At 42.6% G+C, this 144,179-nt stretch overlaps 1 protein-coding gene across 5 annotated transcripts; it reads right to left on the bottom strand.

The window, feature by feature from the left end:
* Window positions 1–66,459: 66,459 nt before the first annotated feature.
* On the bottom strand, window positions 66,460–134,782 carry HNF4G (hepatocyte nuclear factor 4 gamma). 5 transcript variants are annotated; one of them, XM_081204779.1, is made up of 12 exons: window positions 134,594–134,697; window positions 108,414–108,499; window positions 93,390–93,561; window positions 89,367–89,461; window positions 84,266–84,372; window positions 82,677–82,832; window positions 81,793–81,880; window positions 80,161–80,313; window positions 79,223–79,459; window positions 78,359–78,478; window positions 77,275–77,330; window positions 74,316–75,613 (listed from the first exon to the last, which is right to left on the bottom strand). In XM_081204779.1, exons 3-12 carry the CDS (start codon window positions 93,533–93,535, stop codon window positions 75,407–75,409), a joined length of 1,365 nt encoding a protein of 454 aa, XP_081060905.1. In that variant the 5' UTR covers window positions 93,536–93,561; window positions 108,414–108,499; window positions 134,594–134,697; the 3' UTR covers window positions 74,316–75,406. The 5 variants fall into 5 exon arrangements, with proteins under 5 accessions (XP_081060903.1, XP_081060905.1, XP_081060906.1 ...); XM_081204777.1 differs by lacking the exons at window positions 74,316–75,613; window positions 108,414–108,499; window positions 134,594–134,697 and adding exons at window positions 66,460–66,591; window positions 96,163–96,332; XM_081204780.1 differs by lacking the exon at window positions 108,414–108,499 and having other exon boundaries at window positions 134,594–134,782.
* Window positions 134,783–144,179: the final 9,397 nt, after the last annotated feature.

The raw sequence follows: 144,179 nt of genomic DNA, 5'->3' as shown, positions 1-144,179 counted from the left end.
ATAACTGAAGGAGCATCACCCCCATCATTCAGCCCAGACACTGAGGTCCAGCGCTGAGGGCCTTCTGGCAGTTCCCTCACTACGAGAAGTGAAGCTACAGGGAACCAGGCAGTGGGCCTTCTCAGTAGTGGAATGCCCCCCCATCAGATGGTAAGGAAATAAACAACTATCTGACTTTTAGAAGACATCTGAAGGCAGCCCTGTTTAGGGAAGTTTTTAATTTTTGATATTTTATTGTTTTATTGTTGTTGTTGTTGTTATTGTTGTTATTGTTGTTATTATTATTCTGTTGGGGACCGCCCAGAATGGCTGGGGAAACCCAACCAGATGGGTGGGGTATAAAATATTATTATTATTATTATTATTATTATTATTATTATTATTATTTGCAGTGCAGCCAGGCAAAAGCGCTTCAAAGAATCATAGAATTGTAGAGTTGGAAGGGACCCTAAGATGTGCAACATTTGAAGAGGGGGGAAAGCAAGGCTAGTGAGGTGTGTTGTCTTGAACCACTACACCGCACTGCAGACCAAAGCAATGAAAATCCTATTGTGTTTCCTTACAAATCGCCCCAAATCCCTACAGAATTTAGATAAAACCTACCATGACATTTCTGGTTTTGAAACTTCAAAATGTTGGTGGCAACTTGACTTCACACAGTCCTGATCAGCATATTACTGCAGCTAGCAAGTAAGACAGTTCCAGAGGCATTTCATTATTCCAGATGGGAGGATAAAGAGTCATGTTGTACCACTGGGATGACAACTGAAATAAGAGAAATGAATCTGCTCATGCACTTCAGATATTACTATGAGGTTCTCAAGTGGTGCTTTGGCAATGATTAGCGGGAATACAGTGAAAATAACTTCTAGATATTGGTTAGAAAAGGAAAAGTTAACGATATGCTCAAAGAAGCAAACGGAAAGAAAATTTGAACTATGTTACACATAGCTTGTGATTTCAAGAATTCTGCAATAAATAAATAAAACCATGGAGAGTATACAATTAATAGAACAGGAGTTATACTGAGATGTGTGAAAAGTTTGATAGAAACTTTCGCTTCTTCAGGCAAGTTAATTCCACTGAATTATCATGACTTTGAGTTGAGAAATCATTGTGTGGTGTTTGTGTGTGTAAATGCAACTCAGTGCTCCAAAAATGTCATTTTAATGACTTGATCTGGTATGTTAACTTAAAGACAATTCTTCTAACGAACAGTATGAAAAGATGGGTGGTACTTCAGTATATGAAACAGTAACAGTTTAATTCAAAGAAGGAAAGATGAAAAACACTTTCTATTGAAACAAGAAATCTTAAGCACTCTAATCGACAAAAATGCAGTATTATTATAAGTTAATTCCTCCCCCCCAATTGCTTTAATTGAAGTCACTCTTGTTCTATAGCAATAAAATAAAACTCGTTTCATATGTGGATACAGAAGAGAATAATTTGATGATTTCTGCTGTTAGCTTTTGTTATGTGGATTTTTACATAATCATTACTCATAAAGTTCTGACAGATAAGTTACCCTCTTTGCTGTTATTACAAAAAAATCTCCCAGCTTCGTGGAAATGTTAATTTATTAAAATGCAATAAAAGGAACCTCCAAGTCAAACTCTACACTGCGAATATTTTATAGGTGATGCTCAATGCTCTTGTCATCTTTGCTTCAAATGTTTCCACGTTTGAAAGGTGAAATCACACAAAGTCATACAAAAATCTCTTCCTGCATGCTAGCTGTCACTATCTTCCCCCCAAGATGTATATTTTTGCTTTAAAGAGACAGGTGTATGTAATTTTAATGTCAGCACCAGCATCGCCAAAAAGTGCCCTGGCAATCAGTGGAAAGGTTTAATAGGTTTCCTGTCTTGTTCTTAATTTGCTGAAATTACAAAATCAATACTTTCAGTTGTAGCTGCTGCTACCCGTTTTACTGCTTTAAGATAAAGTCTACAAAGAAAGTAACCTTCACTTTCAATTTGTAGCACCAAGCATCAGGGTGTTCTTGGCCACTAACTAACTAGTCTGTTTTCTCTTATCCAGTAGGAGACATTCAGGAAGTGCCATGTCTCCCTTTAAGGGACACATACATCCTGAAGAGAGCAGTGATTAATAGCAGGCAAATTATGATTGGTTTGTTTGCTGCTGAAAACATCTTCGTTCATCTCTTCTAATGTCACCTCTAACACGAATGGTCTCTTATTTGTTTCTATTCCCAGTTGGGCCTATCTTGTATTTGTGGAGGTGAAGAGCCTAATAATCGGTTCTATATCGTGTATTTCTTGCCATAAAAGCAACAAGCCTTGTTCAGGTAGGCATAATGGAGGTTAATATTCTCGATAGCAAGCTGATATCCAAGGCCAGAAACAGGAAGATATAAACCATCTTGAGCCCTGCAATCGGCAGGGGAGGAGAGGCCTTGTCGGTGGTGCCACTGCCGGCCAGTTGACACTGAACTGTGACCTCCTCTGCAGCAGTTCCCAGTTTATGGAATGCCCTCCATGGTGAGGTCCATCTGCCTCTCTCGTTATTAACATTCAGGGGGAATTTAAGAGCAGTCCTGTTCATCCAGGCCTTGAGTTTAGAGGGAAAAACAAGTAACAGGTAACATGACAGAGGTCTATAAAATTATGCATGACATAGACAAAATTCCTTCCAGTAGCACCTTGTTGTTGTTGTTGTTTAGTCGTTTAGTCGTGTCTGACTCTTTGTGACCCCATGGACCAGAGCACGCCAGGCACTCCTGTCTTCCACTGCCTCCCGCAGTTTGGCCAAACTCATGCTGGTAGCTTCGAGAAAAACTACCATATTTTTCGCTCTATAAGACACACCAGACCACAAGACGCACCTAGTTTTTGGAGGAGGAAAACAAGAAGAAGAAAAAGCTGAATCTCAGAAGCCAGAACAGCAAGAGGGATCGCTGCGCAGTGAAAGCAGCAATCCCTCTTGCTGTTCTGGCTTCTGGGATAGCTGCGCAGCCTGCATTTGCTCCATAAGACGCACAAACATTTCCCCATACTTTTTAGGAGGGAAAAAGTGAGTCTTATAGAGCAAAAAATACGGTAAGTTTGTTATTGGAATGAGCTTCCGTGTGCATCTGAAGAAGTATGCATGCACACGAAAGCTCATACCAATAACACTTAGTTTGTCTCTAAGGTGTTACTGGAAGGATTTTTTTTATTTTGTTTCGACTACAGCAGACCAACATGGCTACCTACCTGTAAATAGAGAAACCAGATACAGAAAAGCTTTTCTCCCTCTCCCATAATGCAAGAACTCATGGAGAACCAATGAGTCTGAATGTTGGGAGTTATAGCCCAAAACAGCTGGAGGGTACGAGGTTGGGGAATGTGGTAAACCACACCATTTATGAGAAACCCTTGAGATTCTACTAATATTTTCAACTGTAATAGATACTTCCACCAGCATACATTCTTGTAGGATATTTCAAAGCATGGAAACAGCATCAGTCTAAATGAACAGCCAAAAGCTATGGCAAATGAAGAGTTGACGGGGATCATCTGTGTCAGTCACTTTGCTTTGACTGGTCCTACAATCTTCCTGTGTTCAGCTCAGCAGGCACTGAACCCCAAATCTATATTTAATTTAGAACGTTGCACCTTTATTCAGAAAACTTTCAACAGCCTTGCTATGATCTGAAGAACAAGGTCATGGAGACCTGTTTACAAGGAGCACCTTTTATGTGCTTGAAGGAATCACAGAGCAAATTCAAGAATATTTCGTTAACAAAATAAAATCCCCGGAAGGATCTTATATCTTCAAAAGATGGAAGGAAAGCATAAGTCTGCTGCTTGTAAGACTTTGTTTATCTTACGAATTTATCCCTGAAGATAAAAAACCATTCCCTTCAGAAAGGGTCATAAAGGGTTGGGGTGGTTGTCTTACTGAAAAACAAAGAATCTCTTCAGCCAAAACTTTTAAAAAATAAAATCTTCAGAACTGAGATAACTGAATAAAGCTAAACTACATTCTCACACTCCTTATTCCATAGCTGTTCCATTGGAATCCAGGGAATCATTTCAGAGACAATGGTTTCAACAATTTCTTTTTAAAACAATCCCAATGGTTGTATCATTTACCACTTCTACCCTGTCCCCTTACATCAGATAGCCTCATCACTAGGCTCCATGGATTCGGCAAAAGAGAACAGGCTCTGTGTATGTGCAACTGTCTATGTATAGGTCCACTACTTGCTTTTGGCAATCTTGCTCTTAGAGTACCCTTAAAATGAATCCCATTGTGTTTAACAGAATTTACTGCCTAATATGCGTGCATAGGATTGCAGCACCAAACAAGTATTTGGTATCCTATGCTGAAAATCGCTAGCAACTAAAATCACATTTTGGATGTTGTGCAGCCATTGCTCCAAGTCTCTAAAAGTCTGAATTCCAGGGCCTCATGACCCTAATAACCTTGGCTTGAATTCAGACTTTGCCCCCTGTGAGCAGACAATATCCGTGGAAGGCTTCTTTGATCCAGAGGAATCTTGATGGAGGAACAAAGGAGATGCCAGGTATCTTTGTTATTCCTCTCTCTAATTGCAGTCTATACCTCCTGAAAATCTGCTTTGCAGCATTGGGGTTCAGAGTTCTGTAAGTCATGGTACTGGACCCCTGAGGGAAAGGTGCAGATCGCATCCTCACTTTCTGCCAATATGGACATCCAGAGAGGAACTCTGCTTAGAGGATGCTACCACTGGAGGTGGGAAGTGATTCCCACACATTTATTTGGATATTAAGCCTCCATATATTTGTATTATTTGGAGACAGCAGGGGGAAAGGAGAAATTGATGAACATTGCCTCCTTTTCTGCCAGTGGTAGCATCCTAAGAGGAACTGAATTTAAAGAATGCTGCTGGTGGTGATGGGACTCTGGATTCCACCCATTTAGTTGGAAGTCTCCATTTATTTGGACACTAAAGCATCCACATGATACAAAGCAATGAATAATAGGTTAGGAAGCCGAGGGCAGGCCTACACATAAGCCAGATGTAGGGAACCGTTGGTTCTCCAGACATTGCTGAACTGCAACTCCCATAATCTCTAGTCATTGACTATGCTTGCCGGGGCAGATGGGAGTTGTAGTTCAACAACATGTGGAGGGCCACAGGTTCCCCACACCTGGCATAAGCCACGATAAACCTCTTCAAGCCACCATCCCAGCCTATCTAGGTGTAGCCACATGTTACTGATATAATGTGACGAGACTGTTGTGTCTCATGCTTCTTCTCACTAAACGGGAAGAAATCCTCTGGAAAAGCAGGGAAAGCTTGGACATTTTCTGTAATTTGCTCTGTGTAAGCCAAACTGTACGGTGCACATAGTGTGCAACTGTGCCTAGGTCCTCCAGTGACAACAGTCCTCTTCAGTCATTTCCCACCCCCCACACGATATGGGGAGAGTGGGGAGGCATGTTTCCTAACCCAGCCTTTTCCATTCTGTCACTGTCACTGCTCCTGTCGATCTCCATGTGCCCAGGGTAGAATGTGTGCAGTAGGAAAAATCATCTATACATGGAGGCTAGATTATTGCAATGTTTTATACATGCGGCTGCCTCTGAAGACAGTTCAGAAACTTCAGCTGGTGCTGATCAGCCAAGTATCAGGGCAAGACAGTTTGAGCATATTACACCTATCTTGGGCCAACTGCACTGGCTGCCAATTAGTTTCTGGACCTGATTCAAAATGTTGGTTTTGACCTGTAAAGCCTTAAATATTGCAGGGCTGCAATACTTCAAGAGCCACCTCTTCCCATATGAACTGGCCCGGCCTAAGTCCCTTCTTTGTGTGTCCCTATCGCAAGAGGTCTGGAGGGTGGCAACACAATAACGGGCCTTTTCTGTGGTGGCTCCCTGCTTGTGGAATGCTCTCCCAAGTGGGGTTTGCCTGGCACTCTCCTTACATATATTTAGGCACCAGGCAAAAATATTCCTCTTTTCCCATGCCTTTGGCTAATTAAACAATCTATGGCATTCTAAACTGCGTGTGGTGAGGGGGTTATTATGCTATTATTCTCCTGCCCTGTGGGGTAGGCCATGAACCAATGGCTTCAAGTTACAAGAAAGGAGATTCTGACTTAATATCAGGAAGAGTAAAATTACTCTTAAAATTAAATATTCAATGACGTTTCAAATTTAGAACACTGTTGCAAGTTAGAATTGCAAATGAGGTTGAGGCATAGAGATCACAACTTCTATATTTTATGAATTTTTACTGCTTTTATTGTAGGGTATTCCTATCTCCTTTGGGGGAAAGGAGTGGGATATAAACAATTTTAAATAAATAAAAATAAAATGTGTAAGAGTGGCAACGTTCGACATAATGCAGAAACATTTGTGTCAACACAGTGCTGTATCAAATTTTCAGCTGGCTGTTGGAAATGGGGGAGAAATTTTTAATACATAAACATTTTGAAAACTGAACACAAAGTTCCACAGGTTGTTTGCATTAATGTATTAATGCCTTAATGTTCAGGTAACAGGAGCATTATTTGGGAGAAAGTTGGAAAAGCAAGATCTAGAAAGAGTTTTGAGAAAATTGAAACACTGTAGTATGGTAAGGAATTGCAAGAGAATTTCAACTGACAGGCAGCTAGCTATACATGTCAGACCTGAGCTGCTAATTTTTTTATAGGATATGAGACTGTGACTCTTCCCTCCCTTTCCCCCTTCAATATCATTGTAGCTATACACGTCTAAAGGACTGACATTCTAAGCTGCAAGCAGGACACACGCTGTTGTTAACTGCACTCTAGAAAATCTGCAAAATACCACTCTTGAACAACAAACGCATGATCCTCGGAAGAAAGGCTAATGTACCTGTAATGCACAAACACATTCACCTTGGCACTAATGTTTGATAATTTTTGAATAATTTTCATTGGTAAAGAATGCACTTTGTAAAATGGCTCGCTGCTTTTAGCGGGATCCTTCATTTCGCCCCCACAAAATACCGTAAAACCATTCTCAAGTTGAACCTCCAGATACTAATGTGTTTAAGTAACAGTGATTATAACTAAACTTGCATTTCTTTCCACAGTAGACTTAATTCAAAACTTTTGGGGCTTTGCCAGTCAGAAACAGTTTCACTGAAAAGCAGAATGGCAACATGAGTGGCGGTTTGGCAATACGAAAACAGGGAAGAGCAGGTTTCTGTTTTCCTGTGACACCTTGTGTTTTTATCATGCAGAATTCTGTTCCATTTTTAAAATATGCATTCAGGCATTCAGTTATTATGACCAGTATAAAACAGTAAAATAATTCATAGTAATAGAATATTTACATTAAGTTTAACACTACTTAAGACCATTGCTGAATACATTTAAAACCCATTGCTTTCAATGGGTCTGTTTTGCATAAATTGGGGGCTGTTAACATGTATCTCATATTGCAGTTTATTTTTAAAAATGAAATCTACATTTCTGATTCAACATAATGTAGAAGAGCACTGTGTTATTCATAAAGTGAAACTGTTTTTATAACTAGTATGCAAAATCAAGCTAAAATTTCTTTGTGCCTAAATTTCGAAATGTAATCTAGCCTATGTATATCCTCACCCTCAACAAGACTTGTTACCATCTGTAGTTTGATTTCCAAACGAAAGCTCTTAGAATACCCCTAAAGGGAGCTTATATTACAACACAATCCTTAGCATGTTTACTCAGAAGTAAATCCCATCATGTTTAATAGGACTTGCTGCTTATTACTATAGTTCAAGTCTGCTATCCTGCAGCCAGTGAGGTTGCTTAAGTCCCATTGTCTTGAATGATATTTTGTCAGTCTATGTGCAGGATTGTAACCCAAGGAGTCTATCTTTGAAAATCAGCTGAAGAATCTAGTAAGTAGCATTCTTCCTTTAGAAATTTACACTAAGCAACACATCTCATGCTACAATTTCCTTTAAAACATTAAAATGTCCCATTAAGAAGTACCAGCAAAAAACAGTTCATAGAGATGGTGCTTTAAATTACCGATTAATTCAAATCTGTTTGATAAGCTTTAAGAGCACTAATTGATATCAGACAACATCTCTGAGGCTACTCTGCTACAAGTACCACTGAATATATAATGTCACAATTATCATGAAATATTATTAATGGAACATAATCTTAAATGTTCAGCATAGATTTCATATTAAGGTAGACTAATGTGATATTTGAGAAAGTTCCCAACTTTCCACGTGCCCATTTTTGATGCTTAACAGCACAATCCTATGCACGCTTACTGAGTGTGTATAGGATTACAGCATTAAATTGTTAATGAATAATTAACATTTTAAATATATCTTACACTCCCAGTTGCACAGAGTTGTAACCATATCGTGCAAGTGCAAAATATTTAAATGATTTTGCATGAAGTATGTTGCTGTTTCACACAATAATAGGAAAAGTTGTGCATTGTGAAAATAGAGCTGGGCGATCTGATGTTTTATAGGGATGCTGTTACTGCTGCCAGTTTGTATGTTGATGAAATGAGAAATAAGAAAGGGAGGGGGTGTTTTCGCAGTATGCTTTGAAAGATCTTCGCTAGAGCAGCCCTGTGTAGACAAATGGGTCTAACATTGTTCAAATATATCCTTTTCTTTGTTTGGAACAACGAAGTAGAAACTCTGGAGCTCGGACCATTAACATCCAAGTTTCTAAGCTTGCAGACACGCCAGCAGTCCCAGTACAACATCCCTACAGTGCTGGTAAAATACCACATTATGAGACACACTAACCTGATGCGAGAGACTATACATACACTCTGTTCTAACTTAAGTGCCTATTTGGAGATACAGCAAGTCTTAAGGGTCAAGTGATTCATCCGATACAGCTCTGCAAAAAATTTCATGCTGTTGAGTGTTTAATAAATATTCTGAATGTGTTACAGGCAGGCGGAATATAAAGGGCATGTATACTTGCTATTAATATAGCATTAAATTGCTCTTTTTTTTTTTGCTCACTGTCCTAAAAAGTTGCATTGAAACAAACGTTGCACATTAGTGGGATTATAAATACAATAGTAAAATTAAATTTGGTTTTAATCTATAAAGGGCAGTGGCGTAGCGTGGGGGGTGCAGGGGGGGCCGGCCGCACCGGGCGCAACATCTGGGGAGGGCGCCCTCGCACTCGCAGCTCTCTGCCCCTACCTGGCTCACTCTCTCTCTCTCACTGCAGTGCTGGCTGTGCGAATCTGATCCGAGCCGCCGGGTCGCCGCCCACTGGGGGGGGGGTGCCAGGCGTGCGGTGCGGTTAGGGGGCGCAAATTACTTGCCTTGCCCTGGGTGCTGACAACCCATGCTACGCCACTGATAAAGGGGGTTGTCAAGCCATACTATTAGTTTCCTGCTTTTGTGTAACGCTCACCGACATCTTTTTACCATTGCAGTCAGAACAAGGAAAATGTTTCTTAGGTTTCCTTTGCTATAATACATAGCAATACAGGGTTTTGCAATGCTTCACACAGTCTTCCCTAGTATATTAATAGGGCAATCCTGTGCACATCTATGCAGAAGAACATTGATATCTACAAAGAAGAAAGCCCCAATGATATCAATGGGAATTGGTTCCAGTTTGCATTTAAAGGATCCACATTGTCTGAAACAATCTGCAAACTGTAACATAGCGAGCCTTCAAAATTCTCACATCTCCAAATCTTGCAATGCTGGCAATGCTGTTGTCCAACCAAGTCATGAGTACAAAAATGCATATACTAGTGTACAGTGTTTATAAAATGCATATATTAATGACAATAACACACAAAAATGCATTATGTTAGGGGGCATTTCTCTGAAAAATGTGTATATTAGGCAAACTTGCACACAAATGTGCAAATTAGAAGAAATTCACTGATGAATCTTCATGAGGACTTCTTTTTAAAGAAAAATCACAAACTAAAGTGGAAATGTGGAGAACTGAAATTAAGATTGGGAAAATGAGAAACTGAGAGAACCCAAAATTGTCAGATTTGCCCATCCTTCCTTGTAGGAAAGTCTATTTTATGATTGCAGTCAAAGGAAAGTTAATGAAAGCTGCATACTTGAAAGTCCCATTGAATTCTATGGCACTGACTTCTAAATAGACACACATAGGATTGCTCTGTGTTAAGTAGTGCTGAAATCTGCTCCTCAGTTTCTCCAAAGTTTTCTTCCCATCCAAAATCGTTTTCTGTTTTTCTGCCTCATTCTCTGGGTACTTAAGAATTTCTTCAGAATTTTGTAGGGCGCAGAGATTTGAGTTTAGGTTTTATCATTTTGAGGTGGCCAAAGACAGGTTCTTTCCCCCCTTTCCATTAAAACTTGATCTGGCAGTCTAAAGCCTTCCCATTTCCAGTTGCCCACACTTCCTGAAAGGAGAAGGAGTTATCTCAGGATATCTTCCCCTGGGCTTTAATTGAGGTACAAAGTGCAGAGCACAAGAGAGATGATTTGTAGAATGAAAAAAAGGACGTTCACAGGTAGTGATTGATGATTCTGTCAATTTTAGGTGCTCTCTGTTTCTCATTTTTCCAATCTTAAATTCAGTTCTCCATATTTATGCAGTAATTTGAGTTTTTTATAATTAAAAAATCCCTGTGAAAATGCTTTAGCAATTTAGTGCAGATTTGTCCTAATAAACACATTTTTGTATGCACTCCTGACAAATGCACACATTTTTGCAAGTAATATGCCCTTATCCAATGCATTGTTGAATGTCATTTTCACTAGTATGTGCATTTATGTGCACACTTTATCATAATGTATGCACTGATGTATACGCCGCTTGGCTAGAGAACTGCACTGAAAAATTCAGAAACGTTGAATTTTGAAAGACAGCTGTGTTATAGTTGCTTTGCCAAGTGCAAGTTGGCTAAGTTTGCCTTTAAATGCAAACTGGATCAGAAATCTGCCCCACCCCTATGACAGCCCTCACCACCACAAAAGTAAGGCAAGCAGAGCAAGAGAAACTTGCCCCCCATCCATGAGAATTTCACTGAAATTTTCTCTTCCATTTGCACATTTTTGAACGCAGTTTCTTTTCGCATTAATGGATGTGTGGTGGTTCAAACATGCAGCAGAAATTTCTGGTGTAGTACTGGTGTCAAGGCAAACCAGTTAGTTTAAAACAGAAACACACATACACACACATGGGCTCAAAGGCATATTGGTATGCTCAACAAGAAGTTTTATGTGTTTCTCTCACAAGCTCATTGCAAACACATTTGCTAAGTGCACAGCTATAACAGGGTAAAAGAATGCAAATGGAATAAATTGCTCATGTTCATGATGGAAGGGTATTGTTGCTTGAAATAAAGAAAGTTAATATAGTATAGTGGGGGGACAACAAAACAAGCATTGTTTTCCTATTTGATTGCATATGGCAAACTCAATGAAATCCCACTGAAGGCTTTTTATCGGGGCACATGAAAGGAGTCAGGCCATTGTTTTTGCATATTGCCATCACTCAGCTGTTACTCTAAAGGAAGTCAACCGAGTCATTTATGTAAAAGTGTTTCGGGTGAAGTGGAAGTTAAGGGGATGCTTGAAGCATAGTGGCACTTCTCTTCCCAGCTGGCATGCATTTCCGACAACACACTGCATGGGGGTAGCATAGGTGCTCATGTAAATGATATTTCAGGATCTGCGGTCTTTGTTTACAGAGATAAAACAAAACTGCCATCTTGATTACGCTGTTTTGTAATCCAGAAAGAGGTCTATAAGCAGCATTGAAACTTAACCAAAATTTCAGATGGCACACACAGCACACAGAACAAGAAGGGGTTTCAAGCGAGGAAGGCTGCCTACACTTCCTTGACAGCATGTCACATTGAACTATGGGGGAACCTACATTTAAGTAAGGACTGAGCTATTGGTTCCATTGACTTCTGTAAGGCTTAACAAATTTGGGGCTGATCCATTACAGCAGGTCTTATCATTAATTCTTGATTACCAGTTCCTTATGGTCTGTTTCATATGGAAGTATGACATATATCTATTTCAGCTCTTCTCTCCTCCCCCCTTTTAAAATAAAAGGCTGTCATCTGAGGCAGAATCTGTTCCTAAGCATACTTACTTGGAAGTAAACCCCCCCCCACCACCACCACCATTCATACAGTATGAGCCTGTTAAGATTTCTTTTTTTCTTTTACCCAAAAAGAACCAAACAAAATAAGATTCCTTCAGAATAAATTGTGTTTATCCACAAACACAATTTTTATTGGTTCATAAACAACACGGCACAAAATTAAACGTGTAAAATGTAATATGTATAAAACGAAATAATTTAAAATATTGCATTGCCTGCAGTTTTAGCTATCCGTGTATTTATAATTTGCAAAGAAAATTCTTTTGTACCACTTTTCTGACTGACTAGAATAGGTGTCATCCTTTGATTTATTGATGTCTTTGCTAATGCTCCCCCAGTGCAGCCCACACCTTCCCCTCTATCCCTATTCTGCTCCTTTATTTCTGCTTGTCACTCTTCTGTTTTTAATGTATGTGGCTAATAAAATCAGTTTTATTAGTCACATATTCTACATCCATTCCATTCCATTTCATGAAGTAGCAACTGGGAGGAAAAAGGGAGGGGGGAATCAGCATCACCACAAAGCCACAGTCTTTTTCTAAACTGTAATAAGGCGAATCTGCTCATACTATTATAAACATCTTACCTTCAAACTAGAAAGCAGATAAGGGTCTCATTTACAAAACATCACTGCAGTCATTCCTATGGGCCCATCAAATATTGAGGCTGAGACTGGGTGGCCACAGAAAGCAAGCACTGAAAACTTTATTTCCTTCCTGAATTATTCCACATATTAGAATTGTTTGGTAACAAGACTGGGCTTTTTGGGGGGGATGCCATAGTATTGCAGTCAAGGTTGTAATTTTCCATCATACAAGATTCGTCAGCATTAGTTCTTATTAGTAACTGAATCCATAATTTTCAGTTTTAGGGAAATGCTGCCTTCCAATTTGATGACGCCTTTCTGTATGTATACAGAATATTGCCAAGGTTGTTGCTAAATTTGACATGGCAAAATGGACGGCGGCAGAGATGTTGCAAATCCATATTCCACAGAAAGGTTATACCGTAAAATTTACATTTTCCATAAAGTATAAGAAGCCACCATTTTCTGTAATCCCACAGCAGCAAGGAAATGGTGGTACAGAAGAAAACGACCCTATCAGACACATTTCATCATGCCTGCTATCCATCGCTATCTCCTTTCCCCAGCATGATTATCCTATATCTTCCTTCTCTTCCCCCCCTCCGACCTAGAAATATGCTAATTTTTAGATAAAAAAAATAAACTGATTATCGAGCAAAATAAAAATAAAAATGGTTAGTACCGATTAGGCCACTAAGGTATCTCTCAGCAAATGTTTTCTGATTTAAAGAAAAGGCTACTAAAAGTATAGACTGGATACCTCTAGCACACAGTGATGCATGTATTTCTTGGCGAAGGCACAATAGAAAAGCTGTATCCTAGAAGTAGACGACATAAACATGGAGCAGGGATCCTGCAGTGGTCAGTATGGTGTTTTTATTTCATGCTGAAATTGCCATATCTTAGATGCACATTTGTGTCATCAAACCCATTTAAGCTAACTACAACCATTTTCCATTTTTGTACTGCTTCAGCCTTTATTACGTGGGTTGTTGTATGTGTGTGTGTGTGTGTGTTTTTACACTTCAGGCAAATATGTGTATTGGCATTTTGGATTTAGGCATGTATCTCCCTAGTAAATAATGCCACTTCGCATTTTGGTTTGGGATGCTACTTTCTTTGAAGATATTGCATAAGAAAAAGAAGCTCTTGCATAAAAATGTGGAGGGAAAAATAGATACAGATCATATAGATATGGGTGGAACGGTATAGGCAATAAGTATACCATATGGGTGTTCATTCAGGCTAATGATGTAGTAAGGACTGTAAGTTTTCAAGTTCTATTGCATACAACACCTGGGTGTTAAACTGGTCCTAATTTTATGGATTGTTAATTTCCCGAAAAGGATTCACCACAGCTATTCTTGAAAATTGCAGCTACTGTTTTCTATTGGTGTTGTGTGTTACTTTTCATTTAAGGATTTAAAAAAAAAAAATACAATTGAAGATTTCTGTGTACAAGCTGCTATTAAATTTGATGAAATCTATGATCAGCTACACAATAGGAACCTATTAAGGCTGTGTAATGTTCTAATTGGTAATATTTAATAGGGGGATATGAAAAGGCTATTGCGTATGTTGGTCGTTTGTTTTTTTGAAAAAAGCCATAACTTGGTAGGAAAAGTTTTGTAATATATCTTGAACCAGATTAAATTTGCTTATACCTGCAATTATGTACAGTAACAACAACGCACCGACCGCTTTAAGTGCTTCCATCCTTTTTAAAATCCAAAGGAAATTGTATCTAGGTAACACTGCCACCTATTGTTTAAATCTGATAGCAGCACCATTGCAGTTTCTAGAGCTCATGTTTGGAAATATGCTTAAGAGATGCTTAAAATGCCATGTTATCTTTGCTTAGTTTTTAAGGGTAGCAAAGTATTAGGAAATGAGATATAAATTAATGCTGACAACAATATTAGCTGTTAAAATCACTGTAATATGATCAACGTTTTATGCAGTGTTGATTGTGAGCATAATCACATGTGAAGTATTAAATAAAGATGTGCTCAAAGTCAGAATTTAAACTTTTTGCAGCATAAGCATAACAGGTGTCTAAACTCAAATTTCCATTGTTTCTAAGTGTAAGAAACCCAAATATACCCAAGTTGTCTGTCTTTCTTTTTTTCTTTCTTTCTTTCTTTCTTTCTTTCTTTCTTTCTTTCTTTCTCTCTGTCTTTCTTTCTTTCTTTCTCTCTCTTTCTCTCTCTCTCTCTCTCTCTGTCTCTCTCTCTCTCACACACACACACACACACTATCCAGTTTTGTAGTAAAAGGTTAATCAGATACAGGTTTAAATTATGCACTGCGGCCGTCAATCCTATCCAACTCCAAAGAGTTCCATTAAGTTCAAGGCCATTAATATCCAGCAAGATAATATTTGGGCCTGTGCATTAATAAGAAAACATTTAAATAAATGTACAATTACTTTAGCACAAGCTGTAAATGGCAAAGGATGGAAAACAAAATTTCCTGTTAGTTGCAAGGAAGTCAAACAAAAATTCAACATGTCTATGTAAATACAAAACACATGTGATAATACATCAGCCCGGGGGAAAAAATTTCAGAGCAAATAGGAACCTGCATACAACTATATAAAGTACTATCAAAACTAAGCATAAGAAAATGGAAAACTACTTACATTACTTGGAAGCCAAATTGCACTGAAATATTTGTTCAATGACATTTTGGTGTCTGCTTCATAACTAAGGGAAGCAGATATGTATTTCACATTGCCAGTTTTACATGCTAGACCCTCAAAAGAGTAAGAAGCCTGCTTTAGAGTTTAGAGGGGAGATGCTAATTTATATTTATTCTTAAACCGTTCAGACCTAAATGTAGCTACATTTCAAAGATCATCATATAGAATATTAGGAAAACAGTCTTGAGACAGCATTAGAGTTTAGTTTAAATAGGAAAAAACATTCCAATTTAAAGATTGTTCTAGTACTATAAAAACCTTTACCAATATATAAATATTTGAATTAGTAATACTGGGTTTTAAATTAGACTCATTCCTAGTTTTTAGAGGATAACTGCGAAAGTTTTGACTGGCATGCATCAAAATAACACACACACACATATTCCATGACACTTTAATTATTTTGCTGCTACAGAAAGTTACCTATCAAGCCATTCTCACAGAAGCAACCCGATAGTCAAGCGATTATAGTTCCAATACAACAAACAAGTCAGTAGCAAACTTCAAACCTGTTGGCATTACAAAAGCAACTGATATATAGTATTTCCTTCTCGGTGCAGTATCATTTTCTCTGTACTGTAATTCCTAGGTTTCCATTGCACTGATGTTGAAATTGAAGAGGAATGAGAAACTGAAATGTATAAAACCTAGAAAAAGAATTTTGCACACAACTTTATCCTTAAACCAGTTAAGTTGTATCCCTCGAACAATCTGAGAAGATGTCAGTTGTAATACTTCCAAATCAGTCCAAACAAAGTCTCTTTAATTTTGATGAAGCTTACTTGAAAGCCAGTACATTTTGGCTCACATCCTAAATTGTCTGCATATCTGATCAGTGTAAGGTTTTATTAAGTTAATGAGAAAAACCTAGATTGTATTCAGATATCATTGCACCTTTATGTAATTTAAATATGTATAGTTTTGCATTCACATATGCAATTGATTCAGTTATTTTACCACAGATTGGTGGATTTTAACTACCAATAACTAGGACACAACTAATGCAGATTAGGGCCTTGAAATCTAAAAAATTAAAGAACTGTGATGCATTGTGGTGGTGCATAACACTTGTTGGATTTTGAAAAGCACCTGTGAACCCCCATTTGCTAAAACCAACAAAACTTATTTCACCATAGAAAAGTTCTAATACTTGGCTTTCTGTTGTACTCCCCATTTCTTACAGGTGACATGCAGAATTTAACCAGACATTTAAACATTTAAAGCTTTTGAAACACGATTGTGAACCAAGGAGCCAAGGCAAGAGACAGTAAACTGAAAAAAATAATAGTTTGAAGCTTGCTAAAAGGACCCTTGAACATAACTCATGAGGTGGAAATTCACAATTTAGTATGTGAGAAATTAATAAATTTTCCTCTTTCTAAAAATACGTACATTCAAATTTGGAAGAAAGAGGACATTAAGATTTCAGAAGCTGGGTATCTAATTGGTGGATTTCATTCTGGCATACAGTTGAAGGCAATTCTAGAAAGATAAATTTGTGCATATTAATAGTAAAGAGCACACTTGTTAGCAGGGCTTGTATGCTAGCAAGGGCAGCAAAATCTAGCAAAAGTACAATTTTACAAAAGCAGAAGAGGGATGGAAAATAATGCCTCTGAGATGAGCTGCCCTTGAGAACAGATACTACGTTCAAATGCATTTTAAAATGCATAGGAAATATGGTTATACTCCAATAGCTAACATCATCATTACTTTTATATCTTAGCTTTACTAGATCATTGCTTTAAATGAGCATCACAAAAGCAATGGAGCTTTCGTCTCCACATTACATTTTCTTGATAATCATTTTCAATTTCCCCCCCTCCTTTCCATGTCATCATTTTAATGTAAATCTTTTTCTTTTCAATAAAATGAAATGATTAAGTAATCCTGCTTTTTGCATGATTAAAGATGACAGATAGGCTTGGCTGGATAAAAATCAAGGCTCCTTGCAGAATCTGTGCACCTCACATGTCAGAATCCTTCCAGTTTGCTTAGCACTAATGACAGGACAGGGCGGGGGGGAATTACCATGTCCACAAAGTGTCTAGAAAGAATAACAAGCTACCAAGGACCTACCTTATATTATCTACAGCTTCAGATAAATAGTTTCTTTAAATCATTTTCTGTAATTAACCATCAATGAATTGTTTTGACAGAACATTAACAGATCAGTGACTACTGCAGGGCTGTTTAATAGCATCCTATACAGCACCCTGAGAAAAGCAATATAGGAAGAATATTGAACATAAAACACCAGAGCTTAAACTGTGTTTTTCTTCATCAAAATTCCAATAGCTAAATATGATTTGATTTTAAAAAACAGGGAGGAAGGGAAGAGAAATTTGTGGTCTTTATCCATGTTTATTTCCTTTTAACAACCCTATGTTAAATATGCATTCCCTATGTGCAATATGCATTCATCCTTTTTGGACTCAGACATGTAAACTAGAAAGGGAAATTGCAGTTCAGTACATACATACATACCACTATTGTCTCTAGACCCAAAGCAATGCTAACAAGGCCATCTCTGATCTCCTGTTAACCAGGCTCTTGTAATTAATTCAGCATGACATTGAAACTATCTGTTAAAAATCTTCCTTCCTTCCTTCCTTCCTTCCTTCCTTCCTTCCTTCCTTCCTGTAAACATTCCTGAAGCTAGGGTATCTTGTTGTTGTTTTTGTTGCTGCTGCTGCTGCTGCTGCTGCAGAGAACAGCCATTAATCTGCTATCACATACTTGGGTTTGCAAAAAGCACCACCTCCCTATGCATTTTGCCAGATCAGACCATAAATACCACAACATTCCCTGGCCTAAGTTTTGTAGACATCTGTATCATGGTAGCACTGCATTTCTCTTCTTTGACAGATGAAATTACTATTCTTTGATTATTATTTTTTTACTGCCCCCCTTCCCTTCCCCCTTTTCTGATTATGTTCTGGATGGCAAAATTTGGGCCACAAAATGCTAATTTCTAACCTAACACCATGACAGCAATCACAGCCATCACAAGGATGGAATAAAGAGAGCAATCTAACATCCAGGGATATGAATTTCTGATCAGTGGCTGGCAGACTGCCGTGAAAGCTTACAGTAATCCCATTGGACAGCTCGGGTTGATGAAGCCTGGGAACAGGCAGCCACAATGTAGGGTAGTTCACAATTGCAAGCATTTGTCCATAATTTAAAGCTATATGAGAAGTGGAGAGTATTCATCTGAACAACAAGCTGTAATTTAACTAGAGTAACATTTACATAGTTTTTAACCCATTATGTCCTTTTGTCACACTGAAATTTCCTTCTTTAAATGTGTGTGTATGTGTGCACAAACACACACAACTGCACACACACATTCTCTATATTAAATGCACATATCTGAGAAACATCTAGAAAGCCCAGTTATCACTTAGGCATATTAAATTTCATTGTGTAATTTCACAAAAATCAATGTTGTGTTTTAAAGTATAAAGAGCCTTAATCATGAAATATCTTACTTGCATTAACAATGCAGTGAAGTCAATGGGGTTTTCCACTGCATAAGCAAATATTACTTAGGAGTTAATTCTGACACCTTTACTTACAATGGATAGTATTTTATTGTAGGCTATGCACAAGTCGAGTACTCACCAAAATTAAATCCAGAGCTTTGCAATTCTAGTGAATGCTATTATACTGGATATGTTGCTACAAACTCATTTTGACGGATACAAAGAGGTGGGTGGTATAAGCAGGAGCATTAGTCATTGACTTCTATGGCGAATTGTTCCCAATTCCATTTGATGTAAGTAAGCAGCTGGCCATTTGAGGCTTAAACATATCAACATATGAACCCACCTGATTCTGGGTGAGGCTTTATTGATCCAGCTAGCCCCTATTGGCAATGCTTCTCTGTTTCCCCAAATGTCTTCCTGAGAGCCCAGTTTAACTGAAGATGCAAGGAATTGAAGCTGAAGCCTCCTTCATGCAAAACTACAGTTCTTCTCAAGGATGCACTAGAGATCCTTGGCTGGTTCAGAGAGATTAGGCCTGACGAAATGGATGGCGAACACTGTGAAATATTTCTTCTTGCAATCCAAGTATTCACTTGGATTGCACAAAGAATTCCAGGGGTTTCTGGATAAGGTAGGGTTCTCCTACTATGAAGGCCTTCTGCATTAACCTCCCAGAAGGGGGACAGCGCTGCAAAGAGCTCCACCCACCCTTGACTTGAACCATGAAGGTGACAAATACAGAAGGCCCATGTATGCAAAGAGCTCCACCCACCCTTGACTTGAACCATGAAGGTGACAAATACAGAAGGCCCATGTTTAGACCCGGCCAGTATGGCCAACTATCGCCCAGTCTCAAATCTTCCATTCTTGGGCAAGGTGATTGAGCATGTGGTTGCTGAACAACTCCAGGCACGCCTCGAGGATGCGGACCATTTGGATCCCTTCCAATCAGGGTTCAGGCCTCATCATGGGACTGAAACTGCCTTGGTCGCACTGGTTGATGATCTCCGGCGGGCTAGGGACAAAGGTGAGAGCTGTTTCCTAGTTCTGCTGGATCTCTCAGCGGCCTTTGATACAATCGACCATAACATCCTTCTGGACCGTCTAGAGGGGTTGGGAGCTGGGGGCACTGTTATACAGTGGTTTCGCTCCTTCCTCCTGGGCCGTGTTCAGAAAGTGGTGGTGGGGGATGAGTGTTCAGACCCTTGGGCCCTCACTTGTGGGGTGCCTCAGGGTTCCGTCCTCTCCCCCATGCTTTTTAACATCTATATGAAGCCGCTGGGAGAGATCATCAGGGGGTTTGGACTGGGTGTCCATCAATATGCAGATGATACCCAGCTCTACCTTTCTTTCAAATCAGAACCAGTGAAGGCGGTGAAGGTCCTGTGTGAGTGCCTGGAGGCGGTTGGAGGATGGATGGTGGCTAATGGATTGAAGTTGAATCCTGACAAGACAGAAGTACTGTTTTTGGGGGACAGGGGGCGGGCTGGTGTGGAGGACTCCCTGGTCCTGAATAGGGTAACTGTGCCCCTGAAGGACCAGGTGCGTAGCCTGGGAGTCATTTTGGACTCACAGCTGTCCATGGAGGCGCAGGTCAATTCTGTATCCAGGGCAGCTGTCTACCAACTCCACCTGGTACGCAGGCTGAGACCCTACCTGCCCGCGGACTGTCTGGCCAGAGTGGTGCATGCTCTAGTTATCTCCCGCTTGGACTACTGCAATGCGCTCTACGTGGGGCTACCTTTGAAGGTGACTCGGAAACTACAGCTAATCCAGAATGCGGCAGCTAGACTGGTGACTGGGGGCGGCCGCCGAGACCACATAACACCGGTCTTGAAAGACCTACATTGGCTCCCAGTACGTTTCCGAGCACAATTCAAAGTGCTGGTGTTGACCTTTAAAGCCCTAAACGGCTTCGGCCCAGTATACCTGAAGGAGCGTCTCCACCCCCATCGTTCTGCCCGGACACTGAGGTCCAGCGCCGAGGGCCTTCTGGCGGTTCCCTCATTACGAGAAGCGAAGCTACAGGGAACCAGGCAGAGGGCCTTTTCGGTGGTGGCGCCCGCCCTGTGGAATGCCCTCCCATTGTATGTCAAGGTGATGGACAACTACCTGACATTCAGAAGACATCTTAAGGCGGCCCTATTCAGGGAAGCTTTTAATGTATGATATTTTAGTGTTTTTTAGTTTCTGTGGAAGCCGCCCAGAGTGGCTGGGGAAACCCAGCCAGATGGGCGGGGTACAAATAATAAATTATTATTATTATTATTATTATGCTCTGGGTCAGGGAAGCCTTGTTTAAACACTGTGGCTTGAATCCTAAGATAAATTAACTTAAGGAAGTTCACAAAATACATATTCCCCAAACCCACTTTTTTTCTTAGAATGCTCTTCTGAGGACCAGGAGACTGTGGTCCATGAACTTCCTTCTTTGAACTTATTTAAAGCTGAAATCCTAAATACTTAAATGGAAGGGAGAGGCATTGAGGTCAGTGGGGCTTAATTCTGAGCGCGCACACACGAGAGAGAGGGGGGGTAGCACTTTAAGTTAACTTCTTTTAGAACAGGCATGGGCAAACTTGGCCCTCCAGATGTTTTTTGAGACTACAATTCCCACCATCCCTGACCATTGGTCCTGTTAGCTAGGGATCATGGGATTTGTAGGCCAAAAACATCGGGAGGGGCGAGTTTGCCTATGCCTGTTTTAGAATGTTCAGTGCTATTTAGGGCGGTCCCTCTTTGAATGAATTTATTATTTTGGTCACAGACCAGTTCCAGCCCACATATAATATCAAGGAAGTCATAAAATATGATAGGGATACATTTGAATTTGCAATTAGGTATAACAGGGAGAATACAGATGTAGCAACACTTTAAAATATATAGATTAAAATTTAGCAGTCCCTCTTTCTTTTATGAAGATCTCCTGCCCACCAGTGATCATTTCTGGAGACCACAGGTGGCTGCAGAGGCGCAAGATGGATGGGAAACTTTCTAAGGATCCAAGCAAATCTTTTTTAAAAAAAAATTCTTCAAAGGGAGGGCAGGGATTATTTTCTATAGCACTATGTGAAGTAATTTGTATTAGAGAACTCACCAAAATGCAAGCAGTCATATTAAAGATATTGCTTGTAATCAATAGTTTCTCCCTACTGATTTCAAGCATGTTTTAGCATTTTAACTTTTGTATGTTTTAAAGTAGGGTAGTATTTTTTTTAATGATCTTATTGTTTAATCTTCTTGTAAACTGCTTTGAGACTTTTTTTCAAGCAATCAAGCAGTGTATGAATTTTATTACATAAATAAATAAATAATGAGAACAAATATTCAAGAAAAGTAGACAAAATATATATCGCTATTAGATACACACATACATATTCTGAGGACTGAAGGAAGCTCTCGCATTAAGTGATAAAAATTGGTTCTTATTATTTTCATTTTGAAAACCATGGCATTTATGGAAAGTACAGCCATTAGAATATATTCTTTTTAAAAACAAACAAACTCCATTACCAGTTAAGAAAGAAACTGCAGTTTGTTAAGTTCATACTAAATTATGTACTCCAAAACTCCCTACCAAAATTCTTTCTACAAGCTTTCAGCAGAACCAGGCTTTTGATACTGCAGGTGGACTTTCTGCCATTGCATCTTCACCACACTTTCAGTCCAGTCCATCTAATTTGAACTGTAGGCAGCTTCATTCTGTATTCTGTTAAGAATGATGTGGGTGCTGAAGGAATGTTAAATTATACAACCTGGTGGAAATGTACAGCCTGGCATACAAATGCATAATATATACAAATGTATGGACTTTGCCAAACCATCCAATCCTTCCAAATGCAAATTCATCATAAGGCAAAGGTGTGGAACTTGTACAGTGGTACCTTGGGTTACATATGCTTCAGGTTACAGACTCCACTAACCCAGAAATTACCTCGGGTTGAGAACTTTGCTTCAGGATGAGAACAGAAATTGTGCTCCGGCGGCGCGGCAGCAGCAGGAGGCCCCATTAGCTAAAGTGGTGTTTTAGGTTAAGAACAATTTCAGGTTAAGAACAGATCTCCAGAACGAATTAAGTACTTAACCTGAGGTACCCCTGTATTGTTGGACTGTAACTTCTACAATCCTGGCTTTTGGCCATCCTGGCTACAGCTGATGGGAGCAGGCTCCCCATCTTTGACATAAGGTCAAGAAGGACCACAAGATACACATAGTGCCCACGTAGCAGCAGATTTTTTAAGGTGTCAAATTTAATATGGCAATTATTATATGAGCCTTATGCACTTTTCTTTCACTGCTGTCACTTGCATTGTATGGAATCCAGTGCCTCAAGAAGTTGTGGTGTGCATTAGATAAAAATGCACACAGGATAACTTATCAATAACTATTAGATGTGATACTAAAATGTGCTCTACATTCAGAAGAAGCCCCTCTCCGAAAAATAAAAATAGAAGGCAGGCATAAGAGCTTGAAGCAGTTACAACAGCATCAGAATAAAACCAGCAACATATACTGGGCTAGATGGTCTGTTTCCACAAGTCAAATTATTTTGCTGTTATGCTCAAAGACATCTGTTGAGATCCTTGCTTGATTCAAGCGGACTATGGACAAGTTTATTTCTCATCTACTCTACGTACAGTGGTCCCTCTAGCTGTGGACACGATCCATTTCGGGGTGCTGTTCACAACTAGAGCGGGGCTTCTGCGCAAGTTCAGAGTGCGATAGAGCACTTCTGCACATGTGCAAAGCGTGTAGAATGCTTCTGCGCATGAGTGAAGCATGCAGAACACTTCTGCGTGTGCGCATGTGGCAAAACCCAGAAGAATACACTTCTGGTTAGCAACCCAAAAAGCCGCAACGTGAAGCAAACGCAACAAGCGGAATGACTGTACGTTGTCTTTCATTTGCTTACTAGCATTATCATTTAATAGAAGAATAAGGACTGAGAATATGTTGAATGAAGTTGCCTGTTATGCAGCCAAGTACTGGAACAGGAGTAAAAGAAAGAACTGTCATTTTGGAGGAATATGTGTTGGCGTAGTCCAAGTAGCATGAGAGTTCAAATGTAGGCATCAATCCAGTGTTTCCCAGTCTGCTTTTGCTCTTAGAACTGGCCATCCACCGGGAAGGGGAAGATGAATAACCAGTTCAATATGACTTTTGTAACTTCTTGTATTTCAGTTTTAGCCCCTGCGCCTGAATTATGCCATTTTTTCAGCATGGAGGATGCCTCCTATTCTGAATAGAAAGAGAAATGGGAGAGATATTTATTGTTCTGGTTACCGACAGCTTTCCTTTCTACCCTCTTTTGAGTCTACCTACCAACTATCATCAGTCAGATACCCACACCCCTGATCCAATCTTCGCTATATGGGAGATGTTCCTCTTACGATACAGTGTCGAAATTGCATTGGGCCTTGTGCTCTATATTAGGCAAGAAGGCAGAAAGCAATATATTAAGCACAGGCTGCCCTGCAAATCAACAGGATGTGCTGGTTATTTTTATTTTTAATTTAAAGAGTGTTTGTTGTTACCTTCTATTCACAGATTTTTCAGAAACACAGGCAAACCACTATGCTGGCATGCATACAACATTTCTGCAGGCCCCATTGGAAGCTTCTGAATAGACAAACCGTGTGTCAGAGCTGTTTCAAGATCCTAGCTCACAGAGGATCACGCTAGCCAGCGGTCATTAAGTAAAAGTCTTTATTGAATTACAGTTTCCATTCTCACGCTGCTGTCTGCAACTCTACGTCTACTAGCTAGATCGGCGAGGCTCCGTCTGAGTCTCCGCCCCGTGCGCACCAACTTAATATCCTAGCCTTGCTCCACCTTTTCCTCCTGACTGTCCTCCTCTGGGTCCCTCTACCCCCCGGGGCTTCTTCCTTCCGGGATTCTTCTGACGCTGACCCGGACCCTTCTGCCTCCTTGCGCCGGGCTTTAGGACCTGGTTCCCTTTCGGGGCTGCTCACTGCGCCGCCTTCCTCTGCATTTGAACTTGGCGCGCGCGCCCAACCTTCCACTTTCCTCTTAACCGTTTCTTCGCTCCCCGATGGAGGTGTGGCCACTCCTGACTCCTGCCCTCCCTCCTGTGGTGAGCTGCCAGCGCTTCCCCCCTGGCTCCTTTCCTCTTCCCTGCTTCCTGGCGGTGACGCTGGTCCCGATTTCCAGCTGCTCCCCCCTGAGTCTCCTCTGGCTCTATCTTCCTGGGGTGCCTCTCTAGATTCCCCCCTTGCCCTGGCCACTGGTGCTCCTTTCTGTGAATCCTCTGATTCACTGGAAAGACTGGGAGATCTCGGGTCGTCGTCATCACTCATCCTTTCCTCTGTCTCCTCCCCTTCGCTCTCTGTTTCCTCCCTTGCCCGTGCCTCTGCACCTAAACCCCTGACATCCATCCCCCCCTCGAAGCCCCCCAGTCCCCCCTCCCCTCCTTCCGGTGCTGGAGCTGGGGGCTGCTGTTGCAAAGGGACGAACGTCGGATATCGGTCGCTTCCCGTGGCAGGCCTCCATCGGAACTCTTCTGGGTCTTCCTCCCTGCTCTCGTTGACGACAGTCACCTCCTCTTCCATCTCTGTGCCGCCGTGCTCGAAACCAGGGTCGTCCCCGAAAATGTCCATGTCCGTCTCTCCCACACTTCCTCCAGGCGGCGTTGCTCGGCCGGAACAGTCCAGCCACTTCCTGCGGAACTGCTCCTCCGGCCTATCGTCCCACCAATACGAGGGTTCTGAGACAGATCCCGAGGGTGACCCCTCCGGGGAACGGACGTCTCGTGTTGGTTCCTCGTCCGATTCGAACCCCCTGAACGTGCTGTCCGAAAGCGTGGGCGTGAAAAGCCAGTCGTCGAAAAAGTCCGCTGGCATAGGTCTATGTGGGAAGAGGGCATGAAACTCGTCTTTGAGCAGAGGTTCGTCTAAAGCGTAGCCCGGCACCCAGCTGTTCGCACTGGCCGGGGTGCCCTCCCTGGCGAGAAAGTATTCTACTCCCTCTTCCCCCCATCTGGAGTCCAAAATCTCCGTGACTTCGTTGATGCGCTCCTCCTGTGCCACTCCCGCGTGCCCCGTTCCTTCTCTGAGCGGACTCGGCGCCGTTCCGGGTTCCTGGAACCTGTGCGGTGCCTTGTAGGGAGTGAGCACCTATCTGTGGAACACCGGATGCATTCTGGAACCCTCCGGAAGCGCCAGCCTGAAAGCCACCGGGTTGACCTGCTCTTCGACTTGGTAGGGCCCCAGTTGTTTATGCCCTAGTTTCTTCTTGGCCAACGACCTGGCCGGCACTGCGTGGGCTGCTAACCAGACCCAGTCTCCCACGTGGAGCTCTTCGCCAACCCTTCTGTGTTTGTCCGCTTGTACCTTGTATGCGTGTTTAGCCAGCTCCAGGTGGCGCCGCAGCTGATCGTGGACTTCCTGCAGCTCCGACGCGAACGCATCTGCTGACTGCGGCTCCCCTTCTCCCCTGCATTCCAGTCCCGGGAAGGTTCTAGGGTGCCGCCCGTTGTTGGCGAAGAACGGCGTGACGCCCGTGGATACGTGCTTCGTGTTGTTGTAGGCAAACTCTGCAAGCGGCAGGTAATCCACCCACGTCGCAGGCTGTTGGTTTGCATAACATCTCAGGTACTGCTGCATGATGGCATTGGCTCGCTCCGCTTGCCCGTTGGTCTGCGGGTGTCTCGCCGACGCCAGATTGATCTTGACGTTTAGGAAGCCCATCAGCTTCTGCCAGAAGTTCGAGATGAACTGCCGCCCGCGGTCGGACAGAATAGACCGTGGCAGACCGTGAACCTTGAACACGTGGTCTATGAACAGTTTGGCGGTTTGCTCTGCCGTGGCCACCTTAGCACACGGAATGAAATGCGCCATCTTGGAGAACAGGTCCACCACCACCAACACTGCCGTCTTGCCCCTTGAGCTGGGCAGATCCGTGACAAAGTCCAGAGCCACCCTTTCCCAAGGTTCGACCGGAGTTTGCAGCGGCTCCAACAGTCCAGCCGGCGGTTTGTGCACCGTCTTTGCCCTCTGGCAGGTGTCACACCTCGCCACGTAGTCTGCGACCTCCCCTCTCATTCCAGGCCACCAGAAATCCCTGGCTACTAATTCCACCGTCTTCTCCTTGCCAAAGTGCCCGGCCGTGGGTGCGTCGTGCAGCTGCTGTAGCACCTTGGCTCGAAGTTCGTCACCCGGCACGTAGATGGCCCCTTTACGGATGAGCAATCCATCTCGTAGCTGGAAACCGTCGGCCGCTGCCTTGCCCCCTCGCACCTCTGCCATCTTCGTTTGTGCGAAGGAGTCCCCCTGCAACGCTCGCCGCACCGCCTCTAGGTCCACGGTCGCCGCGGCGCACGCCCACACTGTCGGTGCAAAGATGTGCATGGCGGCCGCTGGTGTTGCGTCCTCCAGATACTGTGGCTTGCGGGAGAGAGTGTCTGCCATGATGTTGGTGTCCCCCGGGACATACTCTATTCGGAAGTCGAAGTCCGCAAAGAACTCAGCCCAACGTATCTGCCTCTGGTTCAGGAACTGTGCCGTGCGCCAGTGTTCCAGATTCTTGTGGTCCGTGCAAACCTGCACCGTGTGCTTGGCGCCGATCAGAAAGTGCCTCCACGCCTTGAACGCTGCATGAATGGCCAGCAACTCCCTGTCCCATATGGTGTAGTTCTGCTCGGACTTGCTGAGCTTCCTGGAGTAAAACGCTCCCGGCCGCCACACGCCCTGCTGGTCCTTCTGCAGCAGGACCGCCCCCACTGCTCTGTCCGAAGCGTCTGTCTCCACCCTCATCGGCATGCTGGGGTTGACATGAAGCAGCTGCTCTTCCGACGCGAAGAGACGCTTGAGGGCCTGAAAGGACTGCTCCGCCTGCTCTGTCCAGATGAACTTCTTCTTCTTGGAGCTAAGGGTGTCAGTGATGGCCGCCGTCTGCATCGCGAAGCCCTTGATAAACTTGCGATAGAAGTTCGCAAAGCCGACAAACCGTTGGACCTCCTTCCGGTTGCGTGGGCTCTTCCAATCCAACACTGCGCGAACCTTGGCGCTGTCCATGGCGAGCCCCTTGTCAGACAGCTTGTAGCCCAGAAAATCCACCTCCGGCACGTCAAATTGGCACTTCTCCAGCTTGGCGTAGAGCCTGTGTTGCTTTAGCCTGCCCAGCACTTCCTTGACGTGCTTGTCATGTTCTTGCTGCGACTCCGAAAAGATCAGGATGTCATCCAAGAAACAGACGCACGACTTGTAGAGAAGTCCCGCCAACACGTGATGCATAAATGCTTGAAAAACGTGAGCGCCATTTTGCAGTCCAAAAGGCATAACTCTGTATTCGTAGGTACCCAGTGGCGTGAACATGGCTGTCTTCCACTCATCACCCTCCCGCATGCGAATGAGGTTGTACGCCCCCCGCAGGTCCAACTTGGTGAACACCTTTCCCTTCCGTACCTTCGCCAGGAGGTCGTCGATGCGGGGCATGGGGAAGTCCGACGGCTTGGTCACACTGTTCAAAATCCTGTAATCCACTACGAGTCTTTTTTGGGGCGTGTCTCGCTTCTTAACAAAGAATACAGGACTGCCCCCCGCTGCCTTAGACTCTCGGATGAAACCGCGCTCCAAATTATGATCGATGAAGTCTTTGAGTTCCTGCAGTTCGTCCTCAGACATGGAATACATCTTCCCTTTAGGCAGCGCCGCCCCCGGCAGCAGGTCAATTTTGCAGTCATATGGTCTGTGAGGGGGTAGCCTGTCCGCCTCCTTCTCGCAGAAAACTTCCAGAAATTCTGCGTACTTGTGGGGAATCGCTTGCAGCGTGCCTAGCAGCAGCTGTGACTCCTCTTCCTCTCCTTCCTGCCTGGGTACGATGCAGTGTTCAGCACAAAAGGAAGAGCCGAAAACCAGCTGCCTCTGGAACCAAGCCATCGTTGGGCTGTGCTTGTCCAGCCAACTCATGCCCAATACAATGGGCGTGTCAGACAGTTGAGTGACGTTGAAGCTGATGACTTCCCTGTGATTTCCAAGTCGCATCACCATTGGTGGCGTCTGCTTCACCACTTGCCCCCCTAGCAGCTCCCTGCCATCCACAGTGACAACCTGCAGGGGCAGTGTGGCCGGCAGCAACTGCACAGCGTGCCTGTCGACAAATTCCTGCCCTATAAAGTCCGCGTTGCTGCCGGAGTCGATGGTGATTGGCACGTCCATGGTGATTCCATTGGGCAGCTGGAGAGATGCTGTGAGCCTCACTACTGGTTTGGGCGGGAGGGGGTTCACTGGCTGTAAAATTTCTGGGGACTGCGTCACTAACACGTCTGGCTGGGCCCCAGTGCCTCTTCCTCCAGCCAGACATCGTCGTTTCCCTGCTGTGGTCCTCCCTGCTGCGTTGCTGCAGTCACCATTGCTGAGGCTGCAGTAAGCTTGTGGGGCCTCTGGGGACACTCTTTCGCCATATGCCCTGGCTGCTCACAGACGTAACACTTCCTGTTCCCTCTAGGAGGCTTCGCCTTCACTGCTGCCGGTGCTAGGGCTCTGGTTGCTGACTGAGCCCTTGCACCTCCAACCTCCATAGGTTCGGCTCCTCCTCCTGGCGGAGGCGTGGATTGCGCCCGCGCTGCTTCTCTGGGAAAGAAGGAGGGGCCCCCGGCTGGTTCGCGCCCTCCACGTCCTTCGTCCTTGCTCCACGGACGTCCTTCCAGCCTCACCCCCACTGCCAGTGCCCTCTGAACGACCTCCTGGGTGGTTCGGGGTCTCTCCCCCCTCGCTATCTCATCTTTAATCGAGTTGTGCAGTCCCTCCCAAAAGAGGTCTCTTACCGGAGCCGAATCTCTGTCCCATTCCAGGGCGCTGACCAAGGCGAAAAAGCGGGCATGATACTGTCTGACGCTGGCCCTCCCTTGTCTCAGCCCATGCACCTCCTTCCGTGCCAGATCAATGTCAATACTTGATAAGAAACACCCATCCATCGCTTTAATAAAGGCATCCGCATTCTGGAGCGCCGGATCGTTATCTCTCCATAAATTGCGCAACCATGCTTTCGCCTCCCCATGCAGATGGGACATGATGAACCCCACTCTCTCCTGTTCATCTCTAAAGTCTTTATGCAACAGTTGCAGTGCGCACAGTACGTCGGCTCTAAAGTTGGGATACTGTTGCAGGTTCCCATCGAAGTGAGAGAGCAGTCCGCCTGTCCGTCTCGCCAACCCAATTCCCTCCTGCCGGGGTGTTTGCTTTGCCAGTACGTCTAACCTGACCTGGAGATCCCTGCAGGCGGCAGCTGCCTCGTCCTCTCTCTTCCTGGATGCGAGAACCTCGGCGTTCAGTTGTGCCACTGCTTTTCTGAGGTCCTCTATCTGCTGCTCAGCCGTCATGTCTCCTGCCGTTCGTGAGCTCGCTAGTGGGCGCCTGTTTCTCTCCCCTCCTCGAGGCTGCAGATGCCCACAATGTAGGGACGGAGCCTACTGTCAGAGCTGCTTCAAGATCCTAGCTCACAGAGGATCACGCTAGCCAGCGGTCATTAAGTAAAAGTCTTTATTGAATTACAGTTTCCATTCTCACGCTGCTGTCTGCAACTCTACGTCTACTAGCTAGATCGGCGAGGCTCCGTCTGAGTCTCCGCCCCGTGCGCACCAACTTAATATCCTAGCCTTGCTCCACCTTTTCCTCCTGACTGTCCTCCTCTGGGTCCCTCTACCCCCCGGGGCTTCTTCCTTCCGGGATTCTTCTGACGCTGACCCGGACCCTTCTGCCTCCTTGCGCCGGGCTTTAGGACCTGGTTCCCTTTCGGGGCTGCTCACTGCGCCGCCTTCCTCTGCATTTGAACTTGGCGCGCGCGCCCAACCTTCCACTTTCCTCTTAACCGTTTCTTCGCTCCCCGATGGAGGTGTGGCCACTCCTGACTCCTGCCCTCCCTCCTGTGGTGAGCTGCCAGCGCTTCCCCCCTGGCTCCTTTCCTCTTCCCTGCTTCCTGGCGGTGACGCTGGTCCCGATTTCCAGCTGCTCCCCCCTGAGTCTCCTCTGGCTCTATCTTCCTGGGGTGCCTCTCTAGATTCCCCCCTTGCCCTGGCCACTGGTGCTCCTTTCTGTGAATCCTCTGATTCACTGGAAAGACTGGGAGATCTCGGGTCGTCGTCATCACTCATCCTTTCCTCTGTCTCCTCCCCTTCGCTCTCTGTTTCCTCCCTTGCCCGTGCCTCTGCACCTAAACCCCTGACACCGTGATTTGGTAGTTTTATCGTGCATTCCTAAGGTCTCAAGCAGTTCCTATTAAGGGCAAAGTAAATTGCATATTACTTATGTAATGACTTGTCCTGTTCTATGTTTTTGTTAGCAGTATTTTATTGAAAGATTAAGTGTTATTTTCCATTACATTCTTAAAAATCCTTCTGCCTCTCTCCTTGTAATTCTCTAACATTCCTGACATGAAAACAAAAGAAAATATCCAAGAACAGGATGAGCTCAGACAAGAGAGAGAAAAGAAAAACAGCAGAAAACTTGCCGCATTTTAAAGAGGAAATGCAATTTACTATCTACGCAGTTGAGGATTCATAAAAAGCCGGGCTATCATGTCTGACTAGGGCGGACAGGGAATATATATATAAGGGAATATATAAGGACGGGGGAAGTGCAGCCTTTCAGGTGTTTATTGCACTCCAACTCCCATCATTCCTGACCACTGTCTATGATGGCTGGGGCTGATGGGAGTTGTAGTCCAACAACATCTGGAGGACCACAAGTTCCCATCCTTAGACTCAGGGCAGTTTAGACTTCCAGAAGAATTATATAGTGAAGCTTTGCCTGGATTTTAGCATTTCAATGTGCAAGACAGAATAGTATGTTTTAATCTCTCACCCAAGTTCCATGCCTATGAAGTGAATAGGGTTTTTTGTTGTGGGGGAGGGGAGTTATCCCTCAATTACAGATCTATGGAGACATTCTACTGTTCATATATTCTGACCCAAAGATAAGAAGAATGCTGGATGGGCATTCTTAGTCTCAGGACCAATTCACACATACATTGAAATATTGGGGGGGGGGGGAGCATACAACCAGTTGTTTTGGACTACAACTCCAATCATCCCTGACTATTGATTATGCCTGCTGGGGGCAATGGAAGTTGTAGTCTGGCATACGTGTGAACATAGTTTATTGCTGTTATAAAACCTTTAACCTGATTTTATATTATACAACTCCAAATAACTAAGGACTATCCTAAAAACATTCTAAAATAAAAATTAGAAACAAGTATCCGAGCCTGTTAAAAATGAAATGTACTTCACTGTGTGTACCCATGGTACAGAGATGCATGATGCCCAAAATAGTAATTTTATTTTGTAGCCCATAACCATATAAAACCATACAGCAAAATTTAAATATCATTAAAATGTGAAAGGAAAAAGTAAGGAAGAAATGGGAAGTACACTTATTCATTTGTTTAATTCATGAAATTTATACACTGATTGTTAAAAACTTCACAGCGGTTTAGAAAAGGAAAAAACGATAAGATCAAGATAAATATACAGCCGTACTCTAAAACATATAAAAGTTAAAATACAAAACATATTAAAGTTAAATTAAATGTTGCACGATAACCTGAAAATATAGTGAAGATTACAACCATCTTAACCATCAATGACTGCCTTGGCACTTATAATTTATGTCTTGTTTTCAAGTAGTCTAACAATATATTGCATTCAGACTTTGTATGATGAACTTTATTTAAAATTGAAACTTGCCCAGATGTGTCTAGGATAGATTTCAACCCAAGCCTCATAGACCAGTTTACAGTGAAAATCATTCTTTTATTCAGATAAATATAACATGGTGGTAATACAAGGAGCAAGAAAAGAGATAATGAGGAGGGTTTTTCAGCACCTTCTGTCTACAGATATAAAGAGGGTCTATCAGAGGTGCAGGTGGGGAGGGGGCCATTTGCCCTAGGCATCAAGCTCAAAGGGGAGCCCCAATCATTTAGACGCCTTTCCTTTTTTGCATTTGATAAATTTTGCAACATGTTTTAACACACATTGGACCAAAATGTGACATACACTCACCTTAGAGTAGTAAATTTAAGCAACTAGATGTGCTCTAAAGCACTTTTTTCTGATATAGATTTTGTCACATGACAGAGTTAAAATGTTCATTAAAATTATATTGGTTCTGGTGGCAGAATATTAGACCATGATAAATGTGCCCTTGCAGATCAGCTAATTATACCCATAAACCACTCACTCTTTCTTGGTGCCTTATGATGTTTTTGTTCACCATTTTCTTTTGTTGATTCTAGCTAGGGACCTTAAAAACTGCAAATGGCATAGGCCTGTCTGGACAAAGCCTGTCCTGTCACAAAATCCTCCCTGTAAAACATGTAGAATTCACGTGATAATTCACAGGACTTACTAAACAAAACAAAAAAATGAAATTGATCAAGTCTGTTGGTCTTCATTCTTTCTTTAGAGTCATGATGTCCACCAATCATGTTACCAGCTGTCCATGACAGTAAAATTCAGAAATGTATAGTGTTTCTTTAAAACATGTGTCCATGTTTTACAGATGTGACTTATATGCCACACAGTTTGCATGCATGTAAATGGGTTTCAGTGTCAGCAACTTGATGAATAGGATAGGTGTTATTACTACCCACCTGAAACTATTCTCTAATATAGAGTCTTCTGATTGGGAGCTCATTCTCTACACACATGTTTTCATCATCACTGAGGCAAAGGGAGGAATTCAGTACAGTCATACCTCCGTTTATGTAACCCTCTGGTTATGTAAACTTCGGGATGCGAGCGCGGCAAACCCGGAAGTATTTTACTGAGTTTCGCTGTGCGCACATGCGCAGAAGTGGTCCTCAGGTTGTGGAAACCTCTGGATCCGACTGGACCTCTGGAACAGATCCCGTCCGCAACCGGAGGAACCACTATATAATGCCAAGATTGCTTTGTCATTGTAAGCATTTCTTCCTGCTCCTCTCCACACACTGTTCTGAGGGTTCTGCTGACGCCCTAGAGCAGCCTTTCTCAACTTGTGGGTCCCCAGATGTTGTTGAACTACAACTACCATCACCCCTAGCTAGCAAGGCCAGAGCTCATGGATGATGGGAGTTGTAGTCCAACAAGATCTGGGGACCCGCAGGTTGAGAACCACTGCCCTAGAGTCAACTGAGGAGCATGCCGGGGAGGGGGGAGAAGATAGCCCCAGGAACCAGGCAGAGGGCCTTCTTGGTGGTGGCGCCCACCCTGTGGAATGCCCGCCCATCAGGTGTCAAGGAAACAAACAACTATCTGACTTTTAGAAGACATCTGAAGGCAGCTCTGTTTAGGGAAGTTTTTAATGTTTGATGTTTTATTCTGTTTTTAACCTGTTGGAATTATTATTATTATTATTATTATTATTATTATTATTATTATTATTATTGCTACTGGAGGCCCTTGGGTGGATTTCCACTAGTGGGACCTGTTAGTGGAATCTGATCCCAAATATTCTTTAAAAATGTGTGTATTTCTTCACAAAATACTGAACACTTCATTACTGGAAAATCTGAAAATTATTTATAAACAATTAAGCTGCAAAAGGCCTGTGTGAAATATTATCTCCCTACCACTGATGGGGAAACAATAGCATTTAGAAGTCATTTGCAAAATCCCACATCGCTTCCCTGAGGAAGCCATGCAAGTTTGCTGCTGAAAAACAATAAATCAAGAAAGACTCTGCTTGTTTAATGGTAACTAATTATGCCTTTTTATCAAGCCTTAGTTGCACTCAGAGGTCAGGATGGCGGTACAACTCCTAGGTAAAATAATTATACCTATGCTCAATTATCTGCAACAGTGTCACACTCATTTATGACTATATTTGTTTTAAATTATCCCGAATCTCAAACTAATGCCAACAATTAATGCTTTAAAAATATACAGAATATACAGCAGGTAAGCAATAAGATTAAATACTGACATCTAATGAAGTAGGTGGGGAAGTATCAAGCAATCATTCACAAAAATTGAAAAAGTGGATCTGAATGGATCTCAGGTGCAAGGAGAAAGCATTATAATGCACTGGAACTATGCAGGTGAAATTCCCACATTACTTTCTTTTTGCACACCTGTCCATGTGTGAAAATCCATTAATTTTGTAATAAGGGAATGATTACAGCAGAGTATTATTTTTTTTTAGCCTTGCAGCCAGGTAGCTTAAAAACCATTTACCTTCCAAGTATAAACATGGCTTTATTTTGGTATAATAGAGGAAGGCTGGCCTACGTATTATGTAATCCATATTATGTAGTCCATGGGCATGGACTGCCCATAGCTCGTTGATGTTCTATAAATTTACAGAGCAAACAGAGCACATGCAGGATCTCTTAGCAGTGAAGGCATAAACAAATCTGTACTAAGTAGCCTTGAGTATCACTCTTGCATGAAGACATCAGAAGAGCTTTGATAGATCAGACCAAGATTCCCTGTTAGAATCCCCAACAACTTCTAGTGCTACGTAAAAGTGGCCAATGCTCCATTTTCCTTCCCTCTCATGTCACAATATACCATAGTAGAACAGCAGTCTGGTAAATTGCTTAGTCATCATTACATCCAACACAGAATTTCACTCATGCAATAGACTTCCCCATTCCTCTCCTCTTCCTGAGGGCCTTCCAATCAGCCTCAGAGGGTCCTAAAACCCTGTGGAGCAGATTTTGAGGGGGACACAGGGGACTGTAGGGGAATAGAGAGGAAGGAAGGAGAAGTCCTGTTATCCTTATTTATACATACATACATACATACATACATACATACATACATACTTACATACATACTCCACCCATTTGGCTGGGTTTCCCCAGCAACTCTGGGTAGCTCCCAACAGAATAATAATAAAGCAATAAAACATCAAACATTAAAAACTTCCCTAAACAGGGCTGCCTGCTTTCAGATGTCTCCAAAAGTCAGATAGTTGTTTATTTCCTTGACATCTGATGGGAGGGCCTTCCACAAAGCGGGCACCACTACCGAGAAGGCCCACTGCCTGGTTCTCTGTAACCGCACTTCTCGCAGTGAGGGAACCACCAGAAGGCCCTCAGAGCTGGACCTCAGCATCCGGGCAGAATGATGGGGGTGGAGACGCTCCTTCAGGTATACTGGGCCGAGGCTGTTTAGGGCTTTAAAGGTCAGTACCAACACTTTGAATTGTGCTCAGAAACGTACTGGGAGCCACTTGTCATCCAAGTGGAAGTCAACACTGGATACAACATTTTATTCCTCCTTTGTCATTCGTCAGAATATCCCCAAGTGCATCGTAGCACATAAAAAGACAATTAAAACTGAAAAAGCCCTGCCCATATTCCCAAAATTTAACTTCCATACAGCACATTGGAGTGAAAACACTGAAATAAATTTAGCTTGGTTAATGAGGTAACTAACAAAAGTTCTGAAGGAAGGTGGGGAGGGAGTTCCACTTTCCAAGGAATTCTTCTCATGCAGCCTCATGGCATTCTTCCATAGTAGAGACGTTGCATTGGGGGGGGGGAGCTCTGTCTCTTCCACCTTTGAAGGGCTGCTGACTATTTGATGCTGGAGGCAACAACACTTATGTATACCAACCACAGGAACCACAGGGAGTCTGTTCTTGTCCTCAGATCTTGCTTGCAGGTTTCTCACAGGCCACTGTGAGAATAGGATGCAATACTAGATGGGCCATTGGCCTGATCCAGAAGGCTCTTCTTATGTTCTTGTGTTCCTAATGCTCTTCGGTGCTGGGTGTGCACAGAACCCTTTACCACAAGAACAAAAGAGCACCGGCTATGCAGCCTCAGCCTAGCATTATGCGTTTGTGACTGCAGCCTCCATAGAGTTGCAGTGCACTGGAGGCTGGCCCATTAGGACCAATGGGACAGTGACCCACCAACCATAGGCTGCTGTCCTCAGCCAGACCCCACCTGCCTGCTTTCATATCTGCAGCCAGTCCAGAGATTGGCACTGCCAGCCAGCTGCTTTCTCCTTAGTCCAGGGGTCAGCAAACTTTTTCAGCAGGGGGCCAGTTCACTGTCCCTCAGACCTTGTGGGGGGCTGGACTATATTCTGAAGAAGAAGAAAATGAACAAATTCTTATGCCCCACAAATAACCCAGAGATTCATTTTAAATAAGAGGGCACATTCTACTCATGGAAAAACACGCTGATTCCCGGACCATCCGCGGGTCAGATTTAGAAGGCAATAGAAGAAGAAGAGGAGGAGGAGGACGAGTTTGGATTTGGTATCCCGCTTTATCACTACCCGAAGGAGTCTCAAAGCGGCTAACATTCTTCTTTCCCTTGCTCCCCCACAACAAACACTCTGTGAGGTGAGTGGAGCTGAGAGACTTCAAAGAAGTGTGACTAGCCCAAGGTCATCCAGCAGCTGTATGTGGAGGAGCAGGGACGCAAACCCGGCTCACCAGATTACAAGTCTACTGCTCTTAACCACTACACCACACTGGCCTTAGTTTGCCTACCCTTGCCTGAGTCCGACTGTTGTCCTTTGTAGAACTCTTGGGGACAAAATTATAATTTTCCTGTCAATGGCTCTGGCTCCCTGCTTTCCACCCCACTGGGTACCAGCCACTACCCTTGTCCTGTGTTAAGTGATGGGGGCTGCATGTTTAGTGCAATCACCTCTTTTTGGCTAGGACAGGGTCCACCTAAATGTTACGTGGAACTTAAATGCAACAGTCACCACGTTTATTTATTTTTAAAAGCATCATAGTTCAAAGAAGCTGTAATATCTCAATTGGTGACAGGGGTGTGTTCCCCCCCCCCCGGCCATTTTCCTGTGGCTTTTCCACCCCAGGGGGAAAAGGTACCCGTGCTATTTCTTGCATTGGTTAGCTGAGAATGTATTTTGGGGAGGGAAACAGAAGAAAGGGAAGGCAACCTCTCATTCAGTCCTCCACTAAAGATTGAAGCCTTCCATGACTGCTTTTCATTAGGGATAGGGAAACTTTGACAATCCAGATTCTGTTGGACTCTGGCTCCCATCAGCCTAGTCAGACCAATAGTTAGGGATGATGGGAATTGTGTTTTATCAACACAGGTTTCCCAACCATGTATTAAAGAAAAAAATGTATTGAGATGAGGTCTACTTGGCACCATCATTAACTTCTCCCAGGCATTTGATGGATTATGCCTAGTTGGCTGAGGGCCCATTTGTTGAAATATTGTTGTGGCTGACTTTTTCTTTTTTCTGCTGGGTCCGTTTGTGGATTATCAAAATGTATTGTTTTGCTTTATGCTATGCCTTTTTGGCTCTTAGACGTCATGTAGCCGTTGACTCATAAATCACCTCAAATAAAAAAATAAAAAAATAAAAAAATAAAAAATAAAAAAAAATCAGACTTATGGTGGGCCTTTCCTCTAAGGCACCAAGATGGAATCCAAAGCAACTTAGAAAAAACACACAAGAAGGGAAAGACAAATCAAGCCACAATAATATCACCAATAAAATTCCTTAAGCTGCAGAGCAAACAATAGAGTAGCAAATCAGGAAAACAGAAATGCCTAGTCAAATAAAACATGTTTATTATCATTTTCTACAACAAAATAGTCCTTATTCCTGAGCAAATGTGTTTACCATAAGGACGGCAGAAGCAAACCCCATTTAATCCCTTTAGTCATGATGGCTCTACGATTCAAATGATTTTAAAATGCAAAATTGCACATGATCAAATTATATCATTTCTTTCTTTTTAAGAACAGTGTAGAAGGGAAAGTAAAATATGGGAAAGAATATTGTATGTCTCACAACTGTATTATTATTAATAGTAATCATAGTATTTACTAGACTTGGGATTTGCCCAAAGTCCCCAAGCAACTTACAACACATTTTATAACATTATACCATGAAAATAATACAACCCCCATAACAGCCACAGGAACTGTAGGTCCACCAAGGGGGGTCCACCATTAAGACCATTGAATCCAGGATCTAAAATTACCAGGATGCACGAATGGCTAATTGGAACCTCTATGGTGAGAAATATAATGCCTCTGAATGCCAGGGAATTGCTGTTTCCATTGTACCTTGCTTAGGGCTTCCTAGGAGTAGCTAGCTAGTCATGGTTGGGAACAGGATGGACAAAATCCAAGACTAGCCATAGGACATGGTATGAATTCACTTGCTGTACCTCACCAGTGCTACCAATTTAACATCCAATTACTGTAGTCCTTGTACAGGCATTATAGAGGAACAGGAAACAAGGCTGGCCCAAGACATTTTGGTGACTGAGGCAAACCACCAAATGGTGTCCTCCCTACCAGGGAAGGAGTGGTGAATGAAGATGTATATCAGGAACAAGAGAGGAGGAAAGCTGAGTTCAGTTATGGTGGAGGGCAAGACAGAAATGTTTTAAATAAGAAATTACAAATAAATAACACATAATTAGAAAAGGCAACATATACTCTTTTTTTAAAAAAAACAGATTTTTATTATTTTCATTTTTAACACAGAGAGTTGGAGAGCAGTAGGTTAGATCTTTCTAAATGTGCCCTATTGATGAAGATAGCTTTTTATTCGCTTGTAGGTTTCCCAGAGTATCATCCCAGCAAGTCTATCCAGAGATTCCCATTTGTGACTGGTATTTTTAATAGCCTGTTTGTTTGCATGGGTGATGAGTACAATATGCACTTGTTTCTAGCCGAAATTCTTTCTCAAAAGGTTTGCCGTAGCCCAGCAAGGATCCATGATGTAATGCAGAAAATCGATACTGCTTTTAATTGGCTATTATCTTACGGTTAATAGTGCTCAGTTTCCACCATTTTCCTATTTTTGGCAAATGGGAACATACTGTAAAATAATTACTGGCAATGCTGCAAGGCCATTTACTGAAAAGTGAAACCTAGGAAGCCGCCTTATGCCAAGTCAGATCATTGGTCTATTTAATAGCCTCACCAACCAGCAGGAGCTGTCCAAGGTTTCAGACGAGAGCCTTGGTCACACCTACCTATAGGTTCAAGGGATTCAACCTTCTGTATGCAAAGCATCAGTGTAGACTGGTCCATTAAGGGAATGGGTGAAGAAAATAGAATTAGTTGGCTCTGTCTGCCATTGGCTCTGGCTTCACATCCCATTAATCTCTCTGCCTTCTACCCTACCAATCCGAATGGCACCATCAGGGCTTTTTTTTCAGCTGGAGCTTGCCAGAACCTCTCAAGGGTGCATCATTGTCATTCTACGAGCACAAGGGAGGCATTCGTGTTGAGTTCCAGCACTTTTTCTAGAAAAACAGCACTGGGAACCACCCACCATCACAGCAAAGTATGTACAGTCATACCTCGGGTTGAAGTAGCTTCGGGTTAAGCATTTGCGGGTTGCGCTCCGTGGCGACCCAGAAGTAATGGAGTGTGTTACTTCCGGGTTTCGCTACTCGCGCATGCGCACTCAAAATGACGTCACGTGCATACGCGGAAGTGTCAAATCACAACCCGCACACGCACAGCTGCACAGACACAGGTTGCGTTCACTTCAGGATGCGAACAGGGCTCCAAAACGGATCCTATTCACATCCAGAGGTACCACTGTAATCTGCCACTGAAGTACAGCCTTCCCCCCTTTTTCTTTTGGAAAAAAGGGCTTTCCAGAACTATTTTCTGTGCCATTTTGGGGCAAACTACATGTTGGATACTGGGAATGGCCCAATCAGGGGCGGAGGTAGGGGGTGCAGTGGGTGTGGTTCACCCCGGGTGTCACCACTGAGGGGGTGACAAAATGCCAGGTGTCACTCACCGTGGGGCCTGCAGCATGCCCGAGCCACACATCTCTCCTGGGAGAGACGCAGTGGCTTGGGCGGGGGCAGGCTCCACGCTGCCCAAACGGTCCGCCCGCTGCCTCTCCCCCAGCTGAAGGGCAGCTGAGTGGGAGTAGGCAGGCAGACTCCGGAGCCCCCGTGGTGTGCCCTGCCCTCGCCCCACCCCTATGGGTGGCTTGCCCCCACCCCTGGGCACGCCGCCCCAGGCAACTGAGCGGCTTCCTCCGCTGCTGGACCCAGTTGCTTAATTGCCCTGATTACATCTCTGCTTATGAATCCAAGCTAGTCATTTCTGAGGGTGAATGTTGTCCATCTATGTCCAAATGTCTCATAGCTCAGCAAACCTTTGAAGATGCCAAAGAGGATGTTTCTTTGCCTTTGTTAAGGTGAATTGCTTCCTGAAAGTTTCCTTTTCTGACTAATGGACATGAGTGAAAGATGTTTTCTTCCTCTCGCCGAGCCTTCAAGTTAGTGCCTTTAGCCTGTTCTGTGTCAGGACTATATTTCAAACTCCTGGGTGCCTCTGGACACATCATCAAGTAGCAGAGTTGTGAGTGGCGAGTTTTTGGATTTCAGCACCAGCAAAGAGAGCTGCTGTCTCCTTGGTAGGTTCAAACGACTTTTCAGCACTTGGCTGGCACAAACTAATGGCCCCACATTGGCAGTTAGCCATAAAAAGGAGCATTACTGCACTGTCACTGTGGATTCCAATATTTTGAAGCCCAGGCAGCAATGGAGCAAAACCAGAAGAGAGAAACGTAAATAATCAGCCATGTAAAATGAAGCATCGTAGGACTAACCTGCTCACAGTGTCCTCCCACTTTAAACGAAACAGGAAAAATATCCATTGACATCCAACTCCACTTTAAATAGTACCATGAAGACGTGCATGTTTTTAAACCATTCTCTAGCATTGTCCGAATGTTATTGTACATTATTATAAACAAAATACATGAAGGTCACAGCTGACTAAATTCCTATCAATTATAAACTTTTTTAAAAATGCACATTTAATACAGATTTCTGACTTTTCTATACGGAGCATTTTTCCTTTAAAGAAAAATGGTTTATACAGTTCACTTCCTGCCATAATCAAGGCCTTTCTAACCTGATATCTGAAGGTTCTGCTTCAGTGAATAATTCAGTAGGGTTAGTGAAACTGTGGCAGCAAAGAAAGTGCTAATCTTAGATGGAAGCTGTGAGGGATATTAAGAAACAATTGCAAAAAGTGACATATTTAATAGAGAAAGATTACTCTGTGCTACATCTATTTAATTTGAAATGAATAAATTTTGCCAGTATTTTATGAGATGCAGTCTGCAAATTATGTGAAACTTCATAGTGTCACTGAAGTCTAAGGGAAAGAATAAAAGGTGTCCTCTCCGCCTCCCCTTTCCCCCATTTTATGAGCATTGTGATTTTTGAGGACTTTTCAGCCTTTTCAAAAAAGAATTTTCTATGGAAGAGAAGGACCATTCACTGCAGGACTTTATTAATTTGAATTAAGGAGGAGGAGGAGGGGGAAAAGGTGATAGCACAAAAAGATAAATAACAAGAGGCAATAAAAGGATCTTATGTAATGAGACTTTTTGAAATGACTGAATTCCTCCCTTAGACTGTGACTGAGTGGGGCCGGATAGGTTCTCAATCTTTCAGGGGAAATTTAGCTGATCTAGCCAAGACAAGCCTGGAAGTCTGAGGGAACACAAGGGTGAAAAATGATAAGGGGCAGTTTGGGGCTTTAATCACAGCAAGGAGATTCTTAAAACCAGCCCAGTTCTGATGGAAATCATTTATTTTACTGTTCATGAATAAGCCCAAGCAGAGTGTGTTGTGGCAGTGATAGTACTAAGGACAGAATGCATTAAAAGGTATCTTCTGAAATAATTATATAAATAAAAAACAAGATGTTGAATCTTATAAAATAGATGATAATGGTAATAATAATAATAATAATAATAATAATAATAATAATATACAAAATGGTTCATGTAATCAAAATCACTAATTTTCACAAGTCACAATTAGAAAGTTGCAAAGGTGGTTTAGGCTGCAATTCACATACCTAAGAGTAAGCCACATTGAACTCAGTGGAACTTCCTTAGGAGTACTGTACTCATGTATGCGATTCCACTGCTAAGACAACTTTCACCAAAGTCTTAGTTATATTACACAAAAAAGCTATGGGAATTAGCCGTGTCATTTGCATCTGCTGAGCAGTGATGCACTTACTATTTGTAGTTTATGGAGCCTTTTTTCATGTACAAAGTGCATTGCTGTTTATCTCCTTGAAACTGCCAATATCACATTGCCATTATAGATACAGTATATATGGAGCAACTGCATTTAGAATACTTTGTACACTTCTGCTAAATGCACCTTCAAAAGGATACTGCAGAACTGTGAAATGTTCAGAAAAGAGAATCCAAGATGATTAAGGGTTTGGAGCGACGTAAGGAGTTGCCTTATGCTAAGTAAGATCTTTGGTTCATCGAGGCTGGATTGGGATGACAAATGATGCTCTGGCAGATGATCTCAGTGGTCGAGCTGGGATATCAGGGTCCAGGCAGTCCCTAAAGCAATCTGGACCCAAGTTGTTCAAGGCTTTGCAAATCAGTACAGTGGTACCTCTGGTTGAGAATGGGATCCGTTCCAGAGCCCCATTTGCAACCTGAACGGAACACAACTCGTGTCTGCACGTCTGCGCATGCACGGGTCGCGATTAGCCACTTCTATGCATGCGTGTGACGTCATTTTGCATGTCTGCACATGCATGAGTGGCAAAACCCGGAAGTAACCCTTGTCGGTACCTCTGGGTCGATGCAGGATGCAACCTGAAAAGATGTAACCTGAACCGAACATAACAAGAGGTATGACTGTACAAGGATTTGACCTCATACTGTAGTAGATGGGAAGCCAATGCAGATCTTTTCATAATGGTGCCACATGTTGTTGACCATGTGCTCCTATCAGCAGTCTGACTGCCACATTCTGCACCTGTTAGAGCTTCCAAACCAGGCGCACATACAGTGTGTTGCTGTTATACAACACTGAGGTTACCAACGCATGGACTTCAGTGATCAGGCTATCTCTGTCCAGGAATGGCCAGAGCTGGTGAAAGGCACTCTTAGCCATGGAGGACACTTTGGCCTCTAGTGACAGATGTTTCTAGGAACACCACCATTCTGCTCCTTCAGAGGGAGTTAAGTCCATCCAGAACAGGTAACTTGGCTATCTCCCACACAAGGTTTCCACCCACCCAAAGAGTCTTCATCAAAATCACACATAGTTCATTGGCTCCCATCCAGTCAACCACTGCATTCAGACACTGATCCAGAGCTTTCACAGCCTCTCCTGAGCCAGATGCATGTGGGGAAATAACGTGTCCTCAGCGTTTTGTCCCATCCCCTCTTGTGGGAGCAAATCCCATCATTTAACTATGAACTGCATAAGTTCTTGTGCTATGAGAGAGAGACTACAACAACCAGCACCCCAGGCCATATTAGATTGGGGTGATGAGAGTCAAAGTCCAACAATATCTGGAGGATCACAGGCTGCCAGTCTCTGTTCTAGGTGGCCTCTGCAAAATCAAAGACTTCTAAAAGAGACTTCAGAACTGTAATGCAGAGGTGTGTGATCCATGATTTAGATTAGTTACCTGGCATCTGTGCCATCAATAAGTGCTGCAGTTATCTGTTTGGATTCTGGTGTTCATCCTGAGCAGAGCTCATCATTCTTGTTGTGCCACCCACTATTGCATCTTATTGTTCACTTTCCCCCTTCTATTATGTTTCACATTCAAATGCACATGCACTTGAATCTCTCTAAAGCTAATAGTAAAAAATGTATGTGCACCTTGGGATGAATATATTATGTATAGAGTACCCATGACAATCACATTTTAAGCTGCTTGTATGGCCTACACCAGGCTTATTGGTAAGGCACTTAGTTACAGCGTGCGATTCTTGGGTTCACAAACAGATTGCTGTTTTTCTGACTTGTCATTCTGTACGGGACTTAGGTGAGCCTTGTGAGATTTTACACCTATTTCAAATGCACTCTTCGCTTTGAGTATGTCAGCAGCAGCTTGGAAACTGCCACTGCTTTCTTTAAGTGTAAATGAAGCTGAACTTAAAGCAAAAGGAAAGAAAATTGAAGACTGCATGTTCTAAAATAGAGGAGAGTCGTTCCAAATTCAAAACCTGCTTCAGACATCATTACAATTGCCATACAAAGTTTGATGGACTAAAGTAGACATACACAGCTCAGGACCCACCAAGCAAAACACAATTCACCCCCCCTGCAATGTTGTATACCAACCCACTGGGGGTTCAGTCAGCTTTCTCTGTTTGCTACTTGCTTGAGACCACTTGGGAAGTGGAGGGAGAAATTTTTCAGTAATGGAAAGACCATAATGCACCAGTGGTGTGGCTTGTTTTAGCCTGGAAGTGAGCCACAAATTGTGCAAGTTTGTCCTGAAGTGAACTGATGGCTGAGTTCTTTTACAGGAATTTAATTATCAACTTCGGAGTAATAATTTTACTTGTTCTCTTTTCTTTGAAACTGGCTGTCCAATTTCAAAATACCATCCCTTTAACTGGTGACATTGACCAACAAAAACAAGACCACCCCTTATTCTCCCTGTCGATGAAGTTCTGAATACTTTCACCCAGTCCTTTGCGAGTCTCACCCCCATCTCTGTTATGCTTGGTAATTCTGCTCTGTCAGTCTCTTATCTGCTATGCATGCTTCCTTTCGCTTTGCATACAATCAGCATTTCCTATGTCTCCAACCCTTCCCCACCCCCACCTGCATACTCCAAAAATACGTCACTTACTTGATTCCCCTGAAGTTCATTCTTTTGTAAGGTTGTTGTTGTTGTTTCTAAACACGAGGTGTTCTGAATTGACTGCCAGTAGGAAGATAGGAAATTGCCTTCCTCCAAGTCAGTCTATTGGTGCATGTAGCTCACTGACTGGCAGCCACTCTCCACAGAGGCCTGTTCTCACTGAAAAATTGAAATTACTATTGTCGCTAATGTACGGCATGTTCAAAAGAACACTCCTGCATGTTTTTTGGGATGCACATGTCTAGGAGAAATAATGTGTGAACCAGCAGTGCACAGATTCAGTCAGCAGCCATTTCTGATTCTGATGTTGAGGACGAATGCAACCATGATTGTAAAAATAGTGACTAGAAGTTATCAATGTACTAGAGGCTCACAATTAATGTTTTTCAGTCAAAGGCTCAGGAAGGTCATGTGTGCCATTGCTCGTGTGAGTAGAACATACAGATGAGGGAGAAGTTTGATTCAGTTCAAATTTAAATGTGAACCTAACTAATTCACACTTTCTGAAACTACTGAAACACAGCCATCCTTTGAAAGTTGCACTTCACTGAATTTTGCAATGCAGTTCTCCAAATAATGCGTACAAAAAATGCATACACTGGGGTAAAGTGGATGTTAAAATGAATGTGTTGGTGAAAATAACATAGAAAAATGCATTACATATGGGGAAATATCATTGCAAAAATGTGTATATTAGGCAAATTTGCATCCAAAGATATCCAGTATACAGAAACTGGGTGGGGCGGGGAAAATACGTCTGCTTTGTAAGGTCCCCGGTTAAATCCCAGGCATTTCCAGGTAAGAGTGGGAAAAGCCACTGTCTAAACCCTGGAGAGTCAGTGTTAGATACAGAGCTGGATGGACCAATGGACTGCTTCATTATAAAGCAGCTCCCAGTGTTTCTACATGTATGAGAACTTGTTCTTTTCTTTTAGAGCCTTTTGAGGGAGTCATTTCACAGGCCCCCTTTCTTTTGCTTGTACAGTTCTTATGAATAATCTGAGCCGCATGCTCCAAGCCCCAATACGTCCATGTTAGCAGCTGGTCAATGCCGGGCTCATTCTTCACTTAGTATCTCCAGCCCCTCAATTGTCATTAAATAAATATCCACACAAGGAAGATGGGGCTCTATTCTGCTGAGGGATGTGCAGTGCTGATGACAAGTAGAGCCCCTGGCCAGATGTATAAATGTATGTTCTGTTTTGGCATAGTTATATAGGGGATTTGATCATGAAGCTTCCAGGCACATATCTATATCCCTTAGATTGCTGTCACATTTCAGACAGAAAGACAAAGGGCTTTTCATTGAGAGAGAAATCTCATAGTCAAAGGATCTAAGCTGTTAGAAAGATTTATAAATGGAATTGAAAGTCTTCATTTGAACCTGGAAACAAATTGGAAGCAAATGTTATTTCAAAGCATCGGTATCAAGGTCTTTTGCCAATATGCAAACTTGAACGGCAACCCCATGGAGTTCAAGCAATTCATTCAAAGAAGGCAAATATAGGTACATAAGAAGCTGCTTGGGTTAATTGTCTCTTGGGCACAGTATTGCCTGGTCCAGCCTTCTCCAGCTTGCTGTCTGCAGATGATGTGGACTTCCAACTCCCATCAGCCTCAGCCAACATGGACAGTGGATAGGAATGATGGGACCTGTAGTTTAACCCAGGGAGGCTGGTCAGCTCACACAGGCAGCAGCCTTATCTTACCATCTGAGATGCCAATAATTGCACCTGGCACCTTCTGCATAACATGCATGTGCTGTGCCTCTGAGATATGATCCCTCCCTTTAGAATATTGTCATAATCACCATCATGTTATTTGTATTATTATTATTATTATTATTATTATTATTATTATTATTATTATTATTAATACCCCGCCCTCCCCAGCCAGAGTCAGGCTCACACCAATAAAATTTCAGTAAAAACATAATAAGAAAAAAGAAAAAGAACAATTTAAAATACAGGTTAAAATGCAATTTAAAATGCAGCCTCATTTTAAAAGTCAAAATCATAAAGGGGATGGAAACCTAAGGGTCAGACTGAGTCCAAACCAAAGGCCAGGAGGAACAGCTCTGTCTTGCAGGCCCTGCTGAAAGATGTCGAATCCCGCAGGGCTCTAGTTTCTTGTGACAGAGTGTTCCACCAAGTTGGGGTCAGTACTAAAAAGGCCCTGGCCCTAGTTAAGACCAACCAAGCCACCTTGTGACTTGGGACCTCCAAAATGCTGTCATTTGTGGACCTTAAGATCCTCCGCTGGGCATACCAGGAGAGGCGGTCCTGTAGGTACATGGGTCCTAGGCCGCATAGAGCAGTATGTCACCTTTCCATAGTTAAAGCCATGCTCAAAGCGGATTACAACATGAAAAGGTTTACATAATTACAAACAGAACAAAAGTAATCATAAACAATAAATAAAACACATCAAAAAGCACACAACCAACCTGAACAATTTTGACATAAATCCATAATATGTAAAAATACAGATACAGAAAGTTAATATAAATAGCAGCAGCAATCTACCCTAAACAATGCCCCAACTCAAGAGTCTGTTCAGCAGGCTCAGCTTTTGTAGCTGGAGTCAGTCACCCAGACCAGGTGGAAAAATGGCCAGCAAAGCAAGGAGTAGGACTTCTAGGAAATAAAACTATTTGCATCTGGAATGGTAAATACCATGCATGTAGAGAAATGTATTAACTGTAGTCTTATGTGCTCTGAGGGGGAGAGGAAGAACACTCCAGAAATTTAAAAATGTCCAAGTCACTTCTGGCTATACAAGAAGCAAAATAATAATAATATTTTTAAAAATAATATTTTTATTATTTATACCCTGCCCATCTGGCTGGTTTCCCCAGCCACTCCGCATACAGTTTGAATTTAACAGAAACACACTGCTATGGCTTTTCCATAGCCTTCTGTAGGGAGAAAGAGTAACCAGTTTTTCAGTCCAAAAAATGTTTAGCTCAAATGTGTGCTAAACTTATCCCTTAGTGTGCAGATGATCTCAAAAACTACAAATTGCACTGTTCTGTAATGCAACAGGTGCCGCAGTGTGAGATAAATGTTAGAAAACAGGATAGAAACACATGCTTTATCGTCAGGAAAACTTAGGCAATATTCCCACATCTAAGTGCACCCTTAGACAGAGCCTGTGCTCTTCGACTAATGTTATTTAGTTGTGTTATTTAGTGTTAATTTCTTCCTAACAACCTGAGATCCATAGCAACTGCAACAACTAACCTTTACAATACTGAGAATGTGTTGCACTACTATTCAGGGTGAGTTCTTATGTTACTGCAGTAAGACAGTTGATTCTACAGTATCATTATTTCCGTTGCTGCCAAGTAATGTGAGAAGGACAGGCTCAACGGAGTAGGAAGCCACTCTGTGGTTTCTCCCAGCATCAAACCAATTTCCCAGTGGTCGATGCTGGCATAGAGAGGGGCCGTACATCTCTGGGTCATTTGTGGAGCCTGCCTGGTGTTTTTACATGAGCAGAATGTGTGCTTTTATTGAAAATGCATCTCTGGGTTGTTTGTGGGGCATAGGAATTCGTTCATTTCCCCCACCCCAAATATAGTCCGGCCCCCCACAAGGTCTGAGGGACAGTGGACCGGCCCCCTGCTGGAAAAGTTTGCTGACCCCTGATCTAGGATGATACTCAACTAAATTTTACTCGGAGTAGGCCCATTGAAATGAACAAATGTCATTAGATAGGTCCAATAACTTTATTATGTCTAGTGAGTAACACTTACACATACCCCAACATTTGTCCAATGAAAATAGGGACATCCTAATCCTAATAATAATATATCCCACCCATCTGACTCTGACTGAGTTGCCCCAGCTACTCTGGACAGCTTCCAACATATATAAGAACAAAAGAAAACATTGAACATAAAGAAAACTTCCCTATACAGGGCTACCTTCAGATGGCTTAGGGATTGCATAACTCCATGCACTCCAACATTTCTCAGATGAAAATAGGGACATCCTAAGGAAAACCAGGACATTCTGGGATCAAATCAGAAACAGAGATGGCTTCTGTAAATCTAGAAAATAGGGATACTTGGGGGGGGGGTCTTGCACTTAATTGAATATCACCCACGCTTTTCTATTTGTGGATGTTTCTATGGATGTAAGTGTGTGCATTTGTGCACCCCGGGCACACCAACACACAACCATTCAGTGGTGCAATTGTGCAATCGAAAAACTGAACAGTTTCTAGGAACAGCTTTACTATACGATGAGCTGTTTGTCTAAAAACAAACAAACTTCAAAGAGGTTACAGTACACAGTGATTTGCCACATTTCAAAGGGCTTAGGGTGCATCTTGTTTCCAGCAGGCATTCTCCAGACTTACCATGTATATGAAAGAACATATTTGCAGAGCAGTCTGGAAGCCTCATTTTGAAGCCACTAGGGCAGTGAATCCCCCAAACCTAATTTCGTATCTTAAAAAATATTTTAATTAAGGAAACATAATCATCAGAAGCAAATTACTCTACCATTGTCTAGTGCCAGACAGTTCTGGATTTGGGTAGGTGAAATCAGGTAACCCAGCTGTAATGAAAATCCTCCGAAGTCCCTTTAGATTTACCTCCAGCTGTGTGATTTCTGTGCAGTCCTGTTCTTCGCTTTCTCCAGCAATGTCTTCCTCCTGTGAAGGTGTGTTTTCAGATGCCCAAAAATATCTGTGACAAAAGAAATAAAGAGTCCCTTTGGAATTCAAAAAAATATATTGCTTCCTTCCCCACTCCCACCTTGGAAGATTATGCCCTGATTATGAGGCATGCTCATCGCCAGATTCTTGTTGATTAACATCATCACAAAATAGCTGCTTTTCCATCAGTTTGTCGAACGAAAGTAATCTGGTGTGGATTGACATTCTGTAATTTTGATGGGAAACACATCTATTGGAACACACACACCGCCACCAGCTGAAGTGACATTTTTCACAGTAGTGCAGGAGTTATTGTTTATAACTTAGAGTTTGTCAGGAACATAAGCACCCTAAATGCCTTGACCTAGCATCTGCCCTTTTCCTAAGATCAAAAGGACGGGTCTTACTCTGAGATCCATCTCAGACAGAGGCACAGGTAAGGGCAACAAAAGGCAGGGCCTTTTTGGTGGCTTCACCAATACTGTAGAATACTTTGCCCCATGAAGTCTGGATGACCTTCTCTCTAGATATCTTTCGCTGGCTGTATTTCAAGAGGCTTTTGCCTGCTAAGGTCACTTTTACCTGTGATCTGTGCCATTGTTACTTTCAGTGTATTTTTAATGTTGTATATTTTAATTGTAGGGTGTGTGTGTGTGTGTGTGTGTGTGTGTGTGTACCTTTGAAATTATTCCACACCACCCTGAGTGGCTCATGGGTACTAGTAGGGTAGGATATAAATGTTCATATAAATAAAATAAAAGCCCAAACTAGTTCAGCATTTGGCTCTGATAGCACTCAGCCAGGTGCCTCTGGGAAGTCTGCAAGCAGGACAGGAGCACACTATACATTCTCCCAGTCTTGTCCCCCAGCATCTGATATTCAGAGTCATGTCGCCTCCGATGCTGGAGGTAACCTCCATCTATCATGACTATCAGCCATAGATAGCCTTGTCCTTGAGGAATGCATCTAATCCCTTTTTATAAGTCATCTAAGTTGGTGGCGATCTAGCCGCATCTTTACAGGGCAACCCTTCTTCGCAGTGCCGAAAGCCACAGCTCTTCCATGTTTATGGAACAACCTAGGCTCCCCTCCCTTTCAGAGGCAAGCTTACTGGTGTCAGTGAAGAAAAAGCCAGCGGAAAAACTGGGTGTTGCATGTGAAACGATACCACCATATTATACTTTAGCAAATTAGCTAGAAAGAGCCATTTAGGGAAGGGAAGAGGTCTTTGTGGTAGCCCAACTCATGTTCAGCTTTGCAGAGTCCAGACAAATTGACATCTTCTATGGCTTTGTGTGTTTCTCCTTCCCCAAGTGTTGCAAATAAATATATCTATTCAGTGTTTTTTTCCGGGGGGGGGGGGACGACGACGCAGGGGTACTCATGCCCCTAAACATTTTGTGAATCTTTGTACTTTTGTCCTGTATTTATTTTTCCCGATATGAACTATAAAATGGTGATTTTATTGAGTCAAAATGAGAGTACCCCTAAACATTTTTTTAAAAAGAAAAAAGCACTGTATATATGTTAAAGCACCTTAACAAATGTTGCCATAAGGTTAATGGGGGGTGGTATCAACTCAAAATGATCATATGTGGAGCTGTACTGAATGTCTGCTAAGACTGATCAATTCAAATGTTAGAGTGGAATGAAGAGCAAAGAGGGACTGAACCTCCCCACCCCACCCCATGCCTTTATTTGTTAGTTGGGGGGGGCTGTGGCTTTCCTCCCCACTTCTTTTCTTTTGAAAGGTTGCTTTGTGGTTGTAGCCACCATTTCCGCACTCAGTGCTCCCTTGGAAAGAAACTTGTTGCAGCTGCTACTGGGTCAGACACCCCGTCACTAAAAAAAGGCCCCTAAAGTTACCCCATCCAGGCCACAACCCTAGCCTTGTTGATTGAGATTGAATTGATGGGGTTTGCTTACAAGTGAGCAAGTTTGGGATTGCAGCCTTCGTCTCTGTGTGTGTCTACTTGACAGCAAGTCCTGCTAAGTTGGGGGGGGGGTTTCCCTTTAGAAATCAAAGGACAACATCCCAGCGATGTAGGCACTAGACACAAGAGCAAAGGAAGCCTATTTATTTGGGGGACACCACCCCATACACTCTGTTTCTAGGTGGAGCCCTGTTTATAATCCCACACTGTCGCCTTTCATCAGATAGGTAAAGCATTCTCCTCCCACTTTTCTGGATTCCTCCCACCCTATTATGCTTTTTATTCACCCTTTATGGATGAATAAACACATGTGTTTTGACAGCAGTCAACACAACAGCCCTGCTCTTGGACGCTCAAAGGGAAAGAGTCCTCTGTTTACAATCCTGTTACAAAATTGTGCCATCATAGACATGACATGGCTGACCAAAAAATGGGTCACTAGGGAAGGGCAAGCATATTATTTTATGGTACATAATAATGAGCTGGTTCTAGAATTTCTGTTGCAAAGGAGAAACAAAGTGCTGTTGAGCATGTGCAGAGTGCTTTCCCCTCTTATCAACATATTTCTTGAGTTGTGGCTTCATAGAATGTGGGAGCCACTCCAGGGGGCAGACAGCCCCAGAATCAGACAAACTCCTCATAAAAGTTGTCTCTCCAGCCCCCAAAAATTCTAGTTAAACTGAACGCCCCCCAGGAATTGGACTCTCTTTACTGTTTCATCGTCCCAATGTGATTTGAGAAGCGCCAAGTGAAGAAAGACGTTCTCCTTTGTACTTCTGTCTTCCTCATGCCTGGTTTGAGGATGGCTATATGCTGCTTATCTGAGAGCTAGCACCACTGAATTCAGTAGGACTTACTTCCGAGTAGATATATGGCTGCTTCGCTAGACTTCCAGTGAGGGACCCCCTGTTTCACCCCACCCATCCTAGCATGCAGCAACAGCAGACTGTATGAACGCACAACTACGTGCAAGAATCTTTCCACACTGCAGAAGAGTTGGCGATGAGCAGGGCAGCCTCAGAAAGCATCGTAAATTTAGAAAGGGGAGATCCCCAAGCCTGGAGAAACTTCAAGTTATGGGGGCTGTTGCTTTAAGAACCGGAGGGGACCCTAGAGAGCGCAAAACAGCAGCTGCCTCAAGGGAACAGGGAGTCCAAACCCAACCTTGCGTATGCGATGCACAGGGTAAGCCCATGCATGTTTACTCAGAAGAATGTTTCACTGGGTTCAATGGAGCTTGCATCCAAGCAACGTGGCACGGATGCAAGTGGCGTTAAATCGCATTGGAGCTTCCCAGTTTTGCAATTCGGCACCGCCGCTTGTGTTTGCCTGAAGTTAATCCGGTCCTGACAATGAATTGATTTGAGAAACGTGGCCTTGGGATCGGGATTCTCCGAGATCCTTCAAATCCCACCCCTTTCATCGCTAATCACAGGTTTGTGGCTAGCTCATTGTCAACACACTGGCCCTTTAAGAGATTATAAATATCCTTAAAGAACAAAAGTGTTTCCTCAAAGAAAGCCATGTCTGCTATGTCTCTCTCTTTCTCCGTCTCTCTCTTGGATACTGAATAGCGTACCTGCTGGGTTTTACAAGGGAAGGCAATCACCCTCTCCATTTGGGCGTATTTCTAAACAATGCGTGGTGGCACTGCGTCTGTGTCCTGTGCTAGCACTGCATTTTGATCACGTCCTGATCCATGCAGAAGAATTGCATTAAAAATCATATTTCGTGTATGTGAAGGGAATATTTTTATATATCAATGCACATACACAAATGCATACACTTCATACAAATATGCCATACAATCACCCATAAAGGGGGGGAAATCACTCTAAAATGCACAATCAAATGGCAGATTTGGAAGCAAATTTAAAACTCTGGTTAACAAGACATTCAGTGAAGCCTGCTGAACCTTTATAAAATACAAATTAACAGGAGTGTATCTGAATTGTTAAAATGAACATTGCCTTTCAAATGGGTTCATGACTTTCCTTATTATCATAAATTGAAGAAACCTATTGTTACAGCTCCACCTAGTGGGCAGATAGCTCGATTGCAATAGGAAATGAAAGACACTTGAAACTCGGTCCCTTGGCAATATCAAAGAAACAGGACTTAAGCATCTTTGGGCAGGAAGAAATGTAAAAAGACAGACAAGAAAGCAACTCAACAACAACCCTACAATTGCTAGGGGATAGAAGGCACCATCCCTTCTCTCCATTTCATATTCAGTATTTGAATTTTGCATTCCTTTTTTTAAAAATGCATTTGTGTTTTTGAACTTATACAAAGGTGCCATATTAAAAGCAAGGTGATTACTAGTTCAATCAATATTATCAAACATTACTCTTCAAAACTGGGTGGATTACAATAGGAGACAGTAAATCGGGAATTCCGAAGCCAAAATCCTGTGCCAGTTTAGCCACTGCACAATATGGGATTTCCTTTGGAGTAAACACGCAGAGGATTGAGCTATGGTTTGTAAACTGTGCTATAAGGGGAAATGAACTGAAAGTAATGTTTAATGCACAAGACAGCACCAATTTGCAAGGATGAAGGCAGTGTCAATAAAATATGCTTTTTGTTCCCATATCTGCTTCTGCTTTTCCCTTGGGAAGAAAAAAAATCCTTAAAATTGCAATTTCCCCAAACACAGCCATGTAGTTCTCTGGCTGAACCCAGATTCCTGTGGTCCCTTAAAGACTAAAATGTCCATAGTGTGCATGGCGCATGCAAGAGCTGACTTTTTGAAATGTGCCTTAAGTGCCCAGCAGTTCATGGCTACACTGGGCACAATGGCTTTACTCTGCGTCCACAGCCAGAGGCCGTAATGCGTCTCAGTATCAGTTGCTGAAACCATTGGGCTTCCCCTTAGGCATCTGGTTTAGGGTTACCCACTGTCCTGTATAATACAGGATTGTCGTGTATTTCCTGTATTGATACAGTTTTGTCCTCTATTTCAGGTCTTTTCTCTCTCTCTCTCTCTCTCTCTCTCTCTCTCTCTCTCTCTCTCTGTGTGTGTGTGTGTGTGAGGTTGTATGTGTGGTTAGAGATCCTCTGCAAATGCGTTTGTTTGAAAGGGTGTGTGAAAGGTCATGTACAAGCTCTGGGCAGCCAAGCACAAACAGATTTACAAATTCATGTGTGTGTGTGCTGCCATAGGGTGTAATGGATTGCCTTGAAGTCACTTCAGCACCAGATTAAAACAAAACAAAACAATCACCCCTGAACAGCCCTGCCTGCCCTGCCCTGTATTTTGCCAGAATAAAGGTGGCGCCCCTAATCTGGCTGGCGACTGTGAGAACAGAGGACTTGACCAGGTTTTAAGTTCTGTGGCGCACGTACACACAGGAGGAGAAAGTTTTGCTTCCAATTACTGTAACGTACTTTCAGGTTTCTGCATTCATGGGAGGGGACCCTCCTAATTTGGGATAGGAAAAGTTTCGCTATCTGGGAAATGTTGACAAGTAAAATACAGCCCCCAGCTTGAATTTTAACAGCAGCCTCAAACGCTCCGGTTTCATGAGAGCATTGCATCTGACTGTCAGACGATCATTACATCGCAGTAATTATTCTGCCTTAACCCTGCTGTCAGTGCTTAGGACAAGCACTCCAGTTCGAGTTTTGATTGTGCACCGTTCACTACCAGGAACCTGGAGGTAGTTTAATTGAAGGAAGGAACCCTTCCAAGTTCCATAACCACATATTGTGAATGCATATGAGGAAGCATGCATATAGTGAATGGGAAGAATAAGTAGCTAGGCTGACTGCTCACTCCTGAGTAGCCTGACCTATAATCCACCACGATGGGCTGCAAGTGAGTCAGGGGAGGGAGTGGGGTGACAAGAGTCTGGAAGCCTCGAGACTTCTCCTGGTGGCCTATAGGCTTTGGGGGGGGGGTGTCACAGAAAGAGGTTGAATGCCTTTGGAGAGTGTGGCGTTTCCTCTTCTCCCTTCGAGGGTGCTGACAGGTAGCTGACAGGTAGGATGGAGGAGAAAGTAAATTTTGTTTGCATCCTGATGAGAAGCTCCCTCATTCACCTCATTCTCAGACCAGTACGTGAGAAGAAGCACTTTGCACTTCCCTGAATATTACGCTGCAGCTCTCCAGCCAAGCAATATGGAGAGAGAAAATGTATCTTTTGTGGGGCATGGAAATGCATAGATTAGTGAAAGCACAGTACAAAAAAAAAATGCTTTATATAATACGAAATGGCTTGCAAAAAAAGGGGGGTGGTATTAGTCCCAATTGCATGCAACAGTGTGTTTATATTTTTGTACTAAATGGGTGGTGAATGTTCACGAGGGTTTAAAAAATAATAACCATAATTGGAAATTGCTATGGAAATGTGAAAAGCTGCGTTTGAGATAGGAAGAATGGAGAACTGAAACCAATGGATCTGTCTATCCCTCTTGACAGGTTGGTAGCCAGTGAGGGAAATTTAGGAATTAGCCTGCCAGCCAGATCCTTTCCCCACACAACACACCTTAAACCCAGTCCCTGCCTTAGCCAGGGAGAGTCCTTGATTTTATCCCCAGTAAATCAATGCCCTCATTTTGCTTTTGGGGAGAGGGCTGTGTCAGATACGGTCTCCCAGTCTGCAGATTCCATTTCCAAGGAGGCCCAACTGATGAAAACATTGTTATCATTTTGGCACTGGCAGGGGGCGGGGGTGAATCCTCTTTATTGATCCAGGCATTTTATGGACTGTTTCTGATTTTTTTATCTGCCACTTTCATTTGTGTTCTGCTTTATTATATACTATTTTCAATTGTGGTTTTGGGGCTGTTTTGTTTTTCATTCTTAAAGGTAAAGGTACCCCTGCCCGTACGAGCCAGTCTTGACAGACTCTAGGGTTGTGCGCTCATCTCACTCTAGAGGCTGGGAGCCAGCGCTGTCTGCAGACACTTCCGGGTCACGTGGCCAACGTGACGAAGCTGCTCCAGCGAACCGGCACCAGAGCAGCACACGGAAACGCCGTTTACCTTCCCGCTATACAGCGGTCCCTATTTATCTACTTGCACTTAAGGGTGCTTTCGAACTGCTAGGTGGGCAGGAGCTGGGACCGAACGACGGGAGCTCACCCCGCCGCGGGGATTCGAACCGCCGACCATGCGATCGGCAAGTCCTAGGCGCTGAGGTTTTACCACGTCACCCACGTCCCTTTCATTCTTACCTTGTTGCAAACAGCACAGGTTTCCATTTTGATGACGGACTTATAAAATATTTTGAAGAAATACATTTTGGGGAATGCATTTAAAACATGCATTCAACATGTGCACGGCAGTGTAAAGCACTCTCTCTCACACACACACCCCTGTCTGTCCAAAAAGAAAATGACAAAGCTGAATATATTTGTTTACTATAATAATAAGAAAAAAATATCAGATCTGCTGCGAGTTTAAACATTCTGTTAAACAATCTTAAGCTTAAGATGACCTAAAATCAGGACGTAAGTTTATTAATGAGATAAAAATAAATTACTAACAAATCATTTAAATGAAACTGCTGCAGTCAATTTACGAACATACCTGCTTCAGAAATGGGAAATAAAGTGTACACAGGATTCAATAGTGTAAACTGCATTTACCCTGGACAAGAGATGATTAAGAGGCAACATGTGAACACCATTCGAAGGGTTGTCTGATAGACGATGGAGCAAATTTCTTTCTTTCTTTCTTTGTGTGGCTATAGGCAGTAGGAATCCAAAGCAACTTACAACAAAGGAGATTTCAGCAAAACATTACCAAGGACTGCCTGGTGGTAGGAGCTGTTTGACAGTCCCCCTTACGAATGCTGCCGGTTACGCGCTCCACTAACCCGGAAGTAGATACCCCTTGTTGTGACCTTTGCCCCGGGATGCGAGCAGAAGTTGCGCTCTGGTGGTGCGGCAGCAGCGGGAGGCGCCATTAGGGAAAGCGCACCTCATGTAACAAGTGGTTTCCTGTTACGAGCGGAGCTCCGGAACAGATTGAGTACATAACAGGAGGTACCACTGTAGAAAGGTTTTCTGCTTTCTGGCGCCCTCTGGTGTTGTGTGTTTATAACACATTCAAATCACTGTTTTTGGAATAAGTCCTACGTGTGGCCCTTCCAGTGACTGTTTTGAGCAATGGTACTCTGGCGGCGGCAGGACAGCCAGAAAGGAGGGAAAGAGGAGCAGGGGAAATGGGAAGGGTTGTAGCTCAGTGGCAGAGCATCTCCAGGGAGGACCAAAAAAGAACCCGGCCGGAAATAATTCCTGTGTTTTAAAACTGCCAAAGCAGATGTACCCTTTCTTTACAATTAGTACCACGGCCATCACAGTTGGCCCAATATTGAATAGGAACCACCATCCATTCTAACTGACAAGTACTTTTATATTATTGTTACATGAGTGTATTAAAGTGAAGAAGAGCCCTGCTTGATCGGAGCAAAATTCCATCTTGCCCAGTGTTCTGTTCTCACAGTGGCAAACCCCATGTTTATGGGAAGCCCCAAAGTAGAATGTGAACACAGTAGCACTCTGGCCAGAATGTTAGACTGGAATTGTGTATATTCCAATTCAGATTGTTTGACGTTAAGCCCACTGAAAAGTCTTTAGCAAGGTTCCATCTCAGCCACATGGCTGTTGTGGGGATAAAATAGCAGACATCCACATAGGCTGCTAGAGTTCTTTAAGGAAAAGTCTGGATGCAAATACAGTATGGCAAATGAAAATTAACATTTTTTTGCATTCATCCATTTATGTGATAAAAAGTGTGGGCATGTGCTTAACTCTCCCATGGAAATGAATAAGACTTAAAAGTGCTTAATTTGAGCTCAGTTGTGCCCTTAATACAGACTACCAAAGTAATAACATCCGATACAATATGCATACTCTGATAATTCAGTTCCATTGCCGTTGATATAGAGCAATAAATTATCCTGTGTTCACGTACATATATATAGAGTACATCTGTCAAAAATATTTCTATATATCAGCAAATCTGCAGTTCTCGGTTTGAAAACTGCCATTTTTCCTTTGCCTGTCTCATCTCTCTTGGAAGGGGAAAAAATCCTAAATATAAAAAGAGCATTTGCTGTTGTCTTTCTACTAAAGCTTTTAAATTTAAGAAATAATAGATGCCTGTCTAGACAACCCTAAAATTGTTTTAGTTACTGATGTATGGATGACTGATAAATGTCATCTTTTTCTGCCTGCAGTGCATTTTGCATCCAGTCTACTGACATTTGTCTATAGCTGACCTGATTTTGCATGAAGCATTTAAAATTTTACCACTCCGAAACTTCAGGATTCAGCCTGCAAAAAAAGGGGACTCCTTATATCTTCCTCTTTTCTTTTCTGGTAGTCACATTAGCAAGAAAGATTTGTGCAAAGACCCCAAATAATGAAATGCATTGCATAACATTCCAGGTGAAATAGCAATTAATTCTCTAGCTTCATGTTCTCGTCTCCCTGCACAGATAAAAAGAGAAATGTTAAAGTATGGAAATAATGAACTAATTTCATCAAATATACTTGCTTTTGAAGACACTGCTGCAAATGTGCTTGTTGTTTACCACTGATTATTATAAAATCACACTCATAGAATTGCAGAGCTAGAGGGACCATGGGGGTCATCTAGTCCAACCCTCTGCAATTCAGGAGTCTTTTGCCCAATGTGGAGCTCGAACCCACAACCCTGCGATTAAGAGTCTCATGCTCTACCACTGTAAAAGAAGCTATATTTCTCTCAATAGCTGTGACTCTGGGTCCAGAATCTTACATGTGCCTGGGATTCCCAGGACCAGCAGGTGAAAATCTGAAAGCACAGGACTCTGGACTTGCCACCCATTTTACACTTTACAAAGAAAGATTCCATTTAAGTATAGGTTTGCTGTTCAGCCGGGAAAAACACCACCGCCAATCAAACAGCGTATTTTGTGTGGAATGCTCAGTGCTCCTCAAATTTACCGTCAGTCAATTCAAAAAGAAAAATGCTAATGAATAAAATAACATACTATCCATAATAAAACAGTAACCAGAGACTATCAGCATAAATCAGGGACTCATCAAACAATCGAATTTCCAACACTGCCATTAAAATCTCCAGCCAAATCTACCATGGAATTGGCGAATAGGCATCAACTTAGCATTCAGTAATATGGTTCAGTCCCAGTAAAAAAAACAACACCAAAACTTCTTCCAATAGTGTTCTCTGTGAAGGGTGGGGATATACACAGCTAAATCCCAACAATGCATATTGAGCTCTAATTTTGAGACTAATAAATATAGTTGCCCCATCCAATTGCCAACCCTTATTTATAGCACAAGCCTATGCCTGATGCTCAGAAGTAAGTCCCATTAAGTTGAATGGGACTTTCTCCAAGGTAGGCTTGCGTGCAATTAGTCCCTTAGTGATTTATCTGCAGGGCTAAAACCGTATTTGGTATTCAGGATTTGCTAGTTTGATCATACATCAGGTAAAGTAATTAATTTGTTCCGGAGGTCCGTACTTAACCTGAAACTGTTCTTAACCTGAAGCACCACTTTAGCTAATGGGGCCTCCTGCTGCCGCCGCACTGCTGGAGCACGATTTCTGTTCTCATCCTGAAGCATCCTGAAGCAAAGTTCTTAACCTGAGGTACTATTTCTGGGTTAGTGGAGTCTGTAACCTGAAGCGTATGTAACCCGAGGTACCACTGTATTGCAAAAACAGTAGGAGAAGGTTGTCACCTTACTTGAGGTGATAAGCTTACTTGATGTATAAGTTGCAGTAAAGCTTTGCTTTTTCTAGGGTACGAAGTCAGTGATAGGAGGAAGCTTCACCCGCTGGCTTTGTACTTCCGTTCCGGCTGTAAAAACCATAAGAATCCAGGAGAGAGAAAAGAATGGGCAGCTCTGAAGAAGACTAAGTATGAAAAAAAATGACAGAAGTTGTCTACTCAACGGCTCAGAAGAACGGTTGCATAATGCAAAATAATAACACTGAGAATTTCTATAGCATACTTTAAATACTTAACATGCTTCCTGTTTATGATGGGCAAGATCTCCTTAGCTCAGTTGTGAATTGGCTCAGAATGTTAAGTGAGCTTTCCAAGAAGCATTCAGGAAAAGCTTTTCCCTTGGTTTGGCTTGGCTTGAAATAGTAGTACAGTGGTACCTCGGGTTACAGACGCTTCGGGTTACAGACGCTTCAGGTTACAGAGTCTCCTAACCCAGAAATAGCACCTCGGGTTAAGAACTTTGCTTCAGGATGAGAACAGAAATCGTGTGGTGGTGGCAGTGGGAGGCCCCATTAGCTGAAGTGCTATCTCAGGTTAAGAACAGTTTCAGGTTAAGAACGGACCTCCAGAACGAATTAAGTTCTTAACCAGAGGTACCACTGTACGTGCATCCCCACACTGATGTTGCTGTGTGTATGCTCCTGATCACACTACTGCCTGGGAATGGTAGTTTGATGAGATAACCACATGGCACCAAAAGCATTAGCTGCTGCAATACCACAGCTCAGACATTGCCCCGGTTTATGTCTATCATTTATTAAATTTATATCCCACCCTTCCTCCCTAAGGAACTCAAAAAAATGACTTTACTTGTGCACATTGCATTTTTTCGTAGCTTATGTGCCTATTAAAAAAAACCATGCAGCTTCATGTCAACCCCTCAGTAGAGCATAAGACTCTTGAGATCTCAAGGTCGTGGGTTCGAGCCCCACATTGGGCTACAATATTCCTGCATTGCAGGCTACAATTCTATGATAACCAAGGTGAGGTTAATCCAAAGTAAGATATTAACACGGCTCACCTAATTCATCTAGACATTATGGGTTGTAGACAATGTTAGTCATACTCAGAGTATACCCATTGAAATTAATAGACATGACCAACTTAGGTTCATTCATTTCATTAGGTCTGCTCTGAATAGAAGTTAGTTGAATACAATGCCAGGATTCCTATACAGGATCATCTTTTTGGTGCTTGGTTGTGCCATATTGCTCTCTGTTCTTATTGTACTACCGTGTGCTTTTTATGGTTGCAAGTTGTCCCAGGAAACCTTTTAAGGTGAGGTAGGAAGGCTTTTATAAATAAATCCTTCTCATTTAAAATGCCAGGCCAGAGAAGAACTTGGGAAACGGTGCTTGATCTGGAATGCATCCAGCCTTTATGACCTAGACAAATTTGTATCTCAGATCAGGTAATCACAATCTTCACACCATCACTACTTAGGCAATTATCTCAGCCCTGTAAGAAGGCTAGAACTGCAGTTTAGAGGCAAAGGATGAATTTGAGTTGAGATTCAAATCAAAGACTTTCAGCTTTCTTGCTAAAATTCTTTGTCCTTGGTACTCACTGAGCTACCAGACATTTCCTCTGGAAACTTACAATTATTTACATTTACTTACTAAGGAATAGATGGAAACTTACATGTATACACTAGGGCACTTTTTTCAGGGTGGGGTGGAGATGAATCTGTATTCTGCAGAAAATTGGGGTGCTGCCAATTGATAATTATCTGGTCCAAGTGTAGGGAACCTTTGGCCCTCCAGATGTTGCTGAACTACAACATCCATGGCCATGCTTGTTGGGCCTGATTGGAGTAGTAGTTCCTTAACATCTGGAGGGCTCCAGGTTCCCTACACCTGATCCATATTATGACCTTGCTCCACTTGCAATGCTTGGCTTCATTACAAGTAGGATCGCCACACACCCCACAATCCCTTTTTAGTCTCTGTGCAAAGTTCTCTATCACTGGGAATGCTGCAGTAACAGTGTTAATCGCAAACCTTAGGATATTATTAACCTCTAATACCATAAACTGGAAGGGACTTGGGTGGTGCTGTGGGTCAAACCACAGAGCCTAGGACTTGCCGATCAGAAGGTCGGCGGTTCAAATCCCCGTGACAGGGTGACCTCCCCTTGCTCAGTCCCAGCTCCTGCCAACCTAGCAGTTCAAAAGCACGTCAAAGTGCAAGTAGATAAATAGGTACCGCTCTGGCGGGAAGGTAAACGGTGTTTCTGTGCGCTGCTCTGGTTCACCAGAAGCAGCTTAGTCATGCTGGCCACATGACCCGGAAGCTGTATGCCAGCTCCCATTGCCAATAAAGCGAGATGAGCGCCACAACCCCACAACTGGACCTAATGGTCAGGGGTCCCTTTATCTTTACCATAAGCTGGAGAACCAGTTAGCTGTCTAAGAAAATTGAATATCCCAGGGTCCCAGTGGCTGGGATGCTTGTGGGAGTTGGGGCAGAGAATTCAGATCTCATTACCCTCCCAGTAATATAGCTGGGAGAACAACAGGAACCAAATTCAAAACTGGACGTATTAAAATATAAATAAGAAGGCTATTTCCTGACTTTTGGAGGGAAGGAACTCTGTTTTCTGAATCCAGTTCTGAACAGAGCAGAGAGACATTGCCCATCACTTGCAAAATGTCAAGCCCAAGTAGGCTTTGATTCCAAATATTATACACAAGGCACAGTAATGGCAATAATAAGGTTTCCCATTTTTGTGTGAATTTAAAGAACTAAGTTCTCTGACTCTCATTCACGTAGAACAGTTGCTATTTGCAGAACTGCAGCTAAGGTTATGATTGAAGAAGCTCAGACAAGTCAGATGAAGTCCTGGAAAGGACATCAGGAAAGAGTTGAAAATAGCAATAATACCGTGTAATAAAAAAGGAAAAACTAAAAAAAAAAAAGACCCCCAAATCCCCCTATAGGATAAAAAGGAAAATGGGATAGGAATGGGAATTCAATTGCCATAATAAAGCGACAGAAATGAAAAAGAGCAGCATCCATGCAGGGATGGTAATTGCCTTTGCATCCAGTGTCTAATGCTTGAAATAAAATAAAATAAAAAAGCTATAAAAGCAGAAAAACAGGAATAATCATCATCATCATAAACAGTTAGGTCCCATTGTGATTGATGGTCCTCCTGTGTCCAGTTTGCCTCTGCAAATTCAATTTGTAACCAAATAAATATTTGGCACTGCTTGCTGTAGTTCCTGCGACAGCAGCAAGAAATCATTTGCACATAAATAGATTTGTCCTCAAAAATGCAAAGCGTTCCATGTCCATCATCCCAGAGGTGAGACAATTCTTTACAGCTGATAACTACTTTTCCATAATGTCCAGTGCCAGGTAGGAGTGTCAAAGTTCTTTTTTTCTTCCACTGACAGGTGCTATGTGTCTCTAATAGGGTGCTCAAGTGTCTATTTTTTCCACATGATTTTTCAGATCAGTTCTCCACATTTCTGCAGCAATTTGTGGGGTTTTTTTAAAAAAAATATCTTCATGACAATTTGTCAGCACTTTGGGTCTGAATTCCTCCTAATAAACATATTTTTTGAATGCAGTTTTGTCTAACGTACAAATTTATGCAAGGGATTCCCCAACAACCATATAACACAATTGATATGTTATTATACCCCAGCATATGTTTTTTTCTTTTTCTTTTACACATTACTTGCCTGGAGGACTGCAAAGCAAAATTCAGGGTAGGGTACCGTTCAAAAAATGGCTGTCTTTTAGTTCTTGTATTATTCCGGGAAGTGCAAGTCAGGTAGGTTTGTGTTTAAATGAGATATTTTTAAAAAATTATTTGTTTGTTGCATTTATATACCACTTTATTTTTATTTTTTTGATGGGACGCGGGTGGCGCTGTGGGTTAAACCAAAGAGCCTAGGACTTGCTGATCAGAAGGTCGGCGGTTCCAATCCCTGTGACGGGGTGAGCTCCCATTGCTGGGTCCCTGCTCCTGCCAACCTAGCAGTTCGAAAGAACGTCAAAGTGCAAGTAGATAAATAGGTACCACTCCGGCAGGAAGGTAAACGGCATTTCCGTGCACTGCTCTGGTTCACCAAAGCAGCTTAGTCATGCTGGCCACATGACCCGGAAGCTGTACGCCGGCTCCCTCGGCCAATAAAGTGAGCTGAGCGCCGCAACCCCAGAATCGGCCACGACTGGGCCTAATGGTCAGGGGTCCCTTTATATTTACCTTTACTTCCAAGGAGCTCAAGGTGGGGTACATGGTTCTCCCCCTCCCCATTTCATCCTCACAACAACCCTGTGAGGTAGGTTAGGCCAAAAGATGATGACTGGCCCAAGGTCACCTGGAGAGCTTCATGATTCAAACCCTGGTCTCCCAGGCCATAGTCCAACACTCCTAGCGGCTGAGGTCCGTTTGACCCCCACAATAAAATATTTGAGTTGATGGCCATTGCCATTCAACTGGTGTGTTTGCACCACATCATGTGATTGATTATATGGGGCAGGGCTTACCTACCCCTATAACTTATTCAAGTTGGCACTCCTGGTTGTAGGACACTTCCCAAGCAGACTGTGAGGGGTGCAGAAGAAAGGAGAGGAAGGGGACTTGGGCTGTCACCATTAGGTTTAATATTCTTCAAATTGGAATAGAAGCCTATTGCAATACAGACATGACTATGATCCCCTCTTCACGTCTCTTCAGAGATGAAGCAGGAAACCAAGATAACAATTACAATTCCGATTACAAGAGGTGTAGTGGATTAATTTGTGGTGGAAGTAAAAGAAAGACAGTTGTGACAAGGGTATTAGTTAACAACGTCCAGAAAGAATTCCAGAAGAGCTGTTCTTGCTTTACAAATGCACTGGACTTTTTGAAGATATTTCTGGCACGAAAGATAAAAGGAGCATTAAGTGCATTATATATTTAAATTTTCCAAAGGTATTTGAAACGGTAGCACGCAAGTGGCTTGTTTTGAAAATAAAGACCCACACGGTACAGCAGAAGGAACAAAGTGAATAAAGAACAGGAGAGGTGATAGTGGGGAAAAGAAGGAATAACGAATATAATGCATTTCTTTAATGATGGGCCTATTCTCCTGAGAAGTCTGACAAGCATCAAAGATAACCCTGCTGCATGGAACCAGTGCAACTGTGCCTTTGAAATGTAATCTCACAAATATGCTGTCATTTGACTGCAAGAGCAAAAATGTTTATCTACAATGTAAAATTTTCTTTATCTTGGGTTTTTGAATTAAGCTTCCTTCTTGGTGCCAGACAAGGACAAGAATAATTACTACTATTTCTAAATAACTGTGCGTGGTATCTTTAAACAACTGGGAGCAGACACATTGAACTCCTTTGTGTGTTGTGGATCACCATACAGGGAAAGATAGTGAAGAATAAAACAGGAATGTACAGTCCTTCAATGGCTTGTATACTGATGTCTCTCAGCTGACGCATGATCACTTCATGCTGAAAGGAGACAATTGATGCACATAGAATTTCCTCCACAGGGGTGGGAACACTGGTCAATCAAAGCGCTTGCCCCCATAGAGAGAACCTACATCCATTTTCTCCAACTTTGTCCTCATTGGGTTTTTTGGATTGCAGCTCCTAGTCATTGTTGCCAATTGTCAGAGATGATGAAAGTTGTTGTAGACCAACATCTGGAAGAAGCCAGGTTGGATAAGGCTGCCTTATATACCTTCTAGCTGCTTCCTTCAAGACTGAACCAATCACACGTCAGCTGAGGGATGTTGCTATCACATGTATCATCTTTTGTAAGGGGGCTGTCAGCGGCTCCTAGTTGGTTGCCCAGGAAATTCTAAAGACAAGGAAAAGTTTCTTACAGTCCTTTTTTATTTCAAACTTTACAGAGAGAGGCTATAGAACCCAGCCTCTTGGACAATGACATTGTCCTGAGTAAATCTCTGCTCCCCGTCTCTCCCACTTCTTCATTTGTCACTTTTACGGGTGCTGCTACGTGCCCTCTGTCTTTGAGCTCTTTGCTCTCCTACTTTTAAGGCTTGCCGGGTTCTGGGAGATGGAGGGTCTGGAATACTTTCTAGTGACAATATGTTAGCCAGCTGCTGCTCAGGCTCTGCCTGCTCCCATGATTTCCCAACTTTCCCCCCTCATCTGCCTCTGAGCTGCGACCTCCCTCAAACACCTGTTGCACATCTATACTGTCTTCCTCTTCCTCCTCCCTGGAAGGGTTATGATGAGGAGACGGTCTCCACCACTCCTCCTCCTCTGCCCAGCCCCTGACATCTTTGAAGGAGCAGAGCTAGCCCAGTGCATTTCTGCTGGCTCCCATATGTGTGCCAAGCCTCCACAAACCATCTTTCTTTCCCAGTCCATTGCATTAGAAGTGGGCAATTTGTTGATTAAAAGAGAGTGGCTTCTAACTAGGTTTTAGCCAGAGTATACCCCCTGAGATAAATGAGCATGTCTAAGTTTCGTTCAATGGGTTTACTCTGAGTAAAACTTAATTGAAAACCACCCAAATTACCTACACTGATTGCTTTCTCAGCTGTCCTTTCTGTCGCAAGTGTACGCCATGTTGTAACTGACCTGCTAGATCTGGCAAAAGCTTTCCTATCATGCCTGGTGCCAGATGTTGACCACATTAGATCAAGCACCCTGTGGGCTTGGGGAGGGCTTGTTAGCAGCTCAGCTTAATTGCATTCAACTTAATTGCATTCCTGGATAGCCCTGCAAATTCTTTTCAGCCATGAGCCAATCTCAGCAGCCATTCAGCTGTGAGCCAATCACTGCCATTTTAAATTGCCAAAACTAATTTCATTTATCCTTTGGTCCGGGCATTGCATTTGGGGTAGTTTAAGATCGTTGGCAGCCAACATGGATAGGAACTGAGGATTGCTCCAGTTCTGCCACTCACACATTGCTGAAGTGTTTCCAGGGGTGGCAGAGAAAGCATGGCAGCTCCTGCAAGCACCCCAAACAGGGCTGGACCCTTCCCTGATTTGGGGTTTGGGGTTGGGAGGGGTCCCGGTTGGCACCATGCCAAAGGCTCTATGGAGTCTGACACCAGCCCTGCTTCATCTGTTAGTGGTGACCATAACTTTTGCTATTGTACAGAGAATGATTCCTAAGGAATCCTGACCTGAACAGCAGCAATAAGAGTGTCCACAAGCCCTTTTCTACAATACATAATGTTCTTCAGATGTGTGTTGAGAAAGGAATCTGGCAGTGTAATCAAAACTTGGTTAAACCATCATACTTCATTTATGGCACCACTGAAGTCTGGAATTCATTCTGCATGAGCCATATTCACAGTGAACGAATGTGTGGTTTGCTTTTTCTTGCATTTGATAATTGTGGCATATGACTTAATTGATAAGCACCCCTTGTGGCTATGGAAAAGGATGGAAAAGGATGCTATGTTTATTTCTATGAGGAAGAGGAACCACTGAGTCCTGTTGATTTCAGTTGCACAGGCTGAATGACCCAAACTTGTAAATTTCACATTGGATGATATTTCATAGAACATAAACATGTTGTCTCAGTAGTGATAGTGCTTTCTTTTGTCCTCCAAGCCTAATTTCTGATTATTTCACTTCCTTATTAAGTTCCCTACAACTTGCCCTGGTGCTCAAAATGGGTGAAGCTGTTCTGTCATATTAGTAGAAAGTGCTTGTTGCCTTTCTGCTACTTCAACAGCAACGCTTGAGCAATGCTATGTCACTTCCTTCAATTTTCAGCCCTCATCGCCTTCCTTTTCTCAGTTTTGATCAAAGTCAAAAGAAGTTGGTGGTTTTGCTCTGAATAAATGTCGAAGAGCCATTTCCTTTTTTTATTATTCTGAAAATAATGCATTTGATTAAAACTGACATGTGCATTCCTAGATAATTTTAGCAGATTATTCAGTGGCCATTTGATGACACAGATGAAGTTTGCAAGAGTGGGTTGGCAACCAATCTGTATGCATTGAGAAGCAGGTCCCACTCCATTCAATGAGAATCGCTCCCAAATAATTATGAATACAGTTGCAGCAACTGTGTCATGAAAAGAGCAAGTTTTGTGCATAAACAGTCATACGTTGGGTTGCGAATGCTGTGGGTTTCTTCTGGGTTTTGGTGCTCGTGCATGCGCAAAACCACTAAATCACATTATGAGCATGCGCAGAAGAGCTGAATCACATCATGTGCATGCACAGACGCAGTGCTGTGGGTTGCGAATGCTGCGGGTTGTGAACGTGCCTCCCGCATATATCACGTTCGCAACCCAAGGTTCCACTGTATATTGTATTTTCATAAACTGCAACTAGGTAAAGGTAAAGGGACCCCTGACCATTAGCTCCAGTCGTAGACAACTCTGGGGTTGTGGCGCTCATCTCACTTTATTGGCCAAGGGAGCTGGCCTACAGCTTCTGGGTCATGTGGCCAGCATGACTAAGCCGCTTCTCACGAACCAGAGCAGTGCACGGAAACACCGTCCACCTTCCCGCCGGAGCGGTACCTATTTATCTACTTGCACTTTGATGTGCTTTCAAACTGCTAGGTAGTGTTCAGATAGATATTAATGAGTTTGAATTCCTCCAAGATCTGTGAACCCCTAACTCTTAAATATTTAAGCTTATGTACAGTGGTGCCTCGCAAGACGAAAATAATCCATTCCGCGAGTCTCTTCATCTAGTGGTTTTTTCGTCTTGCGAAGCAACCCTATTAGCGGCTTAGCGGATTAGCGCTATTAGCAGTTTAGCGGCTATTAAAGGCTTAGTGGCTTAGCGGCTAAAAGGCTATTAGCGGCTTAGCGGCTTAGAAAAAGGGTGAAAAAAGCGGGGGGAAATCGGAACACTCGCAAGACGTTTTCGTCTTGCGAAGCAAGCCCATAGGGAAATTCGTCTTGCGAAGCAGCTCAAAAACGTAAAACCCTTTCGTCTAGCGGGTTTTCCATCTTGCGAGGCATTCGTCTTGCGGGGCACCACTGTATTAAACATACTCGGGTTATAATCCAGACAGACCTAAACTCATTCAAAACCCATTGACTTCAATTGAAGCATCAATCCATGCTTAAATCTCTCACATTGAGTTGGATCTAAAATAAGGCTGTTGCTTGTAAGGAAGCTAACTTTTACATGAATTTCACTGTGACCAGTGCTGCAATCCTATACACACCAGGAACAGCCTCATTGAACTCAACTGGGTATTTTTCTGAGTAGACATGATAGGATTGCATTCTTTGAGATAAGAAAGTACAGTAATACCTCCGCGAACGTCCGCCTCGTCTAGTGTCCATTCCAGCGAACGTCCGCAGCAAGCCAGGAAGTACTGGAACGGGTTACATCTGGGTTTGCCGCTCGCGCAGGTGCAGAAATGCTAAATCGTGCTTCGCACATGCGCAGAAGCACAAACCATTCCACATGCATGCACAGATGCAGCACTTTGCCCTGCGTCCTTTTCAGGTAGTGGCTGGGGCTCTGGAACGGATCCTGGTCGCAAAACAAGGTACGACTGTAGATTAATTAATTTGTCCAGGTGTCAATCTACTCTTAACAGTCTTTAACTTAGGTTGGAGGTTGTGTGTAGAGTTCAGCATGAATACCTTTCACAGCATGAATACCTTTCAGTAGAAGTTCCAGAGAGGTAACTGAACAAAGCAAGTTGTGTGCTGCAGAAGAGAGTATCAAAATACCGCACAATGATTTCACTGATAGCAAAACTATTTCTGGGAACAAAGATAATTTAAATGGTCTGTTATTCTGCAAGTTTGCACCCATTTTGAGTACATTCTTTGTATTTTAATGTTGACAGTTACTCATGGATGAGCGCTGTTAAGATCCAGCAGTTCTACAGCCTAGGAGCAAGACTTTCTTCAGCACATCAACCTGCTTTGACTAGATCCCAGGGGAAAAGCAGCTGAAGAACTGTTTAGATTGAAAGCTGCCATCTCCACAACGTGGACACAAATTCACAATTGGGTCATCAAATGTTCAAACTACATGGCTGCTGCTATTGTCTGCCATAGGAATCTCCATTTTCCTTGCACTTGACAGTAGCAAAAATGAAATATGAAGTTGTAAGAAGATATGAAAATATGAAATGGAGAAATACTTGACTCCAGCTTTGATGGAAATCTATGTGTATTGAATTTATTTTGGCTTGTGTTGAGAAACTTTTTAATCTATGTCACTTTTTTTGCCAAAGTAATTTTTCAGCTGCTGTATTTATGTACTTCTTCTACATCAAAGTTGTTTTTGAATTCCCAGAGATCCTGAATCTGCTTCCCCCTTTCTGCCTGTACTTTGAATATGTAGATTTCTTCCCAAAACTTAGAAGTTCAAACTGTGGCCACTGGCTATGCAGCTGAGTGATTTCAAAAAAAGTAATTATCCAGAGTGCTGTATGGCTACCATTTTTATATTCCTTCTTGTCTTCTTTTCTTTATTCAGGTACATAAGCAGAGTGTAATATGGATAGTTACCGTATTTTTCTGTCTATAAGACGCCCCCAATTTTGTGGGACTCCGGTTTAAGAAAATGGGGAGAGATCTATCCGTGTATAAGACGCCCCCAAATTTTGGACATTATTTTTTAGGGTGGAAACCTAGTCTTATACACGGAAAAATACGGTAGATAGCCACAGATAATTCTATTTAAACTATACAAGATCAGATCAACTTTAGAGGATCTTTCCCCATGTTAATAGATAATCTTTATAATAAAGGTTGTGCTTTTGTATTAGTGCCTTTTTTCAATAAAAATAAATAACTCCTTCCATCCAGCATGGTGTAGTGGTTATGAGCGGTAGACTTGTAATCTGGGGAACCGGGTTCGCTTCCCCGCTCCTCCACATGCAGCTGCTGGGTGACCTTGGGCCAGTCACACTTCTCTGAAGTCTCTCAGCCCCACTCACCTCACAGAGTGTTTGTTGTGGGGGAGGAAGGGAAAGGAGAATGTTAGCCGCTTTGAGACTCCTTCGGGTAGTGATAAAGTGGGATATCAAATCCAAACTCTTCTTCCATCCCAGAGCTTTGAAAAACAGTAAGCTATATTCTACCTATGCAAAAGCATTCAGGAGGGACTGAGCAAGCCAAGTAGGAGCGTGGTCCATTGTGAGGGCATGAGATGAGGAGAATCTGCAGGGACTGCATTCATTTCCTGGGCCTGAGGCTCCCCACCTCTGCATTAGAGGAAGGCCACCTTTAGATCCAAGCCATAGTTTGTATCAAATAATTCTTTTTGCCAAGAGGAACATTAAATGGGCAGTTTATTTGAAACACACAACAATTGAGAAGTTTTTTAAAAATGCATTTGCCCACCCACAGATACCATCAATGTGGAAAATATTACCTCTAGCCTTCATCATGAGCACTGTAAAGGGCCAAGAGGAAAACAATTTTTCTTGCCTTAAAACAGTCTGGGCTCTATCTTTTTAAATCACTTTCCTGTGGCCTTATTACCTCATCTTTAAGGCACGATTTGCTTTAGCAAATCATTTGGAAAGGAGGTGGGGATATACTGTTCCTTATTCCTTTTCCATTACTAACACGGAGTAGGCCTTTTGAACAAGTAGTCCACGAAGGAAATGTTGCTTGCTGGGTAGACAGATGGTGGCTAGGCCTGGCATTTGCCTATTTCAGGTGTCACCAACCTTTTAAGATACATTTGGATTTTTGAGTGTGTATTATGGGTGCCACCCCATCTGGTCACTTCTCTTTTCCCCTCCCTCAGATCAGCTCCCCATAAAGAGAAAGTGAGATTTTATTTTTCAAAGGGATCTGGTTAAAGCTGGATCCGGTAGAATTAATCTGAAAAGTACAAAGAGCTTCAAGAGGAAGTGGGAAAGAGTGCTGTTCTTTCTCTACAACATGACTCTATCACTTTCTCAAACAAAATTCACCTACTTGTTTTACCTTAATAAATTTAATCAGGCAAGGCCAATATGGGTTCCTTAACTCTTTGGAATTACAAAGATCATAGCATGTCTCATAGCTATATAAGTGAGCAGCAAGGTAGCCAGATTTGCTGGTGGGGTCAAATTGTTCAGGGTGGGTTAAACAAAAATGGATTGTGAGGTGCTCCAAAAGATCTCCGTAACTTTGGTGAATGGGCAGTAAAATGGCAAATGCAATACAAAGTAAGCAAGGGTGTACATTTCAGCAATAAATAAATCCTAATTTCACATCCACACTAATGGAGTCTGTACTGTGGATGATTATGGCTGAATCTACAGGCATATGGAAAACACAGTGAAAATGCTTTTTTAAAAAACTTTTGAAAAATATATTGAATTTGACATAGCTCACCATTGCCATCTAGTGTCACATTTGTATACTGCAATTTACAACACACTCAAAACGTTTTAGTTGCAGCTGTATAGCTCAGTCCCAGGAATGAGATCTTGGCACCTCAGTGAATAGTTCAATGAATATGTTGATCCAGTGTGGAGCAGTTAATGAAAATGGCAAATTCCATCATTATGAAAGGGATTGAAGAACTGCCAGTTCAATAACAACATCGTTATACAAATGTATGGTGCAATCACAACTGAAATGCTGTGTACAGTTTTGGTTCCCTCCCTTAAAAAGGATATCGTAGAGCTGGGAAAGGATCAGTAAAGGGCAACCAAAACTGTTGGTTGGAGTAACTAGTTTGAGTTACAAAATGTGTAGCTTTTCAAGTTTATATATAAAAATAAGGGACATGATAGAGATATAAACAACTATTCAATATGTGAAGAAAACAGATAGAGGGGGGAAATCTTCCTCATAATACTAGAGCCTGGGAGTACACAATGCTACTGAATGTTGGAAGAGTCAGGAGGAACAAAAGAAAATATGTTTGCATACAGTACAGTTAAACTATGGGATTCCTACCCACAGGATGTTGTGATGGCCAGAAACTTGGGTGAGTTTTAAAAAGGATTAGACAGATTCATGGACAAGAACATCATCACGAGCTATTTTCTGCAACCACTGTTGGAAGAAGTATGCTTCTGAATACCACTTGGGGAAAGTGCTGTTGCCCTTATGTTCTGCTTGAGGGCTATGGCTAAGCATCTAGTTCACCACTGTGAAAACAGGCTGCTGAACTAGGTAGGTCTTTGACCTGATCCACTAGAATGTACATGCAGAGACTGTAAATTATTTTCCTTTCAAAAATTGAAAGAAGACACATAGATCGAAAACATACAATTATCTGACCGGAGAAAAATTAATCTCATCCATTCTTCCCTGAATTAAATAACACATAATTTTCTGATCTGAAACCTCAAAAAGTAAAAAAAAAAGGAGGGGGGGAATGAAACTATTAACTTATAATACAATAGCTGCCATCCCCAAAGAGCAATCTCACCTCTTAGAAAATCTAAGGATTTCAATGAACTGAGTAAGAAATAGAAGGAATTTAGCCTAATTAAAGCTCTAACCGATGCAGTTTGAGCTGTGATGTGGTTCTCATCTGATTTCAATAACAGTTTAAGTTTTTCTGCTCATAGTTATGACAGCCAATTTTTGTAAAAACAACCCAACAACCCAACATTGCTGTTTACATTATGCAAAGAAAAAAAGTTACTTCAAGGCCCATTTAACATTCATATGTTTTCAATATCTGTTTATTGAGCATTGATGAAAAACAGTCTATCTGAAAACATTTGCAGCAGCCATTTCATGGCTACTCAAGCCAACATCCATACATTACATCATGGTTCAAACAGCTCAGCACAATATACCATTCGAACAAAGCCAGTCATTTTGATTTTGTACAATTAGGCTTACAAAAATAATTTTACACCTAGAAAATAAATCAGATTCTCAATAAATTACAATATACTTATTATTTAACAAGGAAACACATTGTATAAAATAGATAACAATATTAAAGAGTTTCAAAAAGGAAAAGAGCTTCATTTCATTTGGCAGTCTAGGAAATCATTTAGTCATTCATCTGAGAGCTATGTACAGTGTTAAGCACCAAAACTCTGCTCCTTTGCTTTCTTGCTGCAATGCTCAGGTAACAATAGACACTTGGACCAGATAGGAAGTATCCATAATGTGGACCTGCCTCCTTCACCATCACCACCATCTTGTCCTATCCCATCATGAAATGGAAGCCCAAAGGGCAAGGCAAAGTAGAGGTACAGGACCTTGGAGAGCTCCAGGTGATCTACCTACTACTCCAACTACACCCTTTTATGGTACTCAACCCAGATTGTCATGCTCAGGCTAACTCACTCCCACTCTTGCTGTTAGTTCCCTCTTGGTTTGTTGCCTATGCCAGTGGTCCAGTGATGTGGTATTTGGGACTCCAGGTGGAGAAGCATTTTCTGGGCATTCCTGAGCAAAGGTCTCAGCTCAGGACCAGTGCCAGACCTGCGTCTGGATTAAACAAATTAATGGAGGGTGAGCCTATTAATGGCTACTATCCAAGATGGCTATGTTCTGCCTCCACTGTTGAAGGCAGTATGCCTCTGAATGCCAGATGCTCAGAATCACACCAGAGGGAGTGCTATTGCATTCAGGCTTCCCAGAAGTATCTTGTTGGCCACTATGAGAACAATATGGTGAACTAGATGGGCCACTTGCCTCAAAGAGTAGGCTCTTCTTATGTTCTTATATCTAACTTTTCCATGGCCTTTACTGCAGGGCCTTCTGGGATTTGCTACCCAGAGTGGGCATTATGACACAACCCAATCTCTATTAGGAACAACTTTGGTGTAAGAAAGGCGCCGTGACATTGGTCCAATGGTTTTGATGTCACCGGAAAAGCATGACAAAGAACTGAACTGCAACAGCTTTGATACTATGCCGATAACATCAGAAGGGTCTACAGTTGTAAAATCTATGGATATTTTAAAGGATGTTTTCCCATTTGTTTGTTTTTTCTAGAACAAAAGAGAGAAATTTGGGGGGAAATTGAAATATATCCAGTACTTTCTTATAAAAGCTAAACTCACTTTGCTTATTAAAAAACTTAGCACAACACATAACATTGTGCTATTCAGTATGTGAAACTTTTTTAGTTGCATGACATTTTAAATTGGATATGCTTATTTTTATTGATTAAAAATCTAGCGTATGACATGATATTGTAAGCTTTTTGTATCAAAGTCTTTTGTAGTCCCCCTCCCTTTTTTGCCAGCTGGGAAAATAGAGAAAGATAGAAGATGAAAATATAAACCATCAACGTTTGAAGGTCTTGTATGAACTGAAGCAAGCTTCTCGACACTTTCCTGCTTGCATGTTATAAGAGGGCATGTGTCTATTTTCTAACATTCATCCATTTATTTCACTTGATACAAAAAATGCAAAATAGAATCAACAGTCAGAGGCTGCACTTGTTAGGCTACTAGCCACCTGAACGTATTCTATACTGGAAAATATTTAGATGTACTTTTTCAACATCAAGTGATAAGAGTGTTGCTTGTTTAGAAACCAAGGCAAACATAGTACCAATGCTTTAATCACTAATATTCCCAACTTTGAATGTTGGAACTAAAAAAATTGCAGCTGTGTGTATTGGCTACAACAGTGCTATTTTAGAACACTGCTCTATTCATTCTAATAGAATACTTCAGAAGATACGTGCTTTTTTTTCAATTTCCCCAAAATTTCTAATTTTTCCACTTCAGGAGAAAGCGTAAATGGGGAAAATATTTCTCCACTTTTTGCTAACATCCTTATTTAATTCTTTTAAAAATTATAGTTCACATTTCGAATAGTAGCTTTTTAAAAACCCACAGTTCAACATTAAAAGCAGAACTTATTTACAAGAGCCTCTTACTTAAGAGCAAAAGACAATACATTTTTAAACAAATCCCACAGCAGTATTCACTTACTTAAAATAAATTCCATTGAAATTAAGGAGATTTGCTTCCACATAGGTTAGAATCCAGTGCATACTTGCCTGAGAGTAAGCTCCACTGAACACAATGGGTCTTATTTTTGAGTAAACATGTACAGGATTTCACTATATAATTCACACATACGTCACATAGATGCTTGCAGGAAGTATTTTGGCTTTCAACCTCCATTGTATATTCAAGAAAATGAGACACCTGCTTTGATTAACTGTTAAAACTACTTGCTTTGCTGTTTCATTATTTCTAAATTTCAGCTTGCAGTTCTATTAAAATCAGGCTTTGCATTCCACTGGTGATACTTAAGACTTTTTCATGTATAAGGGGACAATAAATTAAATTTCTTCAATACTGATTCAAATGCATTGCAAACAGGAAACAGCTTCCCCTTCTCTGCTCACCTACTTGCACCCACAAATTATATCTGAATTCAAGCTTTTTAAAAAAAAAAGTTAGTAAAAGTGATTTATTTGTTGTTTTCTTATATATATATATAAACTTCTCCAAAGGGAACTGTACTTGTCTCTTTAACAGCAGATCTGAGTTATCTGTCCTGAGTTTTCCAGTGTCACAATGGCTTAATGCAGTGCTTGTATTACAAAAAGAAGAAGCATTGATCAATATCACAATGGCTTTTGTTTTGGAAGAGATTGCTGTGAAATAACCGTAACTTGGTTTGCAGCTACCTTGTATTCCTGACCAGAGCCTTGTGGAGGAGAAGGCAGAGGAGTTTCGGGAGTTGCTGGGGAAGAATTGAAAAGGAATTATCAGTAATCAAATCAAGCTTCTCTTAACTTAGGGCTGCGTTGAAACAAGAGGCAGGGAATGTGCTTTTCATGAACATTTTTCACCTGCCATGAAGAAGTCACGACTATTTCAGCGAGGGCCTGAACATGGGAAATATGTCCACAGGGGCTTTCCAGTTGTCAAGGCCATTCAGCGGACGCTGACTCTCCTAATGCAGTGTAGTAGCTCCAGCCCCACAGTCAATTTGGACTGAGGCACCACCACACCACCTCCCTATACCCATTTAGAGTGAGGACACTGGCTTGTTGGTTCTCAGTGCCATCATCCTGTAGCCCAGGGTTTCCCAAAGTTAGGTCTCCAGCTATTTTTGGACTACAATTCCCATCATTCCTAGCTAGCAGGACCAGTGGTTCAGAGGTGATGGGAACTGTAGTCCAAAAACAGCTGGAGACCCAAGTTCAGGAAACTCTGATGTAGCCAGCTCTTTTATTTCATGAATTTTTATTTACTTCATAAAATTTATATACCGCTTGATTGTAAAAACAAAACAAAAAAACCCCAAAACCTAAAACATCTAATCTTATTGGTTACATGGTATTGTGGCAGCATCATATTTGGTGAAGGATCTGCAGTTGGCTGAGATAACATGGAAAGAAAGCCCAGAGAGAGAAATGATACGGAGAAGGAGCAAACTACAAAATGAATACTGTGAACCTCTTCAAATAACAGCAATGAAAAAGATAGTGTTAAAGACTTGTTCAAAAAAAACATTTCATGCCCTCTGAAAGCCACTCTTTGGACCCGCCCCCCAAAAGTATTTCTGGATGAAGATTTGGCAATGCTACAGCCTAGCCTTCACTAAAAATTTGCTCAATATAAGAAATTAAATTTTAAACTCAGGTTGTTAGTAGAAAACAATTAAGGTTGAAAAAAATGATGTGAAGCACTGATAACCAATTAAGCAGTTAATTAAAAATAACCCACAGAAGTTACACTCAAATGATATATTTACAATAAACTTACAAATCTGTTCTGCATGTACAGGAGCAGCCACTGAACTTATAAGCAGAGTTTGTCCAGTGAGGGGATCTTGGGCTAGATGAGGATGAACTTGGTGGAGATTTGTGGCATCACTAGACGTACCTGCAAGAGAAAACCCAAGCATTTGTCTGTGCAAATGGACAGAGAATCAGAGAACTGTAGAGTTGAAATGGACCATTAGGGGCATCAACACCAACCCACTGCAATGCAGGGATCTTTTGCCCAACAGAGGGCTTGAACCCCCAACCCTGAGATTAAGAGTGTCATGCTGGTTGATTCTAGAAAATAAAATACATTTCCCTCACTTAGAGGAGCTGCAAGACCTTAATTCACTTATTGACAAAGCCAGGATGAAAACAGAGGAAGATGAGATGTACCACTACCCCTTGACTGCTAGTTCCTACTGAGTGTCCTATGAGGGACATTCTCATAGGGCACAGAACAGGTCAGTCCAGGTGTGTGGCCTGGAGAGAGTCCACAGGGAGAAACAGAAAAGCCTACAAGGGGGCATTTGGTTCCAGGGCCTGAAGTCCTCCACATCTGTTTACATAAAGTTATTACATAAATGTCAAACCCCCTTAGCCCTAAATTTTGCAAAAATAATGTCTTGGTACTCAAACAACTTGGAACCCAAACACTGCAAACCCGGAAGCTGTTTGGGGGGTTATTTTTTAAAGTCTGGAATGGATTAATCAATTTTGCATTATTTTCTATGGGAAATTGCGCCTTGGTTGTCGAATGCTTTGGTTTTGGAACAGACTTCCGGAACGGATTAAGTTTGAGAACCAAGGTACCACAGTACAGTTAAACACAAGGAAGTCCAATAAAACCTACTGACACACCTACCTCCCAGTAACATTTCTTGAAGCAAACTATCAATTTTAACCATTCCAAACAGTTTCACAAATTGTATTTGCTCAATCATTTGCCAGGTGATGCTCTGAAGGGTGGGCAGAAGTAGTAAGAGTTCTCCAAAGCGTCCCCTGGAGTCGTACTGACGGTCATTGATGTAGTCCTCCAAATTGATCTGAACTTGAAACCTCGTGTTCCTGATCTTCATTGGGTTACTCAGTCCTTTTGCATCTTCAAACAACAAAGAAATCTTTCGTAAGGGTATGGAAGAAAGCACCAAGCCAAGGAATCATTGGTATTGTTACTATCCATGTGGGCCCTGGGGATAACGAAGACTCACAGATCAATCCAAATTCCCCAAATACTCTGCTGGAGGGGATTTGGGGTGGAACAGAGGTGTCCCTCCACCAACTTGGAGCTTCCCAATGTAACTGGCCACATGACAGATGGGCAGAAGTTACAACCAGTGGTAGCCTGTAGAAAAAACCCACCTCTATACTCACAACAGGGCATTTCAAAAGGAAGGAGGGACAGACTAGTTCCTGTGCAGATCTTTCTACTATCATGATGGTGCCTTCCGTGCCAACTTTTAAACATCTGCTTTAAAAAATCCTATTTTGCCAGGCCTATGTAGGCAATCAAGACTATATCCTTTGACAATGGTTTACTGATTGTCATTTTGAACTTTTTCTGTTTTTAACTGTTGTTGGATGATAGGAGTCATAGTACAAAGACTGGAGAGCATTGGGTTGGGGAAGGCTGACAAAGACAGATTTTGTTAAATTGGGAACCACATCAAGGTCAACATTAGTATAGGAAAATCTTCAGCTTTTCAGCTAAGACTATGCTATCTCTATCACATTGTGTGTGTGTGTGTGTGTGTGTGTGTGTGTGTGTGTGTGTGTGTTGGATTGTTGGATTCTGAAGTATACCTGGATCAAAGAAGACAATTGCTTTTAAGCAAGCATATTCATTATCATCAATTTGGATCTCCTGAAATGGTCGAATTATCTCATCCAGTATCCTGTTTGCTACTCGGCTGATCTCAATTTCGGAACTGTTGCGATGGATTACAAAATCATTACCTAAAGAAGCAAAAACAAAATCAGAACTCTTTTGACAACGTAAGTAGCCTTAAAATTCATTTTCTATCATGCATTTATGCAGATGAATGTGTTCACAAAAGACCTTTCTCCACACATGCAATATTTATTTCCACAAATAATATGCCAGCAGAGAAATCATAATCATAATATATCCACCAAGAAGGAGAGCAAAATCTTCAAGGTTCATCTTAAGACAGATGGGTGGCCGAATCTTCCCTTTTTGAATCCAATATACTTACCATGAATCCTATATACCAGGGTAGTTAACATGGTACCCTCCATATGTTGCTAACTACATAGCTCCCGTACCCTCCATATGTTGCTAACTACATAGCTCCCATCAGGGCCAGCCAGCATGGCTAATAGTCAAGGATGGTGAGAACTGTTGTCCAACATGTGGAGGGCACCCCATTGACTAATGCTGCTATATAGCACTAGGCTCTGCAACAGCCAACACGGCCACACCTTAAGCTTTTGTCATCAACATATCAGCCTCTCTCCAAACCTGAATAGCAGATACAATGCAGTGTATAATGAATTGGAAAGGTCAGAGCTATGGATGGGGAGAAGTTCAGTTCACAAGGCAAGGCAAACCTTAATTCACAATTTCTGCATCAACATGAAACTGAAACACTGCCATCCCTTGCAATTTGTGCTACTCCAAATTGTGAAATGTGGTTCTCCAGCCAAGTAACGTGTACCAAAAAAATGAACATGTTAGTGAGAATGTATACAAATATGCATTATACTACAGAAAACGGCTTTGCAAAAATGTGTATACAGTCATACCTTGGATCCCGAATGCACTGGAACTCCAACATTTTGGCTCCCGAAAGCCACAAACCCAGAAGTGATTGTTCTGGTTTGCAAATGTGCTTTTGGAACCCAAAAAGAAGCCGCAATTTGGTTTTTGAACATTTCTGGAAGTCGAAAGGACTTCCGGAACGGATTCCATTCGACTTCCAAGGTACGACTGGATTGTGGGAAATTGCATGCAAAATGTGTACATGTGCACTAAAATTCTGATGACTTTATTTTTAAAAAGTTGCTTACTGATGTGGAAATGTTGAGAACTAAAAACTGGGAAAAGGAGAAACTTTGAGAAACCAAAACTGGCAGATTCACTCATCCCTAGTTAGAGCATGATGTGTCTTAGATGGTGATCCTATGTACAATTACTAAGAGTAAACCCCAATAACACTGTGCAAAGGATCCAAGCTCTTCCAGTCATTCCATCAACATATTTCAGCAAGCCTGACGGAATAATCTCCCATCTCCTCCACCTGTGGGGGGGGGAGTGTTTTTCTATACCACATTTGAGTCAATTTGGGCTGGAGGAGGATGGGGAAACTCATGAGCCAGCTCCCGCTAGCACACCTACTTAGTTGAATCATGCCCAGTGAGACAGTAAATATGCACAGGACTGTGTTGTAAAAAGTAAAATAAAGATAAACTTACCTAAAAGAATAATGTCTTTGTAAAGCATAGAGCGTTTTGCTGCTCCAAGCAAAAGGTGTTCTCCAGCATGTGCTCTTAACAGGGCAACCTTGGGGAAAACAATGTGCATAGAACAATAGTAACTTCAAAAATAAAGAAAGTGGAATAAGATGAATCACATACACTAGCTGTTGACACTATGTGAAGACACCCTCCCTCCCTCTTGAAGACAAGAGGTTTCCACTTTAGAAATACAATGGAAGTTGGTCTATTTGGATAAGCAGTTGCTCTGTTTTGGCTTTGTTTCCAGTTTCTGAATATGTGCAATACCTGATGACGTCCTGAAAATCAGGCCTTGAGACTCAGTCCCTCAGCTCTCTCTGCTGTTCCTAGAGCAACTAACTTGGTGCTCTCTAGGCGTTTTGGACAATAGTCCTGTGCTGGTTAGGCTGATGGGAGTTGTAGTCCAAAACATGTGGAAGGCACCAGATTAGTGAAGGCCGAACAAGAATTGCCCACTGCCTCCCAATAGCCCTGTTGAAAGCAGGTAGGAAGAGGCCTTTTGGCATTTTTCTTATAGAGTAAATTGACTGTGCCTCATAAATGGTAGATTTTTCCTGATTCTTTCACCTCTTTTTTCTTAGATCTCGGTTGCTTACTGTGGATTTGTTTCCACCTGGGCTTGTTTGCGTGGCTCCTGCTGTGTGGCATGACCTTCTCTAGACCCAATCCTACCCACTCTCTTGGATATAACAGTATATATGCCAGAACCAGCTCCCCCATGATCTCTACTTCCCTTGAGCTTCCCTTGATGTTCTGGCTTAACATCCTAGAAGTGTCTTCTGTGAAAAGAGAGCCTTCAACACGGAACCATTATTGTGGCTTCTCAGCTCATTATCCCATACCTGATCATCCAGCCGTAGTTCGCAAAAAGCTGGAATGTATTTTGCCCATTCTACAAGCACCAGGAGCTGCTGCCTCATAGAGTCACATACTTCGCTAATGCCAGCAATTTTCTTAACGCTGATGTCAGTACCAGCACAGGGGCTTGAAACAGGGAGCTGGTTATAGTGGAGAGAAATTATGAACTCGCATTATTCCAGCAGTCTTTATAATAAAGTTTTGTCTGCCTACAGTCACCCATTATAACCCCCCATACCAACAGAAAATAGGTTTATAGTGAGTATATACTAGCCCATATATACACCAAATAATGAGTATATCATGTTCATATGCATGGTGAGAGAGATGTGGGATGCAGTCCCTACATTATGCAATTGTCTGAACTTTGAGCTTTATGGGATCAACATGCATAGGATTGTACTGTTGGACTTTCCATTTTGTGACAGTCACTTTTGCATCCACACTACAAAGTCAAGGAGTTATAGAAGGAGAAAGCAAAGGTAGGAGCCAAAAGTAATGGGGTTTCTGAATATCATGCGAAGAAAAAGAGGAACAATCTTTGCTAAACCTTAAGAGGAAAGGATGAAAAAATGGTGGAGGTTCAGACGAAGAGATAGAAGTGGCATCAAAGACAAGCAGGATTTGAATTATATAAACAATTAGAAGTTGTTCTGTATGGTTTCTTGGTTGTTGTTTACTCACTCTTCACCGTAAGGTCACAGGGCAGGTTACAACAATTAAAAAACTACATTAAAGGTAAAGGGACCCCTGACCATTAGGTCCAGTCATGACCGACTCTGGGGTTGCAGTGCTCATCTCGCTTTATTGGCTGAGGGAGCCAGCGTACAGCTTCCGGGTCATGTGGCCAGCATGACTAAGCCGCTTCCGGCGAACCAGAGCAGCGCACGGAAACACCGTTTACCTTCCCAGTGAAGCAGTACCTATTTATCTACTTGCACTTTGACGTGCTTTCGAACTGTTAGGGTAGCAGGAGCAGGGACTGAGCAATGGGAGCTCAACCCATCACGGGGATTCGAACCACTGACCTTCCGATCGGCAAGTCCTAGGCTCTGTGGTTTAACCCACAGCGCCACCCGCATCCCTTTTAAAACACTACATTAAAAACAGTTTAAAACAACTTAATCACAGAAATAATGTTGGTCATAAGAATATTCCTACTGAGTGTCAAAAACCAACACTATGCCTCTTTCCCTTAGCACCCCACAAACCAAGCTCTGTTTTCACTGTTACAGAAAAAAGTAGACCTTTAGAATTAGGCATTCAGCCCCTGATATTTCACTAACTTCAACAGGAGTATTCCAAGTGGTCAGTGAAACATTTCTTCAGATAACTTACAAATCACACCCAATAGGGCTAATGGCTCTACCCGAATCAGGCAGCTAAGTATTTTGAAAGTGAAAGATGTATAAAGCTTATTGCAAAAGAAGCTGAATCAGATTATAATTTTCCAGAGAGAATCTTCCCATCTCATTTCTGTATTGCAAATGCAAAAGGATAGGTGCATGTATAAAACAGATAATATTTTAAAGGTCATGGGGATCCTATACGCCATGATGGTGGATTGCTGTACCTGGTGAGAAAGCAACTCAGCCTGGGCCAACATATTAATAGAAGGAATGTTGCTGCCATCAGATGCACTTCGTCTTGTACTTATCCTGTCCCGTTCATTTTGCACAGCTGGGAAAGGAAACAAAATTGCACATTGGTTTGCATGCAGGCCATGCTACTGAACAGCTTTTCAAAGGTAGCGTTTACTATAAACCAGAGTTTCCAGCTTATCATGGTTTACCAGGAATGAGCATGGTGCTATCTAATCGCTCCTGCTTTTTTCCTGCCCTGGCAAGAGTAGGATGAAGAAACCTAGAAGCCTTGGTTTGCCATTATGTACAAATGCAGGATTGTGGTTTGCTTCTCCCTAATACAATCTGCAAGCCAACATAAGCCAGTTAAAAAAGCAGCAAACCAACAATAAACCATGGCTTGAGGCTGGCTAGCAATTGTGGCTTCTTAGTGATAGACAAATCATGTTCCTTGATCCAGATGTAATGGGAAGTCAAAGGTTAGTGATTTGTCTATCTTGCTCATGCCAGGGGTGGGGCAATGCTAGAGCAGTCAGACAGTTTGTTTGTTTGTAACATATTACAGTGTTTCTCAAATTTGGATCTCCAGCTGTTGCTGGACTGCGACTCCCATCATTCCTGACCTGCTAGCAAAGGATAATGGGAGTTGCAGTTCAACAGCAGCTAGAGACCCAAGTTTGAGAAACATTGTAGGATAAGACTTGTTATGATTTGTGTGCAGTCAAAGTGTTATTAAGAAACTGTATGAACCATAGATGTCCAAAGTTGGTCATGACATTATTGCAGAAATTCATGGAAGAGCAATGGCAAACATTTTTATAACATTTTATATAAGCATTATAAGAAACGGTCCTAAAATAATTTCTGTTTACAAAGAACACCATTTCAACTTTTGAAGTCAAAAAAGTCTCATAACTTTTGGAGATAGGTCTGAACCTTTCCTTCCTTGCCCCACCATTCTTTTCTCTTTACAAAGCTTTTGAACTGCTGCAGTAGCTGATGGATTTTTGCGGGGAGGGTAAGCAATCACACTGATAGCTGTTTCAATCTGCATATAACTTCGGGACTAGTGAGTTAGGGAGGTTTGCTTTAAAAAGTGGATTAAAAAATAACACAACTCCATCCCTCATGTGAAACTTCTCTAAAACCACTTTCAGCTTTCAAAACAACTGTCTTCCAGCCAGAGTTCATTTTTAAGGATGTAGCATTGAGAGATGCTAGTATTAGGGTTTGGAGCAGATAGTATGGAGCAAAAATAATCTCATACTAGCCTTTCGAAAGAGAACGGCATGGTGCAACACAAAGCTTGTGTTGGAACAAGGTGTCCCTTTTAATGCAAAAATGAAAGAGATAAATAAGGCTACCCACCAGCTTTGCTGAACCTATTTTATATCCAAGGTCATATCAAGGAGAGAAAAACAGAGTTGTGATCAACATATTTCTCCATTCCACACAGAACCTCATAACCTTTTGTAAAAGCATCAGTTGTATTTCCAATGATCCGTTTGTTATTTTTAAGGAAGCAATCTGCATCAGAGAAGTTGAGAAGGCAGCACCAATGATTCAATAAAAATGTGCTCAGTGCACTATATAGTGTTCTGCAGTTTATATGAAGAATGAACACGCTTTATAGTGAAGGCGCACTAGATTCTTAGCCAAGGACATTCATGATGGGCCTTTTATTAAGGTCATAATAAGAAATGTCGTACAGTGATAAACACTAAGTGATAAATGGTCACGTAGACGTGAATCAAGAATGATGCTCCAGTCTTTTTTAACTGGAGAAAAGCTATCTTTTTTCATTTTTTAACTTAGCACCTCAACAACAAAATATAGTTATGCTTTAAATATAAAATTATACCAGAGGACTGGCATCTAACTACTTTGATCACCCTGAATAAATGGTGGGAATGCATTACAAACCATTTTTTAAAAAAAGAATGAGAAGTTTTTCAGAAATAAATGTTTTGCCTGCACATAATTCAACTTCAAAGTTTGTTACTAGTCAGTTTGAAAAGCCTATTTTTTTGTTTTTGTTTGCTTAAAAAAATGTGATAAGCCTATGGTGAAAACAGAATGAAATGGTATTCCTTAGCTTGGAGGACTCAAGGAAGAACACGGCAATAATGGAGGAACACTGGCACAGCTCCTAGTGCCCAGATAATTTTGTTCCTAAACTCTTGCTTGTGATCCTTTATAAGCTGGGAGAGGTTGAAACTAACTTTCATTTGAGAGCTGCAATGGTGGGAGAAGAGGAAAGCCCTGTCAAATATATGCAAGACTTTCTACAAACTTAAAAAGTCTTGGATTTTACAAGGTCATATATACATTAAAAGAACAGTGATAAAACTAGTAAGCAAATACTATGACTGAGGTTTTATGGTGCCAAGTGTGTAACCCAAACCACTTTTGTGCTGGACATGGGGTTGTATTAGTGTCCCTCCACCCAAAGAATTGAACCAGTGTCAGTCCTTACTGATAGCTTGTGGAAAGTGGAAAGAGCTGGTCTGGGAGCCACAGTACCCTGAGCTGTTCCTGCTCCTTGATGGCAGCAAGCCCAATCTTGGTCCAAATGTCTGCTCCCAACCTTGTGCCTTGGCTGACATGAGAAACAAGTCTGCAGATATGGAAGTGGTTCCATAGCTCCTTCGCTCTCCACCTGTGCCCATTAGGCTCTGGATTGCCCTGGCTGCTCAATGGGGCTTACTCTCAAGTAGGTGGGTACAGAAGTGCAGCCTTAGCTTAAATTGCAGTTATTTGATGCTAAGCAAATCTTATTGATGTGATTTAATATGTAATTTTTCTGTTTTCAAAGGGATGCACTTGAGAATTTTGGGGAGTACCTTTCTGAAATTACAAGTATAGCTGCGTGTAAGTCTTCTACAGCAAGAGAAGGGTCTTTTCCAAGGAAGCACTAAGCAATTTCTGTCTGTCTGTCACCCACCCACAGAGGGCAAAACAAAACAACATTGCCAGAAGCCTGAAATTTAACTTCTACTTTGAATACGTCAGTTGCAAAGGAGAATCAAGCTTGGCATTATTCTCCCTCACTCCTTGGGATTTTCAGCATTACCACCTCCTTTTGACTTAAAAATCAACCACCATACAATGTTTTCACCTGGAATTCAGAACAGATGGGATTTGTCTATTTGTTCAGTGTGAATATATAAGCTGCCTTCCAACGAAGCTCCTTCAGTCTGGCCAAAATGATATTGAATTCAACACATGCTGAGGGCTAAAAGTTGCCCTTGTAGACAAAGAGCAGTGGACACTGGCAGTCACGTGTCTCCTTCCCAAAAACAATTTTTTAAGAAGAAAAAATGAAAAGCATCCTCTGTGGAACAGCAGAGTATGGAATGTTGAACCCCACTTTTTAAAAATTCCATTTTTGATTTATAAAGCTCCCACCATGCAGGAAACATAAGAACAAAGGAATAGCCCTGCTGGACCAAGCCAGTGGTCCACTGACTCCAGCATCCTGTTTTCACAGTGGTCAACTAGATGTCCATTGGAAGCCAGCAAGCAGGACTTGAGCACAACAGCAATTTCCCCTCCTGCAGTTTCCTGCAACTGGAATTTAGAAGAATGCTGCTTCTGACCATGGAGGCAAAGTGCAGCCATGGTGGCTAGTATCCATCGACATTCTTATCTTCCATGAATTTGTCGAATCTTTTAAAGTCATCCAGCAGCCACCACTACTTCTGGGGTGAATTCCATAGTTTATCTATGCCTACTTCCAGACATGCTAAAATATAGGAGAACTCATGAGTCTGCTTTTAAACATCCTTCTGCATAGAAATGAGCTCTATATAGAACCATCGATGGCTCTACGTCCATGGTTCTTTTTTCCCCATCCCATTTCTAAAGAACTGGATGCAGAAGGTAGTTTGCAATAAATTGGGAATACTATTAATAATATGAGAGGCCTCACAACAAACCTATGTTTCCTATCACTATTACAATTTTACAGATGAAGATCTGAGGACAAGAGTGTACCTTTTATAACTGAGGACAAGAGTGTACCTTTTATAACTGAGTGCAGCCCAATGGCCATATGTGGCCCTAGGCCAAATGTGTGACGTGGCAGCTAAAAAAGCCAATGCAATTCTGGGCTGCATCAACAGGAGTATAGCATCTAGATCAAGGGAAGTAATAGTGCCACTGTATTCTGCTCTGGTCAGACCTCACCTGGAGTACTGTGTCCAGTTCTGGACACCACAGTTCAAGAAGGACACTGACAAACTGGAACGTGTCCAGAGGAGGGCAACCAAAATGGTCAAAGGCCTGGAAACGATGCCTTATGAGGAACGGCTAAGGGAGCTGGGCATGTTTAGCCTGGAGAAGAGGAGGTTAAGGGGTGATATGATAGCCATGTTCAAATATATAAAAGGATGTCATATAGAGGAGGGAGAAAGGTTGTTTTCTGCTGCTCCAGAGAAGCGGACGCGGAGCAATGGATCCAAACTACAAGAAAGAAGATTCCACCTAAACATTAGGAAGAACTTCCTGACAGTAAGAGCTGTTCGACAGTGGAATTTGCTGCCAAGGAGTGTGGTGGAGTCTCCTTCTTTGGAGGTCTTTAAGCAGAGGCTTGACAACCACATGTCAGGAGTGCTCTGATGATGTTTCCTGCTTGGCAGGGGGTTGGACTCGATGGCCCTTGTGGTCTATTCCGACTCTATGATTCTATGATTCTATTATTCTATTCTAAGGTCACCAAACTACAGCTGAACTCAGATTTTACCTGCCTAAATCCACCACTTTGTCCATGAGGCCACAATGACTTGAGAAAAGTAAAAAAAATATATATATCAAGTTCAACTAAAACAAAGAATATCTCGTAGCATGCAAAACTAGAGGAAAGCATGCTTTGCTTTGTTTTCAAATGACCCATATGTCAAATCTTAGCATTAAGCAAAAATTACATAGCAAGCTGACATCTTATTGGAGACATATTTCGACTGCTATAAAAATCTCCTTCTTTTGTAGGCACAACCAATATATATTCATTAGGTATTTGCTTATAGATTTTGTTTCCTGCTAATTGATATGAAGTGTTTTCCTCTGAACAGGAGGTTAAAAAAAAGTTACCTTCCTTCTTCATCCCAGCGCGAAAACACTTTCTTAAACGACAGTATCTGCATTGATTTCTCTTGTCCTTATCAACAGTACATTGCCGGCTAAATCTGTTGGACAGAATCGAGGGTAAATATATTAGAGTGCAAGTAAAGGAGGGTCCTGATTAGCACGGCTGAAACAATTAATGGGCACTGTCAAAACAATGTCTCCAACTATCAACCTTCAGTGGTATTTTTTCTTTAATCAGCCTTGAAACATTTCTCTTTGCCATTCTTCTACGGAATAATTCCTTGTGATGGGCAAGTAAAATCCCATTAGGTTATTCATCATCTTGTGAACACAAGGCATATAAATTTTGCTCCCAGTCTCGTGAATGTTTAGGATGAATTTTCTTACAGCTTGATCCAATCCTGCTGGGGCAAATGGTCAGGAATAGGAAATGAAAGAAAAGCACTGTAAGATCAGAGCAAAGATTTGTCTGCTCTGGCACATGATTTCCAAGGCGGCCCCCAGATATTGTAGAAAGCATTCAGGCAAGGCTTGAAGGAAACCGCTTTCTGCTCTTGCTTGTCCCTGGCATCTGGAATTCAAAGGTAGTCTGCCTTTGTTCATGGAAGCTACTGGAATGAGCCTGGCTATAGCCTTTGATACTGATGAAATCATAGAATCGGAGGGTTGGAAATGACCGTGAGGGTCATCTAGTCCAGCCCCCTGCAATGGAGGAATCTTTCACCCAATGTGGGGCTCAAACCCACAACCATGAAATTAAGAGTCTCATGTTCTTACCAACTGAGCTATCCCAATGTACTTCTACATTTATAATGCATTAGCTTAGGCTAAGAGATGGTGACTGGCCCACGGTTACTCAGCCTTCATGGCTGAGTGAAGATTTGAACCCTGGTCTCCCAAGTCCTACTCCAGCACTCTAACCACTACACCACACTGGTTCTATTTTACCAAGCTTCCTTTTATAACTGAGTGCAGCCCAATGGCCATATGTGGCCCTAGGCCAAATTTCACGAACAATCACTCAGCTCTTCAGACACTGTGTGCTCACTCTTGCTATCCAGGCTGCCCCTCTGAGAACTGCTTCTGCTTCATGTGTGAGTGTATGTGCACGTGTGTCTGTGTGAGTGAGCAGAGGTAGAGAAGAAGAGACAGAATGGGGTGGCACACAGAAGGAAAGAGCCATGCAATAATGCAATTCCAACCCTGCTATAGACTCTGGCCACATTCACCATACACTGAAAGTGCTATGATACAATATTAAATGGCCATGGCTTCTCTCAAAGAATTGTGGGAGCTGTAGTTTGTTAGGGGTGCTGAGAGTTGCTAGGGGACGGCTATTCCCCTGACAGACCTAAAATTGTCAGAGTTCCCTGTGAAGAAGGATTGTTTGTTGAACCACTCTAAGAAATTGTAGATCTGTGAGGAAAATAGCTCTTGGCACCCAGCTCTTGGCACCCTTCAAACTACAGATCCCAGAATCCTATGGGGAAAGAACTGACTGATTAAAATGGTATCATAGTATTGTATCTGTATGGTCTCTGGCTCTACCCACCACTGATTGACTTTTCCCATGGGTCCACTGTCCTCCATAGGAAAGAGGGCCTTAACCAAATTTAAAAGCAAACCCAAACTCTGCAAGTGATACCCATGTCAAAACGAGGTGATATCCCCATCTGAGATGCACTGACGCACCTAGGAAGGTTTTCTTCCCCTGAAGCGATGGGGCACCCTATAATACATTCGTCTGTCTACTTTAAACTATAGTGAGGGAGAATGCAGGGTTTTCAAGTAATTATGGGGCAAGGCAGGAGGATGCCCCAGCCAGAGAAATAGTTTTTGGCTGTTTGTCTGGGTTAGACCATCATTTTAGTTGTAGTGGTGCAATTAACTAGAGCTGCTGCGCTTAAAATGGACTGATGCAATCAGGCAAGTTAAATTGCTTTATTTTCCAGGTGTAAGGGCTGAAATCAAGTACACACTGATAAATGCTGAGGTTCTCCTGGATTTCAATATTAACATACGGAGATGTCTTTGTATCCGAAAGTCTCAAGATAACTGAAGATCTCGATAAGTCAAGTGATGGTAAAAGCAGGAGGGAGAGTACCTTTTAACCTCGGCAACAGTCCTAGGCAGCCTTCCTGAGAAACGAGAAGGGGATAAAAGGAAATGCCAGAGGGCACCTCGTAGCACATATCTAGTCAGACTTGAGGGGGGAAAGAACAGAGATAGAGGGACAAAATAGAGCCAAGGATAGGAAGGAACCTCACAAGACAGCATTGCTTGTGAAGCCATATCTGACGATCAAAATCTACATTTGTTGCCATTTGCAAATGAAAATGGTTTGGCCCAGGATTGCAAACGACTGCTGAGGAAAACAGTTTCATCTTTAATGTGCCAAGTACCACTCTGCAAGGAAACTCTTCTGCATTCAAACAGCAGAAAATTGCAAAGATTAAGAGACAAGAGACACGATTAAAAGGACCCATAGCAGAATCTTGCTGTTAAGAAGTGGCAGTGGGCAGCTGAACAGCCAGGGGGCTCAAGTCTTGCCAGGACTGGAATCAGACTGAAGAGTTGCCTGCAGGGGTAGACCGTTGACTACCTTCAGTTCCAGATTTTTGGATCCAGATCTGTTCCTGTACATGCCCTCATCCCAGTTAAGAAAATCATGTGATTGCACTTGCTTTGGCTGTTCCCAATCGGCAAAAGTTTAGTACCTACAGATCATTTCGCAGACAGCAACTCCCTATAACGTAAAACCTTTAATGGGTTCAATCCTGTGGAGCTGTTTGCTAATGAAATCTGCCACTGCCCATTCTGCCTTGCTTTTCAAAGACATATTTTCATCTGAACAAGCTTTAAACCTCCTGTAACTGCCAGATGTCCTTTTTATTGTGCATTCATGATTACCTGTGCTCGGGGTGGTATTGGGATGGTTATACAGTACATGATCCCATTTTTATGCGTGTTTGTGGCTGCAAAAGTTTCAGGGTAGACATGCCACTCAATTTCCAATCAGTGCATGTCCCGTAACTTCCCACTGAAACCCTGTAACTTTTCATACCACAAACCCCAGTTTATTTTCTGGCATGCTTTTGTTAAGCCATAGCGCAGGATGGCAATACTGTGGTGACATTTGGATAGCATCACAGGACAACCAAAAAAGCAGAATGGTGAGTGGATGGTCCAGTATAAATCCACCACTGAGGCATTATTATGGAGTCAACAGGATGTTGCAGAACACACCTGCCAAAAGAAGAGGTACACTTCCTGGCCTTTAAATCACCACTCCATGTGTCAGGGTCTGAACTTCTGCAATGAGAAACTGCACAAGTAAGAAACCTGATCTTCCCCTTTTTTTACTTGAGAGTGGGAACCCTGATGCAGACCTTCAGCTCTCCCAATGTGGAGGGGGCTGTGTAAGCTGTGACAGTGGCCCTTAGTCTCGGCATTGTGTCGTGGTAAGGGAACATCGGGATGTACCCAATACCATGGTCAGACCATTTGCCCATCTAGTTCAGTATTGTTCATTCTGACTGACAATGGCTCTCTGGGGTCTCTTGCGCACTGCCTGCAGCCGCATCTTTTGACCCTGGGGCCTTCTTCATGGAAAGCGAGTGCTCTGCCAAATAAGGCATGATCCCTTCCCATTAGATATGACACCTGTCATCTCAATACAGTGGTACCTCGGGTTAAGAACTTAATTCGTTCTGGAGGTCCGTTCTTAACCTGAAACTGTTCTTAACCTGAAGCACCACTTTAGCTAATGGGGCCTCCTGCTGCTGCCATGCCACCGGAGCACAATTTCTGTTCTCATCCTGAAGCAAAGTTCTTAACCTGAAGCACTATTTCTGGGTTAGTGGAGTCTGTAGCCTGAAGCGTCTGTAACCTGAAGGGTCTGTAACCCGAGGTACCACTGTATATTGGATTCTGGAACCCCTCCTGGTTTTATAAAGAGCGGATAGTAAAGGTTCAAATAAAGAAATACTGCATGATGTACCTCTGAGATGGGGCTATTTCTCCTACCTGCAGGTGTAGACATGATTCTTTCGTATACTGCGCCGAAAGAACCCCTTGCAGCCATCGCAACTGGAGGCGCCATAGTGCTTGCCTGTTGCTCTGTCTCCGCATATTGCACAAAGGCCACCAATTCCACTGTCTGCAGTGTTCATGCCGAGAGGCTCTGCTGAGCAACTGTCTGAGGAAAGGGAAGAACAAGATGTACAGTTCGGTGTAGAGCCTTGAAGGGGAGGAATACAACAATGTGGCTAAGTTACACCATACTGGGGGTGGGGGGTGGGGGCTTACTGGCCTTCTCTTTTAATTAGCATTCACCATCCCAGGACTGCAGAAAACACAACATGCCTAATTACCCCTGATCGTTATTCTAATGAATGCCTTCAAACCTATCGTGCCCACTTGTCAGAATTTATGATGCTCATGACAACGAATGCTTTTGGTTTAAACTCCATGGCTTGCAATAGAAGTTGGGAGTGCTGACACAATTGCCCAGCTCTGCATGTGTAGCTAACTACTTAAATATCTTTGTTAGTTTAAATAATTGAGGGACAATGCCATAAGGCAACATTTTCTCGGAGGCTGGTATGCATTAACTGTGCATTAATCTTCAGATGACTTGACAGTGGCCAGCAACATGGTTGACTCCCTGGAAGAAAGCTGTAATATCCAGGGGCCTCCTTCCGCACAAACAGAAACTGGGGAAGCTGTATGATATGTCGTCCGGCCATTGGTTTATTAAGCTCAGTACCATCTATGCTCACTTCGTACATTACTGGGCAAATCGCACTCGCCTACTGGGAGCAGGAGCCAATGGTTTCAGATAGGGGACATGCCCAGCCCTACACAAGATATGTTGTAGAGTGAGCTTAGGACAGTCTGCATGTAAACTTATAGCCCTAGCATCAAGCTATATAGTGAAGCTTTTGGGCTTTCCCCCCAAAGCCAAGAATCTTGTTGCTAAAAAGGTTTGATCAGCTTAGACAGCATCTGTCACCACTGTTTAGGATTTGTGTTTCAATTCAACCTTCTGAGGCAGGTGACTGCCACTGGTTAAAGTGACAGGACCCATTGTTTCTTTGGTGGAAGTGTGCAATCTTAATCCAGTTAAGGAGCAACCAGATGGGCAGATTTCAGCTGCTGGATGTTAGATGTTTTTACTGCATGGAACATACTGGGTTGGAAACCTTGCTGGAATTCTGCGATTGGAAAGCATTCTTATATTCTGCAACCAGAAAAATATTTATGAAACAATTTCACTACAGTAAGTCACTTACATAATTGTAAGTGATTCAGCTGTGGTTTTGTTCAAAGAATTCAGTGGAAGCATGTTGGGTTTTGTTTTTGATGTTGTGAGGATAATGTTGTTGTGAGTATTTTTTAAAGGACAGGAAGTAGGAAGCATGCTGAGGTTAATGGGGTATCAGAAGCTATGTTCAATGAAATCCCACCATTTGATGAATGTAGGAAGTCTTACTGGTTGCAATGGCTAAAGATTTCTACCCAGAATTAATGTATGGTTACAAGACGTCCCCGTTTCCTGGGGACAGTCCCCAGATTTACAAATCAGTCCCCATACAAAATCCATTGAAGTTCAAAAGTGTCCCCGGATTCATTGAAAAAAATCTGGTAACCTTAAATTAATAGTTACATGAAAATTTTATTTATATCTTCAAAAATCAAAATTATGAAAACAAATAATCAACTTAAATTGGCAGTTGACTGGTATTTCCCCAAAATTTCTTGCTTCCAGTATTGCTCCACTTCCACCTATTCTGTTATTAAACCACAGCATCAATGTATATTACATGTATTCCAATGCAAAAGCTTACATTTTAAATAAAGCAAAGCGATTGTACATTCTCAAAAGCATGGGGAGATTTCTCTTTCATTAAATGGTTTTGTTCCTTTCACCTTGATAAATACCAGTACATACCAAGAGATCAACTCTGTGTGAATATAGTTTTAAATGTAATTAGCACTATTTAAGTCTTAAGTGTCTTGATACAAGGTATAAAGGATGAACATTTATTTACAAGGAACGTGATCAAAAAGATTTAACCATTATGTCCAAACACGTTAATCTGCTTTTATATGAAAAGTTAAATAGTATTTGCTTCATATCCCATTCACGAGTTCTTATTGCACTCTTTGTGTCGGCAATTTCTACCCAACCAAAGTTAAAAAGTGACTTTAACCAAATAGCTAAAAGTTGTCCCAGCTAACCATTAGCTTGGAGAGAGTTGTTGTGATTAACAACTCAGTCCAGTTTGCATATCAACACTCTGGAAATATTACCGTATATTAAACTTATCAGCTGCAAATAGACATCAATATACTTTTTCTGTGCGACCCATTATTTTTCCCTCTGGACATTTGTATCTTAACTGTCATTTTAAAATATCATGTACAAAAATATTTCTCATTCCCAAACTGCCAAATATAGTTACTCATGCATCTTACAGTAAATAAAATAAACACAGAAAGAATCTCCTCTGCTGGAAAGAACATTTTTCTTTGTTTGATTAACTGACCGATGACAATCCTGTTCAGTTACTTTATTATGCAGAACTGCCATTTTATTTTCTGTACCATAAAGATGGTATAATATTATTAACATGCATTTTGAGATGAAGTGGAGAGAGACACAGAGAGATGCAATTTTCAAAAGCAAACCTCAGCTACACAATTAAGAGTAAAACCCTTTTATAATGTTCATTTCTTTTTCTTTCTTGCTCACTCAAACACTCAGGTTTTCATCTCTGAGAAGATACAAACTCACCACTGCCATTATACAAGACTTGCATTGTTTCAAACTCCAGACTAGTATAACTGGGATCTAAGACTTCTGTATAATTTGCCATTTCCATGTCCAGGACGGACTCAGAGATCCTCATCATTGAACATAAACCTTGAAAGTGACTACTTCTCCAGGAAAGAAGATGTGAACCACTCTGTTTTTCTGGCAATCAGTAATTGATAATCCAAGTGCTAACTCTTTACTATATCACTTATGTGTTGCAATGGGAGGAGTCATAAAACCAGCTAAGTGTGCCATGCTACGCCTTGTATCATTCCCCTTTTTTATGGGACACAATTAGCTATTTCTTGTGATAATATTGGGACATTTCATGGGAGCCTTTAAATGAGATTTCCAACTGGCTTGACTAAAATGCTTAAAAAAAACAAAACAAAACTGCCCCCCTCTTTTTTGTTGTTGCCTGACAACAGATTGTCTCTTACAGCACACAAATTATAGGACTTAAATTAATAGAAACTCCATAAGATGAGAGCCAGTGTGGTGTCAGGGTTGGAGAAGGCCCTGTGGGACCAGGGTTCAAATTCCTACGCAGCCAAGAAGCTCATTGGGTGACCTATGGGCCAGTCTTCATCTCTCAGCCTAAGACACCTCACAGCCTTGTTGGGATGAGAAAATGAGGACAGGGAAGAACTATGTGTGCCAGCTTCAGTTCCTTGGAATAAAGGCAAGATATAACGGTAAACATAAATAAGTACAAGACTGTAGAGCAGAAAAACTTTTTCTAATTAAGCAGCTGTGGTGATTACAGTCCTCCTTGCATAGCAAGGCAAGAAAGAGGTTTGTGAATATTGTATGGTAAAGTTAGTTCCAGAGAGTGCAACATGGGTCACTACCTCATAATAAATCAGACCACGGGCCCATATAGCTTATCAGCACCGTGACAGACCTGGCAATGGCTTTGCAAAGTTTTAGATAGTTGTGTCCCCCAGAACTAGCTGAAAATGCCAGATTGGAAATGCTGTACCACTGAGATATGGGCCTTCCTCTAACTGAGGTGGAAATTGGCAAGCAAGAGATATAAAACTGGGGGGGACTGGATCTTAATTTCACATATGGGGTCTGAACAGAGGGTGGCTGACTCAGAATAGGGCCATGGGATTGTACTGGGTGGCTTGATGGAGATGTCAAGCCAGTGAACTGCAGTTGTGAAAAAAGGTAAATTCCATGCTAGGAATCATTAGGAAATAGACTGAGAATAAAACTGCCAACATAATAATACCTTTACACACACACACACACACACACACACACACACACACACACTATATGTTATTTATAGTCTGATCTTTAAAATATTTTATTATTGCGTCACAACACAGACTGTTAAATGTTTCTGTACTTATAGACTATTTTCTCTTTCAGAGATATGTATTTAAAATAATTATTCAAATAAAGCTACTATGAAGGCAATGCACTTTACACCTGTAAGCATCTGAAATGTCAAGGAAGAAAGTGGATGTTGCTCTTTCCGGCTTGACTGGCATGTGTCAGAAGTAATCCTGCAACTGAGATTGAAGATATATCTGACAAGAATGGTTTTGAATAGGATATTGTCGTGATTTTGAAACAGTTTTTTCCCTCATAGCAAATACTTACTAAAATGCAAGCTAAAATGTAAAATGAAAACAGGAACATATATTGTAAAGACAGAATTTCTCGAGATAATTTATCCTAGTCGGAAAAGCACTGGCACTTACCCACCTGGATGGAAATGTTAATTTTATTTTCCTCAGCTTGGTTTATACATATTTCTCTTAATGTGAAAAATAAGATGATTTCCTCATGGGGGCGGGATCATTTGGTGTGTCTTGCTTTGAAATTTTAGAACTGTAGCTATAAAGGTAGTTCACAATATTTCACAGTGTATAGGTTGCAAACATAACAGGCGATGGCGGCAAGCCTCTTTAACTTGTGAACAGCATCTAAAACATGTACTGCATATGAATGAATGTTAAAATGTTGTGGTTGCCAGAAGCAATAGGGTACAGGGATACAAGGTTAGACAATAAAAGAGGACTAAGATGACAGAGATTAGAAAGTAACAATTGGGAGTTGCTAGTTCAAATATGGACATTGGGATGCAGAGAGGGGGGGTATGGGGAAGTCCAAGAAAAGAGGTTTATGAAAATATCTTTGAAACTATTCTGTATGTTTGTCATTTTTTGTGTTTGTTTGTTTTTCTTAAAAATGTTGTAAAACCAATAAAAATTTATTAAAAAAAAAAAAAACATGTACTGCATAACTAGTCTCCACCACACACACAACTTGCCAGGAAAAAAAGTGAATGAGTTAAATACATGTGGCATGTTTGTGTGTTGGAATTTACCAACTTAGCCCTCAATTATTCCTAGAGATTCTTTTCAGGGGAAGGTTTTTGTAAACCACTTTGAGGTTTTTCCTGCACTCATGAGGTATATAAATTCTATTACATTAATAAATAAGGAAATAATAATGATGATGATTGTGCTAATCATTGCAAGTTCATAGTTTGGCCCTGCACCCTACATATTTACACTTTACTCACTAGAGAGACACAAATACATTCTTAGCAGCCCCCATGAAAGCAGTCAATCCAGTTCTGTGTTGCAAGTGCGCCTATTCCACAGAAATGCACTAGCTGATGCAGAACGAATACTTTCTTAGATCCTCTGTTCAGTGTTACTACTTTGTGTTCTCTGAACATTTGCTGACAAGCTACCACACACACACACACACACACACACACACACACACCAATCAAAGTAATTCATTACTTGGCAATGTACTCTTTGTATGATACACTCCCCTGAAAGAGCTGTAAAACGGTGACTTGTTGCATCCCATTAATAGTTAACATGGTGTTCTGAACCTTGCTCAAATGGGGGAAAGAGTCTCAGATAATTGAAGTTGTTGATGAAGCACAAAGTAGCCGTCCTGCAATTCCACAAATACTACATTCGGGCTTCCACATTTTCACTTGCCATGCTGGCTGTGGTGGGCAACCTGCTGCAGTCTGACAAATGTAATATGCTGACCACTCTTTGGAGCTCTGAAGCTGTGAGAGCGTGGATGGGTGGTCCTCCACCCATTTGCTAGCTTCAAGGTTAGCTGGGAGTGGTTTGGTTGCCAAGTCTCCACACTTTCCTGCTTCGGAGCATGAGCTCCTTAGCTCTATGGCCGTCAAGTGGGGAAAGCCCTCAGGCTCTCTCTGCCATAGGAAAGAGAAGCAGCCTATGTCCTTGGCTGCCACTTGATTGAGGCACTCACCTTGGTACCCAAACAACTTCTACACATCTCGTTCCCACATGAGAGGGGATTTCCGTAGCTGCTGCTACTGCAGGAAAAGGGGATGGTGGAGTCTGCTTAGCCAAACCAGCAACCGAATAGGCTGGGGTAGGTTACCACAGTTTTTGGGCTTGGCAAGAAAGGCCAGCCCAACTTGTGAACCCCAGAAAACATTCATACTAGAGCAGGCAAACCGTCACTCCTGAACTATCAGCAGGAAACTCTATGGCAAGGAATGGAAAACCATTCGATGTACTTCTAAAAATAAATATCTCAAGCCATGTTCCATCTAACTTTAAATCCATGGAATCAATAGCCAATTAGACTCTTTTCTTCTGAGTAGCTTATAGTACTTATCTCCTCTTGCCTGGAACCCAGGAGGCGGTGGAGGGGGAAAGCACCATTTCTGTCTTACTCCCTCAGGAGACTCATAAAAGTTCTTTCTACGGCTCTGAGATCCCATTTGACCGTAACAGCTATGGGGACCTGAGCCCGTGTTCAGCAGATGCAACACATTCCCATGTCCCAATCTTTCTCCACTCATTCCTATTTTATTTACAGGTATAGATATATTTCAGTTTTTTAATAATTGGAAATCTGCTTAAGAATTAGGTTATGGGCAAATTACAAGCCCTGAATACTAGTGTTCTTACTCATGTGTGGTTTGTGATAATGTAATGTATTTCTGGCCTTCAGGCTTTTGTTAGAATCCCACAGGCCTGAGCATATTTAAACTTACAGATCCAGGAGTGTGTTTGTGATTCCAGTTGTCAAATCTCAAAACAGATACGGAAGGACTGAAGTGTGTACAGAACAGGATTTAGCTCTGTGGTAGAGCATTTCCTTTGCCTGAAGAAGGTCCCATCTCTAGGTAGGGCTGGGAAAGGTTAGGGTTTTATTTAAGAAGCCTTCAAATGTGGTTTTCATACAGCAGCAACATTTGTTTCTAAATAAAACATCTTGTTCTAAACCAAATATCAGAAAAGGAGATGCCATGCCATGCCTTCCCCCCACTTTCCACTTTAAAGACTTTCACGCAGTGATCAATATAACTGCAAATGTTCTTGGCGCACCATGAAGCAGAAGAGAAGAAACTATTATGATTTCTGGGACTTTTACCAAGCTGTCAGGATTACAATCTCAAGCATTAAAATGTTTCATGCCAAGAAGTGTCAGGATTGAGAATGTTGTCCTAATACTATTTTCTGTGTGCATTGCGTATGTGTGGTTTTGTGTACGTTTTCTCTCCCCAGTATCCTTCTCAAAACTTTATTAATTGCTTTTTCAAACAGCATTTTTAAGATTTCCTCGAAATAAACTACGAAAGCAAATCTTCACTTGAAAGGCTTATAGCAGCTGAACAAAACTTTTCTTGAGTTCCTTGCCAAGTGGTCTAGGATCCCTCAGGATTCAATATGAAAGCTGCATTCAATTCAAAGCTCCTCCTGGGAACAGCAGCAGAAGAGATAAAGTAAGCTTTGAGAAGTTTTCCCTTTTTTTACAATTGCCATTGATTTTTCTATAAATCTGGATTTTTAATTTAAAAGATCAGCTCCAGGTGCTATAATTAAAAGTCAGGTCTAAACTAAACATAAAGTCATCCTGAGAGAGAGAGAGAGAGAGAGAGAGAGAGAGAGAGAGAGAGAGAGAGAGATGTTATAGGAAGTAACTAATTCAGCAAAATCACTTGGCCTAGAATTTCTCTCATTATATAGACCCTCTTAACACTCTAGCAGCAGCAGCAGCCTCAAAAGTTGATTTCAAAAGTATGCAGTTGTTTCCCTGACTCCCTGTCCCCTTTCAGAGCCTCTGCTGAAGGAGCCTCCTGCGTTGACTTAGTTTGGTTGTGCACTTTCTGCAAAGGAGAGGGGGTTACAAGGACCCGGCAGGGGCATCTTAGGCATTTGTGGGGAAGATCTAAACACTGGCCTGGCTCCCTGGTTTCCTTTTGGTGGAAGAAAGAGGAAGTCTTTGGGGCTTCTGAAAAAAATTACCTATACATAGAGCTGCTTGTAGGCCATCGCTTGAACTGGACATCTTGGCTCTGGTTTTCAATTTAAATCAGGCATGTCCAAATTCCGTTTCGGGGGCCTAATCTGGCTCACCGCTCAGTTTAATCTGGCCCCTGTGGCAGTTTATTTCCTGGGGTAAAATCCTAAAAAAAAACCTCAACAACTTCAATCCCAAAAGAAGCTCAACAACTTCAATCCTAAGAAAAGCTCAACAAATTTGGGGTAAAATCCTAAAATCCACAACTTTGGTTGGCCCTTTGGTTGGCCCCCACGGCCCTTCACTTCATCAAATCTGGCCCTTTTTGAAAAAAGTTTGGACACCACTGATTTAAATCCATGACCTTCCGCCCCCGCTCCCACCAATTACTTTAATTTAGCTTAGAGAGAATTGTGTGATATTTATTGCATTCATGTTCTGGGGGCAGGGTTTCTATTTTAATATCTGAACTAAGTGTAACCTCCATGGTGATTTAAAAACACACAATAACAATAACAGGCCCTTTAGTCATTTACTCTTTAAATAAAACACCTTTTAATTATATATATATATGCATGCGCATTTGTCATCTACACCAAGGAATGGGAAATCTGTGCTCCTTCGAATGTTGTCAGGCTCCAACTTCCATCAGCCTCAGCCAGCGTGGCCAGTGATCAAGGATGTTGGGGGTGGTAGTCCAACACTTGTAGGGTCACAAGTTGCTCATCCCTGAGGCACGCTCTTCTACAAAACCAGAGGGGCCTCACATAGTGGTGCATCATGCAGATAGGACACAAGAGGGCGAACAGAAGAGGGCACAGCTTAATGATAAGAGGATTTAAAAAGGTACTACCCTAGACACAGAGAGAGAAGTGCAAGATGGAGCCACCACTTCTGGCAACAGCCTTGTCTTTCTTATTACTCATGGTTTTACCCTTAGAGGAAGGATGGCAGTTCAAGTTATTGTACTGTACTTTTAAAAGATTCTGCGCTCATTACCAGCTGATAAGAATGCTATCAGAAAGCATTCCTGTGCTATCTGCAAGGCTCCCTTGGCATGCTAATTGTCCTGTTTTCTATTAGAGTTCGATCATTCAAAGCAGGATATAAAATAGAAAACACGCTAATAAAAATCAAGGTTATAAAAAGCTTCATGAAAACCCAATTCAAACAGCCACTGTGAGTTCTCAGATTTGCACGGTGAAACAGCTATCAAACTCTCTCTCTTCCTTAAATATCCACCATACTTATGAGACATTTCTTTCACGTCACTGTTATGGGACTGCCAAATCCTCACCAATGCTCTATCAATCACCAATAGTTAACTCTCTCATCACTGGTAAAAGGTAAAGGGACCCCTGACCATTAGGTCCAGTTTCAAACGACTCTGGGGTTGTAGCGCTCATCTCGCTTTACTGGCCAAGGGAGCCGGCGTACAGCTTCCGGGTCATGTGGCCAGCATGACTAAGCTACTTCTGGCGAACCAGAGCAGTGCACAGAAATGCTGTTTGCCTTCCCACCAGAGCGGTACCTATTTATCTACTTGCACTTTGACGTGTTTTCGAACTGCTAGGTTGGCAAGAGCTGGGACCGAGCAACGGGAGCTCACCCTGTCGCGGAGATTCGAACCACTGGCCTTCTGATTGGCAAGCCCTAGGCTCTGTGGTTTAGACCACAGCGCCACCTGCGTCACTGGTAGTCCAGGTTATATTGAAGACTAGCACTGGGAAGATGTAATCAACCCAATGATTTCCTTAAATTTAAATGAGGTGGGACAAAAGCATTCCCCGAACATTGGCTTGATCTTCAGTGGATGAGTGAATTTTCAGAATATTTGTCTTTCCCTTAAATACAATTCTGTCAGGATGCTGTCAGCAGCTTCCGGCTGGTTGCCCAGGAAACTATAAAGACAAGGAAAAGCTTCTTACAGTCCTTTTTTATTTCAGTCCTTACACAGAGAGGCTATAGAACCCAGCCTCTTGGATAATGGTGTTGTCCCGAGTGAATCTCCACACACCCCCATCTCTCCCACTTCATCACTTCTACAGGTGCTGCTACGTGCCCTCTGTCTTTGAGCTCTTTGCTCTCCTACTTTTCAGGCTCGCCAGGTTCTGGGAGATGGAGGGTCTGGAATGCTTTCTAATGACAACACATCAACTGGGTGTTGTTCCAGCTCTTCCATGATTTCCCAGCTTTTCCCCATCTTCCTCTGAGCTGCTACCTCCCTCAAACCCTTGTTGTAAATCTATACTGTCTTCCTCTTCCTCCTCCCTGGAAGGGTCAGACTGGGGAGGCGGTCTCCACCACTCTTCCTTCTCTGCCCAGTCCCTGACACCTTCCCTCTCCTCCTCCTCCAGCATCTTGTTCTCACACCTTCACAACTTCAAATAGTCAGCATGTGACTATGCTAGTTCCCAGGAGCATTGCTGGCTACCATACATAGAATTGTGGCCAACTTGCTAGCCAACTTGGACTAATGACCACCTGAAATATTTTTCCATCTTCGCCATATCAAGCAGTCAGTCCCTGACCTTTCCCACCCCGACCTGGCCATAGTGATCCATGTGATGGTCACCTACAGGCTTGACTACTGTAACTCGCTCTACACGGGGCTGCCCTTAGTTTCAAGTCCCAGAAACTCCAGCGGGTGCAAAATGCTGCAGCAAGACTCCTCACAGGGTCCTTACCATTCACCCAGTGCTGTACCAGCTGCACTGGCTCCCAGTGGAGTATAGGATCAGGTTTAAGGGGCTGGTTTTGACCTTTAAAGCCCTATGAGGCCAAGGACCCTCGTACTTACGGGACCTCCTCTCCTGGTATGCCCCACAGAGGACCCTAAGGTCCATGAATAATACTAGTTTAAAGTCCTGGGCCCTAAGGAAGCCAGTCTATCCTCCACCAGGGCCAGGGCTTTTTCAGTGACGGCTCCGACCTGGTGGAATGCTCTGTCCCACGAGACTAGGGCCCTGCAGGACTTGATCTTCTTCCACAGGCCCTGTAAGACAGAGCTATTCCGCCTGGCCTTCAATTTGAATTAGCCTGATCCTCTATTCCCTTTTCCCTTTTCTCTTCTCTGAAGAAACCCTTTCTGGGACCCCACATTTAAATTATTCCCTGGTCTCCTTGCTGGCCTTAATAGGACCAACTTGGCCAGTTAGCCCTGGTGATCATTTGATGTCTACTGACTGGGGTTTTGGGTTTTTTCCCCAAAATCACCCCTGAATTTTTGAATTTTATTGATATTGATGCTGCATTTTATGTTGTATTTTATGCTGTTTGATTCTGTTTTTAAGTCGCATTTTAATCAATGTTTTATATTTGCTGTTAGCTGCCCTGAGCCCGGTTTTTAAACCGGGAAAGGCGGGGTATAAAAATAAAAATAAACTAACTAACTAACTAACTAAAGGTTTTTTGTACAGCAAATCTTCCTCAGTGTATAATTTCACTTTCTTCCATTTATATCCTACTTTTCTTTTCATCATAGAAGGTGATATACATGGGATTCCAGTAGATGAGTTCAGTTCATTGAGTTCGAATGAGGCTTATTCCAAGGGATTCTGCCAGAATTTCCCCCCAAAAAAACATTGTTTTGACCACTCAGGTTGTAGTTACTTCTACACCATGTGAATGAATAGGAACCAGAATAGCTTGAAACCAGACACATGTGTGGACTATGAACAACAAATGCATTGCCTGAGTGCATCCAGTCCCTAAAACGATAGCTGTGTACTCTTGGTGTTTTATCATTATATTTTGAATGTAGGAAAGTTTCTGCAAGCGATCCCCTGGGGATGTGTAAATTAGGGCTGCAAACAATAATCTCATAGCTGTGTCAACTAATGTGATCATTTATAAATTGACAAAGAGCAATTTTAAAAGGTGAGGATGAGACTGAGATCACTTTGAAAGTGAGGTTAAGTACTGTATGTGAGTAACAGAAATGGGGAGGGGGTGTTAACATGTGTTTCGATTTCTGCTGTGTTTATATGATCAAGATGGTGGTAATATTTTCATTTTCTAGAAGACAAAGTGTTCTAGGGTATAGATTCGCAATCATCAGGTGGAGATTTGCTGAGTTACAGTTAAATGACATGTGACTAGTGCAGTTAGTTAAATATTGCTTAAGTCAAGTAACTTATTCTTTTTCCAATTTAGGAGACAGAAAAACTGAGGGAAGATAGAGTGAAAAAAAGGGGAGGAAATAGGAGAGAGTTCACATGTAAGATAAATGTCATGCTGTGGTTGGTTTTTATATGATAAAAAAACCTCCTTGTTGAAGAATAGTTAGGCAATTAGTACTTCGTTAATAATCTTTCATGGAAAACTTTGGCTCATGTTTGATCATAAACATTTTATGTAGATGATTAGATAAGTTTTATACACATCTTATCCTCATTTACCTTGAGAAACACATACATTCATAAAACGGCTCTCTTTATTGGAGAATTACTGTTTGCTTGGGGTTTTTTGCCCTTGAAAAGGGAGGCAGAATGCTAAAAACCAAGACTGGAGCTTGATAACATAATAGAAAATGGAAGAGGGTGCCACATTTTTAATCCCAGTTTTCCATCTGCTTTCTCTTCAGTGCTCCTCTAGTGGAGGTTTGTCTATTGAGACCTTTCCATATGATCATTTTTCAAGCTGACATGGCATAGCAACACTTTAGGGCCACAACTTGGATTTCTCCTACCAACATGTAGTTGTTAGGTGACTGGGTCTCTTCTGTGCTTGGTGGGTTTCTGCAGGCATGAGGAAAGCAATTCCAAATAACAATTATTTCATGGAAAACAAGCCAGGGGCAGAAAAAGTGGGTTTTGTCTCACCACCCTTTCAGTAATGGTGGTAAGGATCCCACAAACCAGACAGGTCAGTAGCTTTCAGGCAGGCTGGCAAACCCTGGTCCACCCTACAACAAAGGGGGGCGGTGAGAATGAGATGGTAGATTGAACTGACCCACTTCAGATTACTGACGGGGATATATTAATCCTGCACACTTCCCTACGTGACCCCCACAAAAAAATCCTAACCCCCACAAATTAGTATTTTAAGGGAATATGTTCTATCCTAGCCTTTAACCTACTATACTTGTTTTGTATTTGAACTGAGTTTTTAAACAAAGTGAGGCATTAAAAAATGTTATCCTCTACCTGTACTCTAAAGTGGCATAGTCTACGCTACCAACTCATCCTGCTGCATGTTTACACCAAGCTGGTCATGGAGTGATGAGATATCAGTCGTTGGATTCTTTATGTGACACAGACTCACACACCTCACTTAGGAACATCAAGCTAGCCACATTAAATCAAACTAATTCAATCATTCTTTTGCAATAAGTAGCTGGTAAATGTGTTTCAAAAATCCAATCTAAGTTTCTCTACCCCTACTAATTATTATGTACCTCTAGTATAGTCTATGCAAATCATCAGGGACAGTGGGATCTGTTATTTTTCAGCCTACTCAAGACAGCTTTACATTTTAACTAGAAGCTAAACTGACACAGCAGATTCTTGCTCAAAGGAGCCATGACTAACTGCTTAATGCTTCCCAAGGGGTATGTGTGTTGGCACATCACTGAGATAAGAATTTCAATACATGTGCTTGGCTGCACAATTAGTCTCCTTTTTGTCATTAAGTTGGTAACAAAGTTTTAGGTTGCCTGCAATGTACATGTCTCAAATTAACATGAAATATGGTCTCTGCTCAACCAAGAGAAGGTATATTTGGGACTGAGGATATCTTGCTTCAGAATACAGTCGTGTCCTATGCTTTATATAAAGTTTCCCTATTAGGGAGTTCTAGGGCTTTCCAGAGAACCTGCTTAGAGCATTACTCTCATTTGCTTGCACAAGGCAAAGGTTAGACTTGATCCAGTCTTTATTGAGCATTTGTCCTGATTTGCTTCTAGGGTGTTTACACATCTTCCCACATCTTCAGTACATTTCATCTTCACTTTTCAAACCCTAAAAAGTCAAGGTTTTATTGTTGTTTTAAGTCAACTTGTTGCTCTAAGGCAACAAAGCCCTTTATCCACTTTAAATCTGCAAACAGGGCCAGCTTACCCATAGGCCCTAGGGGTGCGGGGCACCCAGGCGCCGGGCTCTCAGGGGTGCCAGGCTGAGATTTGGAGTCCGGGAATTGAAGAGCCAGGCTAGCCAACTGTAACACCTGAAAAGGATGACCATCTACATCAGGGATGGGGAAAATCAGGCCTGAGGGTCAAATGCAGCCCTTGAGCTGGAAAATGTCCCCCATTCCAATCAACACAGAATATGGGCTATTCCTAAACTAACTGAATAAATGAGAATAATTGGACTAACAGCATGAACTATGTTCATGTGAGTTCATTACCATTTCTCCTACACACACACACACTGCAATGCTGGGCTCAAGGTGTGGTGACATCACACACGTGAACAGGCAACCCTAGTCACTCTTCAAATACCAAGACAATACTATACCCAAAGCATAGTCTGCCAGTGATGTTCAGCGATGGACAAATATATTTCCATTCCCTGTCTCTATCATATGTTGTACCTAGGGCTGTGAAGCAGATTCTGAGCCTGATCAGGTTGGGTTGAGACTGTCCCAATCACTCCAGGTCAGTTGAGCAGCCCAGACATATCTGGGGCTGTCAAGGGGCAGGACATCATGCAGGAAGGAGAGGAAGGTATGAGTGAGAAGAAAGCATTAAAAGGATGGTCCTACTGGGCAGCTGCAAGTTCAAGGAGAAGAAAGTTCTGTGAAGGCCATTGCAACAGGCAGGCCCTTACACACTATAGCCATCAAGCCAACTTCTTCTTTGTCTTTAAATACTCCATTCCTTCTGAAAAGCCTTTCCATTGCTAACTCCATCATTCAGGCTGCCAGATATATATGGTAGTAAAGATCTGCTCTCCGCCACTTCCGATACCACAAGGAAGGTTTTCAGTTAAATGTTAGGCAAAGGAAACTCATATTACCTGGCAGGTGGGCTGGGTTAAGTTGTTAAGGGTGGTGGTACAATCCTGATCTCCAGGGTTTTTGCAAACAGGTGTTAGGCAAGCATCTGTAAGAAACGGTTTTGGTGTATGAGTTCTCTAGCACAAATCATCGGAATAGGTGACTCTTGGGGTTCCTTCGAACTTAAACTCTGATGATTTCACTATCATGTATGCCAGAGTTTTGGGGGTTTTTTACTTTGATTCTTACCTTTGAAAATATAAGAGCCTTTGCCAAAGGTGCAACTCAAGATTCAGAAGAAGTTAGCAACTTCTTAAGTTCAAAGAAAATCCGCCAGACATTTCTAGGAAAACGTGAACTCTTTGTACATTAAATATGAAAAGACGTTCTTTGAAAATGTATTTGTAGTTTGTTGTGAGACTACCCCTTGGTGGCAATTCCTTTAACAATTTATGGAGAGGATGGGGTCTCTAATACCTTAGTTCTTTTTTCACATGGCCTCAGTTCAAAGAACCAGTTTGTACCGTACTTGCTTTGTAATCAAAAGAAAGCTACACCCGTTAAGAAATTTGTCCCATATTAGAATATTCAGTGAAAAAAGTTGCCAAAAAAAAGTTTAAAGAGCTGCTCAATTTAAATGCTTTAGAAATGAGAGGGGGGAAATCAAAATGAATTCTAAGCATGAACTACATTATAGATTTGCCTTGAATTGTCCTGTACCACTTCCGCCCTGCTCCAATACACAAAAGAGCAACTAAGTATGGCGCTTCTCACTCAGTTGATTCAAGCACACAATAGTTAGAAACCAATGCCTGATTATCATCTTCCAAAGCAACTACTCTATTCCAAACTTAAAAATGGAAAGCATAATGCTGGTGGTCAACAAAAGAGGTTTAAAGACTGTCTCAAGGCAAATCTAAAAAAATGTAGTATAAACACTGACAACTGGGAAACAACTGGCTCCAGTTGGAGAACAGCCTTTACCAAAGATGTTATGGGCTTTGAAGACACTCAAACTCAGGACACAAGGGAGAAACGTGCTAAGAGGAAGGCACGCTTGGCAAATACACACCGTGGTCATCTCCCGCCTGGAAACCAATGTCCCCACTGTGGAAGGACATGTGGATCCAGAATTGGCCTCCACAGTCATTTACAGACTCATTGTTAAAACCATGTTTACGGAAGACAATCTTACTCAGCTATGAGTGATCGCCAAAGAGAAGAGCTTGCTGGTTTCCCACAGGCGTCTGGTTGGCCAATGAGAACAGGATACTGGACTAGAGGGATGATTGGCCTGATCCAGCAGGCTCTTATGTTCTTATTAGCTTTCTCCATCCTTGGTTTTTTTCAGCCTTCTTGAGATTTGTTGCCATGTGACAAATCATAGCTAAAATATTGTGGTATCTCGTTCTGTAGCATCCCTGCACAATTTTTGAACCACCAAGCTGAGCACAGCCCCACTATACCCAAGTTTGTGGGCCTGCCATTTGCTTAGCACTAATTCTGGGCTATACAATCAGGTGCACACAAAATCTAAAGGGCAAAAACGTTGTTTGTGTCTCCTGATTTCCTTCTACTAGGGAGAAAAGTGGGGGTTGGGGTTATGTCCTAAAATATAACCCGTAAAGCTTTGAAAGGGGGAAAGAGACAAAAGGCCTCTTCTGTGCTGACATACCACAGATGAGAGGGGGGGGTGACTGTTTTTTCAAAGGATTGTAATCAGAGACAGCAGGTATTTGATCCAACCATCTCAGATCTCGGAGACGGCGACACGCGCTCTACTTCCAGAGCTACATCTATCTGCCCTGTGGTGCCCCAGCCAAACTGGGAAAACATAGCCAGAGGTCTAAAGATCTCTGTATAGGTCATGAACCTACGAGGCTACAGGAATTGTTGAAATGAATACTCTGTGTTCCAGATGCTGTGAGTCAGGGTTTCCCATGCTGTTCTCAAGCTAGAAATGCCTGCTTCTAATCCCAATGACTTTAGAAGTGACGATGAATCTCTCTCATTGCCTCTGCCCTTTTCCCATTCCAAAGCATAGCATCTGATTTAACAATAGCCATAAATGCTTGCCTGTAATTATATGGCGCACATCAACTGCAGCCCTGTATAGGGAAGAAGCACCACAACATTGCAGGGAGCGGGCTGGCCTGTTGTCCTCTGATCATGAACGCAGCATCCTTGTACATCAGAGTGGAGGTTTCCTTCTCTGACATCACTCTTACCATTTTTCCCCCTTCAGCTTTCCTTGCCTTACATTCTTCAGAGCTTTCCAACAGAAAGCAATCGTTGGAAACTCTTGATAACCATGCAAACTGGGACTTGTCTGGATAACACTGACCCTGGAGTGGTGGTGAAAAATGGTTTGGCTGGCATTCTAATGTGAATTTACCTAATTTGCAACTTCTGAAACAAAGTACACCCCTGAAAAAGGGAAGCTCCACATCGGCAGAGTGATCACTTGCTTGGTAGCAGTTAACTGGCAGAGCTGTGTGAAGGGAAACCTCCTTCCAATCCACACACAGCCTGCAGCAAACCCAGAGGTGGGGTGGGGGTTGATTGTTCTGTGATAATCTCAGCTAGCTGTGACCATGAGATCTGGCTTATTTCATTAGAATTCCTGGACCATCTGGACCATCCTTAGTAAACACATGAAAAAGTATTAATAGATGCTGAGGACTGGTGATTACCATAGGTGCAAGGAGAAAATTTTAATTTGTCTTCATTTAGATTGGCACTTCATGTACCTAATGGTAAATTGCAGTGATTTTAATGGAAAATCTTTCTTCACAAGGACTGCAATCCACATAAAGCTAACTCAAACCCTATTAAGCCAATTAGTTCATCATGCAAACCTGATCTTTACCACACGGCATTCTTTACTCCCACATTGCAGCTGAGAGCTGTAATCTATTTCAGCGGCATTTCTGACCTGCAGTGGATTGTATCCAAAGTACTTAGGATCAGGCTGTATATAGGGCAGCTGTTACTATTAAGAAACTGTAAAATTATTTTGGTTTCCGAAACAGTTTCCAAGCTCTTCTGTGTTTATTCTCATAACAACTTGTAAAACATGTGTAAAATGGGAGCAATGATGACATGAGGAACAAGGAGTGAAGCACAGCCCCTTGGTCAAGCTCAGGCAATGAGTCTATGATGTAGAACTCGAATCCAGGCCTTCAATTTCCAAACCTCTACTCACTAGATAAGGAGATCAAAGGAAGCATCCTCCCCATCCTCTGTGTTTCAGACCATTTGACTATTCCTCAGGAAAATTTGCATCTCTGGTCACTACGGCTATCAGGGAATTATGATAGAAATGGGAGCAGAGATTGCTGATGTCTCCTTTTCCATCTGATGTCTAACAAAAATCGGTGCAGTGAACACAATTGTTAGTCCCTGTTGTTTTCAGTTTGAAAACAATATGTACCGTATTTTTTGCACCATAACACTCACTTTTTTCCTCCTAAAAAGTAAGGGGAAATGTCTGTGCGTGTTATGGAGGGAATGCCTACGGGTGGCATGCCTACGGATTTTCCTCCTCTAAAAACTACGTGCGTGTTATGGTCGGGTGTGTGTTATAGAGCGAAAAATACGGTAATTGATGAATCCCTTTCCCCACATTTGCATAGCTTTTCCTTTGCACTGAAATGAATTGTGCAGAACAACGTAATGTAATAAATTATCTAGGCAACTTGCCATCACAGTGAGGTGACCAACCGTATCGTCAGAAGCCAAACTGTGGTGCAATAGAAGCATCACTGCATGTGACAAACACAGGTCGGAAGATAAATCAATGCCTTCGAACAGTGGTACCTCAGGTTAAGTACTTAATTCATTCCAGAGGTCCGTACTTAACCTGAAACTATTCTTAACCTGTAGCACCACTTCAGCTAATGGGGCCTCCCGCTGCCGCCGCGCCGCCGTAGCCCGATTTCTGTTCTCATCCTGAAACAAAGTTCTTAACCTGAAGCACTAATTCTGGGTTAGCGGAGTATGTAACCTGAAGCGTATGTAACCTGAGGTACCACTGTACATCCTTACTGGGCAGTCGCTAGTCCTATACTCTGAGTGACTAGTGTTAAGAATAATGAAGTAGACCTATACTACGTGTGTATGCCATAGCCACTTATGCTATAAAAAATGTCAGAAAGCAATTCATTCTCTGTTGGTAACACTGCTCAAGTCAGGAATTATGGTTGGAATGCTAAGCAGTGTTGGGAGATTGCTCCGGCATTGCATGCCTGATGGAATGGTCTCCCCTCTCCTCCCTGTGTTGGGGGCAAGCTTGCGATGCACAGAGGGGAGAGGAGGGAAGAAAGCCATTGTACTGGTTTTCGCAAGCGCAACTGTTTAGTTGAATCTGGCCCTATATATTTGCACGCGCGCACACACACTCACACACACACACAGGGAAAAAATCACGATAACTTGTCTTAAAATACACTGGGTTTTGCCATTTATCTTTAGTTACAGTGGTACCTCGGGTTACATACGCTTCAGGTCACAGACTCCACTAACCCAGAAATAGTACCTTGGGTTAAGAACTTTGCTTCAGGATGAGAACAGAAATGGCGTGGCGGCGGAGCGGTGGCAGTGGGAGGCCCCATTAGCTAAAGTGGTGCTTCAGGTTAAGAACAGTTTCAGGTTAAGAACAGACCTCTGGAAAGAATTAAGTACGTAACCAGAGGTACCACTGTCTAACCTACATGGATCTCACTCTATAAGTCCACCAGTGAAATTGTTGAATGTTATCTAGACTGGACAAACCAGGTTGCTTCTGTTCCATATTACTTTCATATGCATTCACTCAGTCTATTTCATTCTATTCCCACATCTATGGCTTACTTTTGTTTGAAAAAGAAAAGAAAATCCACGTCAAAAAAAATCATTTAAACATATATATTTTACTTTATTTATTTAAAATATCCATTTCACAATGCGTTTTGTCAAAATGTTTCTAAATTATTTTATTTGAAAAACCATGCACTTTAAATGCACTTTGATACTTTTTTTAAGCCAAGAATTGCACTCCCACATTTGGAGAAGTGCAAAGTCCAATTTTTAGAGATGTTCAGATCTGCAAATTAGCCAGCGAGATGCAAATCAGGTCATTTTGTATGCATCTCAGACATCCTAATGTAGGCTACACTGTCTCTTAATAAAATCTAATTTAATGGCCTAACTTTAGGTAGGTTGTGCACCCCCTCCCTCTCCAAAAAAAGAACTTGACTATGCATCCACAGCTTCCTCTTTTTTATTATTATTTTTATTATTATTATTATCATCGCCTGAAGCAAATGCAAGATAGAAAACAAAAATTACTGTAGGCCATCATTGTTCTTTCTCCCTGGGAGTACTGTTCCTAATCCAATCTCCCAGATTTATTTTGGAAATATCCACAATGGCACGAAGGACTGTATTTAGAAATTAAAATAATATACAATTCAATACCGAGCACTTTCGCAGCACACGGATCAAAAATGGGTAAATCTTAAAAACAAAAACACTGGCTGTAATAACAGCCTTTCACCCAAGGGGGCCTCTATAAGTTTACATTACAAATAATGGCTGCACAGCCCTGAGCATAATAAAAGCATGGAATGGACCGGGTTTCAAACCCACCTCCAATACCATCACTTATCTATGCAAGGTAAATTAGTCTCTCCATCAAATACAGAGAAGCTAGACTCTCTGTGGGAAACATTTACTTTCTTGCATATTTCTTCCACCGCATATAGCTCTTATACACCTAATCTAATAACCATTAGTAGGACAATAAAATGGCATAAAGTGAAGGGAAGGGCACTAAAGTAATCCTATCCCAACCTGTTTATTTAGCCGTGCTTCTTAATGACAGACCTTCGTACCAGGCAATGCCTGTGGCTAAGGAGAGCATCACACAACCAGTTTTCCCTCACCCACCTCAGCCCAGAAGTTCTAGGGAACTTTTCTCTAATGTAGAATCATTAGAATTCACGTACTTGTCCAGTTTCGCTCAGGGAATTTTGCCGCCTGTACAAGTTTTGTCTCCCCGCTGCCCACTCCACGCGTAGAAAACTGATCGGACTGGCAACTGAATGTTACTTCAGCACTGGGGACAAGGCAATGTCTTCCACCACACCTGTGGTCGGGGAGCTAGCTTGTTGGCTGGGGCAGGCCTTATGGCACACACGTTCTGTTGCTCTCCAGCTTCTACCACCTGAGGTGGCTTGTGATCAAGCCATTCCTGGGCACTTTAAAACCATTTTGTCATGTTTCTGACATGAGCCCTTCCCATGTGATCTGGTGTGTCACCTTTGTGCTGTGGGATGGGGCAGTTCTGCTGTGTCTCCCACACAATATGAAGATCATTTCAACAAGGCAAGAGCGCAGCATGAGGGGTTGGTGCAGATATGCAAGAAATAGCCATTACCCATAGGATGAAAAGAGACACTCCTTATTCTACGAAAGCACAGATCAAATGCCTGTTCTAAAATGGCAATTGCCGCTTCCAGTTTTTTAGTATGCATATAAAAATAACATATTTGGGTTTGTTTTTATTATTTTTTTAGAAGTCTGCATGTTTAAAATAAAAGTTCATTCAATCTAAAGCTTTTTTAAAAAATCAGATCAATTAAGTTTTACAGCTCACAGAAAGAAACAATACACATACATTTTACTGGGGTCAATATTTAGATTTGGAGTTTATTATGATGATGATGGATTCTTTTAGTTATCTGGATTATGTTCTTATATTTTTATTGCTAAATTTTATTATGAATAGTGTTTAATTTTACTTTATAGTTATTAATATGATATACTTTTATTAGTCTATTGCTTATATGACTATCTGAATTTTGTTATGTTTGCAATAGATAGCTCTATCAAATCTATCTGTGCAAGCTATTTTTCTCCTAATAAGCAGCACAGCGGTATCTCACTGTTGTAGCGAAACTGCTACAATTAGCATGGTAATGATAACTACTGCCACCAGAGGAGCTGGGAGACTGGAAGTGCTCTGCTGAAGAAATGTCCTGACTCCTGTTGTTTTCGCAGAGGATCTGTATTCAAACTTGCTTGAGAAAAGTTTGATCTTAAGGTTTATGGCACCTATAGGCAATATAGCTCTTTTTATGGCAAAAGGGGGGGGCAATAGATCCTAAGCAAACACTGATAAGCTCTCTGTTCTGAGAAGTCTCCACCTACCGAAGTGTCCTGACATTGGAAAGCCCCACAGACTGATAAGGGAAAGCAGCGAAATCTTTCTAAAAAGAATGTTGTTTCCAGGGCCATCTTAAGTATATCCCACGCCGTGGTGCAAATATCCCTCCGGCGCCCCCCCTTTCCCAGAGTTGCCGACCTTTTTACGGCGCTGCCGGCAGCTTTGCAGGGCTGGAGGGGGCGGGCAGCAGCTAGAGGGTGGCTTCTCCAGTGGGGAAGAGGCAGAGGCTCCGGGCACGATGCTAGGCGGACAAGGGCAGTGAGCTGATGTCAGGAGGCACCACGCCCAGCCTCTTCCCTGGTACCCTCCAGAACTTGGCACCCTGGTGCCCCTATGGGCAAGACGCCCCTGGTTGTTTCATATTGTAAAATGAATGACTCAAAATGGAGAAATATTGCAGCTACACAAATATTTTCTACACACCTGTGCGCCAACACACAATGTGTCAAATGTACCTGGTTACACTAAACCAGGGTGGTCCAATGCCTATCCCGAGGGCCACATGCAACCCTTGAGGTCTTTTTGGGTGGCCTTAGTCTGCAGCCATGCAGATCCACCATATACAGTGGCACCTCGGGTTACATACGGTTCAGGTTACATACGCTTCAGGTTACAGACTCCGCTAACCCAGAAATAGTGCTTCAGGTTAAGAACTTTGCTTCGGGATGAGAACAGAAATCGTGCTCCGGCGGCGCAGCAGCAGCAGGAAGCCCCATTAGCTAAAGTGGTGCTTCAGGTTAAGAACAGTTTCAGGTTAAGTACGGACCTCCGGAACGAATTAAGTACTTAACCCGAGGTACCACTGTAGTATGTGCTTCTGTTCAAGGGAACTGAGATGATTTGGATGGCTGCTGTGACACCAAGATGACACAGTCACAACCATTCTCACACATAAAGTCAACCGTACTCAGTTATACAAGCCACCGGATGACCCTGCACCAGTCACACTGTCTCTCAGGCCTTTGCAGGGCTGTTGTGAAGCTATAATGGGGAAGGGGAAAGGACCCTCCAATACTGTATATTGAGTTCCTTGGAAGAAAAGCTGAATCGTATATAAACGACACATCAACACGCCACCTCTTTGGGAAGCTTAATATAGTATGTTTGCCTAGCTTTTGTTAACATGGACTTCTGGGTTGGCGCAACTTCCGGGTTGGCGCCTCTGGCAATGGCAGATTTCCTCCGATCGGGAGGAACCTGCTCCGTGAAAAACATGGTCTGAACCGCCACAGCGAGGCGGAGACCCATTAAAAACCACAGGCGGGAGAAGCCTGTGGGCGTGGGATTCCGCTGGCACCTTTGCGCCTCCCCTACTCGAGGGGAAACCCTGTTTTGGGGATCCGGAGCGACGTGGGGTGAGTGGCGCGGTGCTTTGAATCGACTGCTTCTTTCACGGAGTGAAGCCACATTGCTGTTGCCAGAGAGCGCTGACTTTTTCCTGTGGACAATTGGATTTTAAACAACTACTCGTGAGTAAACAGAAAATTGGATTTTTAAATACTTCAATTTGGCACTGAAACGGGAAGGTTATAAACAGGAAGTCCACCTCCCGTTTTTGTAAATAGACTGAAGCAAAGACGTTACAAGTAAAGCCTTTGAAAGCTTTTGGCAAAGGATCAAATTTCCACCAGTTTAAAGTTACAAAACCCCCTTTGGAAGCAGGAGAAGAGGGGGAAATTTTGGATCTAGTGAGCCTGCAGGAGAGAGTGAAAAAATCAAATTACCACTGCTCTGAACCTGGGAACGGGCTGCCAGATGACGTTTGGAGAGAGTGCTTTTGACAGAACGGATTTGACAGCTAGCTAAACAAGAGTAAGATACTGTTTCCATTGTCCCTTTCTGCGTTTTAAAAAAAAGAGGAAAAGTAACTGAAATTTTATCTTTAATGTTTGAAATTGTGCTTGAAAGAACTGATACAAGTGGAGACTGTTTCCCTCTAGAGGGAGCTTTTGAAACTGTAACAGGACTGTAACTGGGGAATTTCCAGCTGCAGAAAAGGAGTTTGGGAACCAGAGAGTGACCTTGGACTATTTCAAAATGTTGACAGGAGAGGCCATTGTGACTGTTTTATGTAAGATAAGCTGTTCGCAGCCACAGCTTCATAAGAAGATGGATGATATGACTCTCAAAGTTGATAATTTGGAACAGAAAGTGACCAACTTGAGTCAAAAAGCGAACACTAACACAGAAATAATTCAGGACTTGGTACAGGAACCCATTTTGGCAGGACAAATGGTGGAGGAGAAGGAGGAGAAGGAGAATGCAGGTGTTGTTCAACATAAAATAATACAAGTGAGATCTGTGGATTTACAGAAGCAAATTGGAGATTATAAATTGAGGCCTTCTATGATTGAATCCAGGAAAAGCCAGACCCTGAGGAATGGATCCCGGTTTGGATTAAAGAAGGAAAGTTGGAAAGAGCCCTCTATGCAGGGATTAACTGACTTTTGGGACATGGACTCGGGCCTGGAGGAGATTGAAGTTTTGGGGGCCTTTGGAATTGGAGGAATTTTGAAATATATCCGGAAATACTTTATGGACTGTAGTTTTAACTATGGAAATTCAGCTGATTTGTTCAGAAGGAAGAAAAGGATTGACAGGTTGGAATTTCCCCGAGATTGGTTCTTTAGCATTAAAGAAAATGAAGAAGACCTGCAGAAGGGACTTGGAAAAGAGTTAAGAGCCTCGGACATAAGATCACCAGGTTGATGGACTTTATGGAATTGACGGAAAGGACTGCCAGAATCCGAAACCTGGGAGAGGAGATGGTGGAAGAAGATTGGAAAATTTAAAGTTTTTATATAGACTTATGGTAAAACTAATGAGTGATAGAAAAATGGTGGAATGATTTTTATTTTTTATTTTTTATGGGCTGAACAGAAATGTTATAAGGAGTTAAGCACATATAAGTAATTTTGTTTTAATGGAAAATAAGGTTAAAATAATACGTTATTTACAATATTACAGAAAATGGAGAAAGATGGAAAGGATTTGCTGAAACAATTAATAGAAGTGGAACACAAAAAGGGAGGTGTGAGGAGGTCGAGGAAACAAGGGAACGAAAGATAGAGTATGGAAAAGAGAGGATGTATGTTTTTAAATTGTTTTTGTTTTGGGGAGTGGGGTTTGTTTAGTTTAGCTTAATGTGTTTAGTTTTGAGTTTAGGTTGTGTTTTGTATTGTTTATATATTGTATTGTATTGTGTGTGTTTTTCCTCTCTCTTTGTTTTTTTTTCTTTTTCTTTTGTTTTTTCTCTTTTGCTTTTTTTTCTCTCTTTTTGTAATCTATAAAAGTAATAAATATTATTATTATTATTTTTAAAAAAAAGCTTTTGTTAACATGATGCCCTCCAGATGCTTGGGACTACAACTCCCATAAGCCCTAGCAAGCACCAACAGGGATACCAAACCATTTAGGGCTTTATAGGTTGACAGAAGTACCGGTATCTTAAAATAGGCCCTGTAAGGAACCAGCAGGTATAATGTGTGTCCAGCCAGTGGGACCTACCAGTACCATGGCTGCTGGGCTCTGCACCAGTTTCCACCCTGTCTTCAAGCAGCCTCTCAGAGAGCTAATGTCACAGTAAAACAAGGGGGGAAATAACCAGGAAGAGAGAAGTAGCCAATCGAGGAGTGGGAAATTAGCAACACCCTTGCCTGTCTGAGGCAAAATAATCCCTTGTGCCTGTTTGCTGTTTGGAGAATAACGTTATGGAGAAATGATACAGAGTGATTAAAAAATGCAGATAGAGATGATATATGTCAATACTTTAGCCATCTATTTCTGATTGTTTGCAAACACAATTGCAAAGTAATAGCAACGTTATCTGTAAGCATGATCAGAATGAGAGGGGGGAAGAGGTTTCTTTCATTTTAGCAAGTGTTTCTAGAATATAAGCATACGAAGAACAAGCCCAGGCTCAGGTTAAATCCAGTTCGGATATCTATCTCTCTTACACACAAGCACACATACCTCCTCTCATTTCCCTGCAAACCTAGTTATTTTATCTACCTCAACAAACAAGCTACTCTACCTTGTCATTTCAATTTTCACATATTTTCTGTTTGTGTATTAGTTCTATGATTCAACGAAATCTCATCTCAACCCACTGCCATAAGCAACTGTCTGGAACAAAGCTCTTTCTCAAATTCAATCTCAAACAAAATGAAAAGAAACAGGGAGGGGGGAGAGAAAGCAAAGGGGGGGGAGAGAAAGTGGACCACAACCAATCCTATGAGTCCCATTCTCACAGGTTTGGCAAATTCTTTTTTATTCATCAACAGACCTGAGCTTGAAGAGGCGGCTACTTCTGCTGCTGCAGAGTTAACAACAAAAGGATTAAACAAAATAATATCTTCCAAGAAAGCCTGTGTGTGTGTGTGTGTGTGTGTGTGTGCGCGCGCGCGCGCTTATGTGTGTGTTGGTTCTTAACTCAGCACACAGCTAAACACAGTAACTTTCTACTAAATACCCAAACATGTTTTATCTATCTATCTATCATCTATCTACACACACACACACACACAGACACACACACAGACACACACAAATATTCTCTCTTGTGGGGAAAGTGTCATCAGTTATGTGTATGTTAGACATCTCCTGAAGGCATACCTTGGTGCTTGGGCTTTCCCAGCACTGTAATGCTGGGCCCTATACCTTTTGTACAGCTTGATGCTGTTTTTATTCATATTATAAATTTTATACTGGCAATTTCATTGTCTTTTGACACGTGTTGCTTATAGATTGTTTCAATAATAAGCAGTCTAGAATTTATTTTTCTAAATAAATGAAATGAATAATAGAAAAAAATCTCCAAGTCCCACTCAAGTCTTGTTTCAATAAAAAGATTTATTTATTTATAAATAATAATATCCCAGCCTCTCCCAAGTCTTATCTATAGCTTTCCCCTTGATGTCTGCAGGTCCAGTAAAGATGTCCTCATTAGGGTCAAACTACATGTGACATTTGTCAGATGCTTTGCTCTTGCATAGTTGATATTCTAATAAAATAATCAGCTGCCAGGAAATGGGAGAAGTGGGCTCTACCCCTTTGCCCCCAGTGCAGTCCCAACTGGAATATTCCTTCCTCATCTATTCACGTAGGCAGGTGGCAGCTCCCATTGCCACCTCTAGCATAACTCTTCCCTCCCTTTTTAGCTCTATGAGGAGCCATAAAAAAGAACAGGCAGCACAGGGTCCAAATCTCACATGGTTCTGCCTGTGATGAGACTTCAGAATCCTTACGGCAAAAGGAAAAGTCATTGCACCACCTTAGCCTGTAGTCTCTCGCATAACCCCAGAGTCCCACTATGTCCTTTCGCTACAGATTGGGTGAACACAGCACCAGTTCCTTTCTCCATGGAAAAAACGTTGCCTTTGTTTCTTTTCTCTTCTAAAGGTTTCCTGAAGCTATTTACAAATGGCACACCAGACTTACTATACAAAGGAATGGCCTTTGATCACCTTTAAAGCACTACTGTCTGAGTTTAGGGTAAAGAAAGTGTTGTGGTTGTCTGAGAAATTGTTTTGTGCCAATTTCCTGCCTTTACAGAATCCATCGCTGCATAAATGAATAACTGAAGGAGGCTTGGGATAGTTTTACTAATGAAAACCGAAACAAACAAGCATTATCTATTAGAAGTTGAATAAAAATAATTGCTTGTAGGAACACACACACACACGCAGTGATCATTACCAATTGTTCATACTTGATAGGATGATTATTCTTAGCAGAATTCTCAGTAAACTCATTAGAAACTTTGTTTTACATTTGATGTCAAGACATTTCAAATGTTCCGAGTTTGTAAAGGTTTCTCTGCATTGTACTAGCCTGTACCATGAATTATTTGCTAGACAGGCATTCCTGCACGAGTTCACTCCTCCCTCCCAAAAGTGCATAAGATCATTTTGAAATTACAGCAATTACTCACATGGATAATATGAGGGGAGAAATATTTAAATGGGTTTTTAGTTTCTGCTAATACAATTTAGCCTCTGTAAATAAGGAAGACGATATACCATCAAGTCATCCATCAGTTGTTTGCAAACCACCCGGAAAAGCTTTCTGGACCACAATGTGAAAACCTCTGATCTATTTATTCTGTAAATGTGTGCGTCGAGAGACCACCAGGCACATACGCAGTTATCAAGATGCTGTGTGACGGGAAAAATAAAAATAAACATACTAATGACACTGTATAACAGTATGTGGGTAAGGCATTTTACCCTTAAATTACATTGCTAATGAGGTATATAAAGTGGCTCTAAATGGATTTAGGTCAAGCTGTAAGGCTGCCCTTTAGCAGCTTATCGATTTTCAACAGTGATCTAGAATGTCATATCCCAATAACAGAATTAAATGCTTCTCGTCAGCATGGGGAGATAGGCTACTGACAATCCCATCTCACACATCAGATTTCCATCCGGCTATGGATAATCCAAAATTCTTCAAATAAAACACACACACACACACAAACATTCCTTGGCTGCATCAGAAAACACTAAGATAATGCTGCAGGGGTAGTCATGGATAAAAGGACAGCTTCCTGTAGGAAATTGATGTTACGCAACTCCTTTCAGAGAGTGTAAAGACAAGAGGCTTGTTTTAACAAGTCAGTGTTGAAGAATTAGAAATGAGCTGGAAACTACCAGATAGCGTTATAATACAAACTGCTTCCTGCATCCGAATGAATCATTTTGCGCTGAATTTGGATTTGTGACACCAACCTCTTCCTTGATGGCTTCAGCAGTGATGCAGCAACAGCTTAGAAGCACAAAAGCACCTAGAGATTGAGGGTGGCTTGTAGATCATGTAGTCCACCCCCTATTTGAAGCAGGAAATTAAATGAGCAAGAACATCAGTAACAGATAGCTGCCCAGCTTCTGCTTAAAGACCACCAGGGAGGGAGAGTCCTCAGCCGCGCTGGCGGGTATTTGGTTCTATTGTCAAAGTGTTCTTACCATCAAAACATTTTGCCTAATATTGAACCCAAGCCTTCCTTCTTGTACCTTAAGTCCATTAGATCCAGACCTGTCCTCTGGGGTAATGTAAGGCCACATTTGTAAGGAATTGCTCATTTAGTGTGGTGGCACCTACACTTTGGAACTCCCTGCCTATTGAGATCAAGAAGGTGCCTTCACTGTCCAGCATCCTTGTCCTCACAGTGGCCAACCAGATTGCTTATGGGATGCTCCCAGAGCAGGACCTGTGCACTCTTCTCATCCAGCTAGAACCACTGGGAAGCTCCATCCCAAAGTTTATGCTTCTATCCAGTCTTCCACTGAAGAATGCAGCTAGAACCTCTGGAGATCTGTGAGCCCCCTCTGGAGGAGGAAGGAGAGAGTCAGCTGTGACTCACCTAGCCCGGCAAGAAGTCTCTTCTTCCTCTGAACTGTATTTACTCATGTAATGCTCGTTTGTTTATACACAAGTACAGAGCAAAATGAAAGTGAAGCCTAGGTTATTTCTTTGTAATGCTGAACCTATTCTGTTTGTTTTTTATTATTTGTTAACTGGTTTCTCTCCCATGCCCAGCAAAATGTTCTGTATTCTGATAATAAATGGGTATCTGTTGTAAGGCCACAGTTTACTGTTGCTTGAGCACAGCTTGCTGTGGAAAAGAGGTGTGTACGGTAAATAAACTGAATTAAATAAGAATATCATAATGTTTGTAAAAGAAGAAGAGTTTGAATTTGATATCCCACTTTATCACTACCCAAAGGAGTCTCAAAGCGGCTAACATTCTCCTTTCCCTTCCTCCTCCACAACAAACACTCTGTGAGGTGAGTGGGGCTGAGAGACTTTAGAGAAGTGTGACGAGCCCAAGGTCACCCAGCAGCTGCATGTGGAGGAGCGGAGACGCGAACCCGGTTCACCAGATTACGAGACTACCGCTCTTAACCACTACACCACACTGGTAGCCGGAAGGTGACTATTTAGACACTTTCCAACTACATGTTTGTTGTCCAAAGCATAATACATTGATTCTTGAATGGAATCCGTTCCGGAAGTCCGTTTGACTTTCGAAAATGTTTGAAAACCAAGGTGCAGCTTCTGATTGGCTGCAGGAGCTTCCTACACTCAATCGGAAGCCTCAGAAGCCACATCGGACGTTCGGCTTCCAAAAAACGTTCGCAAACCGGAACACTCACTTTGATAGATGAGACATAATAAATGTATGTCTTACTTTTTAGAACCAAGGTATGACTGTGTGGGAATAGATATTTAGACAATGGAGTAGTCTAGTTGGTTTCACTTTTCAGGCCTATTAGTCTCTCCCTCTCCCTCCCCCCCCCCCCGTGTGTGTGTGTGTGTGTGTGTGTGTGTGTGTGTATTTTAGATTCCCAGTCACAAAGACTAGTCAGTTTCACTTCTTTGATTCCAGTTACTGATGGACTGGAGCCCAGAGAAGATTAGACAGATTCCTAACTGCTTAACAGCACAGAACAATGGAACAACATAACATAAACATTCAGCACTGAGTTTTGCAAGAAGTTGGGATCCATATGTGGACCTCTCAGCCAAGTTTCTAAAAGATACAAAGCACCCACGTTTCAAAATTTGCTTTTAACCATTTTACCTGCCTCAGAGCATCAAAGAGAACAAGAACTGGCAGATTTGGCAATCAGATTAAGATGCAAGGCCTCTGTCTTCAGTGTGGTTTAATACAAAATACTGTGCAGCATTTCAACTGGCTCTCTGCTTCCTTAAGAATAAAATTTCACAAACAAGGAAGCCTTGCCAGCAATAAATGGGCAGGCAATGGACAGTGTCAACTAGTAATTTCCAGACTTAAAATAAAAAAAAAAAATTAGGATGGCCCACATTAGGATGGATAATAGATACCACCTTCAGTGCTCTGGAGAAAAGTATCACAGAAATTTCAGTATCCATAGTATGTAGCCTTATCCTATGACCACTCTGAAAAACATATTTTGCTGCAGTGTTTCAAAACCCTGCAAAACCTGTTTGACAACAGGTGGTGGCAACAGGACAAAAGAAATGCATCTGAACCTGAAGGGAAATTATATCTCCACTTTACACTCTTTTTTTAAAAAAAAGGTTTTATCCAACTAAGTCATATTCAGAGTAGAACTGAAGAGATAAGCTAGTCATGTTTATTAATTTCAATAGGTCTCCTTTGAGTAGGACTAGTATTGGCTACAGCCCAATATTTTGGCTTTCCTTGGGACTTTATTCTATATTCTGTCCTTAAAAGGCAACTTCCCCATAGATCCTCTTTACAACCAACTTCTTGCAGCACAGCAGTAATCTTTGAAGAGAACATACAATGGCTTTTCTTTCTACATTTTACAGACTAATGGTAATCATGGGGACATTGATCAGGTACAAAATAAGCTTATTCTTTGGCGATCAGTCGTAGCCAAGTTAGATTGTCTTCCATGAACACGGTCTTAACAGTGAGTCCATAAGTGTCTGTGGAGGCCAATTCTGGATCCACATATGGGGACATAGGTTTCTGGGCAGGAGTTGATTAAGGTGAGGGTTTGCCAAATGCACCTTTCTCTTAGTATGTTTCTCCCTTTCGTCCTGAGTTCAAGCATCTTCAAAGTCCATGACACCTTTGGTAAAGACTGTTCTCCAATTGGAGCTCTCACAAGTCCCTGTTTCCCAATTGTTGGTGTTTATCCTACATTTTTTAAGAGTTGCCTTAAGAGTCTTTAAACATCTTGTAGACCACCAGCATTATGCTTTCCATTTTTAAGTTTGGAATAGGGTAGTTGCTTTGGATGACGATAATCAGGCAACCGAAGATGACGAGTCCAATGACATTGATGTTGAAAAATCATTGCCTCAGCGCTGATCTTTACTTCTTTCAGTACATTGGCATTAGTTTGCCTGTCTTCCCAAGTGATATGTAGAATTTTTCAGAGACACGTTTCACAAGCGTACATTAAGGTTGGTAGTACAACAGCTTTGTAAACAAGCATTTTTGTTTCCCTGCAAATGCCCCGGTCCTCAAACACTCTGCACTTCAATTGGGAGAGTGTCGGTTAAGTGCAGGATCCCTTGAGCTTTTATTCACCAGGTTCTATGGTTCTTCTTTGAACCTCAGCCTTAGCAATGGCGTATGTTTCTTTCTTAGTGGTGAAGTTTCTATTTCTTTGCCAGATCTGAAAGGCCTTCCTTTTCTTGTCAATAATGCATTCAGTCTAACTATCATTCTCATCAAACCAGTCCTGGTGTTTCTTGGTTTGGTATCCAATAGTTTGTTTGCAGGCTTGCCATAATGGATGTTTTTAGCTTGGTCCAGTGTTCCTCAGTGTTATCAGGGAACTCTGAAAGCAGATGGTCCTTAAGAGTCATTTGGAAGCAATCCCACTTAATGGGATCTTGAAGGGCTTGAGCATGGGTAGGCAAACTAAGGCCCAGGGGCCGGATCTGGCCCAATCGCCTTCTAAATCTAGCCCACAGATGGTCCAGGAATCAGCTTGTTTTTACATGAGTAGAATGTGTGCTTTTATTTAAAACGCATCTCTGCGTTATTTGTGGGGCATAGGAATTTGTGCATTTTTTTTTCAAAATATAGTCCGGCCCCCCACAAGGTCTGAGGGACAGTGGACTGCTGAAAATGTTTGCTGACCCCTGGGCTTGAGTGTTCATTTTGAGCCTTGGTTTCCTTCCTTGAAGCCTGCGTTGAGGTATAATCTTGATAGCCACCATGGAACGTATTGATTGGTGATCTGTCCAGCAGTCGTCAGCACTTGTCATAGCTCTGGTAAGGAGCACATCACAGCGATCTTCAACTCAAACAATTACATAGTCTAAGAGGTGTCAGTGGTTCAACAGAGGTGAACCCCATAATGTTTTAAATTTATCTTTTTGTCGAAAGAGTGTGTTGGTAATAACAAGGTTGTGCACTGCACAAATAGTCAAAAGTAAGGTTCTATTCTGGTTGCTGTTGCCAATTCCTTCTTTCCCAATAATTCCACAGATTGAAATCTCACCCAACTCTTGCATTAAAATCACCCAGGAGGACAATGTTATCCTCCTTAGGCATCTCTGATAGGATGGCATCCAGCTGAGAATAAAAAAATTCTTTAATGTCTTCAATGGCATCCAGTGTTAGTGCACAAGCACTTAAAATAGTAGTCTGTTGGTTTTTGGTGAGTTTTATTCGAAGGGTTGAAAGTCGCTCATTAATGCTGGTAGGGACTTCTGACAAGAGCTTCACAAGATCGCTTTTGATAGCAAAGACTACTCGATGTATTCAATGTTCTTGTTCAGGTGAGACCTTCCCTCACACCACAAGGTGATGATCCAATGAGTGAGACAAAATAAGCATGTGCTTTAGGAATAGGGAGTGCTTGGTTTGCATTTTAATGCAAGCAAACCTAATTTGCACTACCTGAAACAATATATGAACTTAAATGCAGCTAGCTATCCTTTGAAATTCATACTTCTCTAAAACGTGTGATACAGTTGTCCAACCAAATAATGTGAAGAGGCATGCAAGTAAAAACGGAGGAAAGTGTGCAAACATGTATATTTTAGTGAATATAACATACAAAATGCATTAAGGGAATATCACAAGAATATGCTGTTAGGCAAAATTACATACAGAAATGTGCACAAAAATCCAGAATGGATTTTCAAAAGGATATTTTAAAACAAATAAATCAAAAACTGATGCAGAAATGGGGAGATCTGGAAACTGGGGAAATAAAAAACTGAAAGAAGCCAACACTGACAGATTCGTCCATTCCTAAGATGCTCTGCTAGTTGTGAAGGGTGCACAATGTCCTCACCCCACCCCATTCCAAATACAGAAGCTGCAGAAGCCCTCACTGTTAATGGCTTTGGCTCCACTACTATTGGTCTCTCTGCCTTCTGCCCTACCAATCCCAATGACCACCAACGACCAGTGAAAAATTCACATGCACTCTTTAATGCACAAGTGCTTACAATAATGTTGATTCTATCACCATAACCTTAAGAATGAAGAGGAGAAGGAGTGAGAAATAAAATTGTATTTTAAAGTTTGTAAAGCCACTCTGAGGCCCTGAGAGTTGAAAAGGGAGATAAAAATCCAATAATAAATAAAATGCAGAGACAGAATCCTAAATTTCACAAGGATTAATAGGATTTCAGTGCATAACTTTCTCTGGATTTTGCCCAATGATGGTTGCTTATGCCACAGTGCGGATAGAACCAAACCTGGATGATAAACTTCACCTGTTGTATTCTGGCACATTCAGCTTTACCGGTGAAACTAACACTAGCACAATAGGCAATATGCACATTTTTTAAAAGTAAGACATACACTTATTACAATGCCTGAAAATGTGATCACTTTAAAAGGCATACATATAATTTCTTAGCTGGTGCCGTATCATAAACAAGGCTTTTCTGTTATTGAATATGCTTAGAATATATGGAAGAGGAACAAAGGTAACCAATTGGTTTATGTGCCTGGAGATAAAGCAGGAAAAGGGAGCCTGCTTCTTTGTTTCTCAAAGGCTATTTGTTTCCTATTAGAGCTCCAGTGATCCTCAGGCCCCCAAAACTGTTGCAAGCACTACATAGCAATCCGTTCCTGTTACTTACAGAGTAGTGAGACATGGAGTCTGGTCTAAAGTTCCCTCCACTCTTTCTCCCGAGGAGTTACAAAGGGCAGGCAGCTAGCCCATAGTATTTTAAAATCTCAAGGGCTGCCATGTCATGTTGTGAAGTAAATCTCATACAATTCATCACCCAAGTTGGAGGAAAATAGTTCGAAGCTCAAAAATAATGAATTCTGTCATTTCCAATAGAAGTGTGAAGGGAGAATTATGAATGAACCTTTTAAAAATACGTGTGTGGGGGGAGATTGCCCTTCTATGAAATGAAAGCAGCACGCCTGTGTTTAAATGGCCCAATCCTGAAACCAAGACCTTTCCCTTTCAATTAACTTAAATTGACAATTGGAAAAGGTTTGAAAATGTAGCCCAGCTCTTTCAGTTTGATAGATTTCAGCTTTGACATTATATGTGTTATTCCAACCTGAATTTAACATATATATATATATATATATATATATATATATATATATATATATATATGAATGAATATATATGAAAATGCAAAGTGAAAAACCTGATTCAATCAGAGTTGCTGAATTACATTTTAAGATGTCTCTAAAGTGATCCAAAATTTAGCACGATTTTTGTTTTTGATTCAGCCCCTTGCCAATTATTTCAGTTACACCATTACATCTGTGCTAATTTACCATGATAAAGCATTCACAGTCCAACCCGATGTCTGTTTGCCCAGAATTAAATCTTACAAACTTCAGTGGAACTTACTCCCTCTAAGCTTGCATCACGTTTCAGCCTTAGCTTCAATAAGATGCAATGCAAATAAAAGTGGGTGCAATGTGTGTTCCGTTGCTGGAAGTTGCTGCACGCTATACTACCAAGATAATTTACTAGGAGAATGCCGCTTCATAAAAGACCTTATAAAATTCAGCTTTGTGATAAGTTGTATCTATCGCCAAAAAACAGCATTCCTTACCTTCAATGGGGCTCTGCATAAGCACTGGAACAATGCAGCTATCAAAAACAATACATCAGGCAGCAACAAGAACTGGTTCCGTATAACAGATACAGGATATGCAACCCTGCTTACATTTCATGCTTAGCGTCACTGTAATAGGGAATCTCTTAACCTGCTTTTCAACTTAAGTTGGGATGCAAGAAAGGGGTTTTGTACATCTGATTGGTTCAGTTAAACAAGGCGTCAAAAAGAAATTAATCTTCACATTTATACAATTGTATATGTTCCTATAAAATTACCATTAATTCTACAATTAAAGTTAAAAGATCAGTGACTCAGGGAATCTTGAAGCAAGGCTTGCATCATCTGAATCCCTCTTTTTCATTTTCTATTATGTGGCTAGATAAATCATGTGATTTGCTGCCTGCAAGTCTAAAATTGAAATCCTAAGAGTTCTTAACAGACCTATACCCCATGTGACTCAGTGGGACTTAACTTCAGAGTAAAAACTATTTAATCAGCTAGTAAAAGTTCAGTTGTTATCCATAATGTGATAAACTGTGTGGAAGAAGATACTATTTCTGTACAAACCACTTTTAACTTATGGAGATACACATGTTTCTTTGTTTGCATAAGATACAAAGAAGAGGCAGGTTTGCATATGATTTCCACACATAGCTTATTTTCAGTACTGCGCACAATCATATATTTAGTAGTATCTCTCTGCTATTCTGGAACGAACAATTAACCAAGTAATTTTATGTAACTATACTGGAAGCGCAGGATAAAGGGCAAGAAGTGTTGTTAGAAAGCACTGTTATATTTATACATACTTCATGTCACTAAGCTAAACAGAGTCAACATTTTGCAGATTCACTTTCAGGTACTCTGTTCACTTGCAACCAAGTGCAAAGAGAGTTGAGTTTTTGAATGCCTTCCAAATGCTTTGCTTCCTTCTGTCCTTCAGAAGCTGCAATATTCTTCTTATACTTTGGTATAGTGCTTTCAAGTGCTCAAAGCACTTTACATGCCTCATCTGATTTTGATCCTTACAACAAGGGTGGGGAACCTGTGGCTCTGCGGATCCAGGATGGAAGGAGTTCTCCATCACCACTGCTTTACAACAGAGTTATTGCCCCCCCCCCCATATTGCAGCTGACAAGAGGCCAAGTGCAATGGTGGAGGAAGCCTCTCGGGCGCCTGGGGTGGCATGCCCAGGGGCAGGGGCAAGCTGCCCATAGGGGCAGGGCACACCACAGGGCCTCTGGAGTCTGCCTGCCTCCTCCCACTCAGCCGCCCTACATCTAGGGGGGAGGCAGTGGGTGGACCGTTTGGGCAGCGTGGAGCCTGCACACACCACAGCCACCACGCCTCTCCCAACGCTTGGGCGTACTGCAGGCCCCACGGTGACTGCCATCCGGCATTTTGTCACATACACCCCCAGTGGTAACACCTGAGGCAGTCTGCACCCACCACACCCCCTTCCTCCGCCCCTGGCTAAGTGATTGGCTTGACTAAGGCCACCTAGGGAACTCATGGCAACATTCAATCTGAGGATTTCCCAATTCAAGGCTTTGATCCACTACACCACGCCTATAGAAACAGAGGTGGCGGACTGCAAAGGAGAAAACCAGAACAGTGGCCTGCAAAACAATTTTAGAGATAAATTCTGAGTTGTGGGAGGGGGGGCACAATGCAGTGGATTACCCACCCTATTCGCAGTGCTGCTGATTCCTACCAAGCAGGTGGAAACTAGTGGGACAATTTCCCCATCTGTTTTGCTCCTTTTCTGAACTCCTCTTCAGTCTGCATTTTGCCTACCTTGTCCTAAAGAGCATCCTTGTTAACCCGATACCCAAGAATATGAAGTCTGCTTCCCAAATATACAACTTTATTAATGCAGAGCGTTGGGGCAATACTAACTTCGAAAAACTGAGGTGCGATATGCCTACTGACACAATTAAAATACATGGCTTCCCCCAAAGAATCCTGGGAACCATAGTTTGCCCCCTCACAGAGCTGCAATTTCAGCACCCTTAAACTATGGTTCCTAGGAGCGCTGTTTTTCTAGAAAAAGAAGTGCCGGAATTTACCATGAACGCCTCTCTTGTTCTCTTATAATGGCAATGATGCCATGGGAGTGGGGGGGGGAGGGACAGCTGCCCCCCCAAATAAATAAAAATCAATAAAAATACATAGCTAACTGAGGTTCTGTCTTCCCCCCCCCCACACAAAAGGCCTGCCTCCCCTAACAAAAATCCTGGCTATGCCCACAAATGGTGTCCACCTCAGAGGTGCCTAAACCAAGTTCCGGCACGTTCTGACTAAAAGAAAGCCTTGGCTAGGAGTCTTTGAGGGAAGTGATGTGTTTTAAAGGCATGTTATGTACACAGCCCTGGAGTTTCACAACTGATTTCCCAAAGGTGATAACTTCTACATTAGACACACACCCCACCTAGGATTTCCTCCCACAACAGACTTCTTCTCTGTGGCCTCAGAAATGAAAAGAACATTTACCCAATGGCAGGCTACTCTGCATTTACCCAACAGTGAAAGGGAAACAGGATTTTATTTCAATAAAACTTAAGGAAAGTTGAGAAAGACGAGGAAGAGTGAGAAGTTTTTTGTGTGTGTGCTCCAGTTGCATGAGCCACTAAAATGAAAGACAACATTCTGAACAAGGCAACTGCATTGGGATCTTGTCCTACAACTGATTTTTTTAATGTGTATGAGGTGAGCCTCAGGCAGAGCTGCCATGCATCTGTGAGACAGGAAGAAAGGGACAGGGAATTGAGTACCAGGCAATGAAAACAGCATTTTTAACTGTGGTGTTTTTTTCTTCCTCAAAGCTGCCGAGCGACAGAGGAATCATGGGAAGTATGGAGCAGGTTACAAAAGAGCATTTTAAGTGCTTTCCACCTTAACTCCCTTTACACACACACACACACACACACACACACACACACAAAGGGGAAGAGAAACAGAGAAAGGGATGATCAATAAAATGTTCACAATACTCTCCCCATATCTGGCTTTAACAGAATATTTCATTGTCATGGTTTTCTTTCCTCCTTGTGTATATTGCATAAAATGCAAACATCATACTTTAAGGCTATAATCCTATCCACACATCCCTAACAGTAAACCCCCGTTGAACACAGTATGGCTTATTTCTGAGTAACCGTGCACAGGATTAGGCTGTAAAATGCATCTAGGGCCACAATTCTATTCCCATTTACCTTGGAATAAGCCCCCTTGAACTGAATGGGCATACATCTATGCGGTTGTGCATAGGACACACAGTAATTTATTAGGTACTGCTTACGGCGTTTAACTCCGTGCCAACCAGTGAGCCGATTCCGGGTCATCATAATCAGTTTTGTCAAAGAGGGGATTTGGAAAGCAGGTTCAGCTTTCTCAACATGGCACCACATGCCTGGTGAAATTGTGTTTTTGGCTGGAATTAAAACCACACCAAAGCCCTAAGGACTTTGTGGAGCTGGCTAAGAACTAGAAACCAATCCTAGCAGGTAGGAAAGTTGGGGTCAGCAACCCAAGAAATAACATGGCTGAAAAAGAGTACAGCATAGGGTTGCTGGGTAAAAGAAAAACAGAAGAACATGGTTTCTGCATCTTTAATAGCTGTGCAGAAACTCTGCTGAAACACAGCTATTAAATGTGAAGAAGTCCCATCCATTTGTTGCTATTATTATTATCACCTTTCCTTGAATGAGCTTAAGGTGGTGAAGACGATTCTCTGTTTCTCCATTTAATCCTCACAGCAACCCCGTGAGGGAGGCTAGGCTGAGAGTGACTGGCCCAGGGTCATGCAATGAGCTTCATTGCGGAGTGGAGATTTCAATCCTGGCCTGTCTGGTTCTAGTCCGACACTCTAACCACTACACTGACTGCTACCATAGCTGAAGCATAAAGGCCCGGTAATTGTGATGGGGTTAATAGAGTCAGGTTCCCAATCCCTGCTCAGGTATGAAGCTCATTGAACCCAACCTACCTCACGGGGCTGTTGTCAGGATAAAAGGAAGAACCTATTGTGAGTGTATGCCACTTTGACCTCCTTGGAGGAAAAAGGCAGGATAGAGATGTGATAAAGATGCATTGAGGAGGAGGAGGAGGGTTGAATTTCACTTACTGATTTTGAACTAACCAACCAGATGTGGCAGCACAGAGCTATTGGAGCTTGTTTAAACAAAATAGGCTAGCTAGGAATATTGTGTTCAACAGTGGCATGTGGCCTTGCATGCATGCTTATTTACCACATGAGACAATGTAAGCTCTGAAGTGGAGAAATCCCTATTCCTGCAAACCTTCCACCTCAAAACGGGGGAGATTATAGGTAGCATTCCCTCTAATAACAAACTCAGGAATTGAGTGTCAAGAGGCCTCATTTTGGGTTATCAGCATGCTCAGAGCAACCCTGAAGTTTGCACTGGTTAGAGTATTTTTTTAATGTTTTTAATGTTTGGTGTATTACTACGTTTTGATTTGCTGAAAGCCACCCAGAGTGGCTGGGCAACTCACTCAGATGGGTGGCATATAAATTATTATTATTATTTAAACTGAGGGGGAACCACACACACACCCCAAAAAACAATCCTGCCCAATGAAGACCGAGTACCCACAGAATGTTGTGTGCTGTCAGTGGGAAACAAAACCAAAATATGGTGCACTGCTGGGTAACTGGGACCCTGAAGTCCTCCTGTTCTATTGTGATTGGAAGCCCCCCCCCCCCTGTTCCCAGCATCTGTTATACTGTAGATACAAACTCTGTCACATCCATAGTGGACCCCCTACCTGTATGGAATCTCTGATTGCCACCAGAAGTCCTCAGACTTTGTCTTCCAGTGTTGCAATCATGTGATCAACAAGGAAGAAATGTCTCAAGCCACGCCTCTTTGTTGACTATCTGGAGCCACTGGGAGGGGAAGCCTGCTTCTTTGGAGTGCTCCCAGAGCCCACCCAGCAGGAGTTGTGTGTGTGTGGTTTGTCATTGTGGGATGAAAGAAAAACTCTGCATGCTGCAGGAGGTCCACTTTGTTTTTTCTTTTTCATTTTAAAGAGTCTGTCCTGAGTTTAAAAATCATTTCAGTATTAACTGGGCAAGTAAAACAAGAGCAGAATAGCAACTGGGGAGTTACCCTTTGTGGGGGCAGGAAGCGAAGTTGCCCCCTCCTCAAATCAAGAGCCCATCCATACGAAGCTCTTTCAGGGGGTCGCACGTGGTGGGCGTGCAGGTTTGCCCACCAGGCAAGGCGGGCACGTGACACACACAAGCACAGATCTCCAGAAGCCATTGCTCTCTCCCGCTCCCTCTGTCACATCCTCTGCTTTGGCACCGCTCGCCCTCGGCACGCGGAGGAATCTGGCTGCCTGCGCGCTGTCCTCGTCTGGTCCCGGCCAGGAAGGGCAGTGCGAGGCGGGCGGCGCTGCGCCGCGCTCGCTGTGCCGGGAGGCGCCAGCGGCACGAATGAAACTTACCTGCCGGGTCGAGTTGCTCCTTGGCCCTCGGGCGGGTCAGCTTAGCGGCGGTTGCCGAGCATCTCCACGCCTCCTCCCGCCCCCAGCGCGCCACTTTCTCGTCTCCCTCCTCCTCCTCCCCCCCTCTTGGGCCTTGGGCTTTTTTCGCTTCGCCCAGCTCCTTCGAGCAGAGATCTATGCCTTGGAGGGGAATCTGTTCACTTTGGCGCAATGGCGACGGGGCGAGAGACGGAGCCCCAGCGGCATCAGATCGATTTACTAAACAAACTGAAACGTGGGTGGGGATGTTAAACAGTAACCAGGAGCCTCGAGGGAAACTGAAAGCGGCCGCCGCAGGGCTACCTTTCCTCGTCGCACGACAGGGCCCGATTTGCCCGTCCCCTGCAGCTTTCTGGCTTGACCGCTAGAGCTCGGCGCCCGAACGCGCGTTAAGAAAAAAGGAGGCGAGCGTGCCTCTGAGCGCATGCAGAGTGCAATTCTCCTAACCAACGAATTAGCCAGGGAATTGAAAGGTTAGGGGGTTTCGAGTGCCAGGCAGCCTTTACGTCTTGTCTCCTAAACCCGATCTCCTGTGTGTTTATTGGAAAGCAAGCCCCGTTTCGTTCCAGGGGATCTACTCCCGGGTTTGAATGCGAAGGATTGCCATAAATAAAGGCGGGGAGGGAAGTGCAACTGATAGCGATCTCCTGTCACCTACAGGATCCCGCGCATGCTTCCTCAGCGTAAGGTTTCCTGGAGTTCACCGAGGTTTTAGTACTAGCGAGGCAACTGAGGACCGCTTGCGATCAATATTGCTTACTCTCAAGTAAGGGCAGGGTGGCAGTTTTCAGACTCTGCGCGCGATCCTGCGCATTTGTGTCTAGAATATGAGTTGCCGCAGAACTTACATGGATTTCCTGCGATTCGTATTCTTTAGTGTAGTTCGCTGAAGAAAACCAGCTCATTTCGCCTCCACCTGAAGCTGGCGAGCATCCAAGACTGCAATCCTAACCCCACATGCTTGGGGGAAAGTCCCACTGAAGTCAATAGGACTTGCGTCTGAGTTGATACATGGTTAGAATTGTGCTGTAAAATCTGTTTGGGGCTGCGGTTTAGTGAATTGCTCGGTAAGGAGAAAGTTACATTAAACTCAGTAAGGCTGCAATTCTGTACTTGCTTACTGGGAGTAAGTCCCAGTGACTTCAGAGGGGCTGCTGAGTAGACATGTCTAGGATTGCACTGCGCTGCATTTCTTGTTTTGACCTTCACATACCCTGTGAGGGCTGTATTAAAAGGAAACGCGAGCCTTTCCCCTCGAGAAATAAGTTTAAGCACGGATTTTAACATTGTCTTCAAATGAGTAGGACCTAACCGTGTTCCGCCTAGGCTGAATTGGTTGTGATTCAAACGAACCTCTCCACCCCCACCTAAAAGTCTACTGCCTTTTCAAGAAATCTGTCTCACTCCAAAGCTAATACTGTACACGCTCACGTCCATTTTGATAGGCTGCCTCCGTAGAATAAACGGACGCAAATAATTCACAAGAGTAACTTTCAGTGAAAGGAGCATTTCATTTTCCCCGGGTATTCTGCAAACGGCTTGGAAGTGTCGCGGTGGAATCATTTCCGCATTTGATAGTGTCAGACTTGGCCTCAATAGAGACGATGTCCGAGGAAGCACAGTTGGCAGCATCAATCTTGCTCTCCTCATTCATCATTGCTTGGGCGTGGCTTCTACTTATTCTGCCTGGCCTCCTCGGAAGTCAGTGCCAATTAATTCAATGGCGCTCACTCCCAGCTGAGTGCGCATAGGATTGCAGCCTGACTGACCTTGTTCTCTCTCTCTCTCTCTCTCTCTCTCTCTCTCTCTCTCTCTCTCTCTCTCTCTCTCTCTGGATATTGTTCTCTCTTGTGCTTTTCCTAACCATCTCTTGCATTTATAGGCCTTCGGGTCTGACTCTGACCCAACAATTGCCCCGTCCTCTCCTGCCTATACTGTACTGGCTTCCCTGCTAGATAAAACTCGCCCTCCATTGAGAAGCTCCGCTTCGCCCAGGAACATAGGAAGCTTTCTAATTCCGCGTCTGACCGTTGGTTTATTTAGCTCAGTACCGTCCACACTGAGTGGCAGCGGCTCTTTAGGCGCAGGGCAATAGGCAGGCTTTCCGGTCTTACAGAACTCCTCAGCTTTTTCTGCACTTGAAATCTGGAGAGTGCTGTGTAGGTTTGAGGAGCTCAACCTCCTCAAATAAAGCCTGCCTTGGTCGTTTCTTTCGTGTGTGTCAAATACCTGCAGGAGGAGCCTTACCTACGGGATGGTGGCTGGAATTAAACCAGAACCACAGCAGTAAACAGCTATTTGATCTGCTGTGGTTGCGTCTTGATTCTCTTTTTAAAAAGATAATCGTGGCTGGCATTCAACAACAATTAAACCTGAAACAGGCTTTTCTACTTTAGGAAGATGGACAAAAGCAGAGGGCTGCTCGACTCTTTTCACTGCTTAAATCCTTGATCCAGAACTTTGCCGCCACATTCAGCTGCGTGTGAAAAGAGAGGCTGCAAAAGGGAGGAGATATTTGGATGCCACCACAACGAAGCGCCTTCTTTTCAGCCGGATCCGCAGCCCCTTCCCTTTACGCCCCTGTTAAAGTCCCACTGGGACTCGGGTTGCCATTCTATTCCGGAGGAAGTATCCTTGATCGCGGGGGGGGGGGGAGTCTTAATCCAGTGTAAACGCACAGAGGACAGGACAGCAAAGCAAATTCTAGGCTAGGCTGTGCGACAATATTGGCAGAGATCCTAAACACATGGTCATGTTCTGAGGAAGAAAAAGGAAGCCCCATTAATCCTCGCAAATGATGTCCGGGTTTCGTTCAGACACTTGGCAATTAACGCGTGACAAACTTGAAAATCTGGCGAATGGTTCGTTTTAAAGAAATGCTGTTTGGGATGGGACGCTGGTAAATTTAGTTTAAGAGAGAAATACTCTTTTTCAAGCGTTTCCTTTTACCCAGAAAGCCGGACCCCTCCAAGAGGGGGAGGATGGGAGGCTTTCGTTACTCAGCGGGGCGGAGAAGGCACTCTGCATATGCCCAGAGACATTACTTACTGCTCTGCCATCCCAAGCCTAAAACGTATCACGTGAAACTAGAGGAAGCGATCCCAACCTTGTACTAATACGAATACGGACTTCGGTGGCAGGGTGGTCTTTTTTAGGATTTCGGTGCCAATAGATTTCCTTGGGAGAAATAGGACTTTTGCTGGCGGTGGGATAGGTTTCTATACTCGGGTTTGGTTCTGCTGACTGTACAGAATCGTATGGTTTTAAATAAAGCCATGAACCCCTGAACAGAATTGAGTCCGGGGGTCCAGGCTGCGAATGTATCCCCTCCTTCGTGAAATTAAACTGAGTTCCTGGAGAGAAGAAAAGTGAACGACCTGGAAGTATAAACTCAACAGGTGAAGCTTGCCTCGCCACTGCCTTCCTGACAGCTGCATCTTTACTTGTTTATTTACATTACAGTGCAGATCTTAATTTAAGGCTTCACTGCCGGGATATGCTGGAAAGAGCGAACACCGGGCGCTGATAGCAGCGGCCAACGTTCTTTCTGCAACTCGGTTAAATTCTAACTAGAATGTAGCTGGTTGAGTTTCCATATACTGTATTTCTAAGCGAGGTTTACACGGTAGAATGGTCATTTAATGGTTGGGGATGGTGGGGGGGGGGACTTCAAGGAGGCCGAATGAGATCCCGATCCTAAGACTGGCAATTCATCTCCCCGGGGGACTGTTTCATTGGTCTGCAAATCACGAGCCGCAGCGTCTCAAACTGCGCGCCGGCGCGCCAACGCAGCCAGATCCTATGGAACTGGAGCTCTCGAACCTATGTACAGCTTGCCTTATGTGCAGCTTGTATTAAAACCCCACCGAGGCTTGTTGGTAAGCAAACATGCCTAGGATCGGGCTGCAGGAACGCAAGACGGCAAAAAGCGTGCCGTACGAAACCAGCGCACAATGTGGACGTGTGGTGAACTGTGAGGTTATTAGTCGCAGTAGACGCGTTAGAAGGTAATTTAGGACAATTCATCGGGATTTAACGAAGCCTTCCTGTGTCCCTTAATAAGGGAACAGGCATTTAAAAGGACATATTTTCATAGAGAACACCAACAACAGGCTAGCGCCAGGAAGGAATTCTTGAAAGTTCCCTTCCCCTTTCACGAGGACCCCGTGATTTCGTGGTCTCCTCAAAAGGAGATTGCAAATGAACCTTCCCACACGCACACACCGGAAGGACAACGTTAGAAAGTAGATTCGGCAATGTGGGACTGCACAGAAACCACACATCACAGAAGCAAACTAAATACCCATTCAGATCAATGGTCATATTTCCATTCCCTCTCCTCCCAGTTTACATGGCAATAAAGTCCCATGGATCACAAAGGAATTGACTTCCGCCTTCCAAGGGATCCTGTATGGAGTCTAATCATGCTATTTTGTATCCCCTTCTCTTCATTAGATATCTTCAGAGTGTCCGCAAGGTAGACCTGGCTCTATAGCTAGTTGCTGCTTTGCAAACATTTTGGACTTCCGATTGTATCAACCGCTAAATGACTTCACCCACTCAGAATGGCTTGGGGAAACCAGAGCCGGCTTTCCCCATCTCTCCTGGAAAGACTGCGAGCTCCGGTCAGTTCTTGGGACTCGAAGCAAATCCGTAGGCTCTGGGTCCTTTAATTTTTAAGGATCTGGCTTTTGACACCAGGTGGATCTTGGGGGATCTTGGTGTTCTAGCAAAACCATTAAGCTCAAAGCAGATCCCCCCTCCCCGCAAGCCTGAAGTCTGCAGACGCCCTGTCCTGGATAACCAGAGGAGCAGTCAAATAAGACTAGCAATTAAAGCGAAATTAATCTCCAGCAGTTAAGCAACAGCCAGTCTCGCTAGTGTCATTGTCTTTAGAAAAGTTACATTTAAAGGCTTGATTTAGAAAGAGTCAAACGCCTAATTTCACTAGAGGTTAACCGAGGATGTTCTGATGGTCCAGTTTTGTGAGGGGCGCTCATATAAACCTTAAATCGTTTGGGAAATGTTGAAATCTGAGAAACACACAAACACCCCTCCCCACCTAATTATGTATAAACGACTAGAGGGGAACACAGTCGGTTAGGGGGCGGAGGCGTGAAATATGGGGAGAACACACCATCTGAGAAGACCCTGCCTCAATTGTTGCCCCTTTCTGAATCCATAAACAGGTCCCCAATTCCCACCACCAACATAGCAGGATTTGGTGCCACTCTAATCTATATGGCATTTTAGGATTGGCAAAGCATTTATTGTAGAACGTATAGTTTGAATGCAAAAAGTTTCCAGTTCGATTCTGATGGATCTGGGGAAATGGCGTCTCCTGAAACCCTAAATTGCCATTGTCAACACAGTACCTGTATCGACTCCTCTTAAGATAGCCTCCTAGGTTCCTAGTCCCTATTGAGGCCGATTTCTCAGCCACTTCTTGAGACAGGTCCACTCCGTGGTCATAATTTCAACAGACCAGCACCTAGGGAGGATGTCAAGTAGCTCCCTTGCCCTTTTGAATGGTGCGGGGTTTAATTCGAAGGAAGGAAGCTGAATTAAGACCGGTGCTGTTCTCCTCTAAGTTACATATTCTAAACACAGGGACTAGGGAGTGAGTCACATTGAACTCGTTGTGTAAACACGTCTATGATCCTGCTGCAAGACCTGAACAGAAAGCGTGGGCCTGAACACTTCCCTTTAATCCCTCACTTTAAAAAGCCCAATCAAAAACAGCAATGCTGCGGATGAAGCCCCTGAGGATCCGGTGCTTGTAGCAGCTGCCAGCGGAAGGCACCCATATGCCTGTAGTAGCTGCCAGTCATGCATGTATATATTTCCCTAATTTTCACACACCCCAGAACTCGAAAACTATAATGCATAGGAAATTTTGATTCACGCCAGTGAAGTTTGACACATAAGGTACAGTACAGCAATTTCAATACAAAATTGAGATGTGGTGATTTGTCCTGAAACAACCCTATCGAAGAACGTAACAGTGGTTAGCCAGACCTCGTTGCTGCTTGCACCCCTTCCCCTCCCCCTCCAAATTCTTATATGGCAGGCCCAGGATACAGCTCATTTTGCGTCAGGTGCTGCCGATCCCTAAGCGCTGCGATCCTATGCAGCTTGAGTTGGGAGTCATTCCCTTGGATTGCGGTAGGACCTGGCTTCCAAGTCAACTCGGACAGGATCGGGCCCCGCTGCCTAGGTCCCTGCAAGCCAGCGAAGCCCTCCGTCGTGAGAAAGGGGTCGGATGCCAAGTTCTCTGAATATCTTTGGCAAAGGGGCTTGCTTTCCCCTATTAATTTATCTGTTCTTTAACCCCACCCTCTCAAATTGAGCACAATTGTCAAGGCACCTGCAGAAACTCTGAACTGGCAGGCTGTACTCTCTCCCTCCCTCCCTCTCTCTTTTACAACCCCCTTTATTGCAGGGGCAATAAAGCACCCGGGAGACAGGCGCAGGCTGGTTCAAGGCGCAATGCAAAGCACGGCGAGGCGAGGCGCATTGGCAACTATCTGAGGGCGGGACACGCCCTGGGGCTGAACTCAGCGGGTCAGTTTCGCGAAGCGCACGGAAACGAGCGCACGATCCCCAGAATCGAGCCCCCGCACCCAGCAGTCGCGGGGGAAGGTCAGTCAGGCGACACAAGGAAATGCTATGCGCGTGCTTTCCTTGGAAACAGTAGCCCCGGTCTCCATTAAAGGAGACACACACACCGGCTTATTTATTTGCAGGGTTGCAGCAATCGTTCCAAGACTGCAGATTTCTCCGGATGTCGCCGGCGTCAGAAGTTAGCCCGGCCAAGGTTTATTGTCCGAGGGAATGCGTGCATAGGATGGACCTTAGTGAGGGCGTGAGAGCGACCGGTTGCCCTGCCGTGACGCTTCCCAGCAAACAGAGCTAGGATCCAGCTAGTTTCATCCTCCATAACAAAGCACGTGCTGTTCTTGTGTTTTAAAACAAACAACCAACTCAGGATGGGAAGTCAGACTGAAGTGAAGTGGTAGAATTCTCAGAGATGTTGAGCTTCCCCCCAAAAAACAAAACACTCCAGCTCCCTGAACTACCCCATCTGCGAGGAAGATTTAGCGTAGTTTTGTTCCTGATGGGCTAGATTACTACGCGCAGGGAGTGGAGGTTGTCACATTTTGTTTTTGTGGAGGCGTTTACAAACACTGTGTCCTCCCCTCCTGTGCTTTGGGGTAATACATTCCAAAATTCTACAACCCTGTTTTGGGTAAAGCAGGGGTCGGCAAGGTTTACCTCCCCTGGGCCAGTTCACTCCAGCAGAGATCCCTTCGTGGGCCAGATTGCGCATGCACCCATGATTTCCAGCACCTACGCAGATGCGATTTCCGGCGCTGCGGAAGCGAGTCCCCGCACCACGCTGGTTTAGTGCAATGCGTGGGGACTCGCTGAGTGGGCGGCTCATTTCGGGGTGGCTCAGGGGCCGGTTAAATGACCCCTGTGGGCCACTTGTGGCCCATGGGCCTTAGGTTGCCTACCCCTGGTGTAAAGTGTAGAAGGGTTCCTATACTTCCTTATAAGTTAACCTGCCATTGGTTCCAGTGACTGACTTCTATGAGTGTTTAGAGATCACAGGGCTTCATGGAATTACAGTGGTACCTCGGGTTAAGTACTTAATTCGATCCAGAGGTCCGTTCTTAACCTGAAACTGTTCTTAACCTGAAGCACCACTTTAGCTAATGGGGCCTCCTGCTGCCGCCACGCCGCCGGAGCACAATTTCTGTTCTCATCCTGAAGCAAAGTTCTTAACCCGAGGTAATATTTCTGGGTTAGCGGAGTCTGTAACCTGAAGCGTATGTAACCTGAAACATATGTAACCCGAGGTACCACTGTACACTTTTACACACACACACACACACACACACACACACATATTTGGTTTATTTCTTGGTAATCAGATCAACAGCACAATCCGAGTCTGATCTTCTCAGAAGTTAGCCCCATTGAATTCAGCGGAGCTTCTTCCCAGACAAATAGGTATGGGATTTTAGTCTAAAGATCCCAGAATTAACTGGGTTGCAGATGACCAATCAATGGAAGACACTCGGCAAATTCCAACCACCGAAATCAGCAGGATTCCCTGTTTAAACAGATACTGATCAGAATGGAAATTTATTATTACTATTTGATAACATTGGATACAAAATATTTTAATAAGGATGGAGAGATTCCTTCTATAGAATGTTAAAAGAATTGTTATAAGATGTATTGGAAGGAATTCTTACATTTGTTTTCCAAGGCAGAGAGAAAGGGCTTTCCTGAGGCTATAGCCACTTGCCTGGGAGTAGGACCTACTGAGTCTAGGCTTGCACTGCCAATCTCTTAAAGGCCTTGGATGTTGGTAACCATCCTGAGGCAGTTGGGCATCCTCAAAACTGCAAGTTCAAGTGCCACAGCACAAAGGTATTCCGAAACCTAGCCGTGCCATCTAGTGGACATTCCGGGAAATGACAAGCCAGGTTCCTTAAACCGCCCATCGTTAGACTGAATTGTTAATCCATTTCCAGACACCCATCACTAGCTTGCACATTCAAATAGAAATAATGTTTCCGGGCATGGGCAGTTCCTGCCAGCCACATTTCATTCTTTACCTGTTGATAATGTGTGAGATGGAAGTTGAAGGGGAAAGTGCTAACAAGTAAACAGTGTAGTGCCTAGGGTTGCAGAATTACATGAACCTATGCACTCAGTTTATTTATGAATATGCATCCGCAGGTCAAAAACACAGTAGCAATGGGATCTCTAAAAGGCATAACCTCTGCGTGGACATATTTCTCTGTAATTTGGCAGGTTCATCTAGCTTGGGGGGGGGGGAGACTAATATGCCTGCAATTTTCACCAACTTCAGTCAAAAAGGGGATGTGTTAAAACCATTTTTTGTTTGTTTTCCCAATAGTGACTGGGGGTTGGGGAGAACAAACCAGACTGAGAAGTCTGAGTGAGATCAGGCAGCGTTCAAATTGCTCTGAGCCAGAGTGGGTTGTTTTACAGAGTACAGAGCACACCCATGTCCTCTATGGTTTGAGCCAGTGCATGTTTGCGCACCAGGCTAGATGGCATAGCCTCTCGATTCTAGACAATTAAAATAATGTGTGTGCATAGAAATGATTTATTGGTAAATGAGCGATTTCCCCACTCCCCATGTCTTCTGGGAAGATGCAAATCATATGTGGATATTTGTCCTTCAGGCATAACAATAAGAACAATTCTTAAGGCATCCATTGCAATTTAAAGGAGAGCTGGGAACCTTAGACCTGGCACTACAAAGGTATAGAGAGGTTTCTCTGGGACATTGCACAGTTGAGGAGCCACTACTCAAAGCCCCTTTTCCCTTGTTCACTGTCATTAAGTAACGGCACTTGGCAAATGCCACATTTAACAGGTTTTCAGTTTAAAAGAGAGCTAACTAAGGGATCTAATGCATATATACACAAGCTCATGAAACCTCTGAGAAAGAGAACCCTGGGTCACTTTGAAGTGCCCATCAATTTGACAGACTGTATTGGTT

The sequence above is a fragment of the Podarcis bocagei genome (assembly GCF_964188305.1).
Source record: "Podarcis bocagei genome assembly, chromosome: 8".
NCBI lineage: Eukaryota > Metazoa > Chordata > Lepidosauria > Squamata > Lacertidae > Podarcis > Podarcis bocagei.
The sequence above is the reverse complement of the archived record's forward strand: the minus strand, read 5'-3'. Positions and strand labels throughout refer to the sequence as shown.

Coding starts and splice junctions, on each gene's coding strand:
- HNF4G (XM_081204776.1), bottom strand. CDS start 96,280: ATGATGAGGATCTCTGAGTCCGTCCTGGACATGGAAATGGCAAATTAT. Junction 81,881..82,676: donor AACTACGGCTGGATGATCAG/GTATGGGATAAT, acceptor GTTTTCCCCAAG/GTTGCCCTGTTAAGAGCACA. Junction 79,460..80,160: donor AATTGTCTTCTTTGATCCAG/GTATACTTCAGA, acceptor TGTTGTTTGAAG/ATGCAAAAGGACTGAGTAAC.